The sequence below is a fragment of the Mercenaria mercenaria genome, chromosome 17 (genome assembly GCF_021730395.1).
Source record: "Mercenaria mercenaria strain notata chromosome 17, MADL_Memer_1, whole genome shotgun sequence".
Classification (NCBI taxonomy): Eukaryota; Metazoa; Mollusca; class Bivalvia; order Venerida; family Veneridae; genus Mercenaria; species Mercenaria mercenaria.
In genome coordinates this window covers 33,788,801-33,932,979 of record NC_069377.1, presented here as the reverse complement: position 1 = coordinate 33,932,979, position 144,179 = coordinate 33,788,801, and the positions used below count along the sequence as shown (strand labels likewise).

Genomic DNA, 144,179 nt, shown 5'->3' with positions numbered 1-144,179 from the left:
TAATAGCTTTATACTTATTGTAGCTTATTATTATTTATATCAGTTAGAAAAATATATAAGGATATTTTGCAGGCTATCTATTTTGATTCACATTAAACATTAAAATGCTATGATCGTGTGTGTTTTGCTCCACGGGACCTAACGTTAATTAAACGCTAATAGGCTTACATAGATGAGAGGATTTATCAACAGTGGTTTTATGAATCAAGAAAAAAAAATTCCTATAAAGTTATCAGGAAGTCAATCATTTTATCACAATTTCCGTTTTTGCTAAAAGGTAAAGGGCAAACATCAAACAATTTCTTTACACGTTCTGCAGATATAGCATTTAGGTTGGACACTAATTAAAGTATAAGAAAAACAAGAAACCCCCACAAACCGTAATCCCAAAAAGTGTGTGCGTTTGCGACCAGCATATATCCAGACCAGCGCAGTCTGGTCAGGAATCATCCTGTTCGCTTTCAAAGCCTATTGCAGTTAGAGAAACCGTCAGCGAACAGCATGGATCCTGACCAGACTGCGCGGATGCACAGGCTGGTCTGGATCCAGCAAACACACTATGTTGGTTTTCTCATGGTGAGGCTCATTAAGTAAATAAAACAGAATATAATACGATTCTATGGAGGATTTGAACACAACAAAGCTACTTAATAATATTCGGTTTGGTCATGTTCTTAAGGGTTTCAATGTGCAACACCTCTACCAACGGCTTAAGTGGAACACCGTATACCGAACACCGTCATCGCAAAAATAACAACTAAAAACATGTAACAACACTGAATTCAAATAATAATAAGAAACCCATTTGGAAGCAGATAAAGCTAGTAAAACAGGAATGTGTAAAAATAAGCACGAAAAGGAAATGATTTTAAGGTAAAAATCGATACCAGTTATGGCTAAATATGTATTTAAGTGGATTAAAATATATCATTTGTGGATTTTTGAATGTCAGTGGTTCCAAACACACAAAACCCACCTTACCAAAATAATCACCCACTTACATTTTATATATTTACATATGTATCTTTAGAGTCTACCAAATTTGACAGCGTTTCTTACTTATCTACAAGAATAATAGAAAAATATTCGCAAGTAATTTTGACAGCGATTTAACCATTAATTTGTTAACGAAAAATGTATGAACCATAATGGTTTTAAAGAATTTATGTGGAGCCTATTTCAGTGTTACTGATAGAGAATTTGTAACATCTGATGTGCATCGAGGACCCTAAATAAAGGTACGAATTTTAGTATGTGTGCATACAGATATGAATGACTGGGCCAATTAGACATATGAACTTTGTATTGACTATTTGATATACGTCTTTTAGTTAAACCGATGACTTTTAAGGATTTCAAAAGTGTACTAATATGTTTGGTTCCGAGGCGGTGCCGCTTTTTAAAATCTCCTTCCGTACATTTAGGTATATTACTTATAATGTTTTGTACGTTCCTTGTGTTACCATATCACATGGATAAATCAAAAATAATTCTACGTAAGAAAATAATGTATTTCATCAGAGGAAATGCTTCCAGAAGTCCTCCAATGACATCAAACATTATCATTAAGTATAAGACAGCGTCACTGAAACATCTTTAATTTGATCTGAAAGTAAAAATATGAAAATTAAATTTTATAATACCTCCTCAGGTGTGAACTCTTAGTATGACGACTTCAAGTAGTTACGGTCTCTGACTTTGAATCACTAGGGTAGCCCCATTTAATGCTCAATAGGGATGTAGAATTCTTTCATGTAAGGAAATGGAAAAACTGGAAAACCACAGCTCGTTAAACACGGCATAAACGAAAAAGTTGCAGGCCCGGTTTGATTGAGCCTCTTCCTGGACGGTATTGGAACCGCGCCCTCAGCAGACCTCAACATTATACAGTCATGTAACAAGTACCAGAATATAATTTAGAGGCATCCGCAGATGTATTCATATGACGGTACACATTGAACCTTCAATGATACACAGAGTGCAATTCCATGAACAGCGGCGTATAGTCCCCAGTTAAAACAATGACTTTGCCCTAAACGAAAAAACAATCAGCAGAACTAAACAGACTGGAATTTAGAGAAGGGATCTGAGGTTATGGAGCCTGCATATCACATAAACTGTCTAAAGGCAAAATTAATAAGCAGTCACCATATCTGACGGGTGATTAAACAATACCCAAAGCTATTAAAGCGGGAGCATTGGACCACCCAAGCCGAAATGGCCAAACTGAAACTTACACAAAATAAATTTCGTACTGAACGATCTGAATAGGTGATTGTACCCAGGTGTCTGCCCGTATCTAACAAAATGCAAGAAGCGGCACCCGTTGTCTCAGTTCACCATAAAAAGCTGGAATGTCTATAAATGACCTATAATTGGTTCGGTTTGGAAACAAAAACAAAACAGAACAACAAAAACTAGTATGACTAAAAAAGTCTATGCTAAAGTTATTGTACTTGTCTATGTAATAGAGATGTACCAATAAACAGAAAATTTTATCAGGTCACCATTTTCAATATATTACAAAGACCTTATTTATTGCATGACAACAATTACTACTATATAATACCGAGTATTCAATTATGCTTATATAATAGCTGTATTGATCAATAAAAAGATCCTTTGGGAGCAAAGAATGCAACCAAGAAAAATAAAAGCAGACTCGGTTTGATTAAATCAATGAAATGTGCAACACCTCTCACGCCCCCTAGCACCGTCTTAAGCGGCACACTCTATTACATATGTTGAACGGATTCCATGATCCCAAAGGACCAGAAAATATAACAACATACTAGTAGTAGTTTGACATCAACTGCTGAAAAATATAGCTTGTCAAGAGTAGTGAAGTGGTAATCATAAATTAATATTTGAATCTAATAGGATAACTATTCAGATGAGTAATTTGTTTGTTAATCGTTTCTTTGAAGTAGAATTATGTTTAGTTAGACGACACTTTTTGTATTAAATGTCAAACATTTTACTTGTCTCATTATGCAAGTTCTTGCTTTAATTAAACCCTGATGGAAAGTTACCAGTATTCTCAGTGCAAGGTCGTAATAAAGACATTATGAACAGAAGGATGGTTAATTTTACTGAAACAATGGTGACAGGTGCACCTAGGGTCTACCATCAAAAGCTAGAAAAACGCCAACGTGTCGGTGAGATGTGACATAAAAAACAAGAACAAGAAAAAATATGAAGTATCTCGTCTTAACTTCTCATTTTCACGTATACGAAACTCGAAATATCAGGGCAGATCTAAGGAATATTGTCAGAATAGGCTTGAGGATTTTAACAGCCCAGTCAGTACACGTGCAGTTTCTGTTAATTGTATATATATAAGAATACAATACTCGCGCATTTGAAATAATGTTACATTAGTAGTATAATAAATAGCGCTTCTGGCCCTATTTCACCTAATTTAACATTAAGTCTTTGGCCTAAACCGACCAATACCAACCAATTAAAAACCCACAAGTTTTAACTTTACTTTCGTTTTCTCATATTTTCAGAAAACCTGGTTATAAATAGCTGACATATTTTCTGAAAATGTTATATTGGAATTTACGTTGTATTTTCTGAAAATGACTATGTGGGAAACCACAAATTCAACCAATCAAAAGCCTGCCATTTTTCTGCCAAGTGGCAGCAATGTGACAATATCTGCCAACTTGGCAAACTTTTGGCAAACTTTTGGCAGATTATTTTTATTGATAAAATGTAAAGGTATTTAAACTTATTTTGAATTAATAACTACATTATTAGTCTTTAAATAATTTTAAATACATATGATATAGATGAGTTTACAAAATAAAATCTATTGTTTGAAAGAAAGAAGATTTACTGATAATATAAATCCTCATTATGTTACAACAAAAAACGGGAGAAAAATGATAAGGGCTACTTGTTCATCTTGTGGAAAAATAAAATCAAAGTTTGTTAAAAGTACAGGGGGTAATTTAGATATTCACAAAGCAATGCTACCTTTATTACCTAAGAAAGGTTTAACACTTCCAGGATATAATTATTGTGGGCCAGGAAATCCCCTAGATAATGGACCCCCTGTCAATGAACTGGATGCAGTATGTATGGACCATGATTTTTGCTATGACAGTGGTGTAAAAAAGGGTACAAGTCATGTGATAAGCAAATGCTTTCCAATTTAAATAAAACTAAATCAAAAACATTTGGAGAAAAGATTGCAAAACATTTAGTTGTAAAACCAGCTATCAAAACGAAATACACACTTGGGTTGGGACAGGAACAACAGTTCCCTATGGGCTTAACGCCCAGACAAAAACAAAAGTCAAAAAACGGGAAAAGGGGGTAGAGTATACCCCCGGAATCACTGCACCAAGCTACCGCTGGAGCGATGAATTAGCAGAAGAATTACACAAACCAATTAAAAGAAAATTTAGGAAACGAAGAGTGATAGTTAATGATACTGATGATACTTGGTCAGCTGATTTAGTTGACATGCAAGGTTTTTCAAAATATAATAAAGGAGTAAAGTATTTGTTAACCGTTATTGATATATTTAGTAAATATGGTTGGGTTATTCCATTAAAGAATAAAACTGGAGAATCTGTTACTGAAGCATTTGAAAAAATAATTTTAAAAGATAGAATTCAGGGACAAAAGTCCCCGAAGACTGCAAGGATTCCACAAAATTTATGGGTAGATGAAGGAAAAGAATTTTATAATAAAAAGTTTGAATCATTTTTGAATAAAAATAAAATTAATATGTATCATACATTTAATGAAGGAAAGGCTGTAGTAATAGAAAGATTTAATAGAAGTTTAAAAAGAATAATGTGGAAATATTTTACAGCAAATAATACTTATACTTATTTAGATAATTTGCAGGATATGGTTGATAAATATAACAAAACAAAACATTCTAGTATAAAAATGACACCAACCGAAGCCAGTAAAAACTTAAATAAAGGTACTGTTTACTTTAATTTATATGGTGATTTAAAGATACCAAAGAGTAAAGCAAAATTTAAAATTGGTGATCGAGTTCGTTTAAGCAAACTTAAAAGACATTTTGAAAAAGGATATACACCAAACTGGACAGAGGAAATATTTATAATTTATAAAATTAATAATACAAATCCCAGAACATACTCTATTAAAGATTTAAATGATGAAATAATTCAAGGTTCATTTTATGAACAAGAACTTTTACCTACTACACAAGAAGTTTTTAGAATAGAAAAAGTTATTAGACGAGACTATAAGAAAAAACAAGCTTTAGTAAAATGGAAAGGTTACAATGAAAAATTTAATAGTTGGGTTCCGTTTAGCGATCTTGAACAAATTTAATTTAGAAAATAAAAAGTTTAATTATATAAATGAGTAATAAAAATCTTATTTCTAATAATAATGGAATAGAAACAATAGATCAATTAATTATTCACTTAACTAAACTAGCTGCTGCTTACAGAAAAAGTTATAAATTTTGTGGGAGAGTAAGTACCGGATTATATATTACAGCAGGTGTCTTTGGTTGTTCAGCTGCATTAGTACTTGTTCCAGCTATTCCTGTATTTGTAGCAGTTGCTGGTGCTGTTCCATCAGTAATTACCATATTTACTAACAGACTAAAACTTGACGACAAGAAATTTATTTTAAAAACACATCATCACAAAATAACTTATAACAAAAGCACGGATTGGAAAAGTAAATAAAGAAGATCCAAATAAAGTTATTCAGGATATTTTTACAATACTATTAGAAATGCAGAAAGAAAAAAATTATTCAACACCTCTTGAAATGCATATGAAGGAATTTAAACTTAACGGATATAAAAGTAAAAAAGAAGAAGAGTTGTATTAACTTTAATTAAAATTTTTTTCTATAAGTATTTTATATAAATGAGAAAAATTATATCAGTTGAAGGTAATATTGCATCAGGAAAAAGTACGTTTTTAGATATTATTAAAGAATATAATCCTAATTTTAATATAATTCCAGAACCAATTCACGAATGGCAAAATGTTATGGATCCACGTGCAACCGAAGACCGTAGGTCTGACTGGGTCAAAGACCCCGAAGGTTCCAGCTTCGCAAGTTATAATTCATATAATCTTTTTGAACTTGCTGCTCAAGAACCTTCCAAATATTTATTTCCTTTTCAGCTAACAACTTTAAACAGTCATATAAAAATGTTATCTTCTGCTAAACAGTTTGATGGTGTTTCTGTCCTTGAACGTTGTTATTTAACTAACAGTAACGTTTTTACAAAACAACATCACGACAATGGTGTTATAAATGACCCCGAGTGGGCAGTATACAATCTTCTCTTAACTGATCATATTATAAAACCATACGGAAAAAATCCAATTGATGGATTTGTTTATGTTAAAACCGACCCAGAAATATGTTTTAAAAGACTCCAAAAAAGAAACAGAACGGAAGAAAACAAAATTGGTTTAGATTATTTAGAAAAACTACACAAATTACACGAAGAATGGTTAAACAGAATGTCTCAAGAAGGTATTAAAATTTTAACAGTTGATAACAATTTAGAAAAAATGACTTTAAAATCTTATTCAAAAGATATAGATAATATAACCTATTTTTTAAATGTTCTTTAGGTGCGTTTTTAAAGATTTTTTTTCTATAAGTATATTATATATAGATGGTTAATAGAAAGGTAGATAGAATGATTATGTCAAAATTATCTAGCACTTTAGGAGAAATAATGAATCCAGATAAAAATTCATATAAGAAAGTTCTTAAAAGAAGAAATGTTATTAAATCAAAACTTGATCAAATAGTTAGCGATGAATATAAAAATCACGTTATTGATAAATTACAAAATGTTATAGATCCTTATCTTCGTAAAAGAACTTTATTTGAATGGGACTGTGGTTGTCTATTAACTGAAGAAGAAAATGCTGAAAGATTATGTGATTGTCCCAGACCAAATAATTATCGAAACAATCCTAAAAAAGTTATTGTAACCGATTGTGATACTAATGAAGAAAAAATATATAGAAGCACTTACAAAGCATCCAAAGAATTTGGTATTAATGCTGGGATAATAAAAATGTGTTGTGAAGGGACAAACCGAGTAAAATGTGCAATATCAAAAGTTAATGGAAAAAGATATAAATTTAAATATTTTATTTCTTCTTAAAGATAATTTAAAACTTTATTTATTTTATTATTTTTTTAATTATTTTTTTAATTCTTTTTTGCTTGAAGATTTTTTTTCTAAATATAATATATAGATGGAAATCGAGAGATCTACAAAACAATATTATAAGAAATTTGAAATTAAAATTACATATAGACAAGATCCAAAGAATCAATTATATTTAACTATAAACGACTCTTATGAAATACTTAAATCTGAACTTAAAACTTTAAAAGGTATAAAAATAAACGTTGTTTTAAAAATAACTTTTGCAAAAATGGATAAAACTGATACAATATATAAATCAGCTTATTTTCAATCAAAGGCTTTAGAAATTATTAACACAAACGAAATAAAAAAGACTTTACATCAAGCTTTTGATGAAATAATAAATAGAATTGGTAATTGGATTTCTGAAGGAAGTGGCTGGAGAATAGAGACAGTTGATGCTCATTATATAAATAGATATAAGTATAGTCCGTTGGCTGCTTCAAGTTATTTAGAATTACCAAAACCATTACAAAATCCGAAGAAAGGATTAATAAATATAAAGAATGATGATAATGAATGTTTTAGATGGTGTCATTTAGCTTACAAATTTCCTGTTGAAAAAAATCCTCAAAAAATTTCAAATTATAAAAAACATATAAACGATCTTGATTATACTGGAATAAAGTTTCCTGTTACATTAAATCAAATACCTAAAATAGAAGTTTTAAATGAAATATCATTTAATATATTTGGATATGAAGAACCTACGGGAATTTATCCATTGTACATATCAAAATATCAATACGAAGAACACTGTGACATGTTGCTAATTACTAATGATAAAATAAATGATAAAATAAATAATAAAATAACTGTTGATGACTGTAAGCCCTCAAGAACTGTAGTCCAACATTATGTTTGGATAAAAGACTTTAATAGATTAATGTTTCAAAAAACAAAATATCAACATAGAAAATATTTTTGTAAAAGTTGCTTACAACATTTTACTCAAGAAAGAATATTAAATGAACATATTCCAAATTGTTTAGCTATTAATGGTATCCAAGGCGTAAAAATGCCAAAAGAGGGAAGTAAAGTACAATTTAAAAATTATCATAAAGGTTTAGCAGTACCTTTTGTAATTTATGCTGATTTTGATTCAATAACTAAAAAAGTTTTAACTGCTTTACCATCAACTGAATCTTCATTTAGTGAACCATATCAAAATCATATAGATTGTGGTTACGGCTATAAAGTTGTTTGTTGTTATGACGATAAATATACTAAACCAACCCAGATTTATAGAGGCCCTAATGCAGTTTATAAGTTTATTGAAAAAATGCTTGAGGAAGAGGAATATTGTAAAGAAATATTTAGTGTTAACTTTAACGAAGAACTAAGAATGTCTAAAAAAGATGAAAGTGAATTTAAAAGACAAAAGTTTTGTCATATCTGTGAAAAAGAATATATAGAAGGTGAAGTGCCAGTACGTGATCATTGTCATATAACAGGAAAATTCAGAGGAAGTGCTCACTCAGAATGTAATATTAATTTTAAACTAACACATAAAATTCCTGTTATTTTTCATAATTTAAGAGGTTATGACGGTCATTTTATTATGCAACAAATAGGGAAATTTAAAAAAGAAATTAATGTTATTCCTAACAATATGGAAAGATATATGGCATTTATGATTTCTGACTTGGTCTTTATTGATTCATTCCAATTTATGTCTCAATCATTGGATAACTTAGTAAAAAATATTCCAGAATTTAAATATTTATCTCAAGAATTTGATTGCGAAAGTATTAATTTATTAAAGACAAAAGGTGTTTATCCATATGATTACATGGATTCATTTAAAAAATTTAAAGAAACAGAATTACCTTCTAAAAAAGAGTTTTATTCAATTTTAAATGAAACACATATATCTGACAACGAATATGAACATGCTAAAAATGTTTGGAATAAATTTAAAATTAAAACAATGGGAGAATATCATGATCTATATTTAAAAACTGACGTATTACTTTTAGCTGATGTATTCGAAAATTTTAGAAAACTATGTTTGGAGTACTACAAATTAGATCCTTGTCATTATTTTAGTAGTCCTGGTTTAGCTTGGGATGCAATGTTAAAAATGACTGGAATTAAGTTAGATTTAATAACTGATATTGATATGTATCTTTTTATTGAAAAGGGACTGAGAGGAGGAATAAGTTATATTTCAAACAGATACAGTAAAGCAAACAATAAATATATGAAAGATTATAATTCAAAAGAAGAAAGCAAATACATTATGTACCTCGACGCCAATAACCTTTACGGTTGGGCTATGTGTCAACCTTTACCCTCTGGAAACTTATATATCCGAAAAAAATTTAAGAAATTAATTGCAAAAGGTAAAACTAACTTTATAGTTGAATGTGATCTTGAATATCCAAAAGAATTACATAAAACCCACAATGATTATCCTTTAGCTCCTGAAAAAATTAAAATACCAGATCAATGGCTTTCTGATTATAGTAAAAATATTAAAACAGAATTTGAAATAGGAAAAAGTAATGTAAAAAATTAGTTCCAACTTTAATGAAAAAACAAAATTATGTAGTTCATTATAAAAATCTTTAACAATATACACAATTAGGGTTAAAAGTAACAAAAATACATAAAATATTAACTTTTGACGAAAGTCCTTGGTTAAAAAAATATATTGATTTTAATACCCAAAAAAGATCTAAAGCATAAAATTCATTTGAAAAAGACTTTTTTAAGTTAATGAACAATTCTGTATTCGGTAAGACGATGGAGAATTTACGCAAGAGGGTTAATATTAAATTAACTCATGATGAAAATATTTTATTAAAATACATAGCCAAACCTTCATTTGTTAGTTCAACGATGTTTAACTCTAACCTTTTTGGTATTCATAGAATAAAAGAAAGTTTGTTATTAAACAGACCTTGTTATGTTGGAATGTGCATTCTAGATTTATCAAAATATTTAATGTATGATTTTCATTATAATTACATTAAAGAAAAGTATGAGGGTAATTGTAAATTACTATTCACTGACACTGATTCATTATGTTATGAAATAAAAACCAAAGATGCATATGAGGATTTTTATAAGGACAAAGATTTATTTGATAATAGTGATTATGATAGTAATTCAAAATTTTATTTCGACAATAATAAAAAAGTAATTGGAAAATTTAAAGATGAAGCTGCCGGCATTCCCAGTGTTGAATTTGTCGGATTAAGAAGTAAAATGTATTTTTATTTATTAGAAAATGAAGTTAACATTAAAAAATGTAAAGGAATTAAAAAACTTGTTGTTAAGAAAACAATGGTTCATAAAATTACAAAGATACTTTGTTTAATTCAACCCAAAGTAATCACACCTTTAAAGTTATTCGTTCTGATAAACACAATCTTTTCAGTTATGTTATAAATAAAACATCTTTATCATGTTATGACGATAAAAGATATATTCTTGATAATGGTATTGATACATTAGCTTATTCTTAAATTAATTAACTCTTAAATTAAAACTTAAATTAACTCTTAAATTAACTCTCAAATTATAGAACCATAAATTGTTAACTGAATATTCATAACGTTTAAAGAATTAATATAAATAACATCATTTATTTTAAATTCATTTGCATAATTAATAGAAATAGATTCATTTTTTCTATTATTTTTTGCATTGTAACTTTGAAGAATTACATTTTCTTTATTTTTTAGTTGTAATTTAGCTTCTCCTTTATCTAATTTAATTGCGTCAACAAGAATAATTAAAATGCAATTAAAATTAATTCTTACATTATTGCCATTTTGAACTAAACCAGGACTAGCATTTACAGTTTTCCATTGAAATAATCCACCATCAGTATCTTGGGTATAACTTGTTAAAAACAATGGAGGTTTTCTTATTAATTGCCTTTCTATTTGTTTTTCTATTTTATTTACTTTTTCATTTATATTATTGAATATTCCCATTATATTAATTATTCCAGTTAAATAAATGTCCTTTTTTATTAAAATAATTTATAATAGTTTGTTCATTTACTCTTTGATTATGAATTTTTAGTATTTTATACAATAAATCATACAACGGTACTTTATCTTGTAACATTTTAATGAAAAATAAACAATAATATCCGCAAAGCATACTTGTTTTGTCTTGATATTGAACATTGTTGTATTTTACATTTGGTATATACTTAATTACTTCTTTTGGTGGAGGAAGTCCAAATGGATCAAAGTACATATTATTTAAGTAACAAACCCAATGTGTTCCAGGACCAACAGAGTCGTCCAAATTTATAATTCCACATTCAACCTTTTCTTTTAATTTTAATAAATTATTTCTACTAAATACACCCCTAAAGTTTTTAATTTTTAATTGTTTTACCCATTGTTCAATTTCAAAGTTAGAAATAGGTTTGTTTATAAATTTTATTTTTTTTTACTATAGGAATTCGTCTGTAAGGTCTCCGTTGAGAATCAATCTGTAATCCTTTCCCACTTAACAAAGATGTAATCAAAGGTATTCCTAGACTAGCAGCCAACATACCTAAAAACCCACCGTCTTGTTTTTGTTTTTGTGTTAATTTAATCACTCCAGATCCTACTAGTTGCTTTCTTTGATTAGGTGTAAGATATGGTGATATCATATTTCTCTTATCATTAGCTACCGAAATCATACCATTCCCAAGTATTTTACTAACACCAGTACTGGCTAGTCCAGACAAAGCACCAATGCCTAGAGGGCTAATATTTTTGGAGCTATTTTTGCTGCCATTGGAAGAATTGTTTTTCCTAACAAACCAGCCAAAGCTCCTAAAAATCCACCATTTTGACCTTGACTGGACATTTGTTTTTTTGAAATTGTAATTTCTAATCCCTTATTATTTGCAACAGCTTTTTTAATTTGATTAATTTGTGTTTTTGTTAAAAGTAAAGGAAAGTTTCCATGTAATTGTTCATGTTTTAATCTAAAAGTATGTGGAATTTTATTATTATAAGCTTGTGCTAAATTTTTCTTTTGTCCATCTGTAAGGTTAACTTTATATTCAATATAATTTGATGTGCGGTTGTTTACAACCCCAGTGTTTTTAATACTCATTATATATTAATGTTATATTTATTTTTATTTAAACAATAACAAGTTCATTTCCAATTTTTTGGTCAAACTGTTTCTTACATACAATACAATTGGCGTAAATACGATATCTTTGCAGCGGGAAATGTATTGTAATCTTATTTGTTAATGTAATCTGCTAGGATCTTCGGTAGTTACTTCCTTTTTATTTTCCCAAGTTAAAATGAACAAATCCAAACAAACTTGAAAATTTTTGATCGATTTAAGAGACTCCAGTAGTTTTGTTTATTTGTTTTATAAAATAATAATTACATCTTCATATATTACCCTTGATATACTTGTGTATTCTGATTTCTGGATAAAAAACACATTAGCAACTTCCAGACGACAAGACTCAAAGTACAAGTACTATCAGCTGCTGCTTCAACCTTAAATGTACTAAAAATTGATATTGTTATTTGTCATTACTTAGTCAGGTCGTGTAAATAAACAATTACATGTTGTGGTTTTGTTACACCAGCGGTTAGTCTAAAGTTGTATTATTCTGTTGGTGTCACTTGATTGCACAATCATTTCCCGAGGTATGCCCATCTTGCTTATTTAAATCTTTCAGTAGTAATTAGATCAAACCCAATTCATTGAAAATCAAACGTGGAACCCTTAGAATTAATTTTGTTACAATTTAACTCTACTGGATCATCAGCATTAAGCTCCAAAAAATTATTCAATCATCATCTGTCAGCTGCAGTGTTATTTGAATTTTGACTTGGAGGTAAAATATTAGATTCTAAAACCCTGAAAAAATGAATAATTAATTTAATGGAATTTTAGTGTTTACCTCAGCACCACCTTGGATTAATGCCTTCCTAGAAGCAAAACCCTAAGTATACCAGCTGGTCATTCCTACTTTCCAAGCATTAATCATTTATATACTAAATTGATAAATCATTTGTTCCATTGATTTTGAGCATAATCTTCAAGATAGTTTCAACCAAACTCTTTCATTTACTACCTTATATAAATAGTTAACAATCATAAACAATTTTTCCATTTTGTTTAACCACTAACTGATCAATTAATTAAGCTGCATTATTCATTAAAGCAATTTGATACCTCCAACAGCATAATTATTACCAATAAGCAAGCTATTTACTTAAAACTTACTTCAAAATTAATCATTAAACCAATCAAAATATAACTTCTATCATTAATTGGTAAAGTGGATATCCCGTTTTTTTTGGTTGCTTAACATTATTTCCCGGACAGATATTAAAGCTGTATCTAATTGAATAGGAGTTAATCATCTCTTTCACAATATTGTTTTGTTCTAAACATGTAAATATTAATATTAATTATTATTTTATTAAAGTAAAACATAGTTTTTTAAAGTAATACTGTTAAACGTTTTTGTTGAGCTGAAGTTCCAGCACGAGCATTATGCTCATAGGAGCTAAAGCTCCAGATCCGACAATATTCTAGTTACTCTCATATGCAATACCCTCCTCATTATCATTATTTTTACTATTATTCTGTTCCCTTGTATTCCTTGGCAATTAAATTACCACCTGCTGACCAGGTTTCTTTTAAGTTTTCAACAATTTAGCTGCAGCTAAATTTCCAAACCTTCTGTTCCAACCTTGTTGTTCCACTTTCAAGGTGCTGCTTTTCCTGCTGTTTCCAAAAGGGGGGGGGACGCTGTGCTAAAATGAAGATGCAACTCCGCTTGAAAAACAATTCGTAAAGTGTCAAAGATACTGTTTCCGTGTATCATTCTTTTCCGTCACAGCATAACATAAATAAATATTCCTTTATTTTGTCATAAACTTTTTTGTACATTATATAAAACTAAACTTTTATAATTCATATTTCTTTTAAAATTAGTGTAAAACTTGTTTCAACTCATTAAAATTAGATTATTCTAAATTCTACCGAAAACATCTGTAATAAAATTATCTTATTGAATTTATAATATATTTATTAATTTCAGAATATCCAACTCTTTATGGTTCTTTAGTAAATGGATAAGCTCTTGTTAAATCTGCAGACTTAAAGCATAGAATAATATCACTGAAATTACCATCAACAAGTGAATTTATCAATAAGATCACAAATGAATGTAAATTGTATCCACAGAGTTAGATATATTTGGTGTTTTAGTTCCCCATTCAGTATTGTCTAAAATTTTTTTTCTCAAAATCCAAGCAATGTATGAAAATTGATGTTTCCAAATCCAACTTAAATTATCTGTAATTGAAATCAAAATCTTAAAACTACTTAAATCGAATTCCAACGTTTATTGAGCAATGTTACTGATTATTAGAAATTCAAAATCATCATACTTTATTAAGTTTCCCTTATATAATATTAATACTGTGTAACTGTAAAACCATTTGTAAATATAATATCTTTCCACTCTTACCATTAATGTAACGAATTCTTTTTATTGTCATATTCATCACAAATATTATGCCAAGAATAGGTCATAGTGTTAATAACTAACCAAACCAACAACATAGTTTTATTTTTATCTAAATTAAAGAACGACATAATTTCAGATTGGTAAAATCACATCGAGTATTTTTATATAATCTTTAAACTGATTCAGACTTAATCTCCTATTTTAGTTCCATTTATAATTCAAGAAAAATATTTTTTATATAACATTTTCATGTTGTTTTTGGTAAAATGAATTCATATTTAATAGCTTCATCAATTAATTCTAATAACTTCATTTTTAGTCATCATTATTATTTCCCAGCAATCAATTGAACCACAAATTAAATCCAAGTCATTAACCAATTCTTTTGGATTAATGGAACATACGTCCATAACCTTGACCCTAATTACTTTTTAAATTTCATAGATCTTTTATTGATAGGTAATCCTGACTTTTCTGTAATTCATTTAAAATATTTTTTCAGGAATGAATTGAATATTTTTTTTATTATTGTTATAATCTTTTATTAATCAAATCAAACAAATCATTATCTACTTCATATTAATTACTTCATTTCCAGTTATTCATCCTTAGCAATTAATTTGTTTTGACCATAAGTTTATTAACTTAAAAATTAAATTACCATATTGGTCCTTTTGGTGAAAACTTATATGGGTTATGATGTTTTATTCCTTGTCCATATATATGAGCAAAATTAAAAGTATTTATCAACCGTTTTTGTACTTTAACAGTTCGGCCTTGGTTATGTATTAAATTTCTTTTGCTACTTCTATTATTTATATGGACTTTTTGAACTTGATTGTTAGCCTATCATAGACCGTTTAGCTCACAATATCGTAGTAACATTACCTATTGTATTTGGATTGTGTCTTCAAAATATTTATTCGGATTAGATTCAACTGCAGTAGAAAAAGTCAAACATTTCAAGACGGTTTGGAATAATCCCATATTTTTTTAAAACATCATACCAAACCACATCTAAATTTATTTTCATATTTTTATCCTCCCATTTTTTCAAATTTCCCTCACAGGTCTTCATCATCAGGAGAATCTGTAATTGGTATTGGATTACTTGGAATAGCGTGGTAAACCGATATGTTTGTATGCTTTTCATTTTCATCACGCTAGTAACGCTAAATTGTTGTTTATTCCAGGTAATGCTTTTAACTGACTTGATAATTGTTCTTTTTGACTTTCTATTTTATCAGTAATTGGTTTATAAATTTCAGTGTACATACATGGCGCCCGCGTGTTTGGTTTCCCCCTTGCACCACGATAAAACCCTTCGGGGGGCACACATTCATAACGTTTTCACGTTTACACGCTAATTAATCGTGCAACTCATCAAATTAGTTTTTAAGACCGTGTAAGCGTGCGAAGCGGAGGAACGAGTGGGGGGATGGATACGCATGCGCAGCGTGTAGATGGAGATGGTAAAGCGCACGCGCAGCATTGCGTCGCTGCATATGCCTTGTGTATGAGCACAAGTGGATGTTTTAACTTTTGTTGCTTCCATTTCAAATTTAAATGGAATCAAAACATATTTTACTAATTGATCTTCCTTAATTACAATTAAAACTTTTCTTTAAGAACAAATATAAAAGTTTTTTTTATGTCATAATCGTTCGTTTCTAAACCAAGGTTAAAATACATTTTTAATTCATTTCAGTGAACTTCTCTATTATTTTAACACAGACTGCGATCATACAAGCGCAACAACAAATGAAATCAAAGAAACATACTGTAATATGAACAGATAATAAAAAGAGTACAAGATGAAATTAACCATATAATTTTCAAATGCCATCGTGATGATCTTATACAATTTAATGGATTTTGCTGCGTTTTTAATCGCAGTACAAAGGATGAGTGTATACCTTAGTTTATCAAAAATTATTCTTGTATGCAATATTTTAAATAACTTTTGAGGCGAAATAATTATAAATTTTAAATTACGCAGAGACTAAACTCTGTCACAGAATACAGGCTAGATTTTTCACATTAGGGGAAAAAATATCAGTTATTAGTACGGGAGCTAGATACATTTTTTTCTTCCTATATGTACTAAAAACTCTCATCTGTCTAAAAATCAATCAAAAAAGAACTGAGAAATGCGTAGCTTTATATAATATGTAATTTATTATTCAACTAAAATAGTTCAACGAAAATCAGAAAATTTATCATAAGGAATGTCTCTAAAAAATATCGTAATAAAAGAAGAAAACATACAATTCTTTTCGCAAAATTGTAAAATACACTATCATAGTTACTAAATTTATACACCTTTGAACTATGCGCAGAATGCTACTCCCGCTAAAAAAATAATGAAACCGATGACCAACCAATATCCCATCCTGCCAGTCTAGAGAGGATCAAAGGTGCAATACCGCCATTGGCGAAAAACGTACGTGTTGTTTGTGATCTACCCAACAGAATGACAGACTCACTAATTATACATTTTAGTCTCGAATTAGCTTCGGGTCAATAACACTATATTGCAAATATTGGGGTACATAGAAGAACAGCTCAGGCTGTGATAAAACTACTTCATGCAGTAAAACCGAACCCCTTCTAAACTAAAAGAATAAACGCACTAAGTCTAGGTATCAATTAAAAAAAAAAAAAGAAAAAAACAAACGCTCTTTTTTGTAAATAAACACCATAGTGTTCATCTGCGGGTGCACTTTTGTCATATATTTGGGAAAGGAATTCAAATATGTTGAATTAGAATGGAAAATTTTGGATAAGTTATGTCAAAAACGGACCAAAAAAATGTGACATAGGTGTTCCTATTATGGGGACCACATTTTCATCTCGTGTAGATGATAAATTTTTATAAATATCACCTTATTTAAGTCGTGACGTTCCACAGATTAAGCTATTAACATGAGCCGGTCTAAAGTACAACGTATATTTTCCTGTACTGAACTCGTAACTTGAGGAAAGTTATTTCTGACCTGATGCAATTAGAAACTTGATGGATGCTTGCCGTAAAAAAGTGGGAAATATTGCCCGAGTCCAAAAGAGTCATTCATTAAACTTTAACAAAAATGTGTTATTAGTGTGCTTTAACATAAATAAACAAGTTTTCAAGTTTTACTGTCAAATCTGGAAATTACCCTGTTCAAATCATTAAAAAACGCGGTGGGGGATGAATTTTCTCGTCCAGACGAAAAGCTTTACTGGCAAATAAAAATATAAACGTATTAGTAAACAAATTACATACCTGACTTATATATTTCCCTAAAATTTTCAAACAGTTGTTAAGACCTATTTCTGCAATAAAAACAGAGTAATGTATATTTTCAATTGAACAAAAAAAAAAATGGAGGGGAAACCGTAATAATTCGGCCACAGCAAATTTTGACCATTTGCTTTTCCATCTAAATTGCTATTCATAGTTCTGTGTAATTGGCGGCAGAAACGATAAATTTCTCCAGTAACGAAGGTTCGATTATATAGCTTTCATTTTCCTTTGAGATTTCATTAGAATTTACAGACTTCAAAGATGATATAGTGACAAAAGAGAAGGCCCAGTCAGATGATATGTACGTCGGATTGCACCACTTGAGATATATTATCCAAAGAGGCATAAAATAAATTTATTTTTATAGTTCCTTTGATCGATCTCTTTCCGAGGGGGCGTACCCAAGAAATAGCAACAGATTGTAACGCACGCGCATATTTTGTTGACTTCAACGACACGAACCACTCGAACAAAGAGCCCACCCCGACCCCCCCCCTGCTACACACATCATGATCAACCAATGTGTAAAATTGCACTATGCTAAATTATCACTTATATGACATCGTGATTTTAAAACTTGAATAACGATTTTCATAGTTTATTAAACAAATCATTGCATAAACGCAATTTACACTGTGTCAAGTGGGATAATACGTGATGGTAAAATGTGGCGATTCTAGCTTAAATACAAATCAGTATTAAAAACACACCCAGAACTGACTGCCGGACGGGCAACACAAAAACAATATTCCTTCCGCTTTTGGCAAAAAGGAACAGTTTTTCAGATATGACCTAAATTGAATAAAGATTCTCGTGCAATTTAACTTTCTCATCACTATTTCAACTTACTGCATTTTCGAAATGAACGCATTGGACGGGAAAATTAAGTACAAATGGAGATAATTTTAAAATGCTTCAACGTAGAATCGTTCTTGTGTACTGCCTGCAGCTCATGTAAGTTAAAACTGTCCGAGATGTTCTTAGTACTTTTGGACAAGAAAATATTAGCTACATAAATGGAAATATAATCCGAGTAACTCTTCAACACCGACATCAGGTTTCTTGTAAGATGCACTTCGTCATAAGATTCAATGAATTGTCTGCTGTACATTACGAACTTTTTGCAAACATCGATCTGTCGAAAACCGATAAATTTGCCTATAAAAGCTATATTTTTATTCTGTATCTATATTAATGCGTAATTATTTGATACATTTATTTAATTATTCGTTTACAAATTGCGTTATCTTATTCTGTTTAGTCAAAGAATTGCACACATTAGCATAATCAAATTTTAATTGTAACATAAGTTTTAAAACAACCTGATGATATTTTACTGTGTTTAAATAAATACTCGCATACCAGATGTATATCGTGGTTTCCCGGATGAACGTCTCGGATTTGACGGACCTCTGATGACGGAGAATGATTACAATATTGCCTAGGGTAAACAATATCCGGTCAGTGATGTTTCAAATCGGGTCATAAAAAATTTACGTCCCCCCAAGTACCTAAAGGGGATACTGTTAGGTATTGTATGGTTTTTTGCGTTGATATGTATATATTTCACTTTCTTTCTGTCGTTTCTATAGTCTTTTCCTTTCCTTCGGGGTTATTTATGATTTTTACCCTTATCTTATTTAATCATATTGACAGTAGGAAATTTAGAATTCACAGCAATATATTACCTTGTCCATCTATGAATTTAAGATTATACCATAAATTCGTTTATAGATATGTTCCGTAAATATTACAAAAGTAAAGATCCCTGGCCCAAATTTCATGAAAAAAACTTATGTAATTACTATTCCAAAATTGAGCTATTGTTTAAGTATTGTTTATTTAATTTGATTTTTTTTTTAATGTATTTATAGATAAAAATATACTATGGTAGTAGTATTTGTCAGCAAGTACTTAGTCAAGTCACGCAAATATTATATATCTGTTTTTAGCATCGATATTAGAAAAGTAATCCTTACAATGCTAAATTTCTATTTTGACGTGTCCTATCTTTCAATATGGCAGTACCAAAATTATGAAATGAGGTGCATACCAAAAGTATACTGGCTGAATGGCAAACAGTGCAGATCATGATCAGGTCTGCACGGATCTACACACTGATCGTAAATTTATGTGTTAGATTTTTTTTTTAAAGAATGTTACGCATTTAAAATTCTTTAGATGGCCTATTAATATTCTTGAATATTATTTTATTACCAGACTGTTTCTGTGTTGTAAACATTTCTTTTTTTGTATCATATAAAATGTTTAACATGATGTTTCATGGATTGAAAAGAACGTAAATTTTATGTGTTTGATGTAATAAAAAGTAACAATTTCTAAATATTTTAGATAACATATTGATCTTCGTAATTCTTAAATATCACATTTATTTGAGACAACTGATAAAGTATAATTAACTATACCGACACTTTAATATTATTAAAACTCCATTCAATTTCGCAAACCGCCCACTAGATAAATGCACAGAAAATGATAAAGCTGTTAATTATGCGACCCCCCTTCCCTGGGGTGTTACTACAACAACAACAATTAATACGGAATCGACCGAATGCATCTGTACGCTGATATTGGATTATTGAATTTCGTGATATATAGAGCCTGTCCCGCTTATCGGTTTTAGAAGATGTTTCTAAAAAGTTGGAGAATGCATCATAGCAAAAATGTGAGTAAAGGACGAACGGACAGACAAAGCGATATAAATACTACAATCTCACATGAAACATCAACTTATTGATACTAAAAAATTATTATTTAATCGAAAGAAAATACAGTAGAAGCAAAATAAAACATGAACGCACCTTTACAATGTTTTAAAACACGTCATGTTGATAACAACAATGTATCATCTATCCTAAAAACTACAAAATATTTTAAAGTATTATCTTTTAAAACAACAATGATTAATTTCGTAAACCAACCTCTACGTGGTGCTTTTCCAATTACAAAAATAAAACCAAGGGCCATGAGGCCCAGTATCGCTCACACCCGGAGTACCATTGCTCAAACTGAATTATCAAGTTTGACAAAGGGGTCCTAGGCTCAATGCTGCATTTATTTTTACTAACACGCATTCCTTACCATACTTATATATTCGATTACAATATAAAGGGGGTATATTTGTTCATAAATTCAGACAAAAGTTATCTAACCCTGATTGTTTCGAGTCCATCTGATGGGCACAAATGACATTTCAAATCTGTGTCTTCATTGGTTACATGAGATACAACCATTTAATTTGAAACAAAGGGAGGGGTTTTTTGTGGTGTTTTGTTTTGGTTTAACCGCCGTTTTTTACAACATATTTCAGTCATGTAACGTGGGAAGTTAACCTAACCAGTATCTGGTTTCGTACCATACAAACCTGTTCTCTCCACCCCGCAAGTAACGCCAACTTCCCCGCAATGAATCAGAGTGGAGGACTAATGATTTCAGACACAATTATCGTTTACAATATCACGGAGAATATACGCTCCGCCCGAGAATCGAACACGACGACCCCGAATCCGTAGACCAACGCGCTTAGCCTACTGACTAATGGCGGGGCGGGGCAACAAAGGGAGGTAATTTTGACAAAATCAGTCCACACTATCTACCCTGTGCCTCAGTCCAAAACTAAAAACAATAATGACATTCCCAAATGGAGTTCTATCAACATCCATTTTCATAAAACAGAGGTAATGATGCATGTATATGCATGTAGAACAATACAGATACAACCTATACAAACAATATATAGTAAATAATTATATCGATAAATGTTCCTATCAAAAGTTACTAATACGATATTTCTTAACCATGAACGACATAAATAACGTTTCAAACAAATCTCATTTGAAGATGCTAAGGTGTCCACATTTAGATAAAAAATAAAGGGAGGAAATTGTCATAAATTCACCATATGTACTTCAGTGATTGGTCCATGACTGTCTGTGACATAAATGAAATTTCAAATCATTATCTTCGTTGGTTACGGAGTTATATCCATTTTAATTTCAAATAAAGGAAGGTAATTGACATCAGTCATAGTTTTACCTACCCTGATTGTCTCAATCCAACTAATGACAATAATGATTTTATTTTTTTTATTTTTGGGTTTAACGTCCGCGCCGACACAATTTTAGGTCATATGTCGACTTTCCAGCTTTTAATGGTGGAGGAAGACCCCAGGTGCCCCTCCGGGCACATTTCATCAGGTGCGTCACCTGGGTAGAACCTCCGACCTTCCGTAAGCCATAAAACAGTAATGAAATTTCAAATATGTCCCTATAAAGTACTTACTGATATAAATCCATTTTGATGACAATCAGTGGGAGGTAATCAGATATAAAAATAACTCATGGAATCCAAGATATATTGTTGTGAAGCTATTTTGGAGTTCGTATCAAGTCACACCATAACAGAAATCTCTATATGGTTGCAAAAGGCCAAAAAGCCAATTTTGGACCTTTGGGGGGCATAACTCTATGAATTCCATGATGGATCTGCCCTGTTCAAGAATGAACCAAGATCTTTTGGTGTTACAAGTTGTGCCAATTTTAGTTAGAGTAAAATCATAAATGAAGCTGCTATGGTGCAGACAAGGCAAAATAGCTTTATGATCAAATACCTCACAAACTGTCCTACGTTGGTTACCTTGCGCGGAAGTGATATGTATTGTATTCGTCTGTTCTTGTCTCGCTTCCAATCTAAAATTGTCGTCTGCAGCAGTGTGCTTCAGCACATTAATTGTAAAACAAGCTTACCTTTAAAAAAACGCTAGTATGTGGCTGTTGCTGACTTAACGTCCGTAAATAATTATTTTTACATTTTAAACATCGCTCTACAATAAGACACAATCACAGCACCGTTAACGAATCGTGTGCCATGATAGCTCAGTCGTATGGCGTCTTGCCTATGGATCGAGAGCTTCCGGCATTTGAGCACCACCGGAAGGAGAGACAGAGAAAATGAGGTTCACATTTAGGCAGAGTACTGTCCAGCCAAAACCTTTATTCTGAAGATACTATCTCAGATGATGGTAAAAAACTGCAGCTGGCCGACGTAGTGACTCCGTCCGGGATGTATCACACAGCTTCTGGCGACATCAAGATATTATTTCCTTAGCGGAACATCATAATCTCGAAATTCTTCTCTCCACAAGCGAGATTTTCCAGGACTTATCGCGATTTTCATATAAACTATCGTAATACCGTCTCGCCAAAGCGGGCCGAAAACATCAAATCGCCTATTCTCTCTCACAACTTAAAATCCAAAAGAGTATTTCCTGTTGGTGGTTTTGCAGATGCCTCCGATAAAAAATGCATGCAAATAACATTTTCCCGTCATGCAGAAGTAAATGTCCTTTCTCACATCACTGCCAATGTTAACTTCTTCTTGTTACGAATTGAACAGCATCATTAGAATGCTTACGTAAATATTTATCACCGTTCCTACGAAGAGACACAACTGTTTTACTGCCCATTCGAAAGCACCTTCGCAGTTTTGGTTAACCCCAGTTTTATGAATTAGATCCTAATATTTATGTCTCAATACTCGAACTGTGTCAACATTTTTGATTTCCATTCCATGACTTTTGTTACGTTTACATGACCTGTAAAAGAACAATAATGTCGTAAATATTGTATTTGGTATGACCTGCCCCTGGTAATGAGTAAATTAGAAAAAATAAAAAAAGTAGAATACAAACTTACACCAGAACATAGAATCAGTTATAGGACGAATTATTAAATATCTTTTTTTTTATTTAGTAATTTTATTTATTTTTCTTTTTTACCAAAAAAAAAAAACCCCCCCCCCCACATGGTCATACGACTCTGAATCGCTCACCTAAGTAATATGAGCCACATGTTAGGCAAACTGATTCTAAACAAGTAGAAAGTTGGTCATTAAATCCAACGTATCATGGTCACTGAAAGTCAGTTTTAAGATGCAGTGTGCAAAAAGCTTTGCCTCGAGGTCTGCACTGCAAGATCACAGCTTAGATTATTGACTGGATTGTTTTTGTTTTGTTTTATCATTTATTATTTGTTTACGCTGCGCTGCTAAGTTTAGAACTGTTTCCAGTCAAACTAATCAAACGTAGGCCCATGAGATCTGCATTTTGAGACCCGTTGCCAGGTACAGTCGTGTCTGGATTATTTCCAAAATATTAGATTATACGATAATAATAAAAAAGGATGCTATTTCAAGCCCGGGTTTTAGTTTTGGACATGACTGGGTCTTGGCTGGAGTATTTATTGTTATTGTACTGTTTATTAAATGTTAAAACCCCCTAAATTGTGTCTAAATTGCCAAAATATTAAATAGATTATGAGATATATAATATAATTTATTAATTTTTTCAACCAGGTAAGAGCCCGCGAGTACCAATTTCTTACACTCCTGAAACAGCTAATGAACTAGCCACTGACCACACTCTACTACATTATTTATTATCATTAAAACTTTTTAAAACTTAAAACTTTAAAACACATCTTAACATAGGCAATTATAACGTCCGATGTTGACAGTACACAGGTTATTTATAAATACACGCCACGCCAACTGCATAATAAATGAGTCATAATTCGATAAACATGCTTATTCTATATATCGTAAACTTTGGAAATGTTACTTTACTGATACCGTTTTTACTCTATTGCGGTCATTTTGTCAATTTTTTGAATGTTTTTTCAGATCTGTTTTTTGCACATTATAGTCCAAAGTCTAAAATTAATTATGTATATCAAATACTTACTTTACGTAATTGTATAAAAATAATTTTACGATCGCCTGTCTGAAATTATGCGGTTTGGTTTAATTAACAAAACGTCGACCGTTCTTATGTGATCTTTGCTTGAATTTAATTACATTCATCTTACTAAAAATGCTCTGGCCATACAGCTATATATGTTCTTTATAGCGATTCTGACCTCAATTTGGAGATAACATGCATTAATAAATGTTTTACACCACGCTAATCCGTGTACCCGTCGCCTAAATTACGCGTAAGAATTTTTTAGAAGTTCAAATTACCTGTTTACTGTACCTGTTGTTTGTTTACCCACTATTGACTAAAAATCATTCAGTAAGATTTTATAATAAACTTGGAGAAAACAAGAGCCCAAGTGGCCATAGTCCCGCTCAAACCTGAAGCAAAATATGACCTAATTAGATCTTTGCTTGTGACAAAGTATTAACTTTAAAATAGAATTTTAAACAAGAGCGTCCGTAAGACAGCACCTCCACTATTCAGGCGATCTGACAGTAAATTAATAATATCTCAATAAGAACCTCAACTTTTAAAAGGAAGATACACTAAGGGGTATAATTCTGTCAAGAACACAAATAAGATTTATTTGGATTGTACCAAACATGCAGATACGAGGGTAAAGATATATTTTTGAGTTTCAAGTCATATCTTATAAAGTACCAATGTTATGCACGAAAACAAATTTATGTCAAAAAATTAAGGTATGAAAGAGGGCATAATATGTCAAAATACAAATCAGAGTTATGGGGGATTGTTTCCACACATCAGATGATGATGATAAAGATATCTTAAGTTTCAATCTTTATCTTATGTTTAGTAAAGTTTATATTCCACAAGCGAAGACTGCAAAAAAATCTTTAAGAATGAAGGGCAAATTTTCTGTAAAATACAAACAGAGCATGAGGAATGTAACTACACATGCAGGTGATAATAATAAAGAAATATTTTTAATTTTAAGCAGCTAAAGATATGTCTATATAAACAAAGCTTTTGAAAAATAATACATAAAATAAATCCAATGCTAACAACCTTTTGACCTTGACCATTGAGTATAATGGGACCACCCCATGCACAGTCTGTTTGTATGCTGGACAATGTTAATATGAAATAACAGTAAGATATAAGTTACAGTAACAAATACCTGACGAAAATACAAAAGTTGCCGACAACCTTTAACCTTAAAAATAATCTAAGATAAACACCATGGTGAACCTTGACTTTGGGTATCAGGGTGCAGCTGTTTGTATGCGTGTGCTATGCTATATGTTATGTGAAGAATACAGTAAGATATAAGTAACAGTAACAAAGATAACTACAGAAAAACAAAGGCTGTCAAAACATTTAACCTAAAATAACCAAAAGTATAACACCTTGGTGACCTTGACCTTAAGTATAATGGTCCATTACCTGCACATATTTTGCATTTATATGGACAATGATTATATGAAGTACAGTAAGATGTAAGCAATAGTAACCAAGATATGACCCAAAAAACTATGGTTTTGCAGAAAAACTTTAATCATAAAAATAACCCAGTATAACACCTTGGTGACTTTGTCCCCTTATGTATACCGCCCCACCCCTGCACATATTTTGCTTTTTTTTGTGTGCTGGACAAATTTTAAGTGAAGTTACAGTACGAATACATTCAATAGTAACAAAGAATATGACCGACAAACAAAGATGTCGAAAAACTTCAGACCTTAAAAATAACCTAAATATAACACCTTGGTGACTTGTCCTGATGTAATAATGGTCCCCGGCCCCTGCACATACTGTACCTTTGCTTGGCTGCGGACCAATCTTATGTGAAGTTTACAGTAAAATAAACAGATAAGCAATAGTAACAAAGATATGATTATACCCTTTTCTATATGATGTTAGATGTAACACACAGCCACAATATCCATTGAATATATCTTTACTTTGCTGCCAGCCCTTACAGTGCTCAATTGTGGAATTGCCACACATCAGTAACAAAAAAAAGCAACAAATTTAAATTTAACCGACAAACTGAAAAAAACCTTTTTAGTCAATACCAAAATGTTAATATTCGTCAAAACAATCTAATTACTCAAGACAATAATTGGTAGTTTACAGAACTACACCGAGTTATAGATTTTATTTATCAGCCAGTAATCAAGTAAGGCTTAAAACAGATTTTTTACACTTTCACTGAGAGACTTTTTTCACCTAATTCACTAACTTTTCTCAGATAAAATTAATAATTAAATATACGCTTAAAACATCAGCAAAGAGCTAATGTTATTGATGAAATATTACAAAAGAAAAAACCCAGTAATGACAATCCTATGACAACAAGTCCATAACTATCACTAGTAGACAATTACTTTATAAACACTGGTTATAACAACATGTACACAGGTTTAGTAATAATGCAGTCAGACCGCGGGAATCGAACCCAGGGCCTCGAATACCTTTCAGATATTCTACCAATGAGCTAACCCTGGCCACCTACACACATTCTCCCCGATTAAAATATTCAAGTCCTATACCGTGACATAATTCCCCCACCATTTTGAAATTTTCCTTAAATTTTATTTCAGCAGGTACTTAAGTATATATAAGCATTACAGGCATAGGAAGACTACCATTGTAATACCATCACCGTTCCAAAGCTGGTCTCCAAAGTCAAAAGGTGAGAAAATGTGCAGCCAGACAGGACTCAAACCTGGGGGCCTCATAATACTGTTCGATGCTCTACTGACTGAGCTACTTGGCCGTCTACATTCTTCTTGCTGTTTATAATACTTCAAGTCCTATACCATAACATAACAATACCGGAATTCGGTCTAGAGTGAGATCCGGGCTACTCCACTTTGATGTGATCCTAGGAAATATGAGATATGTTTTCAATAACCCTTAGGACACCAGCACATATTTATGCAATCTCGCCAGCATATAAATATATGTTTTTGACAACCACAAAAAGTGTAGTCACTCGAAACCTTAAGCTTTAAACGAAAGAAAAGAAAATGAAAGTAGAAATGCTAAGCTTGAAAAAACCGAAAGCCAATTTGATTCTAGATTATCTCAGGGTCACGCCAGGGGTCACCCCTCTGGACCTCATGGTAACAAATTGACACTATAATTACTATCTGGGCTTTAGTTACGCATGATCCCCCCCCCCCCCCCCCCCCCCCAAAAGCCCCCCCCCCATCCCTTTTCGTCTACAAAATATAGCGTTGAGCTCAGTTACCCACAAATCCCAAATGGGTCCGTCACGGACCAAGGGACACTGATAATTTTTAGAATCTCATCAAATCATTTCAAAAGTTTGATTTTGCTGTTGTCTGGGAGTGTCTGTATACATTATGCCTTGGATTAAGAATAACCATATATGAGAACAGCAGACCTAGACATTTCAGAAATATTTTCAAAATTAATTTTGTGTAATAAATGTGATTCCTAATCTATGGAAAGCGTTAAAGGGTCAACAGACCTATATTTTTTATACCGTTTCGCTGCGGAAAGGATAGCCAATAGCCTCCTGACGTGTTTTGTAAAATAAACCGCATTTAACAAATCGTATTAAACCACATACGCTTTTAACAGTTTTTCAAATGCTATAATATTCAAAATATAAACATCAGCTGATAAAGTCGAACATCTCTCCTACTTTTTCCGAGGTGGAAGGTCACGATTGACTGGTTTACAATCTTTGACATGTCAATTCATTAACATGCAGCATGTTAAAATAAATGATGGAAAAGTACCGTCAACATCAAAATGCTTCCGTTAAAGAAAGAAAGGCAGAGCAACGAATTGTCGACTTATTTTTTGGGTATATAATAACCCTTAAAGTACGTCACTTGTAATTCTTTTGAAAACATGTCCCCAAAGGCAAAATTCGCAGTGTTCGCAATTGAAACTTCACAAATTTATGTGCTGGTGTAATCAAAAAATTAAACCCCAGATGTGTGTTAAAGGTGCTGATTTGACTGTGATTTTTTTCTAAACCAGAGCGCTAGATATTTTTTTTGGCCAATGATATTTACTCAACCCAAAAATTTCAATTTATTGTAATGAGAAAATGGTAAATATCTGAAATTGACTACAAGTAATTTTTACTCTTAAAAAAATTTATAAATGTGAAAAAAAACAGAAATCATTTTACAACATATTTATTGGGTGTAACACCCATGCATTTGTTTGGGCACTGGTGGCAAATTCATCATCAAGTTAATTTGCTTCTTTTATTCCTTGCTTGCGTTGGCTTTACACTCACTACCGCATTTTCACGTATACATTCTAGAAAGAGAACATTTTTCTGTTTATTCCACACTGGAAGATTGATATTTTAAAATCAACGCCATTTTTTTATCTTTAAAATACACTACCGTACCTCAGTATTCATTCCCAACTATTTGTATACACAAACATTGATTGAAAAAATAGTTTAACCTAGGTTTATAGAGTACCATTCAATGCGTGTTTATGTTCAATGGGGCGAATTATAATTATAATACTGACTGTGCTCATGTAACATAAAACATCCAGACGATTCATATTTTGTTACACCAATAAAAAGTCATTGCGTGCATTTCTGTTATTCATATAGATTCTACGTATTATATATGCTTAAAAATTATCAACATGCATATATGCATTATTTCCACAGGTGCTAGACACATAACCAAATATTTTAACATATATAGCCTAAAAGTAAAATATTGGTTATGTGGCCCAATTCACCTGTGGCATTACTTGCAAAGGTTAATTTAACCACTTTTCTTTATTTGATACTGCCTACAGTGTGTGCTCTACTGGTGAAGTCTGTAAAACAGCTTCCCTTGACTGGTGATGAACACTTTACTGTTTAGAGGTAATATAAGATCTACGCCCCTGCACTGGTTACCTATTTGAAGGTACATCATGAAAAATGGAATACATACATTAAAAAGTAAAATGACGTTCAGTACCTACCGCAGAAAACTAGTAAAACCAACATTTATATTGATATGGGAAACAACTGAGACAACACCTTCGTTGACAAAATGGTGAAAATTATTAAAGGGCAGTCACCACTGTTAGTCTATTTATGGTTATAACATTTAGCGCGCATGTATTAAAAAACTTTCCAATGCTCGAAATTATTAGGATACACTGAAGCTATAATTTATATCTGTGTTTATCAATACTGAACATAGTGATATAAATTAATTACCACTAAAATCAAGCGTAACTATTATTACATTTTCAACCATATGATTGGAAGCGCGAATCCAAATTCTTGCGATATAAATTTCAGGTCGCCGCATTTGAAAAGCAGAGGAACAGCTGTCATTTAATGACGTAGAACAAATCTACAATTCCAGTCAAAACCAACTTTCCGGGTTATACTGTTTACAAAAAAAAAAAAAATCTTTACGGAAATGATCCCAAAAAATAAATTCCAAATCAAAAAAAACATTTGAAAGAAATAACATATATCATTCAAACTAGAACAGTAAGCCGACGAACACTTAAAACCATTGCCACTCTGAGCATGTGCGAATTTAAACTGCTCGTTTTAGGCCGCTGGGCATGCGCATTTAACCTTCACGGTTTTGGACACGCTGGGCATGCCAGGGGAACATTTATTTGCGCGGCCGCGCACGCTGCACGCTGAACCATGCGCAATAACTTTTCTCGTTTAAAAGCACGCGTTTCTAACCGTGCAACACGTTTCACGTTTCGCCTTCAACACGCGAGTTGCTCGCGTTATCACGCAAACTCGGGGAACAAACTCGCAGGCGCCACTGTATCCCGATTTGTAGCTTTTCTTATTTTTTCTCTCATTATTTCTTCTCTAAGATCTCTCATCTTTTGCCCGACTAATTTTTTTCTTATTCTTATTTCATTAAGTTTTGATTGCATTTATATAATAATGTAAGATAATGTAAAATAATGTAAAATAATGTAAGAATGTAAAATAATGTAAAATAATGTAATATTATATAAATGGAAATTCCAAATTATGATACAAAAAGTGATAAATCCAATAACTTTAAACAATTTTATCCTTTTATGCCAGATTCATGTTTTAGAATGTTAATATGTGGATCTTCTGGATCTGGAAAAACAAATACATTAATGCATATACTTCGAAAACCTCTTATATATTATGATAAATTATACTTGTATGCTAAAAACTTAGAACAATCTAAATATCAAGATTTAATTAACAACTTAAGCCAAATTGCAAAAAAAATTAAAGTAGATCCAAATGAAATACTTGAATATTCAGCTGATCCCAACCAAATTGAACCTTGTGAGAATCTTGAATCAGAAAAACAAAAAGTAGTAATATTTGATGATTTTGTATGTGAAGATAAAAAAGTTCAAAATGAAATAACAAAATACTTTATTCAAGGACGACACAAAAACTGTTGTGTTATTTATTTAAGTCAGTCTTACTATAAAACACCAAAAGATATTCGAATTAACTGTTCACACTATATTTTATTTGAAAGTCCAGGTAAAATGGAAAATGATAGGATTTGTAATGAACAAAATATTAACCCTAACTCTTTTGCTAATGCAACAAATAAAAAATATGATTTCTTATATATTGACAAACCAAGGAAGTTTTTAAGAAAAAGCTTTACTGGTAATATATAATGGGAGTTTTTAATGATGTAAAACAAATAGGTGAACCTGACAGTATAAGTAAAGTTAAATTTGATATTGATTTAAGTGATTATGCTACTAAAAAACAATACAAAAAGCTTAGAAAGGACATGGAATCATATCTTCACAGAAATAAGGAACTTGATAACACAATGAACAGAGCATTAGATATGGGAGGTAATAAAATAATCAACCTAGGAAATCCAGATAAATCCACTGATGTAGTTTCAAGACGATTTATGTTTAAAAAAGTTCAAAGTGTAATAGATAACTATAATCTTGAAGACATCAAATCTATAAAACAGACATTAGAAGAAGAAGTAAAGAATATTGAAGAATTAACAAAATATTTTAAAAAGTATTCATTATTAATTAATCAATTACAAGGTAAAATTGAAGAAGAAATGAAAGCTATGGTTGATTCTATTAAAGAACTTGAAGAGAAATCTGATTTAACAGATGATAACATAAAAGAAGTATTTCGAGTTAATTTAAACATTTTATTCACTCAAATTCAAGAATTAAAAGATAGTATGATTAAACATGAAGAACTAAAAGACAAGATTATTGAAGCTGAGAAAAAGTTACAAAATATGTATCAGTTAGAAATCAGAACAGAAATAAATAAACTAAATACTGAAACTGAAAATAAGCATAAAGATTTATTAGAATTAATTTCAAATAAACTTGCAGAATATAAATCTGATTTGGAAAAGGCAGCTTCACAAAGAGGTGATGATCATGTCACAGCATTAGAGGACTTTAAAAAAGAGCTAAATTCTAAAATAGATGATTTTAAAAAACAAATTCGAAATTGGATTAGTATTGTTGACAACCGTCACAATTTAAAATATGCAGAATTAAGTAATATTACAAAAAAATTACAAGAAGATATTAATGAATTTAATGCTAAAGTTGAAGAACATAAAAATGAACTGAACTTTGTAGTTGAAAAATCAGTTAAACAAGGAGAGTTAATTACTGCTAATACTGAAGCAATTAACATAATTAATAATCAGCTAGAAAATTTGAGAAAACAACTTGTAAACATGATTAATAATGTCGATGTACGTCACAATACAAAGTACGAAGAGTTCAGTAAACTTAAAGGTTTATTACAAAAAGATATTAATGAATTTAATGATAAATTTAATGATAAATTTAATGATAAAATTAAAAAAATAATAAATGATTTGGACTCTGTAGTTAAAATATCAGATAAACAAGGAGAATCAATCACTGCTAATACTAAAGCAATAACCGCTAATGTCGGAGAAATTACCACTAATACCCAAGAAATTACAAAAGTAAAAAATGTTTTCTTAAAACAAGAAACACAATTAGCTAGAACAAAGAATACTGTTGACAATTTATCTGCTTCTGAAGTTGCCACAACAAAACGACTTGATGATTTAGCTGAAATAATTCTTAAACTTAAAAAGAAAGACAGGAAAATAGAAAAAAGGCTAGAGGAAGTAAAACGTGAAGTGTTTCTCTTTGAATACTATTATAATCATACTTTTGATTACATACAAATGAAAAAGTATTTTGACCGTCGTGGTGCCTGGATATATTCAACATATAAAAATATGGCCGATCTGAACTATTTAAATATATTTGAAATAAGACCTGGAATTATCGTAGATTATAAAGATTTTATACACATAGACCAAAAATATAAAATAGATGTACTAGATATGCTTTTGAGTGGTGTGTTTATAGTTAGAAAAACCGGAACTTATATAATAGATATTAAGATTTTATTAAAGGGTACAAGTCCTATAGGTGAACCGGATAAACCGACTAAAAGCCCAATATCACATTTTATATTTAGGTGGCGAAATTATAGGCCTCAGGATGATGTTTTATTTTTTGATATATTTGATAATGTAAATATAACAGCTGAGGCAGCTGAGGACTTTGACACTGATAAGTTAATATCTATGTATAAGAAAATAATTAAAATTTATCTAAAACAAGGGACAATGTTTGATATTCATCCTTATGACGAATCAGCATCTACAGAAGTAACATTTATGCTTTTGATAAATAGTTACATCAGATTCTACATATCGGATGAACCTGTATCCTATAATAGAAACAGACTTTTGGATTAAAAGCTTAATTAAAGTTTTAATAAAGTTTTAATTACTATGTGTATCCTGATAATATACTTACTAATTGAAAATAAGATCAAATACCTTACATTTTATTAATAAATATAATCTGCTAAAGTTTTGTCAAAGTTCTGCCAAAGATTCGGCCAAAGTAAAAGCAAATGACAGTTTGCTGCCAACTTAGCAGAAAAATGGCAGGCTTTTGATTGGTTGAATTTGTGGTTTCCCACATAGTCATTTTCAGAAAATACAACGTAAATTCCAATATAACATTTTCAGAAAATAAGTCAGCTATTTATAACCAGGTTTTCTGAAAATATGAGAAAACGAAAGTAAAGTTACAACTTGTGGGTTTTTAATTGGTTGGTATTGGTCGGTTTAGGTCAAAGACTAAATGTTAAATTAGGTGAAATAGGGCCAGAAGCGCTATTTATTATACTACTTACATTAAAATTTTATATATTTTTAACAATGCGTACGTTGGTACTAAGATGTGTTTTGAAAGTACAGACCACGTTTTACTGATTTGGTCTTTAAGCGCGAGTTAAATTTCATTTAAAATACTTAAAGAAAAATATATGCTTATTTTTCTGCTTATTATAGATTGTCGTCGTTTGTCAACAGTTGTGTACTACTGACAGTTAAACTAACCAGTACAAACATGTACTTCGCAAATAATTCCACTGTCTCCACATGAATCTGAGGTGGAGGACGAATGACTTGAGAAACAATCGCCACATGAACGCTCTACAAACTGAGCTAAGTGGGTGGGCTTAGAAAAAAATTAAGAAGATTCTTAAAAATTTGTTAACGTAAATGGATTTTTGTAATTATGAAGCTCTTTCAAAATGTGCATCCATGTGGTTTGCATTATAGTAGTTTTCACGAAATATCTCGCCTTGGCGCCAGAAAGTGTCTTTTCACAACTAATTGATACTTTATATTACGTGCGAAAGTCGTGCAAATCACTTCGTTTATAACGATTTCGAAAAGCGAACGAACGTATTTTTAGGTCTAAATTACGAATAATAATCATGTGCTTTTTTGTAAAATTCGGTCTGTAGTCACTGTGGTTCACACCTAAAAGTAATACAGATTAAATATTGGCAAGTATATTAAGTACCAAGCCTTTCTTCTGTCTAATAACTAATTAATCAACCAGATTTTTACATGACTTTTGAAATGTTTGCGTTTGTACGAACAGACACGTGTTTGATTCCCATGATACATCACACATTATCTTTCGTGCCATTATTAGCGTTTATTTCAAAGTAGTTCTGCATGCTCAAACGTTTTTCTACAAAGCTAAAAATTTCATGTTAATATCCAACTCGCCCCTGTTTTTTTTTCAAATGTTTATGATACACTCAACTGCAAATAATATATTATAAAGGCTGTAAGTGAAATGTCATATGCCAAAACATGACAACTTCAAACTCATTTTATGACGTCATTTTGAATTACATGTAGTTCGAAGTGATGTTTATGATGTGTGCATGTATATTTTTAATTATTCCTGCAAATCAGAATTATCTGGTAAAAATGATGAATTTCTGGCTTACTAAAGACGACTGGGGCTGAAAATATACACATACTTGCAGGTTATACGGATCATGTTTCAATAAATCGGTAATTTGGTTTAGGGATTTTTTTTGCAACATTTACTGTTATGAGACAGTCGTATTCATCAAGTAAACGACTAAATGGGCAAATTGAAAGTAACATACGAAGGAGTGCTACGCAAGTGCAAGACATTTACTAATATCTTCCTTAAGAAGATATTGTTTATGTCCTTGTATGTACGCTAATTGATTTCGGTTATAGCAATTGCTTGATCTGTAATATTCATGTGACATAGATTGAATTTCCTAAGCGTGGATAACATGCGGTTTCTTTCTGCAAAATAATCTCGAGATGTTTCCGTTGGCTGAAGATAATTAGGAATGTTTTCAAATATATTAAAAATAAACAATAAAATTCTAAATGTTGATGCTCTTGAATGAAACATATAGTTTGCTATCATATTTATAATTTCAAACAACAACAGATTTAAAGGGCACGGATTGCCTGACAATACGTTAATTTTAAATGAAAGCCATCTGCAGAAATTTCATAACGCTGAAAGAATTTTTAAAATCTGACCACTACTGAAAAAGATATGGCAGCTTGAAATTTAAGAAAATTACTGATCATGGAGGGAGGCAGTCATGTTAGTGTGTGTATGACGTCATTTACACACTGCTGAATTCTTTATTAGCAAATAACCATTTGTATAGATTACTTTCCAATGTTTCTTGAGTGTAAGATGTAGAACATGGTAATTTCTTTCATAATAGTTTGAAGTAGTGAAGGAAATTATTTTAAAGAAATAAGTAAATACAGTTCAAATACATATCTAGAACCAGAGTAACCGTTGTAGTAATGCTAATGTTAATGCTAATGCATTAGTAATGCATTATTTTTTTTCAAATAATGCCAAGTAATGATTAATGCCACAATTTTAGCATTAAAAAATAATGCTAAAGTTAGTAATGCTAATGCTAATGCTTAGCATTACTTAGGCATTATTTTCTGTATCACTGGAAATCCCAGGTTCAAGTTAACTTGGTGTGAACCAGATCAGATCAAGAGATATACCACAAACCTCAAACAAAAAGGACATAAAACAAAGTCCAAATGTTCTGGTATGCATAATATTCTGCCTAAATACTGATAAAATTTAAATCAGTTATGGGCCATCTAGGTATGAACCATTTTTGAACATACAATTTTACCTAAAACACTATGCACTATTTGTCTGTAACCAATTAAATATACACAGTGTATCTAATGCAAATTGAACTATACATTTAAAACCAAAGTGCAAATTTATAATAACCATTAAAGTGTGACAAAATTAGTTTTGTCAACCAAAATATCAAACAGAATCTTTGTTATCTTTTGACACATTTTTATCAATTAACAGTATACCACTGATAGTGATGTTAAAGACCTTAAGGCAGCTAACTTTTTCATGTCAATGACATGTTAAATAGGCTGTTAGGGAGTCATTAAACTGGTACTTGACTTTCAACACGTGTGTTTTTTTATAAAGTAATGGTAATGGTAAAAGAAAAATTCAGATATGATACAAGAAAGTCATACATGTATTTAACTATAGATTATCTAGGTAAATACTGTAAAGTAGACCAAACGCTTAAATCTTTGAGCACCTCATGTTCATAAAATGCAACAGTGATAAACTATATTATTACATACTCGTTTCTATTCCCCGTTAAGTTAAACTGGTACCGGAAACGTCAATATTTTCCATACACTGACTCCTGAATTTCTTATCGGGTGCGTGACGTAATTCAGTGTGTTATTGCACTATTTTTTTCTATTTAGTTCAGTATTGTCAATCCTATTCAGGCTATTGAACATATTTATGATATTTACATAATATTTATACGTGTAGATGCGTATGTAATAAAAAGGTGATTATCTTTGCATCGGGAAATATGCACTCGTTCTTCAGCGGAAGAATATTGCGCTCCTAAAGTCGCGCAATATTACCGCTGAAGAACTCGTGCATATTTCCCGATACAAAGCTAATAACCTATAAATACATAAACGATACCAATCATTTGAGACATAGACAGATACAAAATACTGAAGAATTTAAATGCTGTGTTTCTTATGGTGCTGCTGGATCATTTCAAGTATTTCAAAAAAATATATATATAATGCCTAGTTGGTAGATTTGATTCATTACAAATGATAGATGTAACAAAGTCATATGTTGCTTCTATGAAATAAACAACTAATAAAAATGATTAAATGAAAAACAAACAAATAGTGTATTTTCTAAGTAATGCTAATTAAATGCATTACTTTTGCAAGTAATTATTAACAACCGTGTCTAGAACTTTTATAAATCTGCCATTTAGTTAAATGTTGCCATGGAAACAAAATGGCTACCAATTTAATCAAATATTTAAATGTTCATAACTTTCTCATTTTTAAACCAATTTTGAAAATTCTTTCACTTTTCACTTCTTTCAACAATTTAAGAGTGACATTCTAGCAGATGGATTAACATAAACACAAGATTGCCTTTCTCTTTAACTTAATCAGTTAAGTTATCAGAGCTCTTTAACTGTATTTCCTTATTGCAAAATTCATGACTAGGCGCATTTGCTATCTTCAAGGCTATATTCTCTTTAATTCCTGTATCCTTGTCAAAACTACCGCAATAAATATTGTTGCCGCCATTGAGTTGATCTCTAAACGTCGTAAAATATAGCCGACACTTGTTAGTGGTATTGAGGGAATAGTGAATTGTATTTCATAATCAGTAGATCATCGGGTACACTCAACAGTAATAAATGGATTAAAGATCAATAGGAAACACGACTGCTGATAATCATTGTTTGGGTTTGCGAAGTGTTCCCACGGAGTGCTTTAAGCGTATTTGGATATCCGAAGTCCGTCCAAAGTCCATCCACAATTTCTTTAAAGAACATTTCATTATAAACCGCGCCCTTTAATCAAATTTAAGAGGAATTTGTCGTTCGTGGTCCCTTTTCAGATTCCTGCAAGTCTAAATAATTCAGTGCAAACAGTACAGGAGCGCCTTTTCTGGCTTTTTTGTTCGAAATGAAAGGAAAAGAAATTAAAGCAGACATATGTCATGCACCTATAGATCGCAAATAATATTTGTTGTTTAATTATTGACATCCTAAATATGTTTGGGAGAACACACCATTTACTCTTGCAAGAAGCTGATGTCACCTCAAGGAATGAAACGAAAATAAATGATTCTTTCATGATATGAGAAAATCTACAGTACTGAATGACAATTCACAAAATAAAATCATTTAAAGTACAAGCCAACCCGTCAGCTAATAACAAGAGCATCATTTACATAATCAAGAAGAAAACCAGAAATAAAGTAGTGCGTAAAAATAAATTTAATGAGGCCAATGCAAATTTCTGACAGAAGAAAATAACTACCACTTCTTAAATGGCCGACCTTTTACGATCAAATGTTCCGGTACGTTAAATGCTGAATGTTATTTATTCAATGAAATGTTCTGCATGTTCAAAAGGCTACATTGGAGAAATATCAAATTTACAAAATCAAATAATGCATTATATCGAACATAAAATGAATCTGGAAAAAGCTCTTCCACATGTACCTGTCAGTCGACATATTCTAGAAAGCTCAAAAGATTCATCCCAAAAAATGTAAAATAATGCCAGTTTATAAACTGCAAGAAACAGAAAGATTGCAAAGAAGAAGAATGTAATTTTTATCAATTTATACGTTTAATCCAGAAATGGAAACGAATAAATGCATATTGATGTCCCTTGAAAAAAATCTGAGTAACGTTCCTTACCGCAATAAATGACGTGGTAAACAAGCGACGTCATTAACGTCAACAGTACAGTATCTTTTTTGAAGATCCTATATACGGGTGGAAATGGTTGATTCAATCTCATTTCATATGACAAAATTGCATTAGAATGATTAAATATGTAATAATATCATGGCGTCTTTATTTACTTTTTCAGCTAAATTGATAAACATAACTGAAATGTTAACATTGCATCCCTGTTTTGAAAACTTTAACCTAAACGTTCCTTACATGACCATCAACAAAGATGATGCCGATCAGAAACTTTAAACAAAACATATTTTAAAATAAATTCGCAGTTATTTTCCTTCGAGGAGTCTCTTTTAAAAGTGTTCAAGGCATCTTCGTTTATCAGTTTCCTGCATGGCTTTATCGAATACTATGTACATCTTCTCCTGTGAAGCTTGGTATAAATATTTCTTTAAGAATCTCTACGAAAACTGTTACCATTTTCACTGTGACTGGAACTAGCACTGGAACCATTAGGTTTTCCGCATAATGGTGGACAGGTTACAGTACAATATTTGTTATTTGTAGGCCTACTGTCAGTATTAATAGTCATACCAAGTAACAGCAGTGTGATTCTAAATTAGAATCGCACTGCTTTCTGAATCAGCATCACGCTGCTTTCTAAATTAAAATAGCAATGGTTTTTGAATTACAATCACACTGCTTTTTAAATAAGAATTACGCTGCTTTTTTGAATCAGAATCACACTGATTTCTGAACCAGAAATGCACTACGTTTAAAATCAGAATCACGCTACAATTTTTTTTAATCGGAACCATACTGCTTTTTGAATCAGAATCGAACTGTTTTCTGAATCAGAAAAACACTGCTTTCTGAACCATTAGGTTTTCCGCATAATGGTGGACAGGTTACAGTACAATATTTGTTATTTGTAGGACTACTGTCAGTATTAATAGCCATACCAAGTAACAGCAGTGTGATTCTAAATTAGAATCGCACTGCTTTCTGAATCAGCATCACGCTGCTTTCTAAATCAAAATAGCAATGCTTTTTGAATTACAATCACACTGCTTTTTAAATAAGAATTACGCTGCTTTTTTGAATCAGAATCACACTGATTTCTGAACCACAAATGCACTACGTTTAAGATCAGAATCACGCTACTATTTTTTTTAATCGGAACCATACTGCTTTTTGAATCAGAATCGCACTGTTTTCTGAATCAGAAAAACACTGCTTTCTGAATCAGAAACACACTGCTTTATGAATCAGAATCACAGTGCTGCCTGAATATGATTCAGACAGCTTTTTGAATCAGAATCATTAACATGGCTTTCTAAATCAGAATCACACTAGTTTCTGAATCGTAATAATGCTGCTTTTTGAATCAAAATCACACTGCTTTCTGAATCGGAACCACACTGCTTTCTGAATCGGAATCACACTGCTTTCTGATCGGAATCACACTGCTTTCTGAATCGGAATCACAATGCTTTTTGAATCCAAATCACATTGCTTTCTGAATCGGAATCACACTGCTTTCTGAATCGGAATCACACTGCTTTCTGAATCGGAATTATACTGCTTTCTGAATCGAATTCATACTGCTTTCTGAATCAGAATCACACTGCTGTCTGAATATGAATCACTCTGCCTTTTGAATTGGAATCACACAGCTGTCTGAATATGAATCACACTGCTTTTTGAATCAGAATCATTCACATGGCTTTCTGAATCAGAATCACACTAGTTTCTGAATCGTAATAATGCTGCTTTTTGAATCAAAATCACACAGGTTTCTGAATCGAAATCGCGCTGCTTTCTGAATCAGAACTACACTGATTTCTTAATCGGAATCACACTGCTTTCTGAATCCGAATCACACTGCTCTTTGAATCCGAATCACACTGCTTTCTGAATTAGAATCATACTGCTTTCTGAATCCGAATCACACAGCTTTCTGAATCAGAATCATACTGCTTTCTGAATCAGAATCACACTGCTTTCCGAATCAGAATCATACTGGTTTCTGAATCCGAATCACACTGCGTTCTGAATTAGAATCATATAGGTTTCTGAATCGGAATCATACTGCTTTCTGAATCAGAATCATACTGCTTTCTGAATCGAAATCACACTGCTTTCTAAATCAGAATCATACTGCTTTCTGAACCGGAATCACACTGCTTTCTGAATCCGAATCACACTACTTTCTGAATTAGAATCATACTGCTTTCTGAACCAGAATCACACTGCTTTTTGAATCAGAGTCATACTGCTTTCTGAATTAGAACCATACTCCTTTCTGAATAAGAATCACACTGCTTTCTGAATCAGAATCGCACTGCTTTCTGAATCAGAATCATATTTATGTTACCAGGTATGACTACTAATACTGCTTTAACAAACATGTGTGAAAGGCAACGTTTTATTTTTTATAAGTTTTGAATTGAGACACGTGTTTGTAATTGAACTGGCTACGTGTTACAATGTAAAATATTGAAAATTTTATATAGATTTAAGATTAGGTAATAAGGGTGTGATCATTTATACCTTTAGCAAGAAAATCGTGTTCAGTGTATTTTCTGAAATACAAAAAAAGAAGATTATTGTTATATTGTTTACCAATGTGCTAATTTCTTTGATATCTATACATAACAGAGGTTATGCTGACATGCATGGAAGTCACGGCAACAAGACAGGCACGTAGTATAGCGAACATACTGTTTCAGAAACAGGTGTGGTTTAAACAGTTACATGTGTCTACAACGAAAGTTGATACGGAATTAACAATACTAGTACCTAGAAAACTATTTGAGCTGCACCATGAGAAAACCAACATAGTGCATTTGCGACCAGCATGGATCCAGACCAGCCTGCGCATTCGCGCAGTCTGGTCAAGATCAGTGCTGTTCGCTAACGTTCCCTAATTGCAATAGGCTTTAAAAGCGAACAGCATGGATCTTAACCATCCGCGCAGTCTGGTCAGGATCCATGCTGTTCGCTAACGGCTTCCCTAATTGAAATAGGCTTTGAAAGCGGACAGCATGGATCCTGACCAGACTGCGCGAGCTGCTCTGGATCCATGCTGGTCGCAAATGCATTATGTTGGTTTTCTCATGGCGCGGCTCAATTTTCTTTCGTTAATTAAACTACTGTTAATGACTTGTAATAGTTCCGTTTCTATAAAAGCTTTAAACGTTCTGCAATTAACAGTACTAGTGTATCATGAGAAAATGCGGTCGTGACCCTAGTATGACTCGACCCTAAGACCTTCGGGTTAAGCAGGAACACCATTACAATAAGACCGCCTTCTTCTGTCCTGACACAATGAATATTCTTGATAAATAATCTCATTTAGTTGAGTATGTCTAGTTTAGTTATTTTGTTTACTTTCGTATTTACAAAATCAGAAATACAATTCATATTAGTTCTTTGGTTGCTTTCTGGTTACATGTACACGAAAAGATGAGTATTACAAAAGATATCGAATGCGATACGTCTTTCATTGTATGTGTCTTCATCTAAAAGACCTTACGTTAATTAAACGCTAATAGGCTTATGTTTTCTTAGTTTAATTCGATTTATCTACTGTGGTTTTATGCATCATGAACAAACTAATTTTCTACTAAGCTACCAGTTGTCAAGCATTTTATCTAAATTTCCGTTCCCGTCAAACTTCTTTACACGTGGTGGGCTTATGAACTGCATTTTTATATTATCATTAACTTGATTGAGACGAGGTTATATTTCCGGCCGCAGACCGGTATTGAATGCACCTTTACTTCCTGTAAATATCTGGGGTGAAGGTCATTTAACAGCTGATTAAAACTGTACATTTTGATTGGTGGATGAAAAATTCCATAGGGTTTCGAATGGAATAGATCACAGGCGCTTGAAAAACTATATTAATAAATATATATCCATTATTATATCTCACCCACTTAATATGAACTACGACCTCTTCGAGAGGTCTAACCTGCATATATGTTTTATTGATTCTGTGAATAGATAATATTTGCTTAAGGAGTGTCCAAGTGCTCTGAGTTGTATTGTTAGACATTATAATCCGTTGCAAGACTCCTGTGTAAATAGCTTACGTCATAAACATGAATCCCCCCGCGGCAGAGTTCGACTGCAAACCTTCTGATACAGTGTGATGTCCCTTAACGAATTACAGTCAACTGGTCCCCTAGTAAACTCGTCCGCCAGTCAACTCGTTCACATTTTGGTCATTTGGTACCCCTTGACGATTTGAAATTGGTCATTTCGTCCCCCAGTTTTCGGCCCCTCCTTTTTAGTCTTATTTTTTGTCAAAGTTTATGATTAATATAATTATGATGTTAAATATGTGTTCTGTTAAAAATGTTCTACATAAAAAAAAACATGAATTTTTTACTTTAAAAACTACAGTTTCCTTTATAAAGGTTACTGACCGTTCCAAAACGGTACCCCTATTTTCAACTTATTTTCTGTCTGTCTTGTATTTTGTGTTGCGTATGTTGTCTTGTTTATTGTTCGGGTTTCTTTCCACTTTCTCTCCCCCACCCCCGACCTATCGCCCCCATCATTTCCCCTTGCAATTGCGCTTCCTTGTTTTGGCTTCCCCTCCCCCTTTACTATGAGTAAGTTGCCCACCTTAATCCCACCTTAATTTTGGCTGCTGGAATCCTAAGGCGGTGCCCGATTGTTGTTGTTTTTTCTGCTTATATGCGTGCGTTTGTGTGTCTTGGGCGGTGCCGTACAGTGATGTTATATCTAATTTGTCTGTTTATCTATGTTAGTTGTGTGTGTGTGTGTATGTGTTTGTCTTTGGTACATGAATGTCTGCGCTACTGTGGTTTACGTTGTAGTGTAACTGTGATTAAGGAACTATCATTCCCTTTGTGTATTCATCCACCCCTTTCTACCCGTTACCCCTTCCTTCCCCTCTATCTATATTTTGCATAAGTGTACTTGTTGGATTTTTGAAGCAACCCGTCTGTAATATTTTTCCGTTACAGCTTCTTTTTATTGTGGGCCTACTTTTCAAATGCCTGGCTCTGAGGCTGTGTTTGTGGTGCTCTGTGCTTCCGAGAAATCTTCCCTTACCTACTTGTGCGGCCGTGTATCATTTTCAAAGATACTTCTTGTTTCTTGTCTTTTTTTCTCTGATAACTTTTTTTGTCACCACTTTGTAAATTCTACGTATTTCAGTGCATCCTTAAACATTTGAAACAAGAGTTAAATCAGTAAAGTGAGTGAGTTTTATGATGACAAAAGTTTGATTGTGTTGAAATTATAAAACGTTATTAACAACATGTTATTGTAAACGTAGGCTAAATTTCATCAAAAATATTTTATGTAATTTTTTAGATATGGGTAAAGTAACAAATATAGCGGGCAGTCTGTTTAGTTCAGTATATTTAATTTTGTTCGATGTTTATTTGATCAACATTCTTCAGCTGCTCATATTACTGCAGTCGCATCGCAATAAACTTTATCATTAAGTATTTTTGTACTAATTAATGTTTGTTTAGATGAAGATTTCGCAATGATTTAATGCTGGTTTTGGTTTTCTAATCCCCATAACTACAAGTTACAGTGTTATTTCAAAACTACTCTCAAATAATTGTAACATTATATGTTAATAACGTATTTTCTTATTCCCAGACGCTGGCAACATAACAGCTAAATTTTAAACCCTGTTACTTCAAACAAATATATGCACTCAAATTTAAGAATAACCTAAGCAGTGTGGGAATTATTTTGATACCTTGTTTTGCTGCAGAAATTTTACCTGAATAAAAACGCTGCGAAAACGTATTTAAATCATGTAATTAGCAACAAAGAAACTCCTTTGTGTATTGAATGGTATTCTAGGCGCAAAAGGCATCGTACCAAAATAAACTGATTAGCCTTCTACAACAACGAGTTCCCATTTAAAGAAATTATCCTGTAATGTACACCTAACGCTAGGAGTTGTGGTGTTAAAGCATGTACGCTATTATCTGCATGGTATCTATTATTTATATCTCTTTCTGTCTCATCAGCGGCCCGGCGTTAATTGGGCGTGCTTGATTAGGTTACGGTACACAGTGATACTGTCCAGAGATATCCGAATGTTTTTATATCGAGAAATTGATCAGCTTTCCATTGATTTCACATTTTTGTAATTTGTATCCTTAAGAGTTAACTTCATCTAACAGAGTTTCTTCCTTACGTATATACTTAGAAGATAAATTATTGCGAACATTTCCGACAGTGATGACGCTCTATTAATATCATTTACAAAACTATACGCCAACAGTAACCTTTTAGAAAGTAAACATAGAGCCTGTAATGATACTCCAAATGTTAAGTGCAGATAGTCTGAAAAAAAAAAACAGATAGATTAGAATGGTTATTTCATACAGTCGTTTATAAGTCTGAGTTAATCTCTGGGGAGGAGTAGGCGGGGGATTATTTCATTTATAAATGACGTCTCGTCCAAAAACAAACAAAAAAAAAAAAAAAATCGATTCGAGTGTATGTGTAATGTTAGCTTTTCCATGAATGGGTTTAAATATTTGAATTTCTTTTTTTTTTCATGTGTTATTAATTAAGATTATCTATCTAGGAGACTTTAGTGTAATGCATTTCTTTTTAAGGTTTTAAGGGTAGTCGACGGGTTATATATTCTCCGTATACAATTTCGGTATTTTACATTTTACGTTGAGCTATAATTACGTCCGAAAAATGCCGAATGGTTTGAAACGAAATTGCCTGGTGCAATAAAGGTTCGTTCTGTGATGGGTATTTATGGAGCCCCGTCTTCTCTTAAGTCTTTTTCACTAAAGCCATTACGTAAACACTTGTACAAGATATCAAATCAAATACAACAATACCAACCATGTCAATTGTTTTCTATAACATCTGTTCATAAATGTGACATTTTTTTCTGAGCAAGGTTGGACTATCTCTTTATTATCAATATGATAAAAGGTTTTGTTTTCTTTTTCCAGTAAAATTCCTCACTATCTCAGTGAGTTATTCAAACATACTTTGACGAATACATTCCATTTGTCTTATAAAAACACACCGAAATTTTTACATTAAAAGCCCTTTTTTCTCTGTAAGCGCCTCCATTGCATTGTAAACAGATGTGGACAGATGGAATATTAATACGAGACAATACCAGAGAAATACCAACCTGAAACAAGAGCTGTCTTAGAGATATCAGGTATAACAGATAGCTCTAAACTTTTAACCACAATAATGGAAATATGTTACCAAGATCTCCAAATTAATCTTCATTTGATCGCTGTTAGTGTACGTAGTAGTTAAAGAGGCGATGTCTAAAACGAAGACAGCACTTTGAGAATATTATTGCTTATTACACGAAACTTGCATGTCGAAAGATTAAGAGCAAAATTTGTAAAGAGAAGGAAGTGCAAAATTGTAACTGGAGATTACATATTAATTGCTTTACATAAAATACATATCGAAGAATGAGAGCAAAACAAAAATGATGAAGAGAAAGCATGTTTCGTTATTCAGATGCATTTGAGCCGCGCCATCAGAAAACCAACATAGTGCGTTTGCGACCAGCATGGATCCGGACCAGCCTGCGCATCCGTGCAGTCTGGTCAGGATCCATGCTGTTCGCTTTCAAAGCCTATTGCAATTAAAGAAACCGTTAGCGAACAGCACATATTCTGACCAGACAGCGCGGATGCGTAGGCTGATCTGGATCCATACTGGTTGCAAATGCACTATGTTGGTTTCCTCATGGTGCGGCTCATTTAGATCTGGTTCGGCTTAACATGCAAATAAGTTTTTTCGTGTATTTGTGTGTTGGGTAAAGATATTAAAACAACGAAAGTACTACAATTAACGTTTCACTTGTCACTAGCTCTGATAAAAAGCGGACAAAGCGGCCGAGTAGTAACACTGTCTGACTACGAAGCTAGGGGTCGTAAATTCAAACCCACGCTCTTCCATCTAAATATTATTTACACTAGGATGAGAGTCTCGTGTATGGTTGATATACACCATTCAGAACCAGAGAACCGGCTCCTGTATATTGCAATAACCCCTCACTTCAATTCCTTACAGTCCTCTTGAAGAGTCACCCATATGGGAACGTGTGGCGGTTACATATAAGCTTAAATACATACACTGGCTATGATAGGTTACACAATGTCACTGGCAAGATGTTACATAACTATTGAATATCAACAGTCGTCTCTTTCACAAGAGAAGGGATGGGTACATTCAATGCAAATTGGTTTCAAACAAAACTTTGTTAAAGTAACACACACACACATACGTAGGCATGCGCATATATTCACATATATGTAAATCAAAAGAGTCACAAACCTATTTCTGGAAAGACTGAGAATAAGTAATTATATTCAGTAGAACTTTATTCTACATAACAATCATAGACTACATTGACTGAGAATCGGTAGTTATATTCTAGAGAACTCTGTTCTAAAATATATCGAGTGATAAAATTGACTGAGAATCAGTAATGCTATTCAGAAGAAAATTTTACTACATAGTTATGAGTAATTATATATGGAAAAATGTTAGTAATTGTTTAAGAAAATATAAATACAATTTTATAACAGAAAGAAACACACACACAAATGATGAGCGCTATATTAGAAACAAAATGCTTATCAGTAACGGAACAATCTAAAAATGTTTAAGTCAAATTAATAGGAACATGCGTCATTGAAACAGCATATTTCAAAAGAAACATATCAGAGGTAGTAAATACTGTTGATGGAAATTATCGAAATATAAATGTCTGTGAAACATTCCTTGAATAAAACGTGGTCGTAATAATATCATTTCTATCCATTTCTGAGACCTCTGTACGAAAGATCTTTTATTCTATGACCATTCAACCACACCTTTGCCTTAATGCAAACTGCAAAAATTAAACATTCTTACGTCATTTGTACTAAAAAAAAGAAAACATAGACAATAGTCTTTCTTATTTCTTGTAAAGACAGTTGAACAAAAGAACACAAATGTTCAACAGAACACAGTCAATAAAAAATAAATAAAAGGTAAGGGTAGGTTTCCCGGAAGCACAGAGGACCCAATAAAATAGCCGTAATTCGACCGGAGTTCAAGCAGAGGTCTTTCAAATTAATAGGAAACTAAACTTTTAAGTGTTACAAAAACTTGTTTACATATCAAATAGTATCAATGACGTTTTGTATTTCCAAAACAACTACACTCAAGAGTCTATTGTCAACTAGACTAACATTATAAATTTTACGAATACTTAAAATGTCATCCCAAAGTGATCTCGCTGTGTGGATTCAGCAATGTCAAAATGAAAAGTAAATACAAATCTCAATTGAATCAGATAAAAGCAAACAATACACTTTAACAAACGATATTTTGGTCCTAGGTCTGCAATAATTCCATGTTTTAGATAGCACAGCGACTTGATACCGCTCGTTCAATATGATTTTATCGACGTCATATGCTCTCAAGTCCGTATTAAAATGGGCCCAGAAACTCTGCAGCGCGCATATATTATTAGCGGGAATATATAGTAACTTCATTTCTACTTTCTGATTGGTAACAAGAATCATTGAGAGAATGAACTAGTGTATTGGAGAAATTGTCATCACTTATTTTCTTTTATAAAACTGAAACTTCTTTTTTTAAAAGAAAACTACAACTTGCTGATATTTTAACATACTATATTGGTATATAGGAAAATAAAAGAAATAAAAAATCAAAGTAGAAGAACTGTTGGAATACTTGTGGAAAAAGTCTTGTACCGGTAAGGAAAATCTCACGATATCTGATTATAAATTTAATATATCTATGTTATATCTTTTTATCTTTGATTTTATTTTTTATATGTTTTATGTACTATTATTTTAACAGGAAATTTGGAAATAACTTTAAAACCGGTTCAGAATGTAATTATTCCGTCTTTCAAGATTTCCACACTTCAGACTCAATTAATGAAGATAAAACTTCAAAAACATCCAAGCAGAGGAACACAATTTAGAATCATTTTTGGCAGCTGAAAGTCTTTTGTTTGAACACATTCACAAAGATTTGGTAGAACTTAACTTTAACTGTGTTTTAATTGAAAATCTGTTGCACTCAATGTAGGATGGGGGAATGTCATTTTCTATTCACTGGAAAAAAATGTCATAACTTCAATAGCATACCATCCCCATCGGAAATTTGATCATAAATGCCCGGTCTGTCACAATAAAAAACAAATTCGCATACAGTTGCAATCTATATCATTTGAATTAGTTACCCGTTTGTTGCAGAAATCTTCAAAGGGACAGGTGCCATTTATGTCATTATTTCAAATCTCAGGTATTCTCGCGAGTCTTTGGTAATTTTAGGCTGTAGCAAAATGGATTATTCTGTAAACGAAATATTAAATTGTGTGATAATATACTATAAACTCATTCGCAACGATGTAATAATTATTCACAGCAGGTGAAAATTTATTAATTAAACGAACTTTATAACAAAACCCACAGCATTTTTACCATTTTTCGGGCCATAATGAAAAACAAACTTTCATATAAAACCGATTGTTGCAGTTGTCATGCTTTGTACTGATTACGTCTGACAGTAGCAGATATACATTATTTGTAGCATTCGAAAGGATATACATTAAACAAAAGTAAGTGAATGTATTTTAGAAACTGATAATTAACTATTTGCCTCATAACATAGCCACTACTGTCTGATCAACCTAAACCCGTAACAGGGCTTTGCGAACTGCGGTTTTATTTTGCAATATCCAGATATAACTTAAACATATTTTAATAGGGGTCCGAAGCAGGATGTTCTAAAAAATTTAAACTACCTTTAAGAATGTCAATTTATGGTCAAAAATGATCGTGAAATTCGAGCACAATCAAATGTAATATTATATTGTTTGTTTAGAAACTTTACAAACATTATACATGGAAACGTTGCTTTCTTGCCTAGTTAGATATCATGGAGGTATTTTTTGCTATCAAAAATAAAAATCTATCACCAAAGACAAAACATAAATTAAAAAAATTTGGTCTCCAAAATGTCAGTTTAAGATGACAACACAATTTTTAATCAAAATAAATCAAGATATTTTGAAAATAAAAACACCTTGTTACCATCCTCAGGATCTTAATTTCAATTATGCTCATATTTAAAGGGAAACTAACGAAAATCTTTAATTACGTAAAAGGTGGATCCAAACAGTAGTTAAATATCAGTTTCTAAAATGTCTCCTATTAAAAAGCTTATATACATTTTACAAAATGAAACGAAAATAAAGGATATAAATAACATGCTCATTGTATTTTAATTGTTGTAAAAACTTCCTATCAAAGGCTCTTTCTACACTGTATTATCAAATTAACCTGACGCAAAAACGTGAAAATAATTCAATCTCAAATTTTCGAAAAGACTATTTTCGCGAAAAAGTCAAAGCTTTCGCGAAAGTAGCGAAAATTAACGCCTTGCAAAGTTTCCTGATTCTATAGCACAAAATATATGCGCTTTGAAACCATTGATGACTTACTTAGTACAGTGGTACTTCACGTATACGTATTGAAATTTACAAGTCAACAGCAAATAGTTCATAACTGTGAAAATAAATAGGTTTGCAACTTTTTTATGCTAATCGTTTACGCGAAAGCTAACAAATTTCAATAAAGGTGGGAATTGCTGATCAAATAACTAAAAAAAATCCCGAATAAATTGATGTCGTTCAAAATGATTCCTAACATAAAAATCATTTGGTTATGTTGTATTAAAGAAAAATTCCAAGAGTAACTATTTCTGGCATTATTTTACTGGACAGTGGTAATCAATTTTGATTTAGAATGATTAAGAGTAGAATGATACCTAAAAGTAACTTTCGTAAAACCTTGGAATTGGAAAACGCCATTTTTTTGTGTGTTTCTAACGATTTTACGTACACTTTTAGTCAGAGATCAGTCTTTTCTCAATAATTATATCGTCGTCTGTCAACATTTTATATATCTAAACGATAGCTATGTATAGGATCTAAGGAACTATTTTGAACAAAATCTACTAGAAAAATACCATCAAAAGTAAACTTTCAATTTTAAAATTTCAGCCCATTTTCAAAACCCTATAAGAATATTTAAGCCTTGAGACATGTAGCTTAATTTGGTACTTTTGCATTTTCGCAAATATAGAAAATGCAGTAAATTTTAAACGATTCCGATGACCTACATTTTAATCAGTTATTTTTTAAAGAAGTGACTGAGGTCATGTAAAATTAATTAATCATAGGATTTCAAAAAAAGAAAGACTGTAAGAATCTTCTGTACAAAACATCATCAAATGAGTTTATCTTATAACTGTGTAAAAACTCTAAAAATAATATAGCGTTGTATAGTAAATCTTGCTACTTTACATTGCAGAATAAATTTTATGTTTATATGTTTCGGTACATTTTTCATCTTTTTTGTTTACATTTTTAATTATTTTGATAGAAAAGCACGATAAATATATTTCATGATTTTTAGGTTACTTGACATTTACGTTTGCATATTGAAATAAGATTATTGGACCCGTAATGGCAATCGGCAATTTCCGTATGATTACGTATTGTCGTTTTCAAATCGGCATTCTTCGGATGTAAATATATTTCATGATTTTTAGGTTACTTGACATTTACGTTTGCATATTGAAATAAGATTATTGGACCCGTAATGGCACTCGGTAATTTCCGTATGATCACGTATTGTCGTTTTCAAATCGGCATTCTTCGGATGTAAATATAGCTGAACGCGCACGTTACCTTCCTTAAAAAAATAGAAACTGCCGAATTTACAAAAAGCGATTACATAATTTGCCGATTGTAATTAAATGTTCAGTACGTTAATTATTGCGTTAGCATATAATAACAAGATAATTTTCTATAAAGTAATATAAATACTAAATATTTGCTATACTTTTAAAACCGTAAAGACCGATTAAAAATATGAGATACGGAGACATTCCGTGTTCGTGGATGATTAAACAAAACCCGCCATCTGTCTTGTAACTTCTCCTATTACTACTTCTTTTATAGCTTGTTTAATTGTATCTGTTTAATTTTATTGCTATACATTATTGATTGTTTCATTTTAATTACTGTATCTTCAAACTTAACAAATCTTCAAGCGTTTGCTTTTGCCAATATCTTTGAAATCGCCCTTGGAGTATTCATCTTAAGAACAAAACCCTGTCAATACATCGAAAATAATCGAATTTTACAAATACGTTCTTGCAACCTTAATAGTCGCCACATATGCAAAAATGTATTGCATTCATCAGAGTAATTCACTCACGTATTTTAATGGTCTTAAAATGTGTTTAAAATTTGCATTCTTTAAGTAGTATTTGTGAAACTGAAGTATTAACTTTTGCCACTTGTCCTCGTTAAGTTCAAACTGTTTTGGAAGTAATCGCTTTTGAAAGTTTAAATAGAATAAACATTTGATGTGTTTGGGAAGCATCTTTTAAGCTTTGTCATTTTCAGGTCAAACTGTTTTTAAATTCCAACGAAAACGGTAAGCGACAGATTATAATGAGCGGAATTTATTATATTACGGATAGGCCTATTAAGCTACAGATACTGACTTTCATAAATGATCTAAAGGACTGTTTTTCTTTCCAGCTTTGCAGCACACTAATGTTATTTTTCTTCTACTAAATTCGTTTTTAAACAAATATTGACGTGTTAAATAAAAGTCAGTGCATTTGTCTTTCATGTGACCTTTTGAAAATGGCCTGCGGTCGTAGATTTGAGTAAATTTGCATTTAAAGCTCTGACTGATTTTGTTTTATATAAGTTTGAAACTATTAGAACATTCTTCAGGTAACGTATGCTATACTGGCAAAATGGTTAAAAAATTCTTCATTAGAAGATTTGCTCAGGGTGATTAAAAATATAACGTTTCTATTTTTGACGCACTAGTACAGAATCGCTAAATGAGCTTTCTGGTTAAGTGATGATTTAAAAAAATATAATAATAACGTTCATCTATGGTAATAAACTATTCACTTTTGATTTTGTCAAAACATTGTAAATTGTATTAATATGCGTTTCCTTTCGAGTTTTTATAAACAAAATATGAGAGAATTTATCAAAGCATTACTTTTCTAAAACGTGTCCTTTAAATACAGTTCTGTGCGATCCGGATGACAAAATATAAAAACGTAGTCTATAAAACGCATTTGGTTTAGAAGTTTTAGAGGGAACTTCATGCAACGTAAAAGATTCGTTCTCTTTTTTTTTTCGTCATAAGTGTTCTCTTACTGCAATTATGCGTTGTATGACCATATGTGTAAAAGACAGAAAACCGGTTTAAAAGTTGTTGAAATAAATTTGTCGTTTAAATATCCAGTAAAAGAAAAAAAGGAAAGCAATTTCTGTTTGTGTTGTTAAAAACCTCTGTCTCTATCAGTATGCGAAAAGAAATGACATTAAAGATAAGACTTGAAAAATTCAAAACCCAATTTGATACCATAGCGTTTACAATTCTTACGTGATTGGTATCAGTGTAAATTCAGTAAGCCTGTCACACGAACTTCCAATTAGTTATCGCTTTTAAAGCATTTACATTGAATCGCAAGTTTAAGTATTTTAAGAAACATTAAAAGTTACAAAATCCATCTGTATAATTCGTATATTGTTGGCATCCATTCATCCATCCATCTGTATAATTCGTGTGTTGTTGGCACCAGTTCATCCATCCATCTGTATATTTCGTGTGTTGTTGGCATCACTTCATTAATTTGAACAGTAGTCTATTTGGTTATTGCTGTAAAATATATTAACGGGGCTGACATGTTTCATTTTCTTACTATTATTATAAATATCACATTTTTGCTTTATTCGGCGTGATAAATGTTAAATTTGGAGTTGCGTGATTCTAAGGAAATCATGCTCTATAAAGAACATCAGATCAAATCTCGAAAAGGAGTCTTCGAATGTTCAAAGTAAACACTAATATTCAAAATTCAATTATATTTCAGTTTTCAGGTATTTGACCCATAATAAAACTGTTTTGCCATTTACATGTTATATCAAGCAATTTCGTAGCTGGCGCTTTAGAAAATTATAACCAAATTACCAAAAGATTTAATGGTTCAACATTTCAGTCTTGTTATGCTCGGTACTGAAGTACATATATTTCAGTTTTTATTATTTATAGGACTACGAAGCAATGATTCCACAAAGTATTTTTCTCAAAAATTGTGTTTTTCCAGAATCAGTCTTATAAGTTGATTGAAATCCTGTCATTGTCACTTACTATTTATTGTAGAAAAGATGGATATTAATTATTCTTTGTCCCTTCCTGAGCATGATGGATGGCTCATTAGGAAGATGTACATGAAACAAGTCCAGGATGTTTTACAGTGTATGCTGTGATTGTATTAAGCGGTTGGCCATTACCAAGTAACAGTCAATGTTTCTAATGCACGGTAGTTATTAAAGTTTGCTTTGCATATATTGACAAAAACGTACGTGCAAGTATTAAAATCATTTTAATTTTTGAAAAAGTAAAATAATATCTAACAAATGTAATATACAAGTAACGCGACATTGTCTTGGTTGTAATTGTTTTGAGAGTGGAGTATAAAATTATATCAAGACATTAAAGAAAAATGAGAAACAGAAATGTATTCAAAGAGCATATAAGAAGTTAAATATGACTGGGGTGGTTAAGCTTTAGTTCAGAATGACAGCATGAGCGAATAACGACGTCACGTTAGCTGTAATCGAAAGCCCCCTCTGGTGCCGTTCTGTGAGCTTGAATATCAAACATGGGGCTATCGTGAAATACCATTTGAAACCGCAATAATTAGGCTTGTATTCGATTCATTACATAATTGGACATGATAAACCCACAGGGAAAATCAGATCAGATATGCGTGGAATCATGTTTATAAAATATGTCATTTACAGAAAAATGTCATGCAGAAAAACGGCGTCCCGAATGGTGGTGATTTTTAGATTATTTCATTTACTAATAATAGGTTGAGAACATTTCGTGTGTACAATATATGCAATATATTATAACCTTTTACCCGTCTCTAATAGGTTAATTATCAAGCATCTGACAACAGATAAAACTATATAGTTGTAATGACATGCAAATGAGGGTTGTCCCTGGAGATGTAATATCAGTTTTCCTGTTTTAATCTCGTGCCATGTTTTGTGAAAACCATACCCAGGGGGACACTTAACACGTGGGCGTTCTGTCAGGTTTTGAAATATTAAACTTTTCTGATTAACTGATAAACATTCAGTCATAGCACAAATATGTCAAATTTGTTCAAGTTTGCAATAAAGTTCCATTGTAGAAACAATGGTGATTGGAGAAAAAAGTCGGTCTCTATCCGTTACGTAGTCGATTCAAATATTTATTGAAAGATCTACATCACACCTTAATTTGCTTACATTTACATCTTATGTTACATGTGAAAATGAGAAATATACAAGATTGGCCGTTTATTAAGAACATTGGTCTAAAAATGATCAGGTCGACGAAAAATATACCTAATTACAGTACAGTCCCCTCCCCAACAAACACACACATACCCGGGAGTTATATTTTGCAAAAGGGAGAGCAGACATGTATTAAGGTCCTATTACTTTACGTTTTTCCAGTAAAAATAATTAATTATAGTTTTACTATAAATGCTAATTATACTGAAGGAATTTTGACATTACCTTAGTGCTTGCATTCACTTAATTCATTTAAACAAATATATGTAATTTTGGAAAGAATTGTGTTGGTAGAATTCATGTTAGATGACTGAATATTTTTTAAAAAAACTATAATATTTGGAAATGAATATTCTATGATCAGCTGCAATTCATAGTCACGCCAGTTTCAAAGTAAAGTTTCCATTACAGCTTTATTTTTTCGCAAGCCGTTATGTCACATGGTAACATATTTCTTTCTCAACTCGCTTTTATACCACATGACAAGTACTACAGGAGATTTGACAAAAGACAGCAATTCTCTGTCCGTAAATTATTATTTTATTAGCAACGCTAAAGTAATCTGCTTTTACCAGACTCTCCCGCTGGAATAAAAATATGGGAGCATATTTTGCTTACCACATATCCGCTTATTTATAACGAAAACTCCTTGTAAATGACACTTATACGTTAATTATGTGGCAAGAGGAAACGTGTTGTGCGATCTATGTATGTCTGTGTACAGTATTCACTCACGTTAACTAGATATCTTGAGTATTGTTATTTGTTTAGGGTTTTCACACGACTATTAATTGTCGTTCTGTTATTCTATTAATGCATATTTAACCAGAGTTTGTTTTCAGAGACTTCAGACTTTATTGTGTTATGTACAAATGATGATAAAAAAGAAATCAGAGAAAATAAATGATGAAACCAACGGGAAAGAAATTGAGTCATTTATCTCGGATGAAACTTTATTCTCCCTAAAACGGAACCAAACACACATTTTCTAGACTGTATTATTTATATATATATATATATATATATATATATATATATATATATATATATATATATATATATATATCTGAAATAATATCTTTTTGTATAAACTTGGAGTAAAAAGGATGCATGAGTAGCATGTACAGTGAAAATATACATTTTAAAAACATTGCAACAGGTTGGAAGTAATTTCTGAACAAGCATTTGGTCAAACGACCATATACCTTTTAAGGACAAAGAAAAATTGAAAAGAAGTATGACAAGATAGTTGGCATATGATTTTATGACGACCAATTACATAACTTTTTTTGCCATAAAAGCGTAAGAGAACTTCTTTAATAAATGCAATGATTTCATTGGTTGTAAAATGCAATGTATGATTGCAAAATTACATTTTCTTGTCATTTTGATTTTCATTAACGAAGCCTACTTCTAACCGGTGCTCGGGGGCGTGAGGGATGCTGCACATTTAACTCCCTCCCATGAACAGACTCAATTAAGCCGTTTCTGCTATTATTTTGCTTCACTGCGTTTATGCCTCTATGGGATTTTCAATATTATGACAGTGTGAATAACATATTTTCACCTTCAGTGAGTAATTATTTTATGATACAATATTAAACTTGCATCTGGTGTTACTGGGTGAAAGACATTTTGGTCTTTCTTGATTCCCAGTGTATCCATGTTGTCTATATATTTCACTTTGTTTACGTATTTTTGTGCACATGTTTATATCAATAAAGTGCAGCTGTAAAGTTACGGTTTCAGAGTGAGGGCTGGGGTGTGGTTGATGAGGAGGCTATGTTAGGTTTAGAGTCAAAACGACATAAATTTAAGTCAGACTTTGTCAGCATTTGAAGGTGATGGAAAACCCTATGTGCCCTTCCGGGCATTGTTGCAGGCATGGGTGTCTACCTGAGTAGAACCATCGGCCTTGAACTTTCTAACTAGATGGCTTCCTCAGGTGGAAAGTTTTACATTTCCATCCATAAAGGGCCAGCGGCCGTAATTAATTCCTTGGCCAAGGAGGCTCCTGAAACAACCAAATGCCTCCTATAACTTTATAAAATAGAACTACTCAAATTATCCTTTCTGGTTCTCGCATAATATGCAGTTGCACATGAAATCAATTATTTAATTTCAGTAGCACTCGTTAAACAAAACTAATGTCTGCAAGCAAGCAATTTAGAATAAAGTCATGGATTCTATAAAAGTCATACATAAGCTTCTATAAATTGATACGAAACTGTCAATATTTTTATCACCCTCTTTGATGTAATTGAATCATCAGACATATGTTTGACCTTTAGCACAATTCGTATGGTATTTCAATTGTTACATTGTATCTATTACTTCAAAGATATTATTACCGTGGAATTGAAGTTGAAGGAACTTTATTACGTTTCAGAACTGTCTGTTTACGTGCCATCCAACCATAGTTCTATCTCTGGCATTGGTATATTACTGAACCAGTATATAATAATGATAATAATATACTCTGGCGACTGATTCTATCATCTACTCTAGCAATAACAAATGTGTTGTCATAATTGTTTTAGGTACGGATGTTTTCACCATATGTCTCTGAGAGTCTGTCGCAAGTGACATGTTGCCTTAATAGATATTACAGCAGAAAAGAGTATTATGGGGTGGACAGTGATCATTATTCTACATTTTTTATCGGGTTCAATAGATTACTGAAGCTAAACCTTTAATAATGAAACAGTTTGTATTTCGATGACAGTTATGTATAGATGTCTGGAAAGTATCCTTCTATTGTAGAAACATTTTGAATGTAACTTTTAAAAATCAAGTATGACCGTCGTTCATCAGTAGCTAAAGTTTTAATCAATAAGTAGAATTTTGAAAACAGTTCCACTTAATAAGAGAACTCAATAGCTGAATACTGTAACAGTGGCTCATTATACAGCTTAATCGACTCCATAGTTTTGCAGACATGTGATACATATAAACAGGTATATCACAATGGGCCATATCAAACGCTTTAGATTATTTCGAGTTTTGCATGATACTATCTGTACCCCTATACGACAAGATGAAGCAGGTTTTGAAAGACTAAGACAAGACTAACACAAGCAGTAGTCAACATGCATTGTTAGCATAAGCCGATATTGTCAGCTTGAGTCAATATTGTCAGCATGCACTGGATGCACTAAATATGTCTAACAACAACAGACAAAAGTAATTTCTTCCTCGACAAGAAGTGTTTTAAGATTTTAGCTTCTTTAAAATCATATAATGAATCATTAGCCAAGAGCACCCTGGAGAACAATTTCATCAACTAACTGGAGCTTTAAATCAAAATGCCGATGGACTATTGCAGACATATAAAACACAGAGACGCAGTGGTGTTATTTTTCAAATATTTATAATATTGCTAATTAAAACTGAGAGACATTTACTGTTGCCATAAAATTCTAAGAAGAATGTTAATTCTTGGAAACAATTTTAAGTTGAGCGAACTTAATTATCTGAATCGCCATCAAAAATGAGTTTGCGACGTTACGAAAAGTGAAACAGAAAATGCATTTGAACAAATTATTTTGTACTAACAAAGATCTAGCAAATAAAATCATTTAGTAATATAAATCTTCTAAACGCAGGTGAGATTGTTTTTAGTAGCAAACCGGTGTTCGAAAAGAAAGACAACTCTTGCCTCAAGTACTTACAAGCAATGACATTTATCAGTTTACTTCCCTTGCATTGACACAAGCGAATGAAAAATGACAATGTAACATATTTTCACAACAAAGGCAATAAGGATCTATTCGATATATCAGGCACAATGTCTTTTATCAAATCGTCACGGAGAACATACGCCTCGCCAGGGGATCGAACTCACGACCCTGCGATCCGTACATTTGCGATCTCCCTATAAAAAAAGGACCAAAATTCTATAAATCCTATAAGGATATCCACATTCCAGGAATAAAGCCTTCCCGGAACGAAACCCTTAAATATATATATATATATAATATATAATAGAATATATATTTACATAAACATTTACTGCTATAGATATTTATGGCGAACAAGATGCAGCAAATTCTTTTGTTAGATATTTGAAGAAGTTGCCATTCTTAAAGATAATTCCACAAACTGTTTGTTAGTTAATCAGAAAAGTTTAATATTTCTAAACCTGACAGAACGCCGTGTTATAAATTGTCCCCTGGGCTCGGTTTTTACGAGATCCGCAGGAGATATGGACAGGAAAGACTGATATTACATCTCCAGAGAGCACCCTTATTTGCATGTCATTTCGATTGGTTTTATTTTCATCTGTTATCGGATGCTTAAGAATTAACTTATTGGATACGGTTAATTGGTTTTAATATAATTAATGTATGCACTGTATTAAGTTAAACACATAATTATCTCAGCTCATAATGATTTAATGAAATTTACAAATTACCACACCGCTTGGGACGTAAAGTAAATGGCAAATGTCCTAAACATAGCTACATAAATATCCGGTCTGAATTTCCCTGTGGATCAGTTGTATCCGGTTATGTAAAAGATCGGTTTCAAATATTAAATTGACATTCAAGTGTATAAAGATCGGCACACTTTCAATTAAAGTAAACTTGAATTCATCTCCTCTCTGTTATACTGTCATTTTGAATTGAAACTAGCCCACTTAAATGTTATTCATATATACAAAAATTAATTTCATATATATAAAACTCTACGACAAGGTTTTTGTCTATCATTCTTGGAAATAAAAAATTGTGGTATTTTCAGATAGCTGTATACTCTTCTGTCAAGACAGTTATGAATTACCAATAAACTATAGTATCGATACACTGACACGAATGTCTGATATACTAGTTATATATATATATATATATATTTATAGATACAATTATTTAAATGCTTGTATTTGTTTGACAATATCAACATTTAAGAATAAATGAACGACTATTGGGAACATATTTCTTCAAATACAAACCAGCACTAGCAGCATTTAGTATCCCTAAAATTATATAAACTTGTTTCTGACCACCAACTGGTCTCAAACATCTCGATAGCACAACCCTCCATTAATCCTCCTGGATTTATAAACATAAGCTACTCAGAAATCACTAAAGGACAAGACTAGATTTTAGGTCGATCTAGTTTTGTAACATTCAATTAAGGATGTACGAGCGTTTTTTTCTTCAGGATATCCGCCATTTTGAAAAATGTTTCTTCGAATATTGCTTTCTAACAAAAGTTTTGCCTAATGGCTAATAATGTACCGTTTAACCAAATATATTATGATTTTTGCGAGAAAACAATTTCACCCTTATTTTTGGCTGGCATTTGCCTAAAATTGACGCAAGATTTACAATGGGGTACGGGTAGGTAATTTGAAATATCTATTAAAGTAGATCAGGATTGGTTTTGATATTTTTCTGACCGATACATATAATGTTAAGCTATAAATAAAATAAAAGTTTTCAAGATAGCACTTTATATTAATATCTAGAAAATATAAATAAAAACAAAAAGAACAAACAAATGTCAAAATTCACCACTTTTTAACAGTTTTTTCTTAATAAATCTCTTAGATGCACGGTGACCCCAACTTTTTTTCTTTCCATTTTGAAGCATGTTTGTGTGTCATTAATGCTGCAAAATATTTTGAAAATCTTAACGTCAGAATTTTTTTTTTTTTGTAGATCTAAATACGTTTTTACCATTGAAAATAAAGTGGGTGGGGTAATTATGTCAACATGTAAAAATTAAAGAGAATTATTAGTGACATTTATGCTTATATTATACTGACATCACCATATATTCATATTAACCTGTAAGACCTGAAATCCCTATAAGGTTAAGTAGGATATTATATGTTTTATAAAGTACCTACATTTTTTCAAATTTACAAATTTTTACAAAATTTCAGAAATGCGTAAACAGTGGGTGAAGAAAGTACCCTATAAAATTAAAACGAGTTCGGTGACCTATGTTTTTTTTTCTGCTCTTGTTTGTCTTAGAAACTAATGTTCTTCAAGCTCACAGGGTATGAAAAAATTCTTAACGTTAGAAAAAAATCGCTTGTGCATCCTTAAGTTTTGTTGTTTCTTTTTAACAAAATATGTTGAATACCATCCTTAATGAGCGCTGTTTACATCTGGTATTTGTCAAAAACTTTGTAGTACATGTACGCTCTGTATTACACCAAGTGAAAATTTAAAGGAGCGATTACCAAGCCAACAAGGCATTGCCTTCGTCTACAAGATGCAAGCAATGGCCAAGCAATCACCTCTTAGCATAGCTTGTATAATGAGATTTCCCTAAAACTGAGTGGTCGAAGTAGGTTTCAAAATGTCTTCGCAATCGAACTAAAAGACTTCAAGCAGTTTCACTCTAGACACAACAAATCATTCGTCAGTAGCACAAAATTATTTTATTACTTACAGAACTATCCTGTCCGAGGTAGAATAGTGATAATAAGTGGGAATATTACAACATAGCTTGATTCTGGAAGTTGTATACGAGCCTCGAAGATTTAATCAGACAGGATCACACTCAGCGCATGCGCACCTCAGGTGATTAAGTACTTGCAAAATCCGCTCGAGCCCAATACAACATATCCAAGATCAAGTTACTGTAATAGTGACCATATTCTATCAAAAGGCAATGACAAGTTATTACTAGCAAGACGATACTTCTATTATCACGAGGGCGTGGCCAACAACTTATGGCACGTTGTTTAGTTGTTAATCACACACATAAACTGATTATTACGTAATTGGGACGTCATGTCGTGCGTCAGTAACTGGCTACTTTCTCATTTTTTCTTATCTTACTATAAATAGTAATACAACTGTACATGACAGAAGCCAGTAACTCGTACAAGTAACCGGAAACGTTAAATAATTAAACCTATTTTTGCAGAGTATAAAAGACGAAAAAAAAACAACACGATTTCGAGGAATAATAGTCACTGGACTGGGCATAATTTGAAATAACAGAATGAAAGTCAGACCATATTGTTGCTTTGGCTATCCGGCAAAACATCCAAGTCATAACATAATTGACCACAATGATTCCACGTGGAAAAAAGACCAGATTAGATGTTAGTTAAATAATTTTAATAAAAAGATATATCATGTTTGCAAGATATTCTTATTACTTCATTAAATAATTATGAATTGAGATAATTTCGTATTAAATCAATATGTAAAATATAACGCCCTATTTACCTCCTCTGATTAGTTTATTCTTTATCTTCTGATCACAGATATAATATTTGCAACGAAATGCAAATTTGGGTTTTCCCTTGTGGTGTAATATCAGTTTTCCTGTTTTAAGTTGGTGCCAATTTCACGAAAAGCGTACCCAAGGGACTGCCAGATTTTGAAATATTAAAATTTCCTGAATATCTTACAAACAGCGTGTAGAATTCAGTAGTAGTTGTTTGCATATTCCGAGCCACTGATTCTGAAATATTTAGCCATGTCATAAATATTAATTTGTTCCGTTCTTTATGCTATAAAATTTCAGTGTAGTAACGAAGATTATTGGAGAAAATCACCAGTTACAGTCTGTGTCGGTTTAATTTATTTTACGGATAGAATCGGCATCATAAATTATGTTATATTGTACAATAATGATAAGGTTATATTTAAATATACTTTCGTTTATCAATATTGGAAAATATCAGGAAAGCCAGATACAATTTTGTAAAAAACACAAGAATGAGAAAAATGCACCATATGACGTAATATTATCTGTCACATAATTACTACGATGAAAGTTCTAAGGAATAATTGTATGCAAAAATAAGTTTGTTTGTTTTTTGTTGTTTTTTTTTTCATTTTCGGAAAACGTTTTGTTTTCATCTTTTTATTTTCATTTTACGTTAATTATGCAGAAGGCGTGTCTTTGCATTCTGAATTGTGCTCCACCTTTATATTATCTGAGAATGTCGAATATATGAAATACAAATTTATATGAAAAAAAAAAATCATCTTTCTTATGAACCGATATGATGCATAATGAAGCCTCTGGGAAAAATAATACAGTTATTCTAAATAAAAATCTTTATTTTTTTAGATATCTCGCAAGAAGTAGCAATGAAATCAAGTATTTAAAATATTGAAAGACACCTACAGGAAGGTCTTACATTTGTATATAACAGCAGACATGAAATATTTGATTATGAATTGTAATTCTTATCTATACTGCTTTTCAGAGTCTTATTTTATTTTACAATCTAAGCCATTAAAAATGAAGATTATGTTTTAATTTAAATGGAGATAATATGTTTTAAAAAAATGATGTTAATTTCTTCAAATTTGTCCATATTTTAAGTGTAAAAGGATTTTCTTCACAACTATTTGGTATTTTATTTGATTTTTAGCATTTTTATGGAACTGTCCATACAATTATCATACCTGCTCTTAAATTAGTTTCTGTGGATATCAACATATACCATATAGCTATCAATAGCTTCAAGGCACGGTCTACTAATTACTTTTCTTGTCTTTTCTATCTGATGCGGTCTATTTTAAGAAACCTCTATTCCTAAAAATTGTGTCTGATAATTACGATCTGTTGAAAATTTTAGGTTATGCAACTGTTCATCCTACGCTTCCAACTTTCCTCAACCATTTTTATCACGAATACAATAAACGTTTGATATTACTGTTAAACTGTTATTATTCGCGAAAACAATACTTTGTGTGTTTCATATGTCGCAAATTAAAAGACCTTGCGAAATTTTAACAAGGCTCTTAGCAGTATATACATGGTTTATCCTGTCACTTGCAGTATTTTCGACCCGATATCAGGGTGCCGTATATCTTTCTTGATATACCGTCAGTTGATCATGTGACCAGTGATATACGGTCAGTTGATCATGTGACCTTATGATCGATATTGTTGTCATAAGAAATTTTGCAACGAAACCATCATCATTGTGTTGGAAATGTCAGAACTAAGAAAATGAGTGGTCAAAGAATGAGTTTTTATTCAAAAACGAAGAAGTTATTGCGATTTTGCCGGTAATCACGTCATTATATAAGTGACGTCATTACGAATATGACGTCATTAAAGCGGCTGTCGCACACTTATTTTTGTAAAATAAATTGCAAAATATCGGAAAATGAAGTAGATCTAATGACAAGATAAATAGAATAATAGGTTAGTGCCTAAGATGGAGAAAGTTTATCTGGCTCGGCTCCGGACGTTATCAGGTTCGCCTTCGGCTCACCCGATAACCTCCTCCACCTCGCCAGATAAACTTTCTCATCTACGGCACTAACCTGTTATTCTCTATATATCTAAAAGGACTAGTTCAGTCAACACTTTCGGAATAATTAGGACAGGACGAATACGAGAAATAAAGTTCGAGCAAACTTGTAGTTCTTTACAGAATAAACGTGCATATTTTTTTTTTCTTTGCAGCAGTAAAAGTCCCTCAATTTTATTTAAAAACATAATTAATTCATGGAAAATAACTTTTTCTGTCTGTGTTTTAAATGTCTTCAGCAGTCAGCTGAGACATTTAGATTTTAACGACCGTTTCCTGTTGAAATTTTCCCGAGGGTGCTTTTAGAAAATGATTTGTTATAATTATGATTTTAAAGTTCCTCAAATCGTAAAGAGAATTTTGCTTGAAACTTTCTGTTATAGAAGTGATAACTGTTATTGTTTCTTTATGCTGCTTTGTAAGAACTCGTGTAATATATCTATTTATTTGATTTATTTAGAAATAACATATCCCAAACAGTAATTTTGTCTTTGAATATTGTCACTGTTCGAAGTTGAGATATCACGATGGCGCCGCCCAAATGATATAGGAATACACACCTGAACGACAGTAATTACTGAAAATGTTTTCGGATCTAACATGATACCATGGATGATCATCTACATCCCTACGACCTCCACTAACTGTTATCCCATTTTGAACGGTATTCTTTTGGAGAGGACTTCAATAAGCCTACTGGCTTCCAGTCCAATCCAGAATTTATGTATGTAAATAATCATTTGAAATGTACATATTGGGAAATAAAATATGTTTAAACCAACGGTATTCTTTTCCAGCGCGCCGATATACATGTAACATTTGACACTATAGCGTATTCTAACACGATCCGATTCATTTTCCTATTAAACAAAGAAGGCTAAAAACAGTGAATTATTATACAACAATTCATTTTTCTGACGTCACAACTATTGCGCCATAGCGTCAAATGCCATAGCGGCGTGCTGGAAATGAAACCAATTGAAAACGGACAAATATTTAATAAATGTCGTCAAGGGTGTACTTTAAAATCCTTGGTAACGTGTTAGAATCGAAATAATATATCTCATTTACTAATTTGCTCTTAAATAAAATCATTGTTTGTCGTTCAGATGCGTGTTATTATGCGCCCTCGTGATCTAATTCCTTCGCATCTGAACTCCAAACAATGATTTATTCAGCGACAAGTGAGTGAGTGAGTTGGGTTTTACGGGGAATCGACACAAAATGGTCATATATCGCCGATTATTCAGCGACAAATCACTAAATGAGATATATAATTTCTTTAACAATTGTGACGTACACACAGTGATTTATTACCTAGTGAGGCCACAGTTTCAGCCGTCTTCCTATAATAAAAAAATATATCTGGCCATGTTAAAATGAGTTATAAGGCATAATTTGCAGGTACTCTTGATATGTTTTAGCCGCAAGTATGCTTTAATCTGACGACCACGCCTGAAGTAATATCAATACTGAATTCAATTTAATGGAAAATGCTTCTTCTGCACACTGAAAAGCAAAGGTTTCACTTTGAAATAAAAACCGATTAATTTACAATAAAAAGACAAATAATTAAATTTTTAACTTTCCCAATGGTTATATCATCTGTACACAGAACACTAAGTTTATAAGATGTATACTGTGTTCCATGTTAATTAGGTAGTAAATCCGTCGTGTGTGTTTTTTGGCATTGTTTTATTAGATATTATGAATGCTTTTCGTGAGTATTTTGTTATTTTTATCTTGTTATTTGTATGATCTATACGTATCTGTCATGATCATATATAATTATGAGGCCCTATATTACGGAACTATTTCCTTCGTTATAAACTTCATGGTCAGTAAGCTTCGGTCCAATGCTATATAAAAATTCAGCAATATTTGAAAGTTGTGCAGCGTTGCATGATGCTTTTTGCCCCTGAAGTGTTATTGTTTGTTTTGGGCTTAACACCGTTTTCCAACAGTATTTCAGTTATGTAACGGCGGGCAGTTAACTTAACCAGTGTTCCTGGATTCTTTACCGGTACAAACTGTTCTTCGCAAGTAACTGCCAACTTCTTCATATGAATCAGAGGTGGAGGACGAATGCTTTCAGACACAATGTCTTTTATCAAATCGTCGCGGAGAACATACGCCTCGCCCAGGGATCAAACTCACGACCCCGCGATCCGTAGATCTGCGCTCTCCCTACTGCATGCGCTAGGCGGGCGGGCTATCCAGTTATACCAATTACTTTAAAATATTATGCTAAAAATGACTCAGTAAAGATATCCCGTTCTAAACAAAACTTGCAGCAACCAGGTTTTCTTAGCAGGTTATATACTGATATTATCTATATTTGTTTTAATTATTGGAATCATAGTAACACATGATTGCACGTTAACATGCAGTTCTAGGTTGTTTCAGTCTCAACATGACATTATAATCGATTAAATAGGTATTGATACGATACTCAAAACTAAATGTTAAGAGTAACTGAAATACCATTCGAATGCGTCCAAAGATTAACCCTATATCCAATACGGTAAAGTACGATACGAGAACATTACAGAAGTATTCTATGTGGGTTCCAATAACATAGTTTTTTTTTGGTGTTACTGAACTCAGATCGTTTGATTAAGTAACAGAATTAAATGTGAAATATTTAGAAACTATCTCTCAAGACTAAATTGCTTGCAACTGTAAGTTAAGCTTTGATGATAAACAATAAAAGAGAAAAGCAAGTAATGATATTAAAATGTGAAATTACGCAATTCGCGAGGGTGATAAAGTTGTATACAATAAATTTCAATCCATCACCCAGTGAAAGACATTATTGTCTTACAAAGATTCTCTCTTTATATATATATTATTGTGCAGCATTCAAAATAATTCTTATGTTATAGAATATATAAGAACATGTGCTGTCTATTTAAATAAATTTGAGCCGCACCATGAGAAAATCAACACAGTGCATTTGCGATCAGCATGGATCCAGACCAACCTGCACACCCGCGCAGTCTGGTCAGGATCCATGCTGTTCGCTTTCAAAGCCTATTGCAATTAGAGAAACCGTTAGCGAACAGCATGGATTCTGACAAGACTGCGCAAATGCACTATGTTGGTTTTCTCATGGCGTGGCTCAAATATGTATTCATACTATGTAATTTGCTACAACATCCTCGTAAATAACATTTTCCTAAATAGGCACACTGTAAAAAAACGTTGTCACAAGTATCTCCCCTGTACAAAGTAATTTAACATAATTTATATAGTATTACGTATTTAAATGTACTTTCAATGCTGGTAAACTAACAGCAGGTATTTTCTCCGCAGTCGTCAAATATACCAAGATTATAATCTCCATATTAAAATGCAAGAATGTCGTGCTCAACTCATTTACGCATACTGTCTTCTTTTTTCATTTATATAGAGAAAATTTCGAAGTTTCCGTTAATCAGCTGCAGTTCATTTTGTCAGTCATTAAACTCAGACACTACAAATATGTTAATGCCATGTATTTCTTTCCCTTGACTATGAATATCCATGCATTTTTCCTATTGATTATTAATATCCATTACATAAAAACTGCCATTAATTAAGAAGGAAGACTTAGGTATGTAGTTTAGAATGACAAAAAAATGTGCAAACACATCGTCAACCCATTCGTATAAAGAACCCGAGTGATATTATATAAATATTGCATTCCTGAGAGGGTGATATGAAAAATGTTCACAGCGAGAAATATGAATATTGACCGAGGCGCCAGCCGAGGTCCATATTCATATTTCGAGGGGTGAACATTTTTCATACCACCCTCTCAGGAATGCAATATTTATTTTATTATACCGAAAGATTATAAGGGTCAAAGCATTTACTGGAAAATCAACATAGTAATTTATTTAACATTAAAAGGTAATTACTAACCTAATAATGAAGACAGAACTAAAGAGTCTTTACTTGTTAGCAATTATAATATGTGGCGAGTTTGCCGTATAATAAGACTTTTTTGATAGATTTAATCGAGACGTTTATAGCTGACCCCTATATTTATTCTAATATTTTAACATTGCGTCAGTCAGTAGTGTTCGAAAAACGGCGATAACTTTCTTTTTTTCTAAACGAAACATGTAAGTGTGAGCACTCATTTTCTTAGTTAGATCATTTCCAAACTTATTGTGGTAGTTTCGATTCAATATTTGATGAAAAATTGTTTTCGAAATATTTTGCACGTAGCATAAAAAAGAAAATTCGATCGTGTTCGCACATGCAAGAGCAGCAGAAAAGGGTAATTTAATCCTAAAGTATAATTATATAAGCGCCTCGTCTGGAAATTAATCGAATCACTCTTTTAATCAATGCAAAAGTATCAATCTCTCAACGGGTGATATGAAAAAATAATATCACATGCGCAGAAAAACAAAATAACGCTGTTGCGCATGTGATATGAAATTATGGATCATATCACCTGCGCAGAAATTGAAAATAACGATTTTGCGCATGTGATATAAAATCGCTGGAATATGATATATTATTCAAGTTAAACTAATGGATAATTTGCATTGGACATTTATGTCAGGTATAATAAAATAATATGCATCTTAGCGACAAACAATGATTTTATTGAAGAGCATATCACTGTTAGATATATTTTATTACGTGTCTTACACGTTTCCATAAATTATTATGTACACCCTTGACGACATCCAGCAAGCATTTGTCTGTTTTGTGTGGGTTGCTTTTCCTGCGTGCCGCTATGACGTTTGATGCTATGACGTATTAATGTTACGTACAGACAGCGAATTAATGCATAATAACGCACAATTGCTTAAAAGGAAAAAATATCGGGTCGTGTTAGAAAAGTATTTAGAACAGCGTGAACAATATACAACCAAGGGAAACATATTATTGTTTCGAGATGTTCGAATATGACGCTTACATTATTCTGCTGAAAAACTATAACCAAGCTCATTAATTCCTTATATTAGTTCGAAACTGGTGAAGGTTTGTATACATATTTTTTTCTGAATGTAGCAATCAATCAAGTCATTAAGACAAAGACAGAAACTCCATTTAAGCAGAAAAGTTCAAAAAGTCTATGTCATCTATTCAATTAATATAATCCAATACTATTTCATTTACTACGACATTCGTAACGTGTTTGATTTCACTATTGTATGCTTTTAACTTTGTAACATGCACTCAGCAAATCTTTCAGTGTGGCACTTGCCATATTACTTATACTGTGAAAATTATTCGAGAAATACTTTCTTAAATTTTACTCACTTGGCATAGTAAGAAAATCGAATCTTGAAATCCTATTTCTTACAACCCAATTTTCAAAAGAATGCAAAATACCCATGACTTTATTGCATTTATTCAGTTAGGCCACTCATGCTTTTATTGCAGATTTTGAAATGGGTCGTTGTGACGAAGTAAAATGAGTAAATATATATGACAGTAAACACTGATTTTATTGATATTTCGGTGTGACTTTTAATTTGATAATTTAATGGTTTAAGAAGAAAGTGTTTTGTCAGAAATTTCTCCAAGCATATTTGCATTTAAATAAAAATAAATGTATACATGAAGTCAATTCTTTCTTAAATATATACCTACTGACATCTTCAGTGAGATGTTCAAGAAAATCAAATTTAAATAGCAAGTATTCAAGAAATACGCGTGACTGGTGTCGAAATTTTAGGAAGAAGCAGATTTCAGTGAGATAAATGATTCAATTCCGTTCCAATTGTCTTCATCATCAATGTTCTCTTAAAGCCTTTTATCATTTTCTGTACATAATACAAATAAGCAGTTTGAAAGTTTTGTAGCAAATCGATACTTTAAGTATTCAATAACAGAAAATAAGGAAGCCAGCACATATTCCTGACATTAAAAGCTTCTGTCAGTATGCAAAGTATTGACCCGGAGATAAGACAGGCTGTGGGCAATTGTAAAATGAAACCTAAAACATGAATTATTCATTGGTTCTCAACTAGCGCATTAAACCTAACAACGCCCATTACAATGGCGTTTAACATCTTCCATACCTAAGTTCTTTTATTTAGCTTTTTTTTTATATTTCTCTGGTGTTCATGAAATTTGTAGGAAAGTAGTTCAGGTTTTTTTTTTAATAAATGAGCCGTGCCATGAGAAAACCAACATAGTGGCTTTGCGACCAGCATGCTGTTCGCTAACAGTTTCTCTAATTGCAATAGTCTTTGAAAGCGAACAGCATGGATCCTGACCAGACTGCGCGGATGCGCAGGCTGGTCTGGATCCATGCTGGTCGAAAAACCACTATGTTGGTTTTCTCATGGCGCGGCTCAAATGTTTTTTTCTCTAAAATCAGTCAAATAAGATGATAAAATTCCTATCACTCGCATCCAAATGAAAGCGTCAATTTCTAACTTACAAACTCCTACATAACATAAAAGTGGAATATAAATTATTTCAAGCCGTTCCAAATATGATGGGAGACACATAAGGGGTTGCTGTATAAATACAAATCAAAGATAATAAGTGGCGTTCAATGTTTCTTTTTTACTTTATGGTATTTTTGACGAGTTGTTTAAAGCCGTTGGTCATTAACAACTTTATATCTGTTTGTTATAGTTATATACAAATACATGTATATTTGCAATTCTTCTTTTTTTTATATAATGGCACAACATCTCATTGAAATATTTTTAAAATAAAATCAAATATACATAAATATAAATCATTACGTAAATGTGGCTCAACAATAATTAATAATGCAATGTTATTTCAAAACAGTATACGAATACATAAACTTACAAAACGGCAATAATGAGGTGTTATTTTCACGCCAGAACATTAACGTTGAAGGAGTAGTTGGCCGGATTGCAAGTTTAAGTTTGGGCATCATATACACATGGAACGTCACGCAGCATGCAAGTCACCATAGCATATACCATTGGAGCGTAGCACAGCATGCAAGTCACCATAGCATATACCATTGGAGCGTAGCACAGCATGCAAGTCACCATAGCATATACCATTGGAGCGTCACGCGGAATGCTGACCACCATAGCATATACCATTGGAGCGTAGCACAGCATGCCAGTCACCATAGCAAATACCATTGGAGCGTAGCACAGCATGCAAGTCACCATAGCATATACCATTGGAGCGTCACGCAGAATGCTGACCACCATAGCATATACCATTGGAGCTTAGCACAGCATGCCAGTCACCATAGCAAATACCATTGGAGCGTCACGCAGAATGCTTATCACCATAGCATATAACATTGGAGCGTCACGCAGCATGCTGGCCACCATAGCATATACCATTGGAGCGTCACACAGAATGCCAGTCACCATAGCAAATACCACTGGAGCGTCACGCAGAATGCTGATCACCATAGCATATACCATTGGAGCGTCACGCAGCATGCTGGTCACCATAGCATATACCCTTGGAACGTCACACAGCATGCCAGTCACCATAGCATATGCCACTTGAGCGTCACGCAGAATGCTGGTCACCATAACATATACCCTTGAAACGTCACACAGCATGCCAGTCACCATAGCATATACCATTGGAGCGTCACGCAGCATACCAGTCACCATAGTATATACCATTGGAGCGTCACGCAGCATGCCAGTCACCATAGCATATACCCCTGGAACGTCACACAGCATGCCAGTCGCCATAGCATATACCATTGGAGCGTCACGCAGCATGCCAGTCACCACAGCATATACCACTGGAGCGTCATGCGGCGTGCAAATAACCATATCATATACCTTTTAAACGCCACGTGGCATACCAACAGTCTACTATTGTACACGCTTCCTGTTATTGGCATTGGATGAAAGTTTATTTATAGTAAGGAAATATCAATGAGATGTCAAGACTTTTTTCGCGAAGTATTTACCTAAATGTGCAATGATTCCAGGAAGAAAATAGATCATATTTTATGGGATCGTGTTAATCAAATGTCATTTAGTTTATCATTTTATCATAACGTAGAACAACGTCCTTATGGTCGCAGATATTCCTATTATTTCATTAATCAATTATGAGCTGAGATCATTTCGTATGAATACAACACAAATAAAGTATTAAATCTAATAATAAGTCTGACTACGCCCTTGATTGATATCTTTTTTTCCCAGGACGACATTAAACGCTTGCTTTATTATTAAATCCAACATCTAAAAAATCCTAACATTTGCACCACTGGATATTTTTTCTAGGGTTTTGGTCTTGTGTATGACGTTATCTTGCTTTGACGTCAAAATGTTAAATCGTCACTTCTAGAGGTCAATACGATGCTTTGGCTCCGCCTACGATTCAATACGACTTTTTATCTTTAATTATGAGACTATGTTTCGACTAATTAAAATGACTATAAAGACAGTTCTAATTGTTGTAATTGTTATTGTTAAGCCGTCATGACAATCGGTATTTTCCGAGCAATTTCCGTCTCGTATTGCTCGTCGGCATTCTTCGAACGTTTCCGTAACTCATTTTAGCTCCTGACTTTCCGTAGAGAATGCCGAATCAGATACATTGTCATCAAGAATGTCATTGCTGGCGCACTACCTTGATTATAAAACTTGTCCCTTGTTAGAAAACTACCCAGCCTCTGCTTGCCAATTCCTGTCAACAATACTGTCATGTTTACACTTAGTTTAAAAGTGTTACATTATAAACATTTATCATTTAGCAAACGCCAGTTTATCATTTCAGTTATCCCTCAGGGTGCTTTTAGCAAATCATTTATTATATGATTTTAGAGAAGCTCAGCTTGTGAGAAGGTTTTCCTCTTGAAGCAATTAGAACGGTGCCAAAGAGGTGACATATATAGATGTTTTTATGCCCCCACTTTCGGGGGGGGGGGGGAGGGCGGGGCATATAGATTTGCCCTTGTCCGTCCGTCCTTCCGTCTTTCCGTCCGTCCGTCCTTCCGAAAATGTTGTGTCGCGCCTAGCTCCAAAAGTATTTGACGTAGAGTCACAAAACTTTACAGGAATGTTGGTCACATGTGTAGTTGTACACCTGGGGTTTCGCGTCTGGATTCATTCAGTCGTGTATGAGTTATGGGCCCTGAATTTGTAAAAAATGATCATTTTAGTGTTGTGTCGCGCCTAGCTCCAAAAGTATTTGACGTAGAGTCACAAAACTTTACAGGAATGTTGGTCAGCATGTGTTGTTGTGCACCTGGGGTTTCGCGTCCGGATTCATTCAGTCGTGTAGGAGTTAAGTCCCCTGACTTAGTACAAAATTGGTCATTTTAATGTTGTGTCGCACCTAGCTCCAAAAATATTTGACCTAGAGTCACCAAAGTTTACAGGAATGTTGGTCAGCATGTGCAGTTGTGCATCTGGGGTTTCGCTTCTGGATTCATTCAGTCGTGTAGGAGTTATGGCCCCCGACTTAGTTTAAAATTGATCATTTTAATGTTGTGTCGAGCGTAGCTCCAAAATTATTTGACCTACAGTCACCAAAGTTTACAGGAATGTTGGTCAGCATGTGCAGTTGTGCACCTGTGGTTTCGCGTCCGGATTCATTCAGTATTGTAGGAGTTAAGGCCCCTGACCTGGGAAAAAATTATGTTCTTTGTCATATAGTGGGGGCATCTGTGTCCCATGGACACATTTCTAGTTTATATTAATACGTGCGCACGTAATAACTAATACGTATGCACGTACTAATATAAAAACAAACAAACAAAAAACACTGCACGTATCAGTACGTGCGCACGTACTAGTATAAAACATCTTCGCACGTATAATATAATACGTGCGCAGATGTTTTTTTTATACCAATACGTACGCAGATGTTTTTTTAAACTAATACGTGCACACGTATTAGTTATTGCGTGCGGTCGTATTGAGCTACACGTGTGCAGATGTTTTTTCCTACTTTATGTGCGGTGTTGATTTTTTTACTAATACGTGCGCACGAATCAGTTACTACTTGCGCACGTATTAGTATAAAAAAACACTTGTGTCACCCCTATGCCACCGTAAGTTAGTTTATTTAGAAGACTATACAACTGTTACAGGCATGCTATTTTATAAAAGAAATAATTAAATGACTATTTATTCAAACATGACTAACAGTGTTTTCATCATCGCAATGATAAATTATGCTGACGTGATATTTAGCACCACGTACGAATCGAGAAATAGCGCTTTCAAATTTGTTCAAATATTTTACTTAAAAACATGTTTAAAACGAAGTGTCGCATAGCGTGGCTGTCCTAAATAATTTACAAACACACGAAGTTGGTTATTGGCTGTGCAGAGTAATTCGCCATCATTTACGCCTAAATGGAACTATTCCGCAAGTCGTATTTAATGTAGCATTTCCGGTCCTGACGTGTAAAAACAAAGGAGCGTGGCGACCTATCATTTAGCGCCATATACGTGCGCCAATAAACAGTTCTATCATATCTTTTCTAAATTTTACAATAGAAATATATTAGAATCGAAATAATTCATAGCAAAAGCCTTTTTGAAAACTAATAATACACTCGTGTATAAATAGTGTTAAAACACGGTCTTGCTATAAATTATTTCGATTCTAGTATATTATATTATTTCTTAAACAAAGTGAATTAAGAATATGAATTATCACAGAAGTTAGCCTACATCTATTCCTAATATGTATACGCGGACATAATCAAGTATGATATTTCTGAAACTTTCGTATACAAATTATTACATGTCAATGTTTTTGAGAGTACATATCCATCAATTAGTATAGCTTTCATAAAATTTGATTACAGCATTATATGTAATCAGATTAGTATTGCACTGAGCATACAATCAACTAGTTACAACACAATTATGTTTTATGTATGTAAAATGTCATTTTCAACAAAGCTATCGACGTCATCCATATCTAAAAATATATTTACGGCATCCCGTTTTTGTCCACAGAGCTATATACTGTGCTTTTTAAGTCAGTTTTATGCATAAAACCCTGGTTTGCGCGATAACAGACGTTTTTTGAACTTGATAAATTTGTACTGTATCCAAGGTAACCAAATGTTTGAAGTCACTAATACAATATCTTAAAGTATATGCTAAGGTAAATGATCTTTAGAATAGTGCCAGAGACTAACCATAAAACTAAAAATGGAAAAGAAGGACACGAGAACATTAAAATCTTCTATTTGTGTGAAAATTATACAGTCAGTTTGGGATTACTGAACTCTGATTAACTGTTTAAGTAATACAATTCAATATGACGTTTGCAAATTAATGACTTTTGGCTTAATTACGTGATAATTAATTGTATTATAGTGTAATTCCCACGCCTACACATACATGTAACAAAATTTCAAGCGCTGCATTTAGCATGACTGTTGCAAAACATCTTTGAAATTATTCGAGGAAAGTTTGCGTGGAAATTGAATTGCATGTCTTAATTTATTGCCCTTGCACACAAATATAAGAATGAAATTATTCAACAAAACTAAAAGCCTTGTCGGAGATTTTCTCCACTGGAAATAGTAGAAAAGCTAAGATTCTTCCCACAAATAAAAAGCTGACAAGAACTTTTGCCAAAACTTACTATGGTATTTCAACAATATAGAAAAAAAACACTTTCTTACAACAAGAATGTATGTATACCTGTGAATTATCCATTGATATTTTATCAAAAGACAGTAAATATTGTATTAAATAATAAAATGAGTCGCGCCATGAGAAAACCAACATAGTGCGTTTGCGGCCAGCATGGATCCAGACCAGCCTGCGCATCCGCGCTGTTCGCTTTCAAAGCCTATTGGAATTAGAGAAACTGTTAGCAACCAGCATGGATCCTGGCCAGACTGCGCGGATGCACAGGCTGGTCTGGATCCATGCTGGTCGCAAACGCACTATGTTGGTTTTCTCATGGCGCGGTTCAAATAAATCTTGGTGTTTATATGCGTTTATATGTGTAAATATGGCTTCCCAAAACATATTCTTTAACTGGAGTTATATGTTTTAACTTCTACAATCCTGATTCCAAATGGCATTGTTTTAGTATTATGTATATGGTAGTGTTTTAGATCGGTAGGTACATGTTTAAACATTAAGTGACTTAGTATTATAAACAGTAGCTTATTACTTAAAGGTCCAATACTAAGGAAAGTGAACATTTTAATTTCTTTTAAAAAGCACAGAAACAATTTCATTTTATTGGAAAATGAAAGTTGGTATGTAGAAATTCGAAATAAATTGCAGTATATGTAATAGAAAGAGCATTGAAACTCGAGGGTAAACGATTTGTACGAGGGGGCGTAGCCCCCGAGTATAAATTGTTTAGCCGAGAGTTTTAATGTTCTTTCTGTTTTGTATCATAGCCTGCCATATATGGTAGTTGTAGGCGTTCCACATTGCCATATACAGCAGTTCAGTGTGTACTAAAATCCTTGCTTTACAAATGTGTAAAGCCCAGGTAAAATAAACCAATGCTAGAGCAGAAAATCAATAAAATACACTTCGCTGTCTACTGTTTCAGATACGCAGGCATACTTTTCTTTCCAACAGTGCGGTAACTAGCGTGCGGGTATTAAATACCTGCACACTTTTAGTTACCGCACTCTGTACTCAGAGTATACGAATTACCTGCACCAAATTTGTTAAGAAAAAACACCGAGCTATGATACAAGTACAATTATTTTTCTATGAAGTATGAAGAAAGTTAAAAAGACCTGGGGGGTCATTCTGTCGATTCATTGAAATTTCAACATAATACACATACATTTCTTTGAGTTCCAAAGACCTTCTGTAAATTTTGACCTGCCAATCTTCATTATCTAGTGTCTTGCAGAAGTCTATGCACTGGCTATGAAAAAAATTGCCAACTCACTTTCCCTTAGTAATGGACCTTTAAAAGAGTCAAACACTTTTCAGTGGAAATACTTTAATTGTGTGAATCAGTTTTATATGTCGAAGTTGTTTGTTGTCTTTAATTTTAGTAAAGGACTCACACAGTTAATCCTTTTATTTGTAGTATCTGTTTTATTTCCTTTGCTGTCATCGTCAATGTGCTCTTTGTGATTTTTATTACTTTCGATACACTATTAGATAGGAAATTTAGTAACAAATTGTTACTCCGAATACTCGGTAACAGAAAATAAGAAACATGATAATAATAGATATGCGAGATGTTAAAATTCTCAATCAAAAAGGAGAGAGCACAGGAGATAATTCAAGCTTTGAACTATTTGAAAATTTGATATCCTTTACAGTGAAAATGCTGAAATATAACAGTGAAATAAAATTGTTCAACGAATGTTTAACATACATTGTATTTCATACACGTATTAGGTATTAAGATAAACAGCTGATATTCGATAACTAAAGACTATGTCACACTGTATGTAATAGATATAGCAATCTTAAGGATAATTAAGGCTGACTTAACCCTTACCCTGCTAAATTTCTATAATGAACTTGTCCATCTTTCAATATAGACAGTACCATTAACTGTTAAAAGGATTGCTTACAAAGAAGATACTGACGAAATGGCGAACAGTGCAGATCTTGATCAGATTGCAAGGATGTGCAGGCTGATGAACGAATGAGAGAACAGTTAACTTTGCACCTGAACATTAGACTCTGTCATAGTTCAGGAGATAAATTCCAAAACTGTATGGAAAATATAAACAGTGTATTACAAGAACTATAGTATGATACCTAGGACTATTATGATAGTAGAATCGTTGAGACGGAGGATGAACTCGAATTAACTGTAATCGAAGGACCCCTTTGGTCCCGATCTGCTAGCTTGAATATCAGATCTAGTGCTACCGTGCAATAACATCTGAAACCTAAATGTTGGGGATTGTATTCGATTCATTACATAATTGGACATGATAATACCATGGGGAATATAAGATCATATATTCGCAGAATCATAGTTGATGAAATATGTCATTTGCTTCACTGTGTGGTAAAACAACACCACATGTGGCGCATATATTCGCATTGTGTCATTGCGTAATTATGACCTGAAATCATTTCGTTAGATACAATACAAATAAACCTTAAAGTCTATAATACATTGTCAATGACATGTTATTGTGCTATTTAATTGACCTGTCAAAACATGTTCCCGGCTTTCATGTTAATCTTATATTAGCTCGAACAGGAATATAATAAAAGCCGGGTCCATTTTTTGACAGGTCAAATAAATTGGACAATAATTATGCTTGTATATGTAATTAAACAAACCATTAACATCTACTAATCATCTCTTATAAGTTTATGAGCATCTGTTATATTTTCAATCACACGAAAGTTAGAGTTGTTGACGTGTGTCAGTTATGCCAAACTTTGTGAAACACGTGTCTATGAGAAGCTTAACATCATGAGGGGGGTGGGGGTGGAGGGGGCGAGGGGGGAGGGGATGTTCTGTCAGCAATTGAAATCCTTAATATTTATTACAAAGTGCTTGTATAATTTAACATTTCTTTGCATCTTTCAAGAAACATACTCCGGTAAAATTTGAACATGACATGGATATTAATTTGTTCCAGTCTTTTTTCTATGAAGTTACAGTGGAGTAACGTAGGTTTCTGGAGAAAAGTACTTGTTCCATCCCGGGGTGGATACAAATATTTATTGATAGATCTGCACTATGTCTATGGATTACATTAGGCTGCGTTCTATAAATTTGACTTTCCTGGTTATCATTAAAATGTTAATTGCCTTTCATTTAAATTTGATTTCACATGTCAGTGTTGGAAACGTATGAAATGTTTAAAGGTGTCAAACGTTTGGTCCTTCCGACGCTGAATAAATTATATCTTACTTTATATAATAAAAAGTCATAAGAATAACCGTACACAATATTTGAACTTTTGTTTTTGTCATCTTGGAAAACCATCTTTTTATGTACATTTCACGAATACAAATGTAAATTGCATATATTTCTGAACGTCACCTTAACTTTTCATGTACAAGCGTACTAAAATATAAAATTATTATTTTACGATACTTTAAATTATCAACCTTGCTAAAAATTAGTAACATATACCGTATAACGGGTTATTTTTACTGCTGTAAAATTTACGGATTTGGTGTAAAAACAAATGATTTTATTTTATACGATCACAAGGTCTACCAGTTTACTTGCCTTTATGCGGCGAATTTATACGTGGCCAATATTAACGAATCTGATTTGGTCGTAAAAAATAGTAAAGATTAGCAGCAGGTAAAAAATACCCGTTCTACGGTATTCATTGATTTATTTATCCATACAACTGTAGATTCAGTTAATCCTATCACATGTAGAAGCTATCCGGACTTCTATTCTTTTTTTCGTGTACCCAATCCGCGGGCTTTCGTGGCTGAGCGGTAAATGTCGCTGACATCAAAGTGACAACGTTCGTTCGAAATCTCGGTAAAGGATCGAGAGTTCTATCTTATGAGATATTAAGCTGGCTTTAGAAATGTAAATGGGGCTACACAAGTGTTCGTCAGAAACTAAAATAATGACCTGTGGGGCAGTTGGCACCTTAAACTGGAATAAAACAGTTGATATTAACCTGGACCCTGTAAAATTGCCAAGGAATTCAATACCTTGATGTCAGTTGATTTGCTGTAGTAAGGCACCGTTCATCTCATCCGGACTGCAGAAGATTATATCAGATCGCCATCAGTTTAATTCAAATACTGAATTTATGTACCAAAGTCCATGACAAAGAATGTTTTGCTAGGGGGCGTTAAGGTTGTTGCACAATGTATCATTACACAGAAAGCAAGGTGAAACGATACACGCATAGTACTCGAAAACTTTGGTCCTTTCGTTGTTTTCAAAAAAAGACCTGTCAAGACAAGCCCGTATAAGCAATTGCGTTTTGTTACAGCTTCTTTTTGTTGTGGGCCTACTATGCAAATGCGTGGCTCTGGGGCTGTGTTTTTATTGCTCTGTGCTTCCGAGAAATCTACCCTTACCTATTATCTTTTGTTGACGTAACGTATTGGTATACATTTTACCACGCTTTACGTTTATCACTATGATTAACATTTTATGTTTTTGCTGTTGTATGATGTTAATTTAGGCTATGTTTCAGGATTTTTTTCCTGTATTGTTGTCACAAAATACATATGCGTTAACCATATGTGGCTACTGGTTTACCGATGAAGAATTGCAATGATTACGTTATAATCAAGGAATAGATTTACCTTGTGTCATTAGCAATGAAGCATATAGTACTATTTCCATTCCTTGTGATTTTTCTTTCAATGGGGTCTATTTCAAGAAACCTTTATCGCTAAGGGATTGTTATCTGATAATTAAGACTTGTTAATAGTTTCAGGTTAGGAAATTACTCAGCCTACGCTTGCCATTGTCTTTCAAACATATAATCACATCTGCACTCAGACTTTCTATATTAGTCTATATTCCTGTCATTGTCTTATTATTCGCAAAAATTCATTTTGCTAATATTCGAGGCATTCATTCGTCGCAAATTCAAATAGTTTGCGAAAGTACTTGTAAAGGCTAGTACCAGTATGTACATATGTATATATGCATATCGTATCCTCATCGGGATGGTTCCCAGGACAATATATTTTTACAGTATATACCTATCGTATCTGCTAATATGGTTTACTCAACTGAGATGTAAGCTGGTTAACAAGCATGTAATTCAGTCGTTTAGATACCCAAATCCCATCAGTTCCTGCCTTTTTGAACTTGTTTTCGAAAAGTTTTAAATTATGCCAAATTTTGAAAAAATGATGAAAACCAATTAATGTTACAAGTGATATATATTTTTGTCAAATTCGCTACTTTTTGTTAATGACTGTCGTTAGAATAGATTCGTTCAGCTTTACTATTACGTAAAACGCACCAAAAGGAAGTTAATAAAAGGCAACGTGGAGCAGATAAGGCTTCTATTCAGACATTTTAGATAGTTTTATACCAGCTTACGGCATAAATTCGTACATAATTCTGATGACATGGAACATCAATGTAATTCGAAATTTAAATATATACAGTGATTTATTTGGACAGTTGTCACCAACTGTAAAATCATATATATTGTTGGAAGGCTTATTTTTGCGGATTTCTGTGATTGCAAACGAACAAACAAAGTACCCACTACCTTCTTTTTTATTGATTCCTTGGAATCCAAGAACTCTTATCTTAATAAAGTAGGCGCTTTGGGCAAAAAAACCAACAACAAAATAATGTACCCATGAAATTAAATGATTTCTTAGTGTCATTCAGTTAAGCTTTCCTGAAATAAAATTAAGAAAGTTCGGGAAATCTAGTAACTTTTGCACATTGGTCAATGCAAAAGACTTACTTGGCTATAACATTTTATTGACAGGCTTTCAATGGAATGCGTTCAAAACATCTTGATCTAAAAGAATATTTATGACAACCCTTATTGTCCACAGGGTTATATCCTGATACTATTAATGCTAAATTTAGATGATGAAACCATGGCAACGCATACGTTTGCACATTAAAAGACAGTTTTGTAACTTAATAAAGCTGCGTCGGTCTCTAGGTGACAGTATGCTTGACATAATTGAAACTATGTCACGCACTATATATGAAAGTAATTGAAATACTATAGAAATAAGCAGCAACATATCTAACAGGTAATAGAAACACTCTAGAAATTTTGCCTTAGAGCAATAATATATCCAACATGTGATTGAAATACTCTAGAAATTTAGCCCAAGAGTAATATTATATATCCAACATGTATTTGAAATACTGGAGAGATTTTACTAACTTACAATCAACACTATACCTTACATGTAATTGAAATTCTGTAGGACCTAAGCCTGAGGTAAATCATATACCCAACACGATAAAATATGATTCGAGAAAATTAATAAACAGTTGTTCTTTCCTTGTGAAACTAATATACGACTCTGATAAATTGATCATGTAGTATGATTGTGAACTTTTCAGAGACAATGACTAAGACATATGAACTAGCATAATCTACTCGAGAAGCAGGCATTTTTATTGTGTAAGTTATAGATTTCTTTCCTTTTTTGTCAATCTTTGACCAGAGGATGTTGCCAAGAGTGAATACATGATATAATAAGCATGATAAGTATTTATCTCAATGAGGAAATTGGAAATTTTTCGTCAGGCACTGCTGACCAGATTTGACAATAATTTCACATAAATTAACCTCGAAAAACCCTTAAACAATGTTGTTCAAATAATTCTGATCAGTTAAAAACATGGCTGCCGGAAGGCGTGTTCAGTTTCCACTACTTCAGTATAAGTGTATTGCGGACACTTTAAACTATCTTTTCGTTAGAAACTGCTTACGAGATTTTTAAATAATTTTACACGTACGATCTTTGAATGACTCACCAGATTGTTCAATTGTCTGTGATTCGTCAAAAAACGTAGCCACAAGAAGGCGTGATCACTTTTCCTTATTTTTCAATCTGAAATTACACCAGTTCTTGAACAACAAGTAACAACTTGTTACAAATATAACATTCAATAACTTAATAAATATAACACCAGTAAGGTGCATCAGTATTGTAGTCGACTGACTAATGAATCATGTTGTTTTGTAGCAGAAATATTAATTAAGAGGATAGCTCAGTGAGGCCGGTAAGTGTTAAAATTGTCCAGCCCAGACCGACCAATGATAGGAAAATCTTAACACAAATGTCCAACAGGAAAAAGCCAATCAAAGACCGAAGCCACCGATACAACGCTTCACATGGGAATAAGGGCATATGGAAATGGATTAATAAATACGGCGATTGAGCACGGGTGCACATTAACACAAACAAATGCAACAGTAACAGATATACGCACAAACATGGAGAAGAAATCTTAGTCATACTGTTTTGTTACTACTATAATTCTCATCTCGACAATATTCCTTTAAACAAAATAAAGTTCAGATCAACATAGGTTATTCTAGTTTAATGTTCAGAAATTTAAGGTGGGAATATTTATTTAGAAATTTATGGGAATTATTGTAGATATTTTATTTTCTACCACATACTTCAGACTTGTCTATTATTTCAAGCAATTAGATCTAAATAAGGGAGAACCAAACAAAATCACTTCCGAACAGTTTAATAGGCTGAATTTCAAATGACTGTAATTGGACGATTATAATGGTAACATACATAATATGTTTAATGATCTGTAAATGTTGAAAGAAAACTCAAATCTATTTCCGTTATTTAGTACATTTTCAAGGTAATTGTAAATGTTTCTTGCACTGATAAAGTTAATTTGCAGTATCAACACCTGACAGAAGCTGCATCTACTATCGCAGCATATTTATAGAAAATTGAGATTGTTGATTTCTGGCTATAAAAATGCTTACAGTTTTTGTAGTATTTAAGCCAAGGGCGTTTTCAGTTGTTTTGTATTGTTACAGAATATCAATCTTACATTCGAGTCAGTTCTCCAAGATATTAGAGTTAAAAAGCAACATTAAGTTGCTGACTGGCTTTGATTTTCCTAGCATTTTCTTTGCAAACATGCAGAAATCATTTCATAGCATATGTGAAACCGCACGTTACTAACTAAGAAGACAGAAACCATTTGTTAATAATGCAACAAAATCACGGTTTGTCTGTCACAACTTCTTCGTCAAAGTGTCAAACGTTATAGCCGCGCGCTAGTTAGTATGTCACAATTACTATGTCAGAGGGTCAAACATCATAGCGCCGCGATGCAAAAGCAAACAACACAATATAGGCAAATATTTGGTAGATGTCGTCAAAGATGAAGATAATAATTCCATGACATCGTATTAGAATCGAAATAATATAGATCTTAAACAGTGATTTTCTCTTGAACAAAATCACTGAACTTCACTTTACATGTTGTATTGGCGTATAGATACCTAACGCGTTGTGTTTTGTCTGTAACTTTATTTTAATATACATAATTACATTTAGTGTATCATATCCCAGGTTCGTTTTTAAAATCAAATAACTTCCATAACTCTTACGGTCTTAGTCTAGCTCAACCTCAAAACCCCCTAAAACTTACCGCACGTCAGTGCATAACATTGTTTTGTATAACCTACAGGTCACGTGCGTCTACCTAATTAGGTAACAGTTCTCCTGAGAGTTACTCAGAAAGGTATATTTAGACGCAGGAATATCTACCTGTGAATCACGCTTCGAGGCCTGATCTTATAATTCTAAGTAATATTCATGTGCGTAGCCCCATAGTGTTACATGAGTCACCCCACAAGAAAAATAGTTATTTATTTAATAAAATATTTCTAAAGGGTCTTTATACTACACTGTGTCAATATTGTCTTTAACTTAACTATAATCAAAGATGGTATAACAATTATTTTTTTCTAAACAATTCATAAATCCAAACATGAATAACTATTAAACATATAATCTAAGTATAAACTAATTCTACGGCACAGATAAAGTTAGTCCCAGAATTCCTCTGTGTTTCCCATCACGTTCTCTATGACTACTTCTGGGCTTTTCTGTCGTGCCTGGCATCTTTGACCACGACGTCACCTTGGTATTGGGAGATCAAACATTCCTCTAGGTATGTAGAAAATGGTGCCGTGTTAAGTTCCAATGGCGGCATCCCGGTTGAAGATAGACGACGCGTAGGTATTGTTGGCTCAGGACCAAAGATATTGGTTTTGATGTACCATGACCGGATAAAGTAACCTCCGGATGTTTTGACATACTTTATATGATGATATTTTCGTCAGTTTGAGTTTCGACATCACACGTAGTAAAAGCATGAGTTTGTGAGCCGACAGTTGATTTTGTTTCGTTGTCATTATTATGCAAACGTTTTCGTAACACATCTTCCAATTGTCTCAAAAGTGGAATGAGTGCACTAAGTAGTTCCAAAATGATAACCATAATGATATATAGTATAGAGCGCAGAATATGTTGTTATGATTGAGGCTTTTATAAAAGTGTGGAACATTTCTTTGAATGTGTCTTTTTATAAGGTAAGCGTACCCGAATCCTTTTGTCATGACTTATTCCAGTAATTTCATATTCCTGGGGAGTTCATCGAACTTATTGGACATGTGTAATCATGTTTTTTTCCAACATTACGAACGTTCACAGTAACTTATATACAGGTTTTCTTGGGCGTCTTAACATTATTACGATTGTTGTCCTGGGTAAGTCCAATAAACGGATTATGTACAACCTTATATTAGCTAACATATGTCCAAGCTAATATTTTTTGGAGAGATTTTATATATCCCTCCAAAAATACACGTTTAATAACATTTCAGTACGTGATAAAGTGTCATTAACATCAATTAGCAACAAACTATATACATAATAACAGTTTTTATGTCCATGGATCCATTACTTCTCAAACTTCTTCTTGAAAATCTAATTTATCCAGACTTGGATACATCAACTGAAAAGCTCTGTCGAGCGGCTTTTTACTTGATGAAGGAGATGCTGTCCTCCCCTAGGAAGAGTTATTCTGACCGGTTTTACTTTCCGGCATCGGAGCCATTTCAATATCCGCTTGCTTCTTCTTCTCTGAGAATATTGAATACCCGCACAAACTTTTAACAGAACAGAACCGTCTGCAGTACCCTTTTTGCAGCAAAAGCAGATAAGAATGATTGCCAATGTCATTATTATAAATGATCCTAAACGGATACTCCAATGAGTATCAGTGATCAAATGATTCATAGGAATTTTCTCAATTTCTTTCAATTTTGCCGGTAATTTGATTGACGAGTTATTTTGCAGTTTTCTAGAAAGCGGTTGCCAAATGATCGAATCAGTAAAATTCAGTGTACGCAATAATTGCTCATCTTCAGGCGTTACTTGGTTTTCACTAGTATATTGGTCACACATTGATGACACAGTCATATATTTGTTTACAATTAACATGGTAGTTGCAAAATATTTAAAGGTGTTTCAAATGACAGTACATTGTTGTCATTATTTTCACATACTATTGCAAATTTCAAAGTTTCGGTCGCTATTGCCCATTGAGTTTCATACAATGAAATTTCTATTGGTAACCGTGTATTCATTGTAACGGTAACTTTACAATATTTAGACATTGCACCAGTGTTTCCCGGAAATAAACTAGTTAAACATAATTTTGATAAGATGACCAAATAATTTGGACTCTTGTTATTGCACCATTGTGTCTGAGGTAAATTGCATATTTTTCTTTCATCGTTTGTAAGAAGCGCATAATGATTTCTATCCTTATCCATGAGAAGACTGTCTGCTTCCAAATTATATGTCGCTAGTAAAACAGTCTGTACGTCTTGTCTAACTTGTATGTTCCCACAGAAAGGTACAGGTAAGTTAAATACCTGGTAAACTTCGTAGGTATATGATAATCGTAGCAGTGGTATGGACAAGATAATTATAATTTTATGATCGTCCAAAATCGCGGTAGACGATAAATGCTTATAAAATGTCCTTAAGTATGATATGGGATCACTGATTAATGTCAGTATGTGCGGTAAGTGTGTTTTGATTTCTAGTAACAAAGATCGTAAATTTCGTGGCGATATCACAGTCGGTGATACTATTCCTAAACTTACAAAGTTTATCTGATCCTTCAGGTGATCAAGATAAAACATAGCGTTTAACAACATACCTTTGATTTCTTCAATAATGAGGTCAGGTCTCAGGTACAAATCTAAGAAATAATTAGATTTTTTTTTAATCTCCTTCTTGAAATTATTGACAATGTCGACTAGTTTATCGTCTAATGAATGTAGTGAGCCTATCACTTCAATAATAGCCTGTCTATTTTCACTAATTTGAATTCGAGAAATATTCAAAATCGATATATTGTCTTCTACGATATGTATAAGTTTTGTTTGGCGATTTGCAAGGGTCTTAACATTTTTGTGAATACTCTCTAAGGATGACTCGTCTGCCAATCCAAACAAGTAGCTCATTGCCTGTCCTAAAATAGGAATGAGAGAAGGACGCGCACATGCACGTGAGGATGTGTACTCATCTTAAGATCATAGAAACCACCTATAAATTTCTCACGCGTTTCATTCAAGTATTTAACTTCTTTTCCAATGGCTTGAAAAACATTAGAATATTCTTTCCATGGTATTCGAAGTAACTGCAGCACGCCTAACATTAGTCTGTATGTATCAAAAGGTTTAAGGTCAACTATGAAACTAGCCACCTTTCTCGTGATGCTGTAATTTCATTTGTTTTCTGAAATATGACATCGTGACGTATTAATACAGACGCTGTTTTGTTAAAGAGTAATGTGCTTAAAAAGGTATGTCATAACAGATTTCCCGTTTTTCTGAAAAAAAAATACAGAAAAGTGATGTTGTATCGGAAATGTACTTATTAATTTACAATTCTTATAATAACAAAAACTCACAGAAGCCTTCTCAGAAACAAAAGCAATAAAAATTATAGTAACCCGCTTATTGCATTAAGCAGATTTCTCATCTTCCCCCGCCTAGTATCAATTCTAGGCACAGGTGTTTTCTTTACTGATTTAGGGCGGACGTTCTTCGAGACAACTGATTTCTCATTACCTAGTTGTTGCTCCGAATTATGATCCAACTGATCCGAGCTGTCAGAAGATACAGACATTTTTATCGGATTCTATCCCTATGTTTTGTTCACTGTTATGAGAATCTGAAGATTACACAGGTGTACTTGACATATCAGACTCATAACTTTCGCAATCAGACTCATTATTTTTGGGCATAATTTCGTCTTTATTTCGGTCACGTATTCTTTTTTTTTCAATTCCATAAAGGGAATGTGTAATTCATCGTCCGATTTTAACGTACGTGCTTATACTTCCTGACTAATTTGGCTAACGGGATATTTTCCTCGCTATCACTAGCAGACGAACTTGAATCATCGCTAATGGGTGGAACCACGTAATTAGCATTACGGACCGGTCGTTTAGTTTTACCGGTCGGGATTTGCCAATCATCTACCTGTGCAAACCTTATTTGTTCCGCATGACATTTAGTTGTGGAACCATCAAGCTGATTTTTGATAATGTATGTAACAGGTGATGTTTGTTGTAAAATACGATAGTAAGGTTTCCATTTAGATTCAAGTTTTCCTTTTCTGTGAAAGTTTTTTGTAATAAACTGGATCTCCAATGTCAGATTCCACCATTTTAGTATTTTTTATCCCCCGCCGATGAAATCGGGAGGGGGGTATTGAAATGGCGTTGTCCGTCCGTCAGTCCGTCAGTCAGTCCGTCCGTCCGCAGCCATTTCTCAGTAACTGCTTGGTAGAATTTCATGAAACTTGAAATAAACATGAACCAACATACTGCGATGATGCCCGTCAAGTTTTTTTTTTGATTGGTCAATTTCCCTCAGAGTTAATGCCCTTGATTTAATAAAAAATGTCCGTCTGCAGCCATTTCTCAGTAACTAACAGGTAGAATTTCATCAAATTTGAAACAGACATGAACCAAGATACTGCGCTGATGCCCGTCAAGTTTTTTTTTTTGATAGGTCAATTTCCCTCAGAGTTATTGCCCTTGATTTAATGAAAAATGTCCGTCTGCAGCCATTTCTCAGTAACTAGCAGGTAGAATTTCATCAAACTTGAAATAGACATGAACCAAGATACTGCAACGATGCCCTTCAAGTTTTTTTCGATTGGTCAATTTTCCATATAGTTATTGCCCTTTAATTGTTTAAAAATCCACAGATCTGTACATAACAAACCAACCAATTGGAAGAATTTCATTAAACTTCTTTCATTCATTTCCATGAACATTTATTATAAACATGTGATGTTGTGTACCTACACCTGGTCACCCCCTCACCCTCCCCCCCCCCCCCCCCCACATTTTTTTTTTCATTTTTCGTTTTCTATCAATATTTATAATCAACATGTAAACTGTTGTATCCTCACCCCACCCCCCACCCAAACAAACCATTCATTTTCTTTTAATTTGATTTTGACTAATGAAATTATTTGCTTCTTGGTAACATTCTTAACTTTTTGCTGGATATATTTTTTTGCCGTTCCTCAACTCTGACCCTTTCGGCGGGGGATTCCAATTAATTCATCGAATTTGCTTGTATTTGCATACTTTGCTTGTCTACGTCTTGCTCTTTTAAGATTTTAATGAACTAAAAGGAAAGACTTATGCTGTTGTTCTAAGGCAATTTTATGTGGTTCCTGTCCCACATATTTCCGTCTGGGTTTCAAAATTGTATCCAAGGGTAAAACAACATCTCGGCTAAATAGCAGAAAGTATGGGGAGAATTTTGATGATTCACTGACGCTAAAACGAATAGCGGCTAACGTTTGATTGTGATTGAGGTATACGTCCCAAGTATTCACGTTATCTTTGAATTTCTTGCTTAATACATCTCCAAGGACGCGGTGATAACGTTCAATTTTGGAAGATTGAGGATGGAATTGTTGTAACATGGTGAATATTTAAAGCGGCTAAAGTTTATATCATCATCTTATTGATATTTTCAAAACCATTATTTGTCTGAATTTCTAAAGATTATCCATATCGTTGGAATATTTCATCGCTTAACAGGTAAACTACTGTCTCGGCACTTGTATCTGGGACAGCGAAAGCTTCTGGGTAACCAGAATAGTGATCAATGAAACTCACTTTGTACTTATTCCAAGAAGTTGGATAAGGGCTAGAAATATCTAATCCCATCTTTGCAAACGCGTATGGAGGGATATCAGTTTCCTGCAACGGGGGTTTTATTTTTTGCATGTTTCTTGTTTGACAATCTACGCAACTGGCAACGTAGTTCAGAATTTCTTTATACATGTTAGGCCAGAAATATTTCTGTTTGATGGTATCATAGGTTTTATGCCTAAATGCCCATTATTGTCATGGTACTGTTTGATAACTTCTTGTCTCAAATGAGAGGGAATGTAAAGACGTAAAACTGGATCGGAATCAACATTTGAGATGTAGTAGGGAATGTTTTCATGTATAACATATCTGTTTGCAAGTGATGGCGAAAGTTTATCATTTTAAGACCTATTTTCATTTCCATCACAACTTCATCTTTCTCCTGTTCGGAAACCATATCAATGTCAGGGGACAAAATTATTTGTTTTGTATTTGATCTTCAAGGGTTAACTTGACCTCTGGCATATAGTTTTGGATTGAAATGATTAGAATTTCAAGCAGTTAGCCTTAGTATCAGAACCACACATTTTCGTCCTTAAAGAACCTGTCTCAGAGATTTTATTGAATTGTGGTTTTAAATCACCTATCTCATAAGTGTTTTTTATTGATATCAGGTTCACAAATCGTTGTCCTGAGCGGAAGCATTTTCTGGCATGCAAGATAATAAGTCAGCGACTGAATTATCTGCACCTTCCATGTACTCAACTTTGCAGTTATAGACTGCTATACTCAAAGCCCATAAATAAATTTCTTGATTTAAATGGGGCTCTCTTGGACCTTCTTGAGCGGGAAATGGTCTGTTTTATAACAAACTCCACGTTGTACAGGAAGTGGTCCATTTTCTATAGTGCATAAAAAATCGCGTATGCTTCATTCTCTTTTACCGGGTACCGGGTTTGAGTATCGCTTATCTTGTGTGACAGGTAGTAAATTGGTTTCTCATTTCGTGCACCAGATCTAACCTCTTTGACACATGTTGGAGGTGGTAAGTTTTTAATGACCTCTACCTTCTTTGGATCAGGTCTGATTCCATCCAAATTTATGACAAACTTAAAGTCATTTGTTTCAGCCTTCATAAAACAACATTTCTTTAGCTTCAAGTTATGCTGTCTTAACCTATCAAATACTTGCTGAATGTGTGTCAAATGTTCCTCAAGTGATGAAGAAAATATTAAGATATCATCCAAGTACGCAGTCAAATCCTTCTAATACATGTGACGTTAGGTCCTGCAAAAATAGCTGGCGCATTAGCTAGACCAAAGGCATGACCTTTAACTCAAATAAACCATCAAAATAGGTGGCAAAGGCTGTCTCTATCATGTCTTTCCCACCATGGCAACTTTTCAATAACCAGATATAAGATTGAGAGACGTAAAGTATATTGCTTTGCCTAGTAGCGCCAAAATGTCATCAATAAGTAGTAATTGATAGGAATTTGGTTTTGTATTTTGTTTAAAGCTTTACAATCAACACAGAATCTTTTAGAACCATCTTTCTTATCTACAATAACAACTAGGAAGCTCCAAGGTGATTTTGATTTTCTGATAATGTTAGCGTCTAACATTTCATCAACAGCCTGTGGAACTATTTTCCTGTTATTTAAAGGTATTCTGTAGGGTCTCAACTTGATAGGAGGATAATCACCAGTGTCAATTTTCTTAAATCATACATTTTGTTTGTTGAATTCACTATAACAACAGGAATAGATCTATCATTTTCTAGTTTAGACACAGAATTTGCAGCTAATAGTCCAGGTTCATGGCTTATGAAACCATTTTCAACAGCTGACACTTGACAAATCTGGCCTGTAGTCAGAAAATTTGCATTGTTTCTTACCTTACAGTTGCAAAGTATGTATGGAACTCTTGATTTAACCTTATTATAGAGATATATGAATATCTTCCTGAATTAGGACATATTTTCCATCAACTTGAATACAGCCTAGTTCATAATAAATTCCAACAGCATTTTTAAGTAACCAGTCTTTGTCTAGAATTATTCTTCGGTTCATTTCAGGAACAGCATAGAAAGAATGGCTCTTTCTTATACCTCCAATTTCAAAAATAATATCACAATTCAACGATCCACCAGCCACCGATTGCAAGAAAGCTTTTCGACTTTTATCTAATTTTTCTTTCGGATTTAACTTTGCAAAAACATCTTTATGTATTAATGAGACATCAGCTCCGGAATCTATCAACGCCCAATATTTTTGTTTTTGAATTCTAATCAAACAAGAATTTGGATTTGATATTGTTGCAATGTTATAAGTTGGTATGCTCTTGTTTCTGTATTTATGTACCCCTCACACCGGTCTCTACATGCAATTCGTTTATATGGCTGCTTTGTCTGTCAAACCCTGCACCCCTTGGCTTGTCAGCTTTGCATTGACTTGGAAAGTGACCTACTAATTGACAATTCCAACAGACTATATATGCCCTATCAACAGGTCGTCTCTGAGTCCTGTCCTTTTAACCTTGTGTTACCGCGGTGACCTCACGCTGCTTTTTATAACAATGTTTTGCCAAATGACCTGGTTTATGACAGTGAAAACATTTTTGTTTCCTAAAGTGGTCAACGTCCATTGTTTGTTCATGAGATTTTCCGTCGTTGGATAAATATTCATGTCCAGTCCTTAACCTAAATCTTTTCTGCAACTTGTGCTCAGTTGTAGCGGTATCAATAGCATTTTCCAAATTTACAGGGTTCGGACGTATAACCTTAAGTCATGTGTTTCTAGGATGAGCATCCATATATCTGTGTATGAAATCACTGACCGGGCCTCTGCTAGCCTGATAAGCAACCAATTTTATGCTTTCCTCTGCCATCCCCACCAAAAGAGAATATTTTCAATACTCTTAATCCATTCTTTAAATTGTTTTGTGTCCCCCTCAAAAGGTTTAATGACTTTGGCAACACGCTGTGCTCCTACTGTGGTTGTTAAACCAGGGGCCGTATTCATAAAGCATCTTAAGTATAAGAAATTGATTATTTACTTAAGTATTACTTAGGTAAGAAATTTATTTTACTTAATTATATTTGTTATTCATAGAACAACTTAATAAGTAATTCTTGGCTTTTATTGTGAACGAAAACATTTGAAAAAACAACATTAATTTCAGACAGATACAACATGCACAATTATGTTTGAAGTGGTTTTATCTGAAAAAAAGAACACTTTAATGGTACTCACGACGCTATTTTGTTTTCTGACTTAAGTCATTTCTTACGCATCTTAAGTTTAAGCTGTTTTATGAATAGGACTTACGTTTTTTTTTACTTAGACTTAAGCTGAAATCACCACAAACTTAAGTAAAATCTTCAACTTAAGTCAAAACTTATACTTAAGATGCTTTATGAATACGGCCTCTGAAATTTGATCCCCATAGTCCTGAACATGTGAAAAAACTCGGCCTGTTCACGTTCTGCCATGTTTGCTAGAATATTCAATAATACTCACGTTTGCGAATAACGGTTAAAAATCCAAACATCAAAGCACAGCACATCTGACAGCAGAAACAGAGTCCAGCACAAAATTGTCACAGCACAAACAAAGTCCCCATTGTGTGCATGTCCAAGTTATTTAATTATCCTGGTCATAAGGCGCAAAATTAATTACTACATGTAACACTTTACATTTTGTATTGGCGTACAGATAACTAACGCGTTGTGTTTTGTCTGTATCTCTATTTCAATATACATAATTGCATTTAATGTATAATATCCCAGTTTCGTTTTTAAAATCAAATAACCTCCAGAACTCTAACGGTCTTAATCTATTTCAACCTCAAAACCCCCAAAACCTTCCCGTACGTCTGTGCGTAACCTTTTTTAGTAAATCCAACAGGTCACGTGCTTCTACCTGATTAGGTAACAGTTCTCCTGAGAGGTACTCAGACAGGTATATTTAGACGCAGCAATATCTACCTGTTAATCACTCTTCCAGGCCTGATCTTATAATTCCAGGTAATATTCATGTGCGTAGCCCAATAGTGTTACAATTTGATTCATTTGCATATGAACTCCAAAGAATGATTTTATTAAATGACAAATCATTCTGCGGGATATATTGTTTCTTATGGTAGATCAAAACATTTAGATCAAAATCTACAATGTAGAATTTGATAACTTCAGACTATATTTAGTAAATCTGGCAAATAAAAAAGAAATGGTCGCGTATTTCATTGTTTTCTAGACTTAGTTGAGAACAAATGAAGAAAACGCAAGATTTTATAATGAAGTATACTGGAAAATCTTAAATTTAGTAGTTTCGCTAGTAATTTACCTACAGTTAAAATTTTAATGTAACTTCTCACAGTCATCAAACAAATGGTCTATACTATGATGACATAAAATATATAGATTATATAGTTATAAGATTTTTGGGCATAATTGAAAAGGTCCACATATTTCAAGCTGATTTTAATGCAATATTTGGAATGAATTACTTAACGTGGGTCTTTTTTATATTTCATTTAGTTTAGGTAACTAATTTGTTTCTTGTTTGCTTTTTTTTTTATTTGATTTACATATTTATAGTGCATCAATGCTATTATTATTATTTGTGGATTTACACTCTAACATAATTAAACTGACATTTATCTCCAGTTGTGTCTGGCTATGTGAATGAAAAATATCAGATTGATGGAACTATGCAAGTGCATGGGACGAAAAAGCCTCGTTTCCTATTCATCTGTTTACATATTCAGTCTTTCCACAACAGTTTATTGACTTATACTGACTGTGAATATTAACAGAGCGTCAGCTGGTCTACGTGAGACGTGAACATTCTCTCAATTACCGGCAGTCAGTGTAATCACTCATCTAGATATTGTTTCCAGCGTGTCAGGGGCACTCTTAATAATGGCTTTTGAATCAAACATATGCATTCAGTTTTATATATGCGATATCAAGGTTTGAATTATGAGGAATTATATTTTGTTATCCCTTTAAAGAAAGTTTTTACAAAATATTACATAACATTTTACCGAAATTGACGTTACGCCAGAACAAAAAGCGTTAACAGCTTGTAACAGTTTAAAAATGGATAAGGTATTCCATTTTTGTAAAAGGCCACGTTGAAGAAAATTCGAAGCAAAGTACTGTAATTTAATTGCGATTAACTCAATGGTTTGTGGTAGTTCTACTTGTAAGGCCTGACTTTAGTTTGACATTGTTAGACGTTTAATCGGGATTGACGTTGTAAGATGTTTAAAAAGACGTTTAATTGGGTTTGACGTTGTACAATGGTTGAGTTTAACTTTGTAAGATGTTTTATTGAGTTTAATGTTATATGGTGTTTTACTGGCATTGCTGTTATACGTTTCAATTGTGCGTTATTAAATACAGTATATTTTGTGATAAGACATTTGATAATGATAAAGATAAATACCTCGTTTAAGGCAGTAATAAAAAAATTTAATCTTGAAACTCTTAGAATATCCTTTGTAGTCGATTCTATATTTTTTAATAAATTATAATATACTTTGCCAACTCAGATACCATTTTTTCTGCAAAAATAAGGTTAAATCCATTCATTAATTATTCTTATTATACTAATCATTTAGGTACGTTCTGCAAGACTTACTATTTGACGAGCTTTTGACAAGTCGAAATCAAAATTAGAGAATTAGAGAAGCAACATATGCTGTTTTTTTTATTTTTGTCTTTGCTTAAAACAATTTTGATATATTTTATATTTGTTTAATTTTTCTGTATTTCGTCCAATCATTCAAATTCTTTCTCAAACGTTTGTCAATACATTTGTATTTGTATGTTGTAGACTTTGTATGGAATAGGATACGTAGAAATACATAATTCGCTCCAGAAATAGCTCCATAAAGATCTCTTTTATTTTGCTTATTATACAACTTCATTTCTTTTCAAATAAAATAATAGAAGTGTCTTATCTTAATGGCATACATTTGGACATTCCCGATTGTACAATTAAGTCTAATTGTTTTGATTGTTTCTGAATTTTATTACTAAAGAATTATTATGTCTCATCCATGCACAATGTGAAAGACAGATCACAAATTGCTACTTATGAAATATAATAAATAGCAATCATATTTGAATGAAAACAGACTTGATTATAGGATTCCATCGTGTGTATTCTGATGTAGCACGTCGAATGAAGGTTAGCATTCGAAAAACTACACAAATTGTTCAGGCACACAACTATTATACTTAAGTTAGAAGGTCAATAATAACAATCGGGAGTTTATTTTCATTAGACAATGCAGCCTTCTTCGGAAGTAAAAAAAGCTTATTGTGCACGTGGCTTTCCGTAAGAACCGAAGAATGCCTGAACAGAATACGTTTGAAGATTGTTATATGCCAATACCTTTACACCTGCTATGTTCATATCCGGCTTGAGTGTAAGGTACTTCTTTTACGCTGTCCTTAAAGTTGAGAACACGGTGGGAATAAAAAGTTTTAAGTTTGTGCACAATTAACTATAAACTTACCAGTGGTGGTTTTTCTCATTTACTGATCCAGTGCGTTTACTTGCTCGTTTCGTCCTCCGTCAATGCTTTAATGATGTAAACATCTGTGCATATACTGTTACAAGATTAAGGTTTAACTAGCTTACATTTTGGAATTCTTTCCGTATCTTTGTTTTACGGTTATGTCAAAAAAATATGTAATTGCAACATTAAGCCGACCGTCAACAAATAAACCAGTAACTTATTTCTATTGTAGTTGTTACATAAAATTACATGTGAGTGCCACAAGGGATCTATTTTAGAGCCCCCAGCAAAATATTGATGTTATAGCAACACAACAAATGTATCGTGTCTTGTACATAATGAACAAAATGTTTTCTAAAAATGTTATCTAGAACAAAAGAAAAATGAAAGGCTCCTTAGCATCTGAATACAGTGGTAGCTTAAGTTAGATTGACATATGAGCCGTGCCATGAGAAAACCAACATAGTGGCTTTGCGACCAGCATGGATCCAGACCAGCCTGCGCATCCGCGCAGTCTGGTCAGGATCCATGCTGTTCGCTAACAGTTTCTCCAATTCCAATAGGCTTTAAAAGCGAATAGCATGGAGAAAACCAACATAATGGGTTTGCGACCAGCATGGATCCAGACAAGCCTGCGCATCCGCGCAGTCTGGTCAGGCTCCATGCTGTTCGCTTTAAAAGCCTATTGGAATTGGAGAAACTGTTAGCGAACAGCACGGATCCTGACCAGACTGCGCGGATGCGCAGGCTGGTCTGGATCCATGCTGGTCGCATACCCACTATGTTGGTTTTCCCATGGCACGGCTCATATTATTTTCAAAATAATTATCATTTTAGCTAAGGTTACTATCTCAGATACCAATGGTTACTATTCAGGATATGTTGGTTACTATCTTGGATAAACGTGTTCCTAAAGACAAAATGAGCCGTGCCATGAGAAATCCAACATAGTGGTTTTGCGACCAGCATAGATCCAGACCAGCCTGCGCATCCGCGCAGTCTGGTCAGGATCCATGCTGTTCGCTAACAGTTTCTCCAATTCCAATAGGCTTTAAAAGCGAACAGCATGGATCCTGACCAGACTGCGCGAATGCGCAGGCTGGTCTGGATCCATGCTGGTCGCAAACCCATTATGTTGGTTTTCTCATGGCACGGCTCAAATAATGAATTTTGTTTTTCAAATTATATATTTAGCATATGTATTTTACATATAGATTTTAGTTGTTTTGTAGTAACAGTCAGTCAATAAAAATGCCAATAAATTAAATGATTACAAAAGGTGTATGTTGGACTATTTAAAGGATCAAATTACTCACACTTCAATCAAGCTCTCATTTCCTGGATATACAAAGGTTCGATCATCGTTTGTTTTAATGGAAAGCATATCTATATTCAAACTCGCAAAAAGTGGGTTACCAAACAATTTATGTGAAATGTACAAACAAACAGAAATGACAAATGATACGTTTTTAATTTTACGGCCAAACACAAAAAGAAATTTTTATATAGTATATGTTTTGTTTTTTTTTTTGTTTTTTTTTTTTGGTTGGGTTTTACGTCGCACCGACACATTTTAGGTCATATGACGACTTTCCAGCTTTGATGGTGGACGAAGACCCCAGGTGCCCCTCCGATATAGTATATGTAACATGAAACATAGTATATGTATGAACCGTTCATTTATAGTTATCTGCCTATAGATGTAGAATCGCCACGCTCTCTAAAGCGTTTAAGTCAAAGCGCAGCAACTGGATTACCATGTCATAAATAAACATTTGAAATATGTTTCGAAATTATAATAATTTGTATTTTTGTTCTTCATTTATATTTATATTATTTTCTCTTTTGATATTTAATTCTATCATGCTATCGTCATCGGTTATTATTTTGTCTTTTTTATTTTGTACGAATTTTATTTGTATATGAATGATAAATGTGATATACTGCCAGAGAGACTCACTTACTCACTTACTTACTTATTTATTTACTTATTTTCTTACCAAGAAGAACAAAAACAAAGTCTTTCTTGAGCGGTCATTTTATCAACATCTCTCACTTCCTCTAAACCACTAAGCTCTGCATATTGACTTTATCTAGTTTGCCATCTTTTTGATCGAACGAATCACGTCTTGGTTTGAAAATTCAATTCCGTGTTGTAAACTACATTGAATTTCTCGTTTTTTTATGCATCTATCTTTCTGACCACGGTTTAGAAGAAACAGGCTTTATTCTTAATTTCTTAATAGTGTATTCAGTTGAGTGAACACAATTTGCACGATTTCTTACTTGATTAAGTGCAGAAGAAAAGATCAATTTATGAAATGTGACAAAGTCTGGCTATATTATTTCCCAGAGGTGCGATAAGCCTGGCGAAGCTGTTGATTACCATCATGGTTAAACATGTTACACGCTTTAAATCATTGTCGATATCGTAATTTTGGCTTATATCTTTGGATTAATTCATTTCGATTGCCAAGGATAGGCACTGACCCTGGATTGAAATTAATATACAAAGATGTTGGTCTAAAATCTAATACCTTATTGTTACAGATTCTGAAATTATTTAACTACCATAATTACGTTAATAAGGTTCTGGTAGATTTTCTTCATGTCAAGCAATTTTATTACGTACGTTATAATATAAAATAAAAAAGAGATGTTTACCACGCCAAAGGGTATTGAAAAGAAATTTTATAAATTAAATTAAAGACAAACGAAATCACGGCATGTTATTACTCATAATTTAAAAAGATTTAGTATTCATAATTTTAAGCAGTATTTGAGACAAAAAGTAACTGTCACACCAATTATCAACTTTATATTATAAACCAATTGAGTAACTTTAATTGTCAGTATGTACTATGTAATATATATAAAATAACAAATGCCTTATATGTACCAGTCCACGAAAGTTTAAATCATTGTCACCAGACAAGAAGGAACATGCCACTGTACATGTTATACTTTACCACCAGGTATACTATAAGAATCATGGTCATGAACGGAGCTATATACTTACGCATTTAATCCAAGTCTTTTTTCTGTTACGTTTGCGGAAACATAAAATACGCGGAGTGTCCTTTCGATAAAAAAAAAAAGATTGAGACAATATGACTGATGCACGATGGAAGATAAATTACCTTTTTAGTTCCCTACTGGTTGAAAACCAGTTTCGGGGACTATAGGAATGCGCTTTTCCGTCCGTCCGTCATTCCGTGCCCGCGAAATGATGGTTAAGTGACTTCAAAACGGTACTTTCTCTTTGATGTCATTCATTCAGTTCTGTTTATGTGACCTTTTTCTTTTTATGTGACTGATAGAACAATAGAGAGAACAATGGGGGTGTCACATGAATACCGTTTCGTGAGAACGTCCGTCCTTCCGTCCGTCCGCAATTTCGTGTCCGGTCCATAACTTTGTCATTCATTAAGGGATTTTTATATTACTTAAAACAAATATTCTCCATGAAGAGACGATGTGACATGCGCAAAACGTGGACCCCTAGCTTAAAGGTCAAGGTCACAATTGGAGGTCAAAGGTCAACAGGGCTTTTTTCCTGTCCGGTCAATAACTCTCCCATCCATGAAGGAATTTGAATATAACTTGGCACAAATGTTCCTCATAATAAGACGATATGTCATGCATAACTTTCAGAACCCTAGCTCAAAAGTCAAGGTCACATTAAGCAATCAAATGTTAACATGGCATGAACAGGGTCTGTTTCGTGTCCGGTCCATAACTCTGTCATTCATTAAGGGATTTTAAGATCACTTAGCACAAATGCTTCCTATGATGAGACGACCTGTCGTGTGCAAATCCCGGACCCCTTTCTTAAAGGTCAAGGTCACAATTTGGGGTCAAATGTCAACAGGGCTTTTTTCCTGTCCGGTCCATAACTCTGCCATCCATGAAAGGGATTTTGATATTATTTGGTACAAATGTTTCCCATGATGAGACAACGTGTCGTGTACAAAACCCGGAGCCCTAGCTCAAAGGTCAACGTCACAATTGGAGGTCAAAGGTCAATAGGGTTTTTTTTCATGTCCGGTCCAGATCTCTATCATCCATCAAGGGATTACAATATTACTTGGCATAAATGTTTCCATTGATGAGACGACGTGCCATGCGTAACACCTAGAACCCTAGCTTAAAGGTCAAGGTGACACATTGAGATCAAAGGTCAATAGGATTTTTTTTCCTGTCCAGTCTATAACTTTGTTATGCTAAACAGGATTTGAATATCAGTTTGCACAAATATTCCCCTTGATGAGACAACATGTCATGCGCAAAACCCGGGCCCTAGTTCTAAGGTCAAGGTCATACTTAGAGGTCAAATGTCAAATTCAAGAATGACTTTGTCCGGAGCATTTTTCTTTATGCATTGTGGGATTTTGATGTAACTTGGCACAAATGTTCACCACCATGAGACGGATTGTCATGCGCAAGAACCAGGTCCCTAGGTCTAAGGTCAAGGTCATACATAGAGGTCAAAGGTCAAATTCAAGAAAGACTTTGTCCGGAGCATTTCTTCTTCATGCATGGGGGGATTTTGATGTAACTTCGCACAAATGTTCACCACCATGAGGCACTACCCTTGTTTTTAGAATTACGTCCCTTTGTTGTTATTATAAATAGATTATATTGTAACTTGCGCAATTGAAATGAGTAAGTATATTTTCCCGTTTATGACTATGGTCCTTGTTACATACCTAGCTGTAGGGTATAACATGCTTTTTGGTCTGGTGCCAGGGGTTTAAACTCTATTTTATGCAACTGCTTTTATTCTCTGCCAAAAATATCTTATATGTATATGCCGTAGAATGTGTTGCTAAATTTTACCAGAATTTTTATTTATATATTTCAGTTAAAGAATGGACAAACAATGGAAGCATCTACTGCTTAGCATTCTCCTGGTAACCAGTAACATCTGTCAAATTGTCGGACAAAACTACGACGAATCAACAGATTTTGATGAATTCGAATTGCCTGGTGCGGAAGGTTATACAGATAATTTACAAAAGAGACTAAGCAAATTTGTGCGAATCGGTCGAGGCCTAAGTTCTTTCATTAGAATTGGAAGACAAGTTCCATTTGAAGAATTAGACTTTTACCAATCTGCAGATATTCCACATGCAATTGATAATGAAAATGGTGATACCGACAATAGTGCCTTTTTTGAACTGGAACCGGAAAATATTAATAAACCTTCAAAACGACTAAGTTCATTTGTACGAATTGGACGGAATTATAACGGAGGAAATGTACTTCCAGAAAACGATGTTAATAAACGTGCGGCAGCTTTCATTCGCATGGGTAAATTTCCTACTTCCGCATTTCTGAGGAATCGCCCTGGAAGAGTTGATGGTTACAATTCGCAACCTTATTATCGTCGTACTGGTAGGATTGGCCATTCTTCATTTATTCGAATAGGGAAAAGGGATACCTCAGACGCTCTCAGACGCATGTCCGAAAATGAAAACCAGTATGAAAATGGAGATTTGATACAGCAGTTGAAAAATGCACAGAGTGATGATGAAATTGAATCCATACTCAAAACTGATAACAGCAGATATCTTAAAATTGGTAGGGACGTTGAAGATGAATCTATTGAAAAAGGTATAAATGAAACTGATAACAAAAGATATCTTAAGATCGGTAGAGACGTTGAGGATGAATCCAGTGAAAAGGATACTGAAATCTCGTCGCTCGCAGCTGCACAGGATGACAAAACGGTGGAATCACTCGATAAAAGACTGAGCAATTTCGTTCGTATCGGGAAAGGGGGTCCATCACCTATTGAATATCCATACAACTGGCCGGACACACAACAACAAAAGCGATTAAGCAATTTTGTCAGAATAGGTAATGCCATTTGTACATATTAATTCAGCTGTAACAGTCGAACGTGATTAATGAACATTCAGTTACTGAAAAACGCTAAAATATCACTTAAATACTTAAATCCTAGCAGTTGTAAAGGTGGCCCTTTCCCATTTTGGACATATCAGGGTTTGTTGCAAAGTTGAGAGACTTGACACGTTATTAAAACTATATTGTTGTAATCCTGTTGCATTCATCAACCTAAAGTATTAAGGTTTACCCAAAAATTTGCATCTCACCTAGCGCATCCGTCTGTTTGTCTGTCCATCCGCATTATTTTATACAGTGTGTTAAAAGCGGAAATCATGATCTTCAGAAAACCTTGTTTTTTTTTTTTAATTTAAAAGTTGGTGATAATGATATATACGATAAGACATAAAAAAAACCTTTCTAAATTGCAGTGCACATGCTTAGTTATAATTAAAATCTTACCTACATGTATGTAGACTATAGACTGAATATTCTTGCCTACCTAGCGGGGAAAGTATACATTTGTCCGAGCACGCGCCAGGGATAGATATTCCTTTTTTTCCCTAGGGAAAATTCTTGTCTAAAATAGCGTGCACCAAGGTGACGTCACATAGTACTGGCACTATTGTGACGTCAAAAACTATATAAATTATGCCAGGAAATACCCAAATCTATTTGTCTCTACGATCTATTTTTAACGTGATAGGCAAGAAAAATGATCTAACATGTCTGCCTGTGTAAGGCAGCTGTTTTCCAAACCCTCGGGAAAGCTTGGATAAAAAACTTCGCGTTTTCCATTCCACACTGTCCCTCGGGTAGGGAAAACCCCGTCTTACACAGGCAGGCATGTAAGATCCTTATAATGAAATACAAAGTCAACGTTAACCAGTTATAAACCATATGTAACATTAACAATGCCACTATGAATACCTGACCTCACACTTTTTCTACCACACAAAAACTGAAGATTACTAATTTGTTTCTTTATGATCATGGAACTCATTCAATGTATATACATACTAATCAGAGTTCCGTCTAAGCAGGTGTTATGGACATTGCAGTTCATTTCATTATCTTTCGTAAACACATTGTCCTTCGAATCGACAGCTATTACTTTCTCTTTGTCGCGATATATGCTCTCAAAAGATGTTCTAATGGGTTTATTTTACAATTGATATTCGTGTAACCATGAAACTTCTATTCCCATAAGCCACCATCAGTCAATCTCCTACTAACTATAAATTCATTACCAAACAACTGATGTTGGTTTCCCCTTTGTGGACAAGAAAGAGGATTATAATAGAAGATAGATACCACAAATTAGTGTTGCGTTGACTTTCTCCTCAATAACACTTGAGTTACAATAGTTCAGATTAGAAACACAATGGCAATTAAACATTTTTGTTTTCTTTGATACTTATCATATTAAGATTACAACAAAGTGGTTAAGATGTCTGTTAGGATAGTTCATTACGTTTATTAGATCTATGACATTTTACGGTGAAAACAAAAACAAAACCCTTGTGGGGCTTTCAACACATAAAGCTTTGGTTTATTCAAGAAACTTACTCGGTGGGACAAGTGAGAAAGTGACATCTTGAAATTTGTAATAAACAGATATACAAGTATCTTATTTGAACGTCCGGTCTTTCATGTATACAGATTCTGGCTTGTAACTGAGGTACTGAAAGGCTTTACCTGACACGCAAGATCGTAAAAATTATTTATTAGTTTACAATTATATACAGACAGAACATATTTAACACTTATTTCTTAAAAGAAGTATACCAGAAGAGTTTAGTGAAAACCGTTCCTTCCATATTTGTACATATTTGTTTGGTCTCAACAAGACGTAATAAATACTGTAGTATCGCCTCCCAGGTTCTTTCATTTGTTTAAAGCGTAAGTAGTTAAGCTGAATAGTCTTTTTTGAGTCTTTCTAGATCCATTTTCATTAGAATGTAGTTTAAAAGGATGCTCTGTTTTAAAAAGCATAATTAGGTGATTTAATCGTCAGATTGTATTAAATTAACGCAGAGACAAAAAAATGTTTAAATGTATTGACATTACTACTAGCACCACCGTTCAATTTATACATTTCGTAGTAATTTAGTTTGTCCTTTATGCTGTTCTATATCTTATGACTACAAAGCAAATTATTTATTTTCAGGAAGGAATAGTGATAACCTCGATAAAAGAATAAGTTCCTTCGTAAGAATTGGAAGAGGACGGAACCTGGCAGATGACATCGCGAAACGCCGAGTCAGTTCTTTTGTGAGAATAGGAAAGAAGTCCAAAACGATTGATCCAAATACTGAACAGAGAACCAGACCACTTGTTGGAACATTGAAATCAACTGACTTCAATAACGGAAACAAAGCGAAAAGAATAAGCTCATTTGTACGAATAGGAAAAAACCCAGAACAGTTAGATAATGAAATGAACAAGAGGTATAGTTCTTTCGTTAGAATCGGAAAAAGTGGCAACAGTCTGGAAAATGATTTGGCTAAAAGGTACAGTTCTTTTGTAAGAATCGGTCGAAATTATCCGCAGTCAGAAAATGAGTACAATAAACGTTTAAGTTCATTTATAAGAGTAGGAAAGAACAATCCCGGAACAGACAATGAATATAACAAACGTTACAGCAGCTTTGTAAGAATCGGAAAAGACAGTCCATCCATTATTGATAATGCTGCCAAAAGGTATAGTTCGTTCGTACGAATAGGAAAGAACAGCGACGATTTCGACCCTAGCTATGACAAAAGGCTGAGCTCTTTCATTCGTGTCGGAAAGGAAATGAATGGCATGAGAAATTATCCAGAGGATACGCAATCAGGCGACAGCTACAAAGATCAAACACGTAAAATAGAAAAAAGAGCAGCAAGTACTGAACAAATCAACAAAAAAGTAAACATGTGAGTTTACTCTTCTGCGATCACCAGATGATTCTCGCCAGAATCCTGGAAAATCCGGATTAGACTCTTAAAAAACAGAAATATAATTTAAGAAGTCAGAGAAAAACATTATTGCAATCATTTTTGTTTTGTTTTGAAAACGTTTAAGAAAAAACTTAGCATGGCGTGTCAAGCAGAATATTAAATGAGCCATACTTCAGGAAAATTTAAAGACATTGGGTGTAATGCCGTGGTTCTCACCATGAACACTGTTTAACGTTGGTTTCGTAGATACTTGCGTGCTAAATGATTTGCTGGCTTAATCATACCTGAAACATATCGACGGTTATTCGAATGCTTCACTTTGTAACTGTAAGATGTAATACTTGGTTTTCTTTGTTGACTCTTGTTTATGTTTTTATAACTTCTGAGAAACAAAACATATTTCATTTTTTTAAATCAATGATGCAATTCCCTTTCTATAAGACTAGTACAAAATATTGAAGTAGATATATTTTTGTGATCTTTTATTAAATTGTTACAAAGTTAATTAAAATAAAACATCTGGCTTATGCTTAGTTTGCTAAATCGTAGATACGCCTACAAGAGTTCGTATATAAATTTAAAATAGCTATAGCCCATTACTCAGCGCCTACGTTTATCTTACACCTTCTATCGGACGGCTGCGTTCTTAAAATGTGACTTTTCCTATTGGACTTCTGTCCTTTTTTTTTATTGAACTATATATTGAAGTTAATAACTTGATAAACCAAGGCTGTAAATCCGTAATGAACATATTCAGTCGAACCGGGTCTTGGCTGTGCACAATGTTTTAAAAAAAACCTCTCCATTAACACAGTAGTACCATGTATCGGTCCCATACCTGGATTCAATGCTACTACATTAATTTTTCAGGTTTCTGTTTTAAAAAATGGTATACATTCAATGTTCATATTATAGATGTCCATTTCAGTCGAGGTCAAGCGGCATCAGGCCTGAGGCACTTCCCATTTCCTCACAAGATCAGGCTCGGTCAAAATGAGTCTGACACATTCTCCCAGTGATTGAAAAGAAGCTTCACTGAAGGCTAAACAGTACTTATTTTCTTACGAGATCATAATTATTCAAATGTAATATAAAATTACTATTTTCACTTTCTCAACATAACAATCCATAACCCGTTGCTTTGCGCGTTTGATAAGAGTACAAGGTATTAAAACCATTCAAGGGACAAGAAATTAAATTGCAGTTTGTATGTTTCGCAGGTAGCATAACATATTTTACTCCAGAATACCAGACTTTCACTTAACGGCTAGCCACATGTCAAAATACTGCAACTGGGATTGTCCAGTTAAAAAGTATTTAAATCAAAGGAGTCCCTGTGTAGATGGTGTTAGTTTTCAGTTAATAAAACAGATATTTTCATTCTGCATCTTACTGTTTACAGTATAATACGAGATTATATGCGTAATGAACTCTCCTTTGTAACCTGTTAGCTATTATTGTATTAATACAATAAGAAGGAAAGAAATTTAGTTCCATAATGTGTCTTTAATTTTGTTCATAAGAAAAATTACTCTGTTACCAGCTTTCCGTTAAGATTTTGTTTATTTATTTTGTTGGGGTTAACGTCACACCGACACAATTATAGGTCATACAGCGACTTTTCAGCTTTGATGGCGGAGGAAGACCCCAGGGTCCCTGCGTGCATTATTCCATCACGAGCGGAAACATGGGTAGAACCTTCCGTAAGCCAGCTGGTTTTCGTTAAACAGGTCGGTTGCAGATGTAAATGGTGAAAGTGCGTGAAGAGTACAACCAGCACAACAGTATTTTGATATCTTATATGAACTATTCGACACCATCATATCCAGCAGGAAAAGAATAGTTGGAAATTCATACATATTTTTCTGCCTCGAAATAATGTCATAAATATGGTAAGTTTCACTAACCTAACACCAGTTGAACGTTGGCATTGTTTAGAGTACAGAGGACGTTGTTCGAATTTACTTTGTCTATAACAAATAAAGAAAGTTTTATGTTTTAGCAGAAAAAGCCAAGTTTTAACATGTGTAAGATAAAAATAACTTTGCATAAGTCTTTCCACATTCGTTTAATAATTCAGTCTGGAGAATCCAGTATTAACCACCGAAGGCGACAATTCATCAACGCTTTTAGTCAACATTCTGAATAATGACATATTTTTTACAAGTAAGAATACACTTTAATAAAAAAATTCAAACGGTTATTTCTAACTCTGCAATTACTAGCACCACACAATAAATGCCATGAATCCGGAACGGACGCTTTTGAATTATTGTATGCACAATGTTATTGCTGTTAAAGCATTGTCTCGGTTCTAGCCTTTCTATTTATTTGTCACATCTCCAACTCGATAATTTGAATAATAATGAACAATGGTATTATGCAATAATAGAAAGATAATGTGCATTTGGAACCGTAATGTGTCAGTATTTGCAAGAATTAATGCCACTTAATTGTTAGAGTGGCGTGATATGATTGATCACATGGTTTTCTACTGTTTGGTGTTTAGTTAGTTTTTAACCTTACTTAATAATACTTTTTTATTTCATTTTTTTTATACAATTGTAATATAATGTACATGACAAAACACGAGTATAACTTAAAGTTAAATTAAATATAATCAATCTTATCATAATGCAAGATAACAAAGACTAATACAGGGATAAGAATGACAAGTTAAACGATCCTGATGTACGGCAGAAAGCTTTTCGCAAGATTTTACTCTTTGATGCAGCCTTTTCGTAAAAAATAAAGACTTTTCCCTTAATTGTTTTGAATAGTAGTCAGTACAATTCATATGAAGAACGTCAAGGGTGGTAAAAGGATCTCTTTTTTTTCAATTTTCATACTATGCTGGTTTGTATTGAACTTATCGGCACAAATTATTTTGGTTGTAAATTTCAATTATTTTGACACAAAATAATTTAAGAAATTAGCTTTTTACTTTATTTCATGCTGATAATCGTATCACTTTAAGAACAGCTTAGTCAGTATAATGCAACACTTGCAAGTAACAGTTTTTGAAAGGTTTTGATAATATTCTTTATGAAATTGTTACTTTGTCCGAAAATTGCATAAGGAAATGTAAAATTTAAAAGGTTCTTCTACTACCTTTGGTGGTCTTTCAGATTACTATTTGTGTTTTCAGATGGTACAGTGTAGACTGCTGTTTTCTTGCAATTTGAGATAGAATCATTTATCTGATAAATGCTTTCTATCTGTAATTGTAAAACAAACAGCAGTCTACACTGTACCATCTGAAAACACAATTACGAGTTATGAGTTCTTGCAAAATCTGACTGTTACATCTAGTAGATAAATACAATTAATAATACTCTATGGGATATGTCCCTAGTTGTAGGGGCGCGAGTAGAGGTGAAAATTCATTATCTCAACTATTATGTCTCCGATCCGATCTGTAACACATACGAATTCTTTCAATAATGACCACATGAAGATGTCAATCAAACTATTCCATGATACGGTTTTTACAATAGAAGTTTGTTCTGTTGTAAAACAGTCTCAAGTGGAATACAAGATCTGTGTGTGATCTGGTCTTGTAAAATCCGCAACAGCAAAACACATTCACAATCAAGCTACAATTATAATTAACATTTTATTATATACCTCAATGCATGTTTTTGTAATATTAAAATAAAAATGAATATAGACTTTTTGGAAACAATGAACTATTTATTTTCCAATTTATGAATATTGATAAAATTAGTTCAGACATCTTTATACAGAACGTTTTGAGTGGTCAAAGGTAGATGACCTCGTTTTTGCAGGCGACGATCATAGAAAGAATCTTTACTAATCTATGCCAGTGCTCCTGTACCGAGGCATATTTATATTATTAGACTTGAAGGCATCTCGCTTTTAGTTACAGCGTTGAAGTTATTAAAATAATAACCAAATATTCCTTAGGTGCAATTTGTTTTTTCTCTTTAACTTATCACATCTATAAAAGTATTGATGAGGAATATAGAAGTAACAATAATGATAAATATAATAATAAACTGTAATAATAACAGCAAAAATAATGATATATTAAGTATCGTTGTAATGATAATAACACTATAGTACCTTGATAATGACAATTATAATATGAAATAAGGCACTGCCTCAATCGGAAATCGATCAGACTTCAAATCGTCCCTTTAACATTTAAAAAAAAATCTGTCTACTAGGGTGTTGACAGGCAAATTGTTGAGAAGCACATTGACAGACTTAAGAGTGTTCACATCAGCTCACATTGTGCTCAGGTGAGCTAAAGATCATACAAACTGAAAAGTTACTAGATTGCAACTCACTGTTAACAAGATTGTAACAGACAGACACACATGTACAAATCTATTTGCATCACGACAGGTTAAGAGCTCAGACTATGGAGACATATTAGTCTTCTTGTGCAGGCTTGATTTTTTTTCTATTTGTGTCAGTTGTAATTCTGAAATTACTCGCTCTTAGTACCATGCTTGATAAAACAAATCCTAATTTCATTTTTATATACACATTACAAAGACTTGCACCACACTTTATTTATTGAATAAACTGTCCATATGTTTAAGTGTTATCTATATACACATTTATAATGATCACAGATCACATAATTTGTTTTATCCATACATGAAATAAAGCTGAACTGTGAATAATAACTTTTAATAACAGTACTGGATGCTTTTGTCAGGCTTTGAAATAAGTATTATCAAAATAAAGAAGATGTGACTTGCTGTACTCTGTATTCTACAATGTAACATTTCTCTTGCAACAAAAACAAATAAAAAACTAGAGTTGTAACAGGAGTGACGAATTATACCCCCACAATATGGTCTTATCACAGAACTAAGCCAATGTCAAAGCAGCACTTTCTTGAGCTTTGATCTAATGACCTCAAAATTCAATACAGATCATCTGCTGGTCCAGATCAATCTCCATATAAAGTTTCATGATCCTCCGCCCAAGTGTTCTCAAGTTGTTGTATGGAAAATGTTTAAATGTTCCGGGTCATCTTGACCTTTGGAACTCAAAATCAAAACGGGTCATCTGCTGGCCAAGACCAACCTTGTACTAAATTTTGTGATCCTCGTCCCAAGCATTCTGAAGTTATTGTCCGAAAACCGTTTTAAAGAACCGTGTCAGTGTGACCTTGACCTGTGACCTACTGACCTCAACATCATTAGGGGTCACCTGCTGGTCACAATCAACCTCCCTAACAATTTTCATGATCCTAGGCTCAAGCATTCTCAAGTTATAATCCGAAAAACGTTTCACTGTTTTGCCTTCTTGTTACCTTGACCTTTGACCTACTGACCTCAAAGTAAAACTTGACTTGTATTCCATGATGTTAAACCTGTATACCAAACTTTATCATCCTAGGCTCAAGGTCTCAAGTTATCATCCGGAAATAGTTCAACTGTTCAGGGTCACTGTGACCTTGACCTTTGATCTACTGACCTCAAAGTCAAATGACCTGTATTTTATCATGTTACACCTGTGTTACAAAAGCTATGATCCTAGGTCAAAGCGTTCTTAAGTTATCATCAGGAAACCATTTAATTGTTCAGGGTCACTGTGACCTTGACCTTTGACCTACTGACCCCAAAGTCGAACCTGTATTTTCTGATGATACACCTGAGTCTCAAAAATATTTAAATCGGTCAAGCTTTTCACGAGTTATCATCCGTAAACCATGAAAACCAACTGACTGAAAGACAGACAAGCTCACTACATGGGGGTATAACAAGACATTCTCTTTAAAATTTCATGGAAAATATCACTTAAATATAACTATGTTAATTAGTAGACAACCTTTGCAAAATAAACCAGAAAACAATTATCTAAAATAAGATAAAAGAAACTTTAGTATGTTTTATAAGCATAACAAAACCAATGTGATAATAGACTACTTCATCTCTTAAAGTAAAGAGCTTAGTCAATCATTGCTGTTCTCAAAATAAATTTAGTTTCCAAGTAAATCCTGAATACCTATCTTTAAAAGTTTTTTATTCAAGTTCCCTTGTTCTTCTGTCTTTTCATATTTTCTGGTGTTTCTTTCTTGCTTTTCAAGTATACTGGTTTTGTTGACCTTTCATTTTGTAGCTGCCTACTCTCAGGAAGTAAACCTGTAAAACACAAATCAAACATTGTAAATTGATAAAAAGAGACCCCAACAAAAAAGACATGTTTTCATACTCAAAGCTTTCAGAAAGCAGGCAAACTAAACAAATAAATATAAAATTTCTATTACAAATTGGACATTATTCTGAACAATTTGGAATATTTTCAACTGTTTCAATACAGAGTTGGCCCAAGTTTTTCCTAAACAAGTCTATGTAAACCATATGACCAAATGGCAGGGCCATATTTGACCCAAGGCGGATAATCTGAACTAACTTGGTAGAGGAACTTGCTTTTAACTGAAACAGAATGGCTAAGGCAATTTTGGTAGAGGGTCACCTAGAGATATCATTTCCATAAAATATTTTTGAAATCCAGCCAGGGCTTTTCACCAGCAAATTGGATAGAGGCCCAGGCCTTTAAAATTTTGAAATTTATGCGCGATAACTGTCCAGTTTGGGAAGAAGTGCTATTCATGGAAAGATGGTGTTAGTGTATAAATTTGAACAGTAATAAATATTTTCAACTCAGATTTATTTTTACTGTAATAGACTAGACTACAGCATTTTTCAGACTTCAAGTTTCACAAATCTAACCACAGGCCTTTCTTTCGGTTGTTTTATTACCCATACCCACAAATTTACGCCTTTTTACCCCACGGTCGAAAGATGACCTCTGATTTCTTTTGATACTGCCACGTGTCGATAGATTTGCAGTACTATTTCCCCGTTATATGACATTTTGTCAGGAAAATAATCAACCGGAAGTAAAAGAAAACGAAAGACGAATTAAATTTATCTCCCCTGAAGCACGGACTAAAATCTAAATTCCGGGACACGGAACATAACGGATAAGACTGGTAATGCGTAATACGCAGTACTGTGCGCTATAGTAAGACAAAAAATCGATACCCGAGAACCGCTTCCTCCGGTAATACTAAAATGTAAACAAAATTAAACCATTTGTTGATGTGAGTTTTGGGAAATGTTACCATGCATTTTGGGATGTTTCTCTGCCACAGTTAGGAAAAAATGCAATATTTTTGGATTGGGTAGTGGCCGAATATCGACCTCTGTCATATAAGGATAAAAAGTCCTGCCGACTAACAATTTCTGACAAGAAATCATTTTCAAAGTTTTTCTTTTCGGTTGACATGGCAACCAGAGTTCTATATGGAATTAAATTCTTTGGGCAATTTTGAAAGAGGACCACCCAATGATCATTTCTGTGGTGTAAATCTGCCCAGTGGTTCTGAAGAGGAAGATTTTTTACAAATTATTGACAAATTGTTGACACATGACAGTGTGACAGGTGAGCTAATAATTGTTTAAATTTGCATACATGTATAAAATTTTATGGTTTTGTCCAGAAATGCTTTTTCATTCAGATACCATATCATGGATTTTCACATCAAGAAAATGAAATGGAGTCGTTACCTGTTCCTTGATATTTGATTCTGTGCACTGACTCAACCACAAAAATATATATACACAAATACTAAAGATTTTACAGTATACCATGCTTTTTGAATGATTGAAACTGCTTCCCACAGCTGCAACTATAAAGAAAAAGAAAGATAGAAATAAATACCTTATGAACTGCAAGCAAGTGGTTTCTGTCTGTCAACAAGCACATTGGAGCAGTACAACAATACTCTGTATAATAGACCATATCTTTAACCCCAGTATTCAATTTAGGGAAAAAGCATTCTGTGACCGAGATGCCTGAAAATAGTGAAAAGTGAGCACATTAAGAAAACATGGACAACCAACTGTTTTGAAATTTCTAAGGTCTAAGGGCTAACATCTTTTTGGCAATAGCTGCTTTTTTCCATTTTCATGCCAATAAGATGACCCCAATTATATCATTGGCATGGCGGGAGAAACTCGGTAAATAAAACTTTTTTTCAATGAAAATAAAACGGTAGCAAATTTTGTCAAAATGTATAATGAAACAATGTAAATGCGGTAAAAAATTCCAGTTTTGAAACAAAATATCACTGTATGGGTGCGTTTGTTTACACGACTGACCAGCCAGAACGGCCAAACATTACTTTATCCCAGTGAATTCCATGTACATTTTTACTTGGTGGTCTATGACCTTCATTTTGCTCAATATCATTAAAAGGCAAAAACAGACTGATAAAGCAGCTAGAAGAATTTGTTTTGCCTTCCTCAGTTTAGTATGAACATAGGAGCCGACAAAATGCTACAATTGTTTGTCAGTATCTGATGGCCATGATTCATAAACGTATAACTTTAAAGATATTTGAGTATGCGTGCAGTGTACAAAATTCAGATTTCAACTTACCCGTTCTAGCAACAGATAGAAAATTTTCCAAGCCTGACACCAATTTCACATGCCTAAACTTAAGCACTATAAAATATCTTAATTTTGCACTATAAAACAACCGGTTTCATACCCTCAAAATACTTCAAGAAATTCATCATATTGTTTAGGACATGCTCGATTGGAGATTCCTAGGAGAACTGGAATTGAATGCATCGGAACAGTCTCCCAACAAGTAATGTGAGCGGCTTCAGTTTGCATTTGCAGAGCTCAAATTTAACTTTTTTGACCAATTGCAAATTTTAGCATGTAGCTTTTTTTCTTATTTAATCTGAAAATCTACTTGCAAATTTAGACTTTCAATGTTTTTATTTTGTTTGGTTTTAACGCCGTTATTCAACAGTATTTTAGTTATGCAACCTGTCCAGTTTTCTGTGATTCTGCATCAGTTCAAACCTGATAATTGCAAGTAACTGCCACCTTTCCCAATAGAATTAAAGGCGGGGTACGAATGATTTCAAACAAGATGTCTTTTATCAAATTGTCACGGAGAACATATGCTACGTCCGGGGATCGATCTCACGATCTGTCTTATTGAGCTAAACAGGCGTGCTAGCTAAAATGAAAGATAGATTCTTCTTACATACAAGTTCTTTTTTGACATATGGTATGTGTCCAGATACCATTTTAGCTTAACGAACGTTATTTTTGTAATTTACATTTTAAGATTAATTTCTTTCAACAATTCAACAGCTTTACTTAAATAATTATCAACTTCTGTGCCATGTATATACAACATATTCGTTCCTCGAATATTATAGACTTCTATATTTCTATCAATTTTAAAGATTGGTTTGATAGCAGAAATTACCAGTTTTCGTTAATGTCCCTCTATAATTATAGTATTATCTAAGTTAATACTTTTGTTTATTGTTTCCCGGTGTGTGGTGATTAACAGTTTCAAGTGTATTGCACACGGTCGGCAGTAAATCGCAGCTGAGAATGAAAACTTTATTTGGTTTATAATGTGCACTGTCTGGAATGTTCAAATCATTAATGTACCAAAGAATCACGAAACGCTCGTAACAAACACAACTGAGTTACAAATGGAAAATGTTTCACACCGATGCTACAATGTATCAGTATCTAAATATATGTGCAAACTTGAAGTTTAGGATGTTTAGTTATAAGAGTTTGAAATTTTAACTTAAAAGTCCTTTAAGGAGGTAGGTTACCTTAATATTTGTATGTGCGCATGCCCAACGGGAAGCTAACATGACGATTTACGACGACGTTTGCGAGAAACTAAATGTATATTCTTTAAAACAAAATCATGAACATGTTTCCGATCTTATGCTTAATGGTTTAATAATGCAATAATAATGAATAAATTGTCGCAGAAACGCTTCAGAACATTGTTGCCTTTAAATGACATCATGACATTACGTGTTAGTTACCGCGCAAAATTAATAGCTTTTATTTTGAAAGTACGTAATTCTGTGCATTTTCTTTATTTGAACTATTCTAAAACAGCCATTATTTGCTGAAATATTTTTATGGGTCTTTCGCTCTGAATAATGATCAATATTTTGCTTCTTTTATGTAGTTATATTGTAATGTCATGCGGAATGTAAGAAAATGGATGATGGTAACTAATGTTATTAGAAATATAGCTGGGTGAAAGGTTACTTATTACGGCCATTTTCATATGAAATTGCGCAGTTTTATTAGTAATACCTATTTTTCAGTTTCCGTTGATAATTTGTTACTTATATACTAAAACTAAGCTCTAAAATTGTTCAAAGTTCAGTAGAACATTGTGGTTTCTTGACTTAAATTGATGTCACCATGGAAACGAAGTCCGTGACCTATATATCTAAATGTAAAATTCAAAAGCGTTGACACTGGCCTATTAAATGAACATAGCTTCGGCTTTTTATTTTCATTTCAACAATATTCATGAGAATAATAACAGCATACAGAACGATTTTTCCATAAAAAAATGTCAGACGGGGTACTGCTGTAAGTATTTTAAGCTGTGAAATTTGTTTAGATAAATGCAAATAACACGAAAATATTACTTACGTTATAGTTTACCAATTATTTTCATATATGTGGCTGGATAACACTTTTATGTGTTATATGTGAAGTATATGATATAAGTAGTTCATTGCTGCCGGTAGTCACAATCCTAAGGTCAAATTAAGGTCAATTGGTCATATACTAATTAAGCTTCACAATTTGGAATCGACAGCGTAAAATAATGGATCTAAGTTTGCATACAAACGATACCACGGACATGTATGACTGTATTCCTATAATACCCAAAGTAACATATCATATTATACTAATGTGGATTGCAAGACGAAATGTGGCAGTTCAATGTGCAAATGCTACCGATCCTACCAGGTTTGCATGTTTGAATGTGCATGCGAGGCTATTTATATACCAACTGTAGAAATGTATATGGCAACGAATACAATAAAGTTGTGACATTTTTAAATCAAATATCCTCTGGTATTGTATATAGAGAAAGGACTATAAACAAGATTGAACTGTGTGAACTACGTTGTGCAGTATTTGAATAAGTGTTAGATACTACTTATATTCTTAATGCATGGAATATTTACAAGCTTTACTTGGACATTAATAAAACTGATAAGATTCGTATCAATGGTTAAGAACAGATATATGTGTACTAAATGAACGTTTAAAACACATATTTGATACATTTTAATTAATATTCATGAGTATGCAAATGAGCTTAAAAACTCTTAATTAATACTTATGAAGAACAATATTCCAAAATCAAAACAAATTACTGTCTCAAAATATGTTTTATATGCGAGTTATGTAAATATTGTCAGTTTTTTAAATATTTGTTTTCTTAATTATTAATATACTCCACCCACTTTTGACAGAATTTACTCTTGGAAAAAATAAATTATGCTACAAACAGATATATATTTATATAAAGTAATATTGTTTATTTTTTGTCCATTTATAAACACAAATAGTGAAGATTTGATCTTAGTATTATTTGAAAACATCATTTTTAACGAATTATCTGCCCATTTTCTAAGATTTCATGAATATTCATAAGTAGGTATATGAGAAAATCTTTGAGTAAGTGTTTGTAAAAAAAATGTACAAAGCTCTGGCTTCATTTGATACCATTGTTGTTATTCTACACCGAAAAATGACCAATATGCAACGTATTTTATGTGACACACATGAAAACATGCACTGACCTTTGACCTCGTTTATTTCATTATAAAGTGCCTCTCAAGGGTGACTACCGGGCAAGTCTTTCTTGTGGCACCTAGTAGATAACGTTTAACATGGTAGTCATCCATCTTCAGAAAATGCCTACGCAAGTCACAATTTTGAAACTTCTGGGCATACTATTAGAAATACGATGTTTTAAAGCTACATTAATAAGAAATATGATTTTATTTAATATTTTGTTATAAGAAATTACGATAAAAAGCAACATATAAGCTATTTCAAACATCTCTGTTGCCACGGTTACTTTAAACTTTAAGAAAAGTAGGGTACCATGTAAAGTGCGTGGTACTTTGCTAATAATATTACCCAAATATTCCCTGTCGGTCATTAACAGAATCACAATGAAGCCGTCGAAAAACACGTTTTCATACATAGTTATTTAAAGGCAAAGAAAATCTCCTATATAAGTGCCCCCCCCCCCCCCCCCCCCCCCCCAAATACCAGACTTTTTAATCCCCAATATACAAGATCCTGTCTGGTCCAGTCTGATAAGGGTCCATAAAACCCCTGTAGACTTGACATGTAGCGTAATTATTGTCAGAGAATCATAAATTTTATTGCCTACAGGTAAATTGGTTATTTCCTGTGTTTTGCATTTTATTAATTGAAATGCTGTTGTTTTTTTAGTCTTTTTTCAGCATGTACACAAAATTATTTTAATTGATAAGATACTAATTTTGATTGCTTAGTCATGTTGAGTAATGTCCTGGTCAATTAAATTATAACTCTTATAGCAAAACATTTCTCACTATAAAATAATTATTCAAAACTTAATAAGAGAAATTACAAGTTTGTTTATTCAATGATTATGATCTTTTTATCAAAAGTAACAAAATAAAAACAAAAAGAAAAGATAATTGCTGGATTTTTTTAGAAATTAAAGAAGCGTTCAGTTGCATTTTTAATACATAAAGAAGGTTTATAGACAGAAGGATGTTATATATTAAAAATGCTTAATTCCTCTTGTGTTGTCTAAATAATGTTAACTTTCTTTTATGTATAAGAAAATCTAGCAATAAAGATATATCATTGTTCAAAATACACAATAATTTATTACTTCTAAAAGCTATGTGCCTGAATGAATTTTTTTATATTTTTGATAATAAAAAACAGCAATAATGAGATGTAATTGTTAAAAAACTTACTTTATTAAAAATATGATAAAACACTGCTGTATCTTATCACTTTGTTTATTTAGCCCTAATTCAATCAAGCTTTCTAAACTCGTTATAAAGGTGAGAACTGATTTGCTATCAAGGTGAGAAATATCACCTGCAATTTATTTACTGCACAGTAGCTATACAGTAGCTTATTATGATAAACAGAAGCAAGTCTACCAATGGTCCTGACTTGTGTATCGGCCCTTATCGCCAATACGCAGACCTTATCATCTCCATAGGCCACATACCAGGCATACCAGAATCAGTGTCTTTAAAAACGAGATAAAATGCGTTACCATGGAAACACGAGCCCCGCGACATATACATTTTAAGCTTATATTAGAAAGCTAACGCGCATACTAATAAAATTATCAATTATGCAGACTTCTACGCATAACAATGAAACCAAAATATACTGAAAAGTGTTAAATATACGTAATTATCTTCTTCGTTCAATATAAAATACCTTTGGAGGGTCATGTACTTAAAACCTGGATAAAAATTGTACTTGAAGGGACAGAAATAAACGAAATTTAGATTGTAGCAGCTAAAACATTAAATTACACGAAATACAAAAAAACTGCTGCGGTTCAACTAATTTGAATTTACCCCGGTAACAAGGTAACCTACCTCCTTAATGAGATCAAGTAAAAGGGAATTCTATGTCTGAAGTCTGTTGAAACTACTCCGTTACATCATGGTCATAAAAGTATAATTGTATATTAGTACAATCTCATATATATATATATATATATATATATATATATATATATATATATATATATATATATATATATATATATATATATATATATATATATTCACCAGTCCAGAATTATCTTTATTTACACTATCGGACAACTTATATTTTCTATAAAACTAAAGGGTAAGCTTGACAAATACAAATGCAAATATTGCACTGACGCCTTTAAGAAAGTTTTAGGCATAAGTGTTTCCGGTTTGTTAAGGATAAAAGTATGTAAGGACCGTTTCTTATTGTAGGTGCAGATGGGAACGTGCCACCTGGTGATAACTAGACTAAGGCGAGCTGATAACGAGATTATGGCGAGGTGATAACGAGACTATGGCGAGTTTAGGCCCAAACACTTAGCCAGAGTTTTCAATCCGCACCTAAACTAATAACACAATTATAGTAAAAAATACAAGAAATGACTGTTTTCTTAAACAAGCGTTTTTAAACAAAACACGGAAAATTAACGTTCATAAACAGGATACACGTACTTCTTGACGTTTAAGATCGAACACCAACGTAGAATACCGTTTACTTTAGCCGTCTCCAACATAGCATTTATGCTTTCTTTTAACGATAGACTTCAAATGAAAGATTACGTTTTAGTGATGGTGTAAACTAAAACTCTTACGCCTAGATATAATTGATGTCCTATGTCTATTGCGAATATGAATTTCGCTCACAAGATATATCAAACGTTAGCTACGTTCATTTTAAAGAATACAGAAAAAAACGTATGTAAATATATAAATGCAAAACCCAAAACACCAAGGAACATTCTGATACTCTGGTGAATATTTACAGACGTAAGAACCTATTTCTCGAAATTAGCAGACGCTGACGTGATCAGAGCTTTATAATAATTAGAGTTCTGTGGTAACTCTTCATCAAAATTGTCTATATACTAGTATGCAGACAGGTCCATAAGTTCCATAGATAAAATGTAATTGATAGCCGTAGGCTGATATTTACATATAAAGAAATGTAGAACATGGACAGAAGTTGCTTTAGGGATTAAATATAATTAAAACATCTTATCTGTTGGAAGTTGTACGTAACATACACAAGACTAATATCCCGTTTTAACATCTACTGTAGAAATGATGAACGAAATGCTCAATTGTTAATTGTTTAACATTGTTTTAATTAGAAAACATTTTTCATTAGATATACAAAATCATTACATTTATTTCAGCCCGCCTCAGCGGGACGATATTACAATAGAAATGCGCGGACCAGCTGCAATACTTATCGTTTTCTGTAGATCTATCTTTCAGGAATAAAGCCTAACTGTAACATCTCTTTCTCTATCTCTCCCTCCGGTGGGGCTCAAACTCAAGAGCTCTTGATCTGGAGGCGAACATGCTACCACTGAGCTATCATGACACACGATTCCACTTTCAGTGAAGTAATTTTGTCTTATGAAAGAGCGTCCGCCTCCGGTGCGGAAGGTCGCGGATTCGATCCCCGAGGATGTGAAAAATGGTACCAGTTGCTCCCTTAATATGTTCAACATTATGTGGATAAAACAGGCTCTTCTCTCAAACTCGTAATCTCGCATGAATGAGACGTAGGGGCTGGTGTATAAATTGGTAGAATTTGTTTCAGATTTCATCTTAAATATAAATAGTGTAAAAATAGTCATTTTGTATCAGATATAGGATACGATATACTATGTTCGTGCTGATTATACATGTAAAATGGAGCAACCGTCTGGCATGTTGTAATCGATGAGCATCGATAAATATTTCTGGTAAAATCAAGCAAATCCTCATATCATAGAATTACATTTGAACGAACTTTCTAAAAGTTTAAAACATGTAAAAGCAACTATTGTCATGAAATTAAATCGATGACGGGTCGCATACTAGCTTTTTTACAAAGCTAAGATTGTTCTTATTGAATACAATGGTCAATCAAATAAGACTATTAGCAATTAGGAGTGACCTGTCGCTTTTATTTTTAGATTTGGATTTTCCAGATTTTTCCATTTATTAAATAAGGGTTTGAAAGATATTTGACGTTTTAAAAACTATAAATATATTTTAAATTATGTACAGATTAAAATTGCATCGGTAGCTCAGTTGGTGCAATTGAGGAATCTTGTTAGTGATTTAACTTTTGCGATTAGGAGGCTGTGAGTTCGAATCCCACACAGGGCGATTTGTTTTATGATTGGATTTGTTTTATTTACATTTTTCATGTTTTTTTATTTCATTTTATTTCATCATTTCATTTTTAATTTCTTTCGTACAATTTCAATAAATTCAATACATTTCAAACACACGCGTCCAATGAAGCATCTTCACACTCGCTGGCGGTGTTAGTTTCTTCCGAATCAGTGTCATCAGCTAATTGAAATGACCAAATTTTCAAGTGCTGTATCAACCATGTTTAATAATTCACAATCAAGAAGATATTTGAAAATCTATGTTATATGCGAAAATAGCAAAGAATACAAGTAATGCGGCTCAAATACATGTTAAACATTATCATCATTTTAAAGTGTATGTTAGCAAAATATTACTTGAAAAAAAATAAAATGAAAAAAATATATTGATCTCCGTTGGAATTCGAACTCACAAAAGTTAATTTCTAGAGCCGTCACGCTTACCACTGCACCACTGCGTCTAATTGTCGAAGAAGGCAGTCATTTAAATATTTATTATAAAAATAAGTTATAAAAAGGTAGGGTACCCCTTTACTGAAGTGGTTTATTCCAGTAACCTTTCAAATCTATTAATAAAAGCGACAGGTCACTCCTAAATGCTGGTACATGCTTGGAGTGCGGAGTTTGTTAGTTCTCTCACTGGTCACTTCGTACTAAAGGCGTGAAAAATAGTACCAGTAGTTCCCTTTTATGTCGTGTAGCGTTTCAGTTCAAATAAGGTGAATGAACGTTTCTCGTATTTCTCTGCTGGCTGCAAAGTCATTGAGGACTTGCGTATTTGTTTCAATATGTTTTTCTGTTTAATAATTATTTGCAAGATCATTTCTTTTCACATACCGTGCTTTTGTTACTTTAGCGTATGTAAGGGATTCACCAGGCATTGATTATCTTTATTAGTTGAAAACCAGTTTCGGGGACTATAGTAATGCGCTTTTCCGTCATCCCGTCATTCCTTCCGTCATTCCGTCCGTCCGCAATTTCGTGTCCGGTCCATAACTCATCCATGAAGAGATTTTAATACTACTTGGCACAAATGTTCCCCATGATGAGACGACGTGTCTTGCGCCAAACCCGGACCTCTAGCTCAAAGATCAAGGTCACAATTGGAGGTCAAATGTCAACAGGGCTTTTTTTCCTGTCCGGTCAATAACTCTCCCATCCATGAAGGGATTTCAATTGATATTTCCTGGCTCAAATGTACCTCATAATAAGGCAATGAGTCGTGCACAACTTTCAGACCCCTAGCTCAAAGGTCAAGGTCACACTTAGCAATCAAATGTTAACATGGCATGAACATGGTCTGTTTCGTGTCCGGTCCATAACTTTATCATTCATTAAGAGATTTTAATATCACTTGGCACAAATGTTTTCCATGATGAGACGACGTGTCTTGCACAAAACCCGGATCCCTGGCTCAAAGGTCAATGTCACAATTGGGGGTCAAATGTCAACAGGGCCTTTTTCCTGTCCGGTCCATAACTGTGCCATCCATGAAGGGATTTCAATATTACTTAACACAAATGTTCCCCATGATGCGACAACGTGTCAAGCGGAAAACCCGGACCCCTAGCTCAAAGGCCAAGGTCACAATTGGAGGTCAAACGTCAATAGGTTTTTTATCTGTCCGGTCCAGAACTCTGTCATTCATCAAGGGATTACAATATTACTTGGCATAAATGTTTCCTATAATGAGGTGACGTGTCATGCGCAACACCCAAAACCCTAGCTTAAAGGTCAAGGTCACACTTTGAGATTAAAGGTCAATAGGATTTTTTTCCTGTCCGGTCTATAACTTTGTCATGCAAGGCAGGATTTAAATATCAGTTGGCATAAATATTCCCCTGGATGAGACAACGTGTCATGCGCAAAACCTGGACCCTAAGTTTAAGGTCAAAGTCACACTTAGAGGCCAAAGGTCAGATTCAAAAATGACTTTGTCCGGAGCATTTCTTCTTCATGCATGGAGAGATTTTGATGTAATTGGCACAAATGTTCACCACCACGAGGGACCCTTGTTTTTAGAATTACGTCCCTTTGTTTTACTATGAATAGATTTTACGAGGGATGTTCGAAATGAATTGCTTATTTCTATCTGAAGACTTCAAATTTCAAGTTAGCCCAAAAGGGCTCATTTCATGCCCTCGAAGTACTCCCCGTGGCTAGAAATGCAAAGTTTCAGCCGATGTATCCACTTCTTGAAGGCGTCACGGTACGCTGATTTGGGCACAGTAATAAGGTACTGATGAATGGCAGATCCAAGTGCCTGTCGGGACTGGTATTTCCGCCCAGCAAGGAATGATTTCAATTTCGGAAACAAAAAGAAATCACATGGGGCAAGATCTGGGGAATACGGGGGTTGAGGCAAAACAGTTACTTTTTCTTTCTTCAAAAACGCCGTAACTATTGCGGAGGTATGAGCGGGGGCATTGTCCTGTAGAAGACGGACATGTTTAAAACCAGTGACAGGGCGTCGTTTCTGATAATACTTTTTCAGTTTCTTTAGTACTACGTCTTTGTAGTACTTTCCGGTGATGCTTTTGCCCTTTTTCACCGGCACGTTTATTGCGACTCCTTCACAAGAGAAGAAGATTGCATACAAAACCTTCTTTGCACTCAAAGAACGTTTGGCAATTATTGGGCGTTTGCTGTGTTTAGTGGCCCAGATCTTATTGCTAACCTTTCTGACGGGGTCAAAATAATGGACCCAGGTTTCATCACCAGTGACGACATTGGCAAACTGCTTTTGTCATATTTTGGAAACATTTGAAGCAGCTTTTTGGCCACTTTAACCCGTTGCCTCTTTTGCTCATCAGTCAACAGATGTGGCACCCATCTAGCAGAAATCTTTCTGACTTTCCAATGCTTCTTCAAAATAAGGTGAACCGTTGATAGTGATATGCCTACTTTTCGTGCAATATCACGAACTGTAAACCTGGCATCTCCTTCAATGATTTCCTTTACTTTGGAAACGATTTCTTTACGAGATGCAGATTTTGGCCTACTTGATTTCGGTGCATTTTTGATGGACTCTACACCAGACTCAAATTTCTTTTTTCCACCGCCGAACTGTGTCATAAGACACACAAGAAGGTCCATAAGCAGTAGAAAGTTCAGTCATCAGCTGCTTCAAAGAACAACCAAGTTTTGAGCAAGCTTTGATGTAAGCCCGTATTCCATCTTTCTTGTCGACGCTTCCACCAACCATTTTTACTACAGTGTTCAATGATTGCGTGTATTCAAATGGCAAATTTTATGTCTTACACTTAGTCTAACATGTACATTTATACACCGTTGTGTAGGTATTGAATAACCCTATACAGGTAGGTATTGGTTTTTATCGTGCCCAACGTGGATATCGAGCTAGAGGACAATAAGCAATTCATATCGAACACTCCTCGTATTGTTACTATTTTATTACTGGCCGTAGGAATAAATCGAGACCAGTTTTCTGTGGTACAACATGCATGTTACATCGAATTTTTAGGTGTATTTCGACCTATCTCTACCCGGTAAAGAGTTTTGTGTGGACTTAAAATAGATTTTTAGGATTAATTTCCCTTTGTTGTTACTATAAATAACTTATATGATAACGTTTTCATAACTGGTCAAAACAAATCCATATGAAAACAATTGTAGGTTTTTATACATGCAATTTTATCCAAGTGTTTTGTTATAACATATTGTATATATAGTACAATATTGTTTATACATCATTGACAGATATCAGTTCATTATGTTATACTGCAGTAGAAAAAATAGGTGCCTTCCAGTAGGGGACTTTGTATTGCACGGCAATACTTCATTCACTTGTTTTCACTATAACTTTGAAACATTGTGTGGAAAAAGTGTGAAAGACTGTGCAAATATTACAGGTATAAAGTCCCATTTTGTTTGTTTTTTGTGGGTTTTTATGCCGTTGGTCATTCATGTCGGTGCCCACTGAGTTCCTATAGCTGTTCGTTTTGGCCGTGTTTCCGAAGGACAAGTAATCCGAGTAAGATATCACCTTATTATTTAAAACATTGTCATGACGTCACTCCTTTGTTCTCGCTGTACTGTATTTTTAATATTGGACAGCTTTCAATGGGACTTAGTACAGTATTTTCCACGTGGAGTCCAATATTATTTTAATATTGGACTGTGTATTTAATATTGGACTGCACGGGGAAAACGATTTATATACAGAATCAATATCTTCGTGTAGTCCAATATTTATCAATAGTGTAATTCCATACAGAAATATTGTAATCAAATGAAAGCAGTCCAATATAATAACACAGTACTGATAATAAAAAGGAAAATTAATATCAAAACTAAATTTTATGTATAGATCTAGATGCATAATAAATATGGACAAAATCGCAAAATTTAAAAAATAGCATTATACATACATGCATTTTGCATGCGTCAACGTAGTCTTACTCCCTAATGACGACTTCCTAGAGCAACAATTTCTTCAATATTGTTCACGTTTCCAGTTTTAAAAATTGTGCAAGAATTTATTGCTCTCTGTTTAAAAAGCAGTTTTATAAGACCAACTATGATAGTTCTTTGAGGCCGTACTGTCAATGGCCTTTATGATTGTGTTAAGTATAAATGAAATGTCATTAATACTTTTCAAGTAATGCTCCGGGCAAGCCTTATTTTGTATAATAAAGGGAGATAATCCAAAAGCTAGGTAAGGTAGAGTTATGGTTCTTTGACACTGCTCTTTGTCTCAATGGCCTCTATGATTATGTGAAATTTTAATAAAATACCGTTAATACTTTTCAACTTCTACTACGGACGGACGGGCGGACGGACGGAAAGACGGACAAAGTGTCAACCATATGCTCGCCCTTCGGGAAGCATAAAAATAATAGTGATAATAATTTACGATTTACGAAAATTAAGTGAAGCATTGCATCCTCGTATACATAGCTCATATTTTGTTATGTCACATTCCACATTTTCCGAATCTATCCGTACATCTGTACATAGAAAAAACTAAACCAATGCTTACACGTTAATGTTCATGTAAACCCCTGAAAATGATATGAGCCGCGCCGTGGGAAAACCAACATAGTGCGTTTGTGACCAGCATGGATCAAGACCAGCCTGCGCATCCACGTAGTCTGGTCAGGATTCATACTGTTCGATAACAGTTTATCTAATTGCAGTAGGCTTTGAAAGCGAACAGCATGGATCCTGGCCAGACTGCGCAGGCTGGTCGCAAAACCAATATGTTGGTTTTCTCATGGTGCAGCTCATAGTTTCGTTGTGGGTATTGACAGTTACATTTTATGTTTATTTGAGTATTACATCCGTATTGAAAAAAAACACTGTAAAAAAACAGGATGTTCCTTTCAAAAATAAACGTTTATAGCACCCTACGTGGAACAAATCTGCAAATTGCCTTCATTTCTTGTGTTCGAAGCCAGTGTGAAGCATTTGCTCACATTTGTTCAGTCTGTGAGATTGCCTATTGGAAAAGAAAAACAACTGCAATTTAATTTTGTACTCGTATATTCTATTTCATTTTATGCTATTTTTATGAAATACTGAGATTTTAGTGAAAATAAATCTAATAGATTCAAAGTGAATGATATCAAATATATTTTTCAGTATTCCAGTTGGGACTACATTAAACATCCATTGTGATAATAACTTAAATAAGAGTAGCTTCGAGTGCATAAATAAAATTCATATTGAAAGCAAGTTTTCCTTAGTTTTCAGCTTCCGCCTCGCCACTATGCGTCGTTTATTAACCAGTTAAAAGGAGCGAAAATAATATCACGAGTTTAGTATATGATTTGGACTTACCAGTAGCTGTATCCGATAATATATTAAAAATGTCTGTTCTGTAAGTCTTCTTGCACTAAATTTGAAGATTTTCGGGCAAATTCATGTACAACCCAACAAAAACTGTCATTGAACTAATAAATCACAACAGTATATTGCCAGGTGTGTAAACAAACAACCCATTTTCTGATTTAGTGCACATGCAGCATTCATTTTCTCCAGCTGTCCGATTCCAACTACGCTTTCAGTGAAACATTATCCTAATCCGCCATACCCTTGTAAATTTTAACACAAAGAACGTTTCCTTGTACACAAATAAAAAGAACATAACCACTTTACCCTTGCCATGAATTAAAATAAATCCAGTTTTTTGTTTCTAAAATGTCACAAAATTTCTTTCCTCAAGTCGTCACTCATGAGAATACTATTGCTTATTCCGTACATGTGTAAACACAATTAATAACATCATGAGAATCCCGGGCTAACGAAAGTCTAATATTACGAAGGCGAGAAACCCGAGAAAAACGCAGTCGTTTATTATGAGAAAAACGTGCGCAAAATAGTCATGAGGATCTACAGAGTATTTTATAATCATATAGCAACTGTTATTAAATGCGGTAAAGTGAATAAAAACCCAATTGATTAAAAAATATTTTACGTCAATGGTTTATACGTAATTTTTTGATTGGTTATATCATTAAAACAATGTTTTAAGTAAGATATAAGCCTCAAACGATCCAATATGTAAAATACTGGACGGTCCTCAGCGCTAACGCGCTTCGGACAGTCCAGTATTTTACATATTGGATCGTTTTCGTCTTATATCCTATACATAAGCTACATGCTTGCATTAGCGTTTGATAAAAATAGCTTTGAAATTGTGGCAATACATGTAATATTATCGGTAAGCAAGAACAATGATCAATCATGTCAGCCTTGTTAAGGCAGCTCTTTTTCCAATCCTCGGGCTAGCGCTCGTTTTTCCATTCCACAGTGCCCCTCAGGTTTTTGAATACCAGTCCTTGTCTTAGGCAGATATGTAAGATCATTTTAATGATTTAATTGGTTTACTTTGTCATGTAATCTTGATTATCACACACACAGCGCTATTTAGACCACGGACTGGTGTCTTCCTTCAATGTGACTTTTAGGTATTCATTGTGGCTTTATTGTCTTTTTACTCATACTCTCGATACAATAGATACAATCAGATATGAGATGATATTAGAATTGTAACATTTTAACGGGATTTTATCAATGTCGAAAAATAATCTCGATGGCATAGACCTCACTTTGTAGGACATCTCTTTTGTATTGTTTCCTTTTTACTTGCAGATTATTATAAGAAAGCATTACAAGCTGTGTAATATCAAATCTAATACTAGTAGTGGTCTGCCGCACTAGAGACTGGGCGAATTTTACGGACTAGATTGTATATATAAATGGTAGATCTATGCCATTTGAAGAAATACGCTTTGCGCGATTACACATTTTATTAGTTTACGAGATAAAGAAATATTTTTGAAAAATGACAGAGTCTTGCTTACTAATTTCCCCGAGGCGTGATTAATCTGTTAAGGCTGTTGATTACTATAACTGTAAGATACATTCCAAGCATTAAATCGTTGTTGACTTTGTAAGCTTGTCTCTACAAAATGTTCTTGCTGTCTACAATGTCTGGGTAATATAGGCTGCTTCCTATAAGTTATCATTAAAATGGGTATTACAGGCTCCTATGTAGGCCTACTTAACGTAACTATACTCTCACTGGATATTTTTTGAACTGGTTTCAGCATTGTTTTTTTTTTTTCTTCATCAGGACGTGATTTTATTATTACTATTATTATTATTATACCAAATAAACAAACTTTATTATGTGATAGTAAAATCGAAAATTCCACAAATCTTTGCGTTGATACCAGTGCGAAAAAAATAATCATAAAATAATTCAATTCTGAGAAATGTCACAAAAGTGAAGATCAAATGTATTGCATATACTTATCACTTCATCATATGACATTTTTAGACTGCCGATTCCGTTATTTATTTGATAAAAATTGGGGAAAATCCCTTGTTTTAGGACACTTAATTTTGAGGCAAAATCGCCCAAAATGCACGTATTCTGGGACCTGTCCCATATTATTTGCAAATGACTGACCTAAGCCATACGTGTATTTTCAAAGCATGTGACCAGGCAAAAATAATGGTGGTATGAAAATTGTCTCATAACCGTTTACTTTTTTTTACAAATTTGAACTGAATCTAGACGGATGGATGACTGTTTCCGTTTCAGACTTCTGTTAGCCCAGGTAAGATTTTAGACTCGACCGTGTACATGGAACTAGGAAAAGCGATTAAAGCATTCTCTCAAGCTTCTTTTACCTCGAATTATGAAACTTTTAAATGGGAAATCGTTAATCTTACACTTATATACGTAGATAACATTAGGTTGACTCTCAAAGCATTTTCTCACAGACCTAATTAACTACCACAAGAGCAGGCTTCAATTGCTGTGTAGCCGCTGTACAAAATCTCCCCGTATTAAGAGTGTGTCATATTTTCTGGTACTTTTGTAATCAAGGGGTACTTTTTTATTATTATTATAGAATTCCGCATACGGCGATGCTAGGGGCGTGAGTAATGTTGCACATTTCATTTCCTCTCATGAAGAGATTCATTTGAACCTAGTCTGCTAATATATTCTCTTGATTGCGTTTTACGTTTCCTTCTTCCAGAGAATCTTCTAATAAAGTTCATTAACTATCAAAACAATAGTCTTTATATGCCGTTTTGGAAACTGTAAAAATTCTTCCTCTACTTAGACTCAGTGTTGTAATATTTTCTTGTCCATATTATTCATTGCTGCTATAAATAAATTCTGCAGTAGCTAATGCTAGGGTTGATGCACATTTCATTACCTCTTATAGACAGTCTCAATTGAAACCGAGTCTGCTATCATTTGGCTTGATTGCTTCTGTGCTTCCATAGGATCTTCTGTTCAATTTTATTGTCGTAAAGATTAGTATTAAATCCAGACTGAATTCATGGACATCTGTCTTACTGGGATCTTTGTCTGCTGTGGTTATATGTGTTTTTATGAAAATAAGACGATAAATTGCAAAACACCATTTGGTCATATTTACTATATTTACTTGTTCATGTAATAAGTACGAGAACATATTTTTTAAAACTGAATTGCGTAACGACAAGCTTGCGTAGAAATATATAGTTCAATGTGAATGAAGAAGTCTGTTCTTGACCTTGCTGACATTCAGAAAGCTTTCTGGTAACGTTGTGACAAGGCATGTGTGGTGGTTTCGACACTGATTGTACCAAGGCTGTACTCTTATTTTGTTCTTTCTTCAAGTAAATTTGTGTTTGTTGGTTACTTTATGTTACCATTGCTTCCGTTTGTGGTAACGTTAAATGTGCTTAGCCGCTGTATACATGTTAATGAGGAGTGCTGTACAGCGGCTGCGTTTTTGGATCGAGCTTTACCTGTTGAATATAAATATACATATGGTCTTTTCTTGTTGGACTTGGGACCATGTTGGTGATCAGGTGTACTGTCTAAGACGTTAATAAACCATTTCATCAGACATAAATGCTCAAGAGGTCTGTGAATATCAACAGTTTATGTAAAAACGCTAATCCTGACTAAAGACAACTATAGCCTTCAATCTAATGAGGAGAAATATTTAAATGAGGTTGTAACTGTACATTCATTCCAATGTTAATGAGAGGTATTGATTTTTGAAGAAAACCTCCAGCCCCGTAGAACCTATACACGGCTACTAAACCCTAGCGCCAAAAAGAGGTGAAAAGAAGTGCAGCTATCACCAGTTTCAAACAGTAAATGTTTACATTCTATTCTATATTTTAATTGATGAAATTCATTTTAAAATTCGGAGAATGTAGTTCCGTGTAAGAACACTTTCACTGCAGGGTGACAGTAATTTCATGAAAATATTATAAAAAATGTGGTGTAAAAAGCTTTTCGTCTGATTCACGAAATTGTATTTTCTGATATCTGTCTGTATTGAGCTGTAATTTGATGCATAGACACACTATAATAACATAACCGTGCATGCAATTGGTCTAAATATGTACGATACTTACACAGGCAAACATTAGCATTAATGAAATCTCCCTTAAAAGAAATATACCAGTATTTTTTTTAAAAGTGGTGGCACTGTCGCAACAGTGATGGCGCTATACAGTAGTGGTGGCGCTGTGAATATGGTATGCTTTTTCAGTTCAGTTGCGGCTTCCAACGTACACATCTACCTTGTTTAAGATCTGAACAAATTGAACAGTTTTATTTCTCATATAACCAAAACATCTCCAATCAATAAAATAAATTACACACAGAAAAGACAACAGTTCGTAGCTAAGCATTTCCGAAATAAAAGTGTCTTTCACATAATATTTCCTAGGGCCATTTCCCTTTCCACCCCCCCCCCCCCCCCATGAGTTACGTTTCGTTATACATATCTAATCAGCTGAACTCCATCTGCATCATTTTATTACATCTACAAACAACGTACATGTATCATCAGCATGCGGAATTTTCCTGGCCGCGACTCCGAAATGACAGAAACTCAATTTTTACATATTCTTTTTCAAATATTTCCGGAACATCTATTAATACTTTTGAAATGGTTTTCTCTTTGTTAAAAAGAAAGGAATCAATCGACTTATCTGCCTAATTAATAACAGTCTTCACATATGCCCCAAAATATAATAATGCTTACAAAGGATCTTTTCATAAATTTTACCTGCATGTAATTGAATTACCTCTTTCAGATTTGGATTGTACCTTGTCTATTGACTGTATAAAAAAGTTTTGATATAAATTATTGTTTCATGAATAACTTTTTATGAACTTCTATGAAATAATTTTAGTTCTTAAAGTTGAAAATATGTACTTAATATTTAGAAAGAATACAGGGCATGATTTTGAAGAAATGTAGTTATAAATAGAGGATATTTGTTTGTTTCAGTGTAAGATTGAAATACATTTCACCGAGCGAACACTATAATGCAATATTTTCACGAGTGGCGCAGCCCCGAGTGAAAATATAAATTATGGTGTTCACGAGTGAAATTTATTTCGATCTTACACTGAAACAAACACATTTTCTATTTAATTTATTCATTTTTAATGTTTTTAACCAAAATGTCGTGACGTCAGGATGTTTTGTAGAAAAAAAATCTATAAATAGTTCTATTACGTTTCGTGATTTCTTTTACATTTCGTTATGATAAAACGTAAATATTTATGATCCTTTTAATATAGCATACATCTTTACCTTTACTGAAGAATATTTTGCTAGGAAAGTCCTATTATTTATAAATCATATCATTTCGCATTCAAATGCAGTTCCGTACCAGTGAAAACTAAAAATAATATTTTCACTGTTTGAAACAGTGAAAATATCAATTTTATTTCACTGATAAATTTCAGTATATCACAGAAGACCATAAAATAAATCAGATAATTCAGGACTTATGTATGTTTGTGTATTCATATAATTTTAATAAAAATCTTTTCTATTTTGCTATTTTTCCATACACATTCCCTTGTTTTGTTGCCAATATAAGTGTTGCATGTACACGTTGCCTTGCTTTGCTGCCAATATAAGTGTTGCATGTACACGTCCCCTTGCTTTGTTGCCAATATAAGTGTTGGATGTACACGTCGTCTTGCTTTGTTGCCAATATAAGTGTTGCATGTACACGTCGCCTTGCTTTGTTGCCAATTTAAATGTTGCATGTACTCGTCGCCTTGCTTTGTTGCCAATATAAGTGTTGCATGTACACGTCGCCTTGCTTTGTTGCCAATATAAGTGTTGCGTGTACTAGTTCGCTTGATTTGTTGTCAAGATAAGTGATGCATGTACACATTCCCTTGCTTTGTTGCCAAGATAAGTGTTGCATGGACTGCTCTTTGTATGTGACTTTTTCCTATTTGACAGTTTCATATAGATATGTAAAGAAAATAACACATCAGAGCTGATTCTGAACATTCCTGGCTGTTTTTGATCATTGTCCTGCTTAATTTCTATTATGAACTTGTCCATCTTTTAGTTTGGACAGTACCATTAACTGTTAAAAGGGGTGCTTACCAAAAAGATACTGACTGAATGGCGAACAGTGTAGACCATGATCAGACTGCACGGATGTGCAGGCTGATCTTGGTATGTATTGGTCGCAAAGGCAGAATCACTTTCCGCCAGCAGACTAAGGGTTAAACAGATTACGGTTCTTTTGACTTTTAATAGTGTAAATTCCGCTGATCATTTTGTTCGCAATTGTTTTGAATCCAGACCGAAAGTTCGATTTGAACTTTCTGCACACTTGTATTCTATTCTTTACCATGCTTTAGAGCTTTGAAGGTATCACATTCTTCAATATGTACTGTTACTAGCTCTTTACAACTTTTTTCTCAAAGAAAATCACTAACCTATTTGTTTTGATTAACGTAATAAAATCTGCACTGCGTTGTTAACTACCAGTTTTCATCAATCCTATATTGTAATTATAGTGTTATCTAAGTGGTTGCTATAATCTAGCATTTGCCTATGGGTGTTGATTAACTGTCCCTGAAAGACACCGACTCACAGCCGACGCGTTTATCTCATTTATGGGTCTTTTCAACATGCAATTATCTGAAATGGCGGGATAATTAATAGCATTTCTATGGGCGTGATTATTAAGTTACCAAACAGAGGAAGTTTCTTACTATTTTACTTTTTTTATTATTTTTTTGGGTTTAACATCTCACTGACACAATGATAGGTCATATGGTGACTTTCTAGCTTGTTGCCCCTCTGTGCATTATTTCATCACGAGCGAACACCTGGGTAGAAAATCCTACCTTCCGTAGGTCAGCTGGATGGCTTCTTCAGATGCAGCTTTCAAAGCCCCGAGTAAGGCTCGAACCCACATCGATGAGGGGCAAGTGATTTTACTATCTTACTTAATGTCTTTATTCAAACAAGTATAAGAGTCATCAGCATAAAAGTCTGATGATATATGATGTATATTTATTCGTCAAGAGAAGCGTAAAGACATGTCCTATCACATTGTTCGTACAGAGAAATAAATACATAAGGTATGTATCATTATTTGTTTAAGCCAATTAAGTAATTGATTGTATGCGGCATACTGTGTTATTTGTGTGAGAATGTTCAGCTGGAACTTGAAACATACGACTTGAAATTTTTCACTTAAACAGTCATTTGTATTTTCAAAGACTGGTATTTTTTTCAAAAAGGTATGAAAAAGTTAATATGACTTAGAATGTTAAAAATACACGCTTGTCTTTGCTCGTCTATGTGCAAACAAGTGTTTTCATAGACTTTTCTTAATTGTACTGCGAGTTTTGGGTTTTTAATTGCCTAATATGTTGTATCAATCTAATAGCCAGTCAAACACAGACGACAAGATCGTATTTGTATATACTATCCATGTTTCCTCTTTAATATCCTGTCACTTTATTGTATTTCTCAAAATTCTACAGCTATCTGCTTACCATTATCGCTACAACACATACTGAACGAAAGGTTATATAAAGAAATGATCTGATAGTTGACAAAGTAAGTGAAAAGAAGTCAATTACCGCAATCGATTGTAACAACTAAATACAGACAGAATTTCTTCAGGGGAGAATTACAGAAACTGAAGGTGTGCGAAGTACTGATAGTTCATTAGCTCAACAATATACCGGCTCATCACAAAACCCTTGATGATCTATAATCAATAGAGAGAAAAGGGAATTTTTCTATGACATTGGTGATAAGAAACAAATCATTAAGCATAATGTCAGTTCTGTTTTACATCGTAATTTAAACAGATAGGCAACACACATGGTAACATGACGGCCAATATACCATGATACAGCTGTAAATCGGTATCTCGAATTATTATATAGGAGATCGAGCATTTTACTTTAAGATAACCGAAATTCGACTTAAAATAATATTTTGTGCACGTGTTTTCCGAAACATGAATGAAAATAACTTCGATGTAGCCGGAATTTTTAGATAAGCATGTTCGAGATATCGAGTTTCAACTTTATTTTAATTTATATTAGATTAATTATATACATTTGTATTGAATTAACCGACCGTTTAATTTTAGTATAGAGTTAATCGAAGCGTGAATATGAACATTTGTTAGTGAATTTACAACTTTAAAAAAAATCGTTTAATATCTCATATAACATGAAAAGGTAAGTACATGTAAACACAAAGTGAAATAATTTAATTTCGTACATGAAATTTCGTAGGTAGATTATGCTGAGTTTACATGAACATTAATGGTTTAAAAAGAAATAGAAAGTTTCCAAATGTTGAATACTTTAAATCGCAAATGATTAAACTGTTACGTGTTTTGTCCTGGGCTTTTTCTTGCATGTTACTATGTATCATGAAAGTAATACGTAAACCTACGGTCAGCTTTAATTCTTAGCAATCCGCTGCTTCATGCGAGCTGTACCTAGATAAATTTAGAGACATAATCATGTTCGGTGTCCTTCCCTTTCTTCTTTAAATTTCTCTGACGGAACATGTGGTAGACGCCATTATAAGCAGTTCTAAAATTCCACTGGTACTTACCTAATTTGATATTTTTCGTTAGCTTTTTGTCATCCGTCTGCAATTATTCAATTATTATACATGTGTAAATAGATAATTAGGGTTACGCTTTTTTGTATGTATCTTGACATTTTCAGGTTTCTTAGATGTCGTATTTTTTATTCCAGCGCGTTTGTTATGAACATTTATCCACACTATCCTTTTACTTTAGTAAATGATGGGTGTTACTTTGTAAGGATTGTTTACAGTTAAATAGGGGAATAGTTGGTTTCAGTACAATTTTTGGTATAGGTTTTGGTATGACCACCAGACAAAACCGCTGAGATTTTCTCATGTATTTGGGCACTTGGTTATTCATGAAAAGAGATTTTTATAAAATATTGAGGGATTTGATGGCGTACTATTTGATATAGACCCCCTGTATTTATTTTTTTAATGATGTTTTCATTCCTATGATTATATCATACATGTTAATAATCTTTTTGTTTTTTACTTCTCTTTTGTATCGTTTGAAAAAGGTATGTCTGCTGAATAAGAATTAGTGATAAAATGACCGTAGATAATATGCAGGAGTCACTGCAGTCATAATTTGACAGATAAATGATAAATCTTACACTCATCTCTGTAATAACTGTATTTCTGTTGAAGCATCACCGAAGACTAGAAGCAAAAAAAAAAAAATACAAATTCTGTAACATATTTTTGTCATGCGATTTATATTATCTTTTTCAGTAGACAATACACTTTTAAATGATACCAAAATTATATCAGCTTACAAGGCATCAGTATTTGATATATTTCAATATCACTCTTATAAAGAACTTGCTTATTTGTGACTCGGATATCTTAATAACTGCCTTTTGTCTCTTTTATTTAATCCGTCTGAAAATTAGAGATGATCTTTGGTGCTTTCCTTGTATAAAAACTTACTATAATGGAGTAGATTTTGAAAACACATCCCGATATATAAATTATTTTACCGATATTGATACTAGTAGTTATATAAGAATTCTATTAACTGGTTTCACATTCCTACAAAATATTGACTAAAACATGAAAGCTGAAGTTTGAAAGCTATATGATTATAATATTAAGATACTATAATGTTGAAAGTAAAACCAGATATTTCTGTCAATCTTAGATATAAGTTCGATGTCGCTTATAACCAGATTTTATAATGTCTCTCTATAACTATAATATTATCTAGGTGACTGTTATAGTTTATTGTTTGACGACGTGTGTTGCAAGTGGTAGATGCTGAAAGAGGCCGAGAACACTGTTGGGTTAATAATGTCAACCACTGCGAAGGGGACTAGTTTTCGTGGATTTTCTGACTTGAAGTAAAGTTTATATATATTCGAATCGATAGTGAATGATTTGAGATTTATCAATAAGCATTAATGCTAAGGCAAGGTTCTTGGCTCATTATTACATTACTTGTGCCTTCTGTCTTTGTATTTGCTCGTGTGGAGAAAGCTTTATAAACTGTATAATTTCGTAGCTGAAAAGGCCGCCATATTGTAGACATAAAACACGTTTTTTTTACAAACAAATGTTTGGTTTTGACTAGCTTTATCTTTGTATGATATGCCATTTGAGAAAGAAAATACGTTTCGTGTAAGAGTCTTTATTTTATTGGCTTAGAAGATAAGGAACAATTCATGAAATATGACAGAGTCTGGCTCACTAATTTCCCCGAGGTGTGATAAATCTGGTGAGGCTTGTTGATTACTATAACAGTTATACACATTACAAACATTAATTCGGTGTCGATTTTATAAAGCTGTCTCCACACGATGTTCGTTTCGCCTACAAGGTCTGAGTAATTTCATGCTTTTTCAACTAATCCTTTAAGCGGGAATGAAAAGGGCCTCTAAATGCATTAGTTCTAACTAAATTTGTTTATATGTTTAGAACTTTGCTGGAACACACGAATGTGTTCGGTATTCAAACAAAATATCATGTCGTTTTCGTTTCTCTCTAAATATCTGTTGATAATATATGTATATGTATTTGAGATATAAAAAGACCTGTGGAAAGATCCTTTTGAAGCATAGAACGCAACCAAGCAACAATATGGCAAACTAGGTTTGAGTCTGTTCATGAGAGGTAATGAAATGAGCACAAGCACAAGCATTTAGAAGAAAGTGTTTAAAAGCTTCCAGGCATGACTGACAACAAAAACATTTTTGAACACTGCTGTTTACGTTTTAAAATTATTAGATATAATTTTCTTTAACAGCTTTACAAATTTTAAATTCTGACTGCTGGTTTAAAATGTTTTATATTGTCCCGTTGTTTCCCATGGTTCCAAGTCTTGGTATATCTCACAAGTACTTTTATTTCTACATGCTAAAAATCTCTACAAAACTGTCAACTCTAATCTGTTTATTTTTATTAATGCAATATATTCTGCCCAGACTCGTTAACTACCAGCTTTCATAAATCCTATACCGTAATTATAGTATTATCTAAGTGGTTGCTATAATCTAGCATTTGCCGATGGGTGTTGATTATCTGTCCCTTGTGTATTGCAAATGAAAGACATCGACTGCTAGCAGACGAACTTTATCTGGTTTATAATGTCTAAAGGTCCTTCAACATGTAATTATCCGAAATAACGGAATAATTAATAGCATTTCTATGGGCGTGATTATTACGTTACCAAAGAAGGCAGTTTCCATTATCTTACTTAATGTCTTTTTCCAAACAACTACATGTAGTATTAGCTTGGCTTATGATGATGAATATACAGTCATCTTAGGATGTGTGGAGACATGCTCGGACAGTTCATTCTTAGAGTGCAAAAAAACACATTTTATAGAGGAATTTACTGCAGATTCATCAAAAGATCCTGTTAAATCACCTAGAACAAACAATTCCATTTATTAGTCTAAGAGGACTTTGCTTCTTGTTCATAAAATGATCAAGTTGAATTGCAACTTGAAGCTGATAAAATGAGAAAGGTTAACGACATCGGCACCAGTGCATATGTATATCTGTATGTGATACAATGGATCAAATACGCCTGAAACGCTACAAAACATTAATATACTGTTTTATTATATGCCTTCTTATAAAAATCACCGGTCCATAATGTGTTCTAAATGGTCGGTCTATATTCAACACATGTATACTAGGTAAATAAGTAATAAAAAATACCTGTGAAAAAATGGGATTCTGATGTCGTGCCAGTCAAAAGGTGTATAATAGGGACAGCGCAAAATTAACCCTTACCCTGCTAAATTTCTATAATGGACTTGTCCATCTTACAATTTTGACAGTACCATTAATTGTTAAAAGGGGTGCTTACCAAAACGATACTGACGGAATGGCGAACAGTGCAGACCATGATCAGACTGCACAAATGTGCAGGCTGATCATGATCTACACTGGTCGCAAAGGCAGAATCAATCGTGTTCAAGATGATTATCAATCGTGTTCAACATGATTAGGGTTAATAAATTTTAGCATGTTTTCAAAAGCAAATTTTCGTAATTGGGCCAACTTAAATGTTATATTTGATTTGAATTTACTCAGTGTTGCCTGATGAATAACGAACATTTAACTCCATATAATATATTTTTATGAAAATGCTGATGAAATTCAAGAATATGAGGGTGCCTTTATGGCCGAGTGTTTAAGGTTGTGGATTTCGAATCACTTGTCCTCATTGCTGTGGTTAAGAAACCGTGTTTAACGTGTACAATTCTTTCACGTTAAGAAGCAATTCAACTGCCCTACCGGAGGTCGGTGGTCCTACCCAAATAATAAGCTCAAAGAGACACCTGGCATTTTCCTCTGCCATGAACAAGCTGAATGCTCGTCATATGACCTATAATTATGTATACATAACGTTCGTCCCAACAAAAACAAAACAAAATCAAGAATATAAGGCATATGTAAACTAAATTAAACGCTACAATCATTAAACAATATAATAACTCTGTTTTTACCTTAAGGGGTATCGAATGTTCAAAGACTCTATAGTTTTCACTCTTTTTTGTTAACGTTTCGGCTTTGAGGCCTTTGTCAAATCTACAAATAGGTAAACAGTTTCAATTTTAATACCTTCTTGGAATCATTATACTAGTCATTCATATCGATAATGAAAGTACTTACTTAAGCAACAAATCTTTCATATCGATAATTTCAGTATGTATTTAAGCAATAACTGATACATATCGATGATTGAAGTACGTATTTAAGCCGATATTCATCTATGCCGGGCATTAAAGTACGTATTTAATAAAATCTAGAAGATCTATTGGAAGCACAGAACACAAACATGCAAAAAAAGCAGGCTCGGTTTCATTGAGTTGGTTCATGAGAGTTAATGAAATGTGCAACATCCTTCACGAGAATTATATTTAATGGTTTCATGGCAACGCATCATCCGATAATAATATAATCTCAGTTCAAAGTCAGAAAGAATCAACACTGACATATTAATGAAAACATCATACCTTTAACTGGATATCAATGCGGTACAAAACAAGACATATAACATCATATTATCAAAGAGAGTCATCAAGGAGTACTTCTTTTCAGTATTTGTTTAACTGTATGTAAACCAAGAACAAATACTAAATGAAATGAAAACACTTCATAATGATTATTATGAAAGAACGATTTTTTTTGAAAGATAAAAGGACTATAAGGAGATCCGTTGGAAGCATGCAAGAAAACTAATAGCAGACTCAGTTTGAATGGGTAACGAACTATGCTCGGTAGACATGGTTAAAACTGAAATTTAAAAGTTTTTCATACAAGTATTGAAAAGAAACTGGTCTCAAAGCACGTGCTTGACTAAACTATCTTGAACAGTTAGATGGCTTCCTCACAAGAAGAACCAATATCGGTGAAAAGCATGTGATCCGAAGTCTACGACGTTGAACACTCAGGCACGGTGGCTGCAGTCACGATAGTAACCATACAGAATTGATTCAGGCAAATATTTACATTGATCACTGAACAAGAATTGATTAAAGGTATATCAGATCCAATTTACTTATCTAAAAACATGCACAATTTCTTCATATAGTGTATGTAAACATAAAATAAACAAGTCTATGTGTTTTTACAGTACTATGCATTAGGTTTACAATAGTACACACTGTATATATGTATAGGTAAACACAGTATAAATGTGTATTAGCACTAAAACAAACTGACTGTTGGTTTAACAATCAATTGTTTATGCATGTCATTTTATGATGAATGTAGCTCTATATGCTAACTTAACTTATTTATCTAGTAAAGTTGATAAAGTATTTTATACAAATGAAGTAAATACCTATAGTAAAATATTTTAGCGAAAGATGACCAGTGGATATCTTTAACCTTATAACCAAACATGGTGATATGTTGATTAATATTGCTTGAGTGTTAAATACACATGCTATTAAAATGACCTATTAATATTATTGAAAGCCGATAGAATCCGGATGTGTTTTTTGCATTTAGAAGATAAGGAAACGACGATTGATATTTTTATATAAAGGATTATTCAACATGTTATACGAGTAAAGTATTGGCACAAACATATGTTTTTCTGAAAGAACTATAACGACATTTTTAACAACTAAACATTTCAAATGCATTTTAAGAATTTATACAAAAATGCATACTTTAAAGTAAAACAGTGGAATCAAGGATAAAACAAACAGTTAAACAATACTTGTTTGTTTTTTGTTTGTCTGTTAGTTTGACAAAAAATCAAGGACACGCTGGTTTTAGGTCTAAGTAAACGCCTTAAAACGTATTAAAGGGAGTAACCAACACATTTTAGGCGGAACGTAATTTATCTCAAAAATCTATAAAAAAATGAGTATTCTGAAAGAGACTAGTGGTACAAACGTATTGGCATACTACTTTTGCATGATATTCTTGTAAATAACCAAATATATTGTGCAGAAAGTAGAAAACCGTTGCAACGCTTTTGAAATAATGCAGGAAAATTCATTTTCCTTGCATTTTTGCTAATATATAACTTTTATTTTCACTAACTTTGTCATTTTACAATGCCATATATTCCTAAGTTGGTAGAAGTGAACATGTTGAAAAAGTTCACCCAAACTGTGGGCGAGTAGCTTTAACGTCTACCCATAAAAATACATCGAGCGATTTAAGAAGTAATAGAAGCATTTGCTGCATTATACCTATACGAAATTAGGACTTGTTTTACAGCTGTAAACATCTGTAAAAGACCTGTATTTTGAAATTGCAACTGTAAAAGACCTGTAAGTGGAGAATAACAAGACATACAGTTGAAATTTACAGGTGTTAAACATGCAGGTCTCAAAATTACAGCTGTAGAAAGTAGCAGTTGAAAGTTACAGCTCTAAAATGGTTATGTCCCAAAGCTACAGCAGCTTTAACTGTAACTGAAATTCACCGAGACATCACATCCTCTAAAATATTGGAATTTTAACCGTTATGGAATAAGTACAAATGTTTGGTTATCTAACATGATTGTAAAAGGGCATGTATAAGTACATACATTAATTATTTACATTATATATGAATTTGTTAAGTTAAAAAAAAAATAGTGCAATAAGACTGTAAAAAACCTGTATTCTTGTTAACAATTACAGCCATTTACGACTGTAAAACAGTTCGAATTATGCAAACGAGATACAACTGCAAAAAACCTTGAAGCATTTCTACAGCTGTAACTTTTAGGCATATTTACAGCTGTAACGGTTTTCATTTTTACAGCTGTAAATATGCCTAAAAGTTGCTGCTGTAGAAATGTTGCAGATGTGGAAAAAGATTGCATTGTTTTAAGGGGCGAAAGTCTGCGTACAAAAAAGTAATTTAGGATGAATTGTACCTCTCCAGAAATGGTAGCATTTACTACAAAAATGGTAAAACAAATGATCTAGAAAGTAAAGAAGAATATGAAATATGTTGACAGTTTAGCAACTGCAAAATTACAAATTAGAAACTATGCATCAGATCTTGTTTATAAAACCCGCTACTTGCTATTTGTATATACTGTCCGCATTTCCTCTGCAACATTCTGTCACCTCATAATGTTTCTCAAGTTTCTTTAGCTGGCTGCTGTCCATTGTTATTGCACTAAACAAATAAAGAATCATCGGAAAAGTGAATAAATAAGCGAAAAGAGAAGTATATTAAAAAATCGATTTAACAACTTAATACATACAAAACTTATTGCAATGAGAATTACTACGTCTAGGGGTGTGCTTTGAGCTAATAGTTCATTAGCACAACTTACTAAACCTACAATTATCTGTAATTAATGGAGAATGTAAATGAGTTTTGTATGATATCGGTGATTTTAGTAAGCCAAAAGAATCATTAAACATTATGTCAGTCTATTTTCACTATTCAGTTTGAAAGGACAACCAAGAAACATAAAATAACATAACGTATGGGGCTTTATTCTGAATGTTGCAAAAAAAAAAAAACACACCTAGATTTACCCCTTACGGTTTTCGACATAAACAGATGCATGTGACATCATTTTTTTTAAATCCATGTTTTGGATGCATATTTGTTCCATTTTAGTTGATTTCGGTTTTACGACATACCTACACAGTGTCGGTTACATTGCCCAAAAGGAACTAAACTTTTGGTTTCACATTTCATTTACAACGAAACAAATGAGGTAAAGAATGGAAACTTTCTATAATGAAACATATACTACACAACCAAGTGTTTCTACCCTATGAGTCGCCTCTAACGATCGTGCAAGAGTATTTTTGTTGCAATATGATCCACGACAAAGGAGATCATGATTGTATAATTTCAGTCTTGTATGCATGTATATAAGTTTCAATGTATGAAATACATAATGAAATTAAAATTTTATTTCGGTAGATTCGATACCTTACATGTTTCAATCAGTGGTGTATTTTGGTGTATTCAGTTTAAAAAAAATGAATGAATAGATAAAAATAAATAAACACATGAAATAGATATAAATTTTTAAATGACAATCCTGGAGTTCAGGGTTGTAAAACATAATCTTGCACTATTGTACATGAAGATACTGTAACAGAAGGCTACATTATCTTGTGCTGCAGCTACATCGCACTGTTTTCATTATTTAATATTTGCCTTATACGTTCAGATGTATGGTGTATTTCAGAATCAGTCACCGTCTACCCTTATTGACCACAAAAGAAATATTCAGCGTTATATGCTTACATTTTAAACAGTTTATAACAAAGTGAATAAAAATAAATGTGGCCGCTGTAAAACGTCTCCGCATACTTGTCTAAATGTTGTTATAATTACATGTTTTTCTTGGAGTACACTACTAGTAAACTTTGATAATGTGGCAGTTGAGTCCAATACGTCCAGGGGTGTTCAAAGATATTCCGTCATAAAATTATCTTGGGGCTATATTGCAAAATAATTATTAGTTACCTGTATTGAAAAATAAACAGTGTCGATTGTATTAAGGTCAACAGCCAGATCATCAAAATTTAATAATTTATACTTTACTCTAATATAGTAAATAATCCAATATACTTTAATCCGCTTGGGCGTGAGTGTTGTGGCACATTTCATTACCTCTCATTTAAATACTCGGTCAAACCGAGTCTGCTATTATTTTACTTTTGTCGTGTTCTA

At 33.2% G+C, this 144,179-nt stretch overlaps 1 protein-coding gene across 1 annotated transcript; it reads left to right on the top strand.

Moving 5' to 3' along the window:
- The first annotated feature begins 48,354 nt into the window (after positions 1 to 48,354).
- LOC123536528 (uncharacterized) lies at positions 48,355 to 105,940 on the top strand. Its single transcript, XM_045319744.2, has 3 exons — positions 48,355 to 48,618; positions 101,489 to 102,486; positions 104,645 to 105,940. Exons 2-3 carry the CDS (start codon positions 101,496 to 101,498, stop codon positions 105,391 to 105,393), a joined length of 1,740 nt encoding a protein of 579 aa, XP_045175679.2. The 5' UTR covers positions 48,355 to 48,618; positions 101,489 to 101,495; the 3' UTR covers positions 105,394 to 105,940.
- Positions 105,941 to 144,179: the final 38,239 nt, after the last annotated feature.

Bases quoted from the DNA above. Each gene is read 5' to 3' on its own strand.
- LOC123536528 (XM_045319744.2), top strand. From the start codon at position 101,496: ATGGACAAACAATGGAAGCATCTACTGCTTAGCATTCTCCTGGTAACC. The intron at 102,487-104,644 runs GTAATGCCATTT...ATTTATTTTCAG, and splicing joins AAGCAATTTTGTCAGAATAG to GAAGGAATAGTGATAACCTC.